The 144,179-nt window shown below is 41.5% G+C and overlaps 2 protein-coding genes across 2 annotated transcripts; both read right to left on the bottom strand.

Annotated features, from left to right (window-relative positions):
* Positions 1 to 23,439: 23,439 nt before the first annotated feature.
* Positions 23,440 to 116,336, bottom strand: POC1B (POC1 centriolar protein B). The gene is made up of 12 exons (XM_044915362.1): positions 116,267 to 116,336; positions 115,517 to 115,601; positions 92,619 to 92,790; positions 88,240 to 88,419; positions 73,278 to 73,385; positions 72,823 to 72,938; positions 71,557 to 71,690; positions 69,435 to 69,503; positions 68,571 to 68,723; positions 60,263 to 60,347; positions 28,863 to 29,077; positions 23,440 to 24,802 (listed from the first exon to the last, which is right to left on the bottom strand). Exons 1-12 carry the CDS (start codon positions 116,279 to 116,281, stop codon positions 24,698 to 24,700), a joined length of 1,437 nt encoding a protein of 478 aa, XP_044771297.1. The 5' UTR covers positions 116,282 to 116,336; the 3' UTR covers positions 23,440 to 24,697.
* LOC110577876 (polypeptide N-acetylgalactosaminyltransferase 4) lies at positions 113,239 to 115,023 on the bottom strand. The gene has a single exon (XM_021687320.1). It carries the CDS (start codon positions 114,986 to 114,988, stop codon positions 113,240 to 113,242), a length of 1,749 nt encoding a protein of 582 aa, XP_021542995.1. The 5' UTR covers positions 114,989 to 115,023; the 3' UTR covers position 113,239.
* Positions 116,337 to 144,179: the final 27,843 nt, after the last annotated feature.

The following is a 144,179-nucleotide window of genomic DNA, read 5'->3' as shown; positions in this document are numbered from 1 at the left end:
TAAATGGAACCCTCTGGAGTCATATGACGCACAATCGTTGACTACACAGCTATGGTTTATGACAGTTGCCTAAATACCCACTAGGAAATAATAGCTTGTGTCCATATTTGGCTAATTCATGCATCCTAATCCATGCATCCTAATTCAAACTATTAGGCTCTTTCAGTTTTTAGCAAGCTAGATTCTCAAATTCTGAAATTTTTCTCTAGCAAGACTTCAATTTTCATTCTCTTGGATCCCTGTAATTATTAGGGATGAAGGAAGTGTGTGTGTGTGTTATAGTGACAAGCGATTAAGGTGACAGGGGAATCCGGGAAGCCACTGAAAGTCATCAACTAAGAAAGATTTCAAGATCAGGGTCAAACTTATTATATTGGTTGGATTATATATACAACAAATCTGATAAGATCAAGTTTTGGAGGAGAAGATGTCAAAAGGGACCCTCATAAATTCCCATTTCTTAAAGGCTATATGGGGCTATGTGTTTAAAATCTAAATTATATGCATACAAATAATTTTAAAGCAGGTTTTAAAACTATGTCTACAGTGACCCCACCAAAAATACATATGACTACAGGAAAAAGAATGGTGAGTTTATATGCATTTAAATGATGGTTCTCTGGATAGTGTGGTTATGGGTGATTTTTCCCTCCCCAGCTTTATTGAGATATACTTGATCTAAAGCATTGTATAAATTTAAGGTGTACAACGTGTTGATTTGCAAAATTATATACATCAAAGTGATTACCAGTAGAACTTGAACTAACACCATCATGTTACATAATTACCATTTCTTTTGGGGAGTGAGAACATTCAAGATCTATTCTCTTCGCAACTTTCAAGTATATACCACAGTATTATTAGCTATAATCACCATGCTGCACCTCAAATCCCCAGAACTTACAACTGGAAGCTTGTGCCCTTTGACCAACATCTCCCCATTCCCCCCACCCACTAGCCCCTGGTAACTACCCTCTAGTCCCTCTTCTATCAACATTTTTATTTTTAAATTATTATTATTTTTAAAGATGTTATGTATTTGAGAAAGAGAGAGAGCATGAGCAGAGGGAGGGGGCAGAGGCAGAGGGAGAAGCAGGCTCCCTGCTGAGCAGGGAGCCCAACACGGGGCTTGATCCCAGGACCCTGAAATCATGACCTGAGCAGAAGGCAGCCACTTAATCGACTGAGCCATCCAGGAGCCCCTCTATCAGCATTTTTAGATTCCACTTATAAGTGATCTCATACAGTATCTTTCTCTGTCTGACTTATCTCACTTAGCATAATGCCCTCAAGATCTATCCCTGCTGTAAAAAATGGGACTGATTATATGAGATTTCAAAGGTCTTTTCAAGAAGTTTGCTCTACTCTGAGATGGAAAGCCATTGTCTGATTTTGAGCAGAAGGCTTCTAGAACCTGGCCCATTCTTCAGTGGTATCACTCTGGTGGTGCAGAGGATCACGGGCACAAAGAAGAAGACCAGCTGTGAGGCTATTTCAATAATTCAGGCTGGGGGCTCAGAGCAGAGAGATGGTGACCGTGGTGCGGGACTAGAATTATTCTGACAGTGTGCCTGACGGAACTTGCTGCAGGTTTGGATGGGTACTCTGAGAGATAAAGAGAGATGAAGGAAGGCTCCGAGGTTTCTGGCCTAGTTGGAGTTGCCACTGACTGAGATAGGCGGAGCAGATCAGGAGGAAGACTGGGGGTTCAGTTTTGGACATGTTGTATTTGTAATGTCAAGGGGCAGTGGGATTTGGAGTTCAGGGGTCAGACAGGAGAAGGAGCCCGGGACTGGAGTTACATTTGTCTGTGAGTTAGCAGTGGTGAAACAGGACCCATTGACCTTGCATGGGTGACGCGCTCATGGGCTCAGCAGTCCACACCCACTCAGATCTGGGGTCTCTTAGCCCTGGGTCCCTCCACTCCACGGACAACCCTTCCTGCCTGGTCTCACTCAAATGTTACCTATACACTCCTCCTGTGAGTATGTCAGGAAGAGGACCCCAGGTAAGATGCTTTTCTGGTAGGATGCTGGTTGACCCGGAGAGCCACAGCTAGGGAGCAGTCCAAAGCCATGAGTGCTCCTGCCTGCCTGCTAGCTAGCTAAAATATGTGCATCTGTTGGCTTTGGCTTTGTGCTTTAAGTAAACTCTATGCCCAACATGGGGCTTAAACTCACAACCCTGAGATCAAGAGTCGCCTGCTCTACTGACTAAGCCCGCCAGGTGCCCCTGTGTGCATATGTTTGACCTATTTGTTCTGAGACTTGCTCGGATCATGACCCACCAACTGGTTGGGCTCAAATAATGCTGACTGGCCAGTTCGAAGAAACTGCACTACCAGGAAGAACCTCATAATCTCTGTTGATCAGGTTGATTTGGGCCATTTGCTACAAATAAAAATCATCATCTTATTTGATATATATAATAGATATTTTCTCAGTAGTATATAAGGTGGATATAAAAGCATAGAGAACTTTACTACTTTTTGGACCTATTGTACATATTTTACGTTTTAAAAGTGAGCTGCCTATGACCTAGGTTTAAGACAACCCACAGCCACCCGTTTTAACCAGATTGCTGCCCAGGACCCCTGTTCTGCGGGGACTCTGGCACTGCCCCCCGCCCCCACGGGGCTTCTGAGTACTCTTCAGAAGGCCATCTGCCTTGTTTCCACAATGCGCCACTTATCTTTGAAACAGCTGTTCCAGAATTCAGATTTCCAGCCCCAAGTTGGCATTTCTCTGATCCATTTGTAACCTATGCACTATTCATGTTTGGATTATATTGGATAAGTTTGGAGGTTAAAATTGATTCATGCAAATGGATGACTGAGTCAGCAATAAAAACATGACCTAGAATAATCTCATGGTTTGATATGGCAAAAACATGTCTTATAATCTGTTTAACAGCAAATTTGATACTTCCTGAATGTGTCAGGCAGAACACACCTTTTTTTTTTTTTAAGATTTTATTTATTTGAGAGAGAATGAGAGACAGAGAGCACGAGAGGGAAGAGGGTCAGAGGGAGAAGCAGAACCCCCGCTGAGCGGGGCCTGATGTGGGACTCGATCCCGGGACTCCAGGATCATGATCTGAGCTGAAGGCAGTCGCTCAACCAACTGAGCCACCCAGGCGCTCCCAGAACACACCCTTTTTTGTTATCAGGGAGAAAAAGGAAAACCGTATTTTTCTTCTCGTTCACAATCAAGGAAATTACTAAATGAGAAAATCTGGTTGTCCTCAGTAGCACACTTTCTTAGGCTTTTCTTTTCAGCCTGGATTCTTTTTTCATCTTCTCACGCAGGGGTTGGAGCAAAGGCACCTCTCATGCCTGCAATGGTTGCAATAACCTCGTTTCTTATTATAAGTATACCTGCCTGATTCTGACCAGGGATCAAAATGAGCATTGTCAAAAACGGGACAGGTTGACGTTATGTGCCCTTCGGTATGACATGCACAGAGGAAGAGCACCACTTCCGTGATATTCCTGGCAAAATGCATATACTATCATAAAGAAACCCATCATTCTAACCCAAACTGAGGGAGATTCTACAAAAAAAAAAAAAAAAAGGTGTGAATTCTTCAAGAACATTGAAGTCATGAAAGATAAAGAATGGTTGAAGAATACTACAGAGACATCAAAAGTAAATGTGACACATGATCCTGGATTGGATCCAGAAACAGAAGGGAAAAGAAATTTTTTTTTCCGTACGTACCAGAACAATAGGTGAAATTTGAATGGGGCAGGTGGACTCCGTGGTGGTACCATATGTCAGCTTCCTTCATCTGAGGGCTGACCTGTAGTTATGTAGGTAATGTCCTTGTCTTCTAGTAAATACACACTGGCATTTCTAGTGGGACTGAGGCATCATGTCTGCAACTTTTAATTGTTTCGGGAAAATAGATAGATGTGGGTGTTACTGAACCTGGACTGGATCGCCCCAAGGAAGAACCAAGCGGCACCCTGAGATCTTGGAGGATCGGAGGCTTATTTAACGCCGGTGGGCTCAGAGGAGAATGGTCTCCAAAGGTCTGAGCCCCGAGCACAAACAAAGGGGGCAATGTATACACTTCTATTTCTGCATACTTGGCACTTTTGGCGCGTGTGCGAAGCACGGCAGGGAGAAGAACCCAGAAGAGCCCCGGGACAGGGGCTGGGACTCTCTTGCTGGCTCGGTCGACCATCTTAGGACACAGATTTTGCTTATCTTCCCCCACTTTGATGCCCCTTTAAACACCTAGATTAGAGGGCATCATTTTCATCTTCTACGGGACGATAGTAAGGAGTAACCGGAGTCTGATTTTAGCAGTTTGAGTAGTGATAAACCCAGTAAGGGCTGGAGTGATTCCCACCGGCAATGTACTCATTCCTGTAATTGGGTCAGAGTTTCTTGGACCACCTCCGACTCATTAGCAAGGAAAAAACATTCCTGCTGTAGGAAGAGGCAGAGCCCCCCTTGCGCGGCCGTGAGCAAGTTGAGCCCGCACCTGTTTTGGAGGACCACTGAAGCCAGTGAATCGAGTTGGTGCTGCAGGGCCAGGGCCAACTGAGTGAGGGCAGAAAAATCCTCTGTGAGTTGTTGAGTTAGCCCCTGGTACTGAACCTGAGACATCCGGACGCCAGTGGCGCCGAGGACAACACCTGATGCAGCCGGCAGGCTCACGATAAGAGGGATGGCCGCAGAGGGGCGTCGAGGGCGGCTAGGAAGTCTCCGTATGAGTGGGGCATCGCTCCTGGGGAGGATTGAAAGATCGGGTAAGAGACTGACAAGCATGCATGATTGATTGCGCAGGGTGATGCAGATGTATACATCTTGATCACAAGCCAGAAAAGTGTTGATAGGCGCACAGACCCGACTGTGACCCATGACAGGAGAGGAAGAGTTTCCATACAGCAGTACCAGAGCCAGAAAGGGATAATTTGAGGTCCCCGGTGCCGAGGTGGGAGGTGACATGGTAGATTGGTTGAGGATGACACCTAGGTACTGGATGGGACTGGGCTTTATACAGATCCAGCAGTCAGACGCTAGGGGTGGATTTGAGTGGTTAAGCGCTTGGTGGGAGGCATTAATCACACCTAACAGTTGCGCTATAGATGTTTGCTGCATGTGGGTGGGCGACCCGGGGATGCGCCAGGGCGAGTTATTTTCTGTCTGACTCTGGGGGTTGACTGTAAGGCTTGGAGTGAACATGGACTTAATCATAAATTTGGCCATGGGGTTGGTTCCCATAGGGTGATATTGGCCCAACAGGAGAACGATTCCTGTAGCCCATGAGGTGGCATTGGGTTCTAAGACTGACATACACGTGATTGTTAGAGCAAGAGGATGGGGTGGCGTTACGTGGCATTGCGTGACAAGGAAATCTGGATGTCACTGTGCTGTTTGAGGTGCCACCACCTGGTGGACCATCATTCCATTCCCGGCCAAGTTGCCACCCATGACTCGCATCCCCCGGCTTGTGAGCAGAACTGAGGGCAGGTGTTTGGCTGTTGAGGCGTAGGGCCCCCACAAATGGAGATATCTACCAGCTGGTAACCTGAGTGAGCACCGTCTGTGAGGTTCCCAGGGGGTATCAAGAAGCTGGCATCCATCAAAATGGAGGTTAACCTTTGGTGTGTGCCCATCCCAAGTGGAAGAAGTCAGTGGGGGCTCTGGTGCGGGACTGAGGGGGATAAGCTGGAAAGTCCATTTGCCAGTAGCGGTGATATGAGAGTTTGCCCCCCTTGCCTGGCCGGGCAGCTAGAGGCAGTGCGGAGGAACAGCACACCAGGCAGCAGAAGACCGGGACTGACTGGGGCCAGGAAAACCATGGTGAAATACACCCAGGAGTAGACAGCAGAGGACCAATATAAGTGGGATCTATGACCTTAGGTAGAGGGAGCCATCGTGGCTAACCCGTCAGCAGATGAAACCCGTGGACAAGTAAGTGCAGTAATACACCCTAGGGTCACCCAATAAGCAATGACAATAGTGAGTCTCTGGGGGAAAGTCCAGTCAGGAGGGGCAACAGTGTAGAGTCCGAGTCACAAGATGAGGGAAATCATGCCAATGAGAGCCAGGGACCACAGTGAGCAGGTGTCCATCAGTCATTGGGGTCTCGTCGAAGGTGAAGCCGGAGCGGGTTCGTGAAGTCTGGCTGGACTCTCCACTGGCGTGGCTCCTCGTCCGAATGATGAGCTTTCTTCACTCTGGAGTGGTGGACCCATGGGGTGACACCTGAGACCTTGAGGGCAGTAGGGGTGGTTAGAACAACAGTGTGGGGCCCTGTCCACTGCGGTTTGAGGGGGTCTTTCTTCCAATCTTTGACCCAAATTGAGTCCCCTGTCTGGAAGGAATGTACCTGAGACCCTAAGGAGATTGGGGCCCTCTCAATGGTGTACTTTTGTAATTTATTTAGGGTGGCCCCCAGGGCCTGAAGCTGCTCCTTTATCCCTTTATCTCCAACCTGATGCAAGTTTCCTGGAAGGCTTCCCAAGCATGGGGGAGGCCGTCCATATATTAATTCGAATGGGGAGAAACCTGATGTCCCGGGCATGCATTGAGCATGCAGGAGAGGTAGGGGTAGCAGATCCGGCCATGGGAGGTTAGTTTCCTGACAAAACTTTGCTAAGGTTCCCTTGAGGTTGCCATTCATCTGCTCTACTTTCCCTGAGCTTTGGGGCCAGTAAGCTGTGTGGAGTCTCCAGGTGATGTTGAGAGATTTGGTCAAGACCTGTACAATGTCTGCTACAGATGTGGGTCCATTGTCACTATGGATTGTTAATGGCAGGCCGAACTGGGGCACGATCTCCCGCAAGAGGACTTTAGCTACTTCCTGGCTTTGCTCCGTCCTGGTGGGAAAGGCTTCGACCCACCCAGCGTATGTGCATACTATTACTAGGAGATATCTGAATGCCCTGCTCGGCTGCACATCTGTGAAGTCTACCTCTAGATCTTCGAAGGGGGTTGCTCCCATCCTCTGGACACCTGGCGGGGGCCGCGGTGCAGACCGAGCATTGTTTTTAGCGCATGTTGTGCATTGTTCACTCGTTGCTCGGCATAGTGCTGGCAGCTGATGGATGTAGTAGTGCTTCTTGAGAAGGGCCTCTAATGCAGTTTTTCCCAGATGAGTGAGTTGGTGGTGTTCCTTGACTAGATGCCCTCCAGTTGCTGTTGGAACAAAGATGCACCCATCTAGCATCATCCACCGTCCCTTTTCAGTCAGGGTGGCTCCCTCAGCCATGGCCCATTCCTTTTCCTTTTCAGTGTAACTGGGCAGAGGGACTTCTTCCGGGGGTGTCAGGGCCATGGTGAGGGAAGGGGCTCTGTCCATGTCCTCCCTGGCTGCGGTCTTGGCTGCCTCATCTGCCAGACGATTTCCCCATGCTATGGGGTTGTCTCCTTTCTGGTGTCCCTTACAGTGCAGGATCACTACTTCCTTTGGAAGCCAGATGGCTTAGAGGAGTCTCAGGATCTCCTCCTTGTTCTTGATAGCTTTTCCTGCTGCGGTTAGGAGGCCCCTTTCCTTGTAGATGGCTCCGTGTATACGTACAGTAGCAAAGGCGTGCCGGGAGTCGGTGTAGCTGTTGACTCACTTGCCCTCAATGAGGGTGAGGGCTCGGACTAAGGCATATAGTTCAGCCCGTTGTGCTGACCAGCCAGCTGGTAATGCCTTAGCTTCTAGGACTTCAGTGGTTGTGGTTACCGCATAACCCACTTTCCAGGCACCCTCTTGTAGGTAACTGCTGCCATCGCTAACAGCATGAGCTCTGGATTCTTTATGGCTTGATCCCGCAGATCTGGACGGCTCGCGTAGACATCGTCAGTCACCTCAGAGCAGTCATGGTCTGGTTCCCCCTCTTCCATGGGGAGAAGGGTTGCTGGATTTAATGTCCTTACTGTTTCGAGGGTGACCCACGGGTTTTCGCAGAGGAGACCTTGGTATTGTGCCAGCCAAGAGATGGAAAGGAAGCGGTGTCCCTGTGCATTCATGAGGGACACAACTGCATGAGGGACCTTGACGTTAAGTTCTTGCCCCAGGGTAAGTTTGTCCGCCTCCTTGATGAGTAGGCCTGTGGCTGCCAGCGCCCTGAGGCACGGTGGCCATCCGGCTGCCACAGGGTCCAGCTTCTTTGACAGGTAAGCAACTGGCCATTGCCAGGGTCCAACAGTCTGGGTGAGTACCCTGAGCGTTTTTTCCTTTTCATGCACGAAGAGGTTGAAGGGTTTCACTACATCTGGTAGGCCCAAGGCTGGAGACTGCCCAGGGCAGTCTTTATCTCTGTGAAGGCAGCTTCTGCTTCCTCAGTCCAGGCAGGGGATTCTCGATCTGGTCCTACTAAGAGATCATAAAGACGTCTTGCTATTGCCGAGAACCCAGGGATCCAGATACAGCAGAATCCTGCAGCCCCCAGGAATTCTCATAGGCCCTTTTTTGTCTGGGGCTGTGGCAGGGAGATAATGACCCTTTTCCTCTCCAGCCTTAGTTCTCTTTTCCCTTGGGTGAGGAGGAAACCAGGGTATCAGACCTGTTGTTGGCAGATTTGTGCCTTCTTCCATGAGGCTCGTTATCCTGAGTCTGACAGGAGCTGTAGGAGGGCCTTTGTGCCTTTTGTGCAGTCTTGTGTGTCACTGGCAAGGAGGAGGTCATCCACATACTGGAGGAGGGTGCACTGTGTGGCCTCTCTTGGGAAGCTGGCGAGGTCCGCAGCCAGCACTCCCCAAAGAGGGTTGGTGAGTGTTTAAACCCCTGCAGGAGGCACATCCAAGTCAGTTGCATATGGTGCCGTGTATCAGGTTAGACCATTCAAAGGCAAAAGTGGCTGGCTCTGGGGAGTTAAGCGGAGGCAGAAGAAGACATCCTTCAAATCTAGACAAGTGAACCATCTGGCCGAACTGGGGATTTGGCCAAGGAGGATGTATGGATTCAGGACCACTGGGTGCAGAGAGATAGTCACCTTATTGATGGCCTGCAGGTCTTGAACTGGTCGGTATCCCCCTCCTGGCTTCTTGACTGCCAGGAGTGGGGTATTCCAGGCCGACTGGCACTCGACTAGAATACCTGCTTCTTTTAGTTTGGTCAGATGTTCTTGGATGCCAATCTTAGCTTCTTGTGGAAGCGGGTATTGCCTTTGCCTCTGAGGTTGGACTCCTGGGATCAGTTCAACAATGATAGGGGCCCAATTCCGGGCTTGTCCAGGTGGGTTGTTTTCAGCCCATACTGAAGGGAAGGCGAGTCTGAACTCCGGCGGGCTGCTTGGTTGGGCCTGGGCACAGAATAGCCTCCATTCTTCTTCCCTTGGCATGGTAATTGCTAGTATTAGAGACCCCATCTCCTCTTGCCTTGGGTTCAATCGGAGGCTAGTGTGTCCAGTGGGCTCAAAGGTTATCTGAGCCCTAAGCTTGGAGAGTATGTCTCAGCCCAGGAGAGGGATGGGGCAATCGGACAGATAAAGGAACTCATGTGGGACCTTGTGGCCCCTGAGTTTGCACTGGCAAGCCTGGCAAAAGGGCTTTTGTACTGCCCGTGTCCCAGTGGCCCTGAGGATGGTCGCAGTCCTTTTGCTGAAAGGTGCCACTGGGGAGGTGACAACAGAGTGCTTGGCCCCAATATCAACCATAAAAGTCACTGGTTGGCCCCCCACATTCATTTTGACCATGGGCTCATGGGGGCCAAGGAGGAAAGAGCCCGGTCCCCCTCAGTCTGAGTCCATTCTCACAGGGCCTATGAGGTCCTCCTCTCGGGGTTCTTCCTTGTAGCAGCTGGGCTTTTGAGCCTTTCCCCGGGGGGGACATTCATTTTTCCAATGCCCTTTCTCTTTATAGTAGGCACATTGATCCCTTGCCAAGGGGGTTCTGGGTTTCCCCCCTTTTGCTGGTTGGGGCCTCCCCATCTTTGTGTTGTCCTTTTCTTTCAGGGTGGCAGCAAGGACGCTGACTTTCTTTTTCACCATCCCGTCTTCATCGTGTCTCTCAGGTTCCCGTGTCTCTCATCTCTCGTACCAGCATTTGGAGGGCACAGGCCGTAGCCCAGCTGCTGGTCCTGGAGAAGGTGGATCTTTTGGGTCTGGGGGTGCCAGTGGATCCTCTGGGCCTGGAGGCACTAGTGAAACCAATGGCAGCAGAGTGTCTGGAGCTGAAGGGCCAGGTGTAGGCAGTCTTGGGGGTATGTATGGTGGGAGCAGGGTCGGTTCATCCTCGGGATCTCTGGCTAGGATTTGTGGAGACAGGGGCTTTTGCTGATTTTCTTTAGGTCGCTTGGATGAGATGATTAAGACTCTGGCCTGTCCCTGTCTATTGCAAGCGAATAGCACCCCGGGGGGAAGGATCTGGGCAATTCCTAGCCAGGAGTCAATGTATGGAAACTGGTCAGGGTGTCCTGGTTCTCCTGTTACGACTCACCATACCTGACGAATCGTTGGGACATCCAATGTCCCTTCTAAAGGCCACCCGACATCAAAGGTGGGCCATTCCAATTCACATAGGGTTCTCAACTTGCCGGGGTTCATCCTGACTCCATAGTCTCCCAAAAACCCCTTCTTGAAATTTCTGATCATGGTCTCTAGAACCGTAGGTTTACTCTGCCCTGACCCCATGGTGATGTCCCCATGTGTGGTGGTGCAGAGACAGACAAAGGGGGGGTGTCTCCTGAGATGATGAGACCAATCAGATGCCCATCTGGCCGTGTCCTGAAGGAGCTTAGGTGATGCTTAGCCGTAGTGGTCTCAGCATTGTGACTTAATGATCAGAATCTATTCCGATGCCGCTCTAGACTGTATGCCGTTCACCACGGAATCGCAGACGGGCCCACTCAACTCCGTAGGCTTCTGGGGACCTTAAGGGTGCCCGCCTGTGGAGTCACAGAATCAGTCTGCTTAAGCAAGCCAGGTCGGACTGCACATTCATTCGCACATTCATTCCAGAAGTTATTACATTCCCTCCCTGGGAATCCCTACCTGTGAGACCTCTGAGAGGTCCCTGGGGGGTGATCAGGCTCCCCTTCCACCTCAGTAGGGGTGGGCCTGTCTGGGTCCTGGGGCTTCAGGCCTTACCAGAATCTGATGTCAGGACCAGGTCCTCACCTGCCAAGTCTCCTCGAGTCCGGTGGGAACAGCAGAGTGGGGCAGGCCCGAGGCGACCGGGGCGGGAGACTGCTGAAAATTAGGCAGGGCACACCTTCTCCATTACAATCCCTCGTTCCATCACCGCCCCGCTGTTGCCCCCAAACTGGTGGCAACAATGGCCCAGCGCAATTGGGTTTCCCTGTCAGGTAACCAAATGTTACAGAACCTGGACTGGATCGCCCGATGGAAGAACCAAGCAGCACCCGGAGATCTTGGAGGATGGGAGGTTTATTTAACGGCGGCAGGCTCAGAGGAGAGTGGTCTCCAAAGGACTGAGCCCTGAGCACAAACAAAGGGGGCAATTTATACACTTTAACTTCCGCATATTTGGCAATTTTGGCGCGTGCACAAAGCGGGGCAGGGAGAAGGACCCGGATTGGTGCACGCGGGAAGCAGAGCAGGGAAAAGAACCCGGAAGAGCCCCAGGGCAAGGACTGGGACTCTCGCTGGCTCAGTTTGCTATCTTAGGACACAGATTTTCCTTATCATGGCGGGGGGTAGAAAGATGATAGATGATAGATAGAAGATGGGTGAATAGATAGATGATAGATGGTAGATATAGAAAGAATGATAGATACATAGATGATAATAAAGCAAAGGTGGCAAAATGTTAGCACTTTGGAATCCTGGATAAAAGGTATATGGCTTTGGGGTGCCTGGCTGGCTCAGTCAGTGGAGCACGTGACTCTTGATCTTAGGGTTGTAAGTTCGAGCCCCACATTGGGAGTAGAGGTTACTCAAAAATAAAATCTTAAAAAAAGTATATGGCTTCATATTATTCTTTCAACTTTTGAAATTATTTCAAAATAAAAAGCAAAAAAAAGAGAAATATTAGAGTATTGTAAAGCAAGAGTCATTAGGTTACTTACTATTACTCTTAAAGTGAGAATGTTCACGATCACCATAACACAAATGGCAAATATCTGTATCTATGTTATTCTATATAAGATATAGACAGCATCTATCTATCTCTTTCTATCTATCTTATATATGTAGATGTGTGTGATTTGCCTGGGATCCAGCAGACCTGCTGAATCAGAACACGGGGCTGTTTCTAGCAGCTCCAGGGGGGATGACGGCTCACAGCCAGCATGGTGCATCCCCTTTTAAGCAAGTCTTGCCAGTTCTGGGAGGTCTTGCGTAGGTCTGGGAAGGAAGAAATTCGGCTTCCTGTCTTCTCTCGCATGCTGTTTCACTCACTAAGGTGTAAAACCCGAAAATGAATGACTCAGCAGAGCTTCCTAAACTATGTTCCTCAAAAGACTCACATGTTCTATGAAAACAAAAACAAAACCCCATCTGGTCCTTGGATTGAAGAAGTCTATATCATGCTTCCTACCCTAGCTCCTTCCTGGACAGTTACTTATTTATTTTAAGTAGGTTTTGTTTTGTTTTGTTTTTTTGTTTTAAGTATAGTTGACAAACTTCCAGGACATTTACAATATGCATTATAAATGTTTTATAAATGACTGCATTTTGTGTAACTTGATATTTTGCAGACATTTTTAGCCATGGAAGGCTTTCCCTCCCATTTAACACCGATCCCATGACATCCGGTGACACTTGTGTTTCTCCTGGTTGACTTCTTCCCCAAGGCTGTGTGAGCCATTCGGGAGGCTGAAGGGAACCACCATAGGTAGTTGGGCTTCAGGACATTTGTTGTTCTCACAGCTCTGCCTTTTAGCCTGTGTCCATTTTATCCACAGGGTGACTTACCTCATGCAACTTGTGCGATTTCAAGATCCCGTGAGTGGCAACTGGTCTCACGCTCCTCCCTTCACAGCCAGGCAAAGAACAGATTGTAGTCGCCTGGCTCAGATGACCCCAGATCCATCACCAGATCTTGGGAAATCAGCCAGGGCTCACCCCTGTGGCTGGGAGGGTCCAACTCCTACCTGGGGGCCACATGAAGGAGAGGCGGACAGGATGGATGTTTGGTGGGGGGTATCAGAAGGTTCTCCACAAAGTGGAATTTCAACATCAGAGAGTTGAGGGCGTTGTGCCCCACTCAGGTAAAGCTCTCCTTACCCCGAGCATCCCAGATGACCAGCAGCTTCTCAGGCAGCTCTATACCTTAGGTTAGGCTGTCCCGGGGGTGGGGAAGAAGGGGCACCCGTGTGTAGTCCCCTCCTCCGCAGGCTGCAGGGTGGAGGCCAGGGGCAGAGATAGGCCCACCCAGGTGCTGCTCCCTGAGCGAAGGATAAGCGTACCAGTGTACGGAGGTGCCTTGTGCATTTTTGTTGCCTTTATTTATTCCCATGCTTTCCCACAATTGAATTTTTCTCTTTCTTTGGCGCCACCCAGATTTCCACAAGCCCTGGCCCCTAGGAGCACAACTTTTCAGGACACTCCTGAAAAGACTACTGAATGCAGATTGCTCTCCAGTTCCCCTCTGCATGTTGAATTCCAAAGGTTATTTCCTTTAAGCCTTAATCTCAACCTTTTGCCTCATAATTTTGAAGCAAAATCCTTCTCGAGACAGGTTCTCACCAAGTGCTAAGAACTGAACAATGTGTCATTATTACACTGGCTGGCAGTAATTTCCAGAGAGCATGGGTGAATTCAAGTATCTGTGAGTAACTTAGCGTGGGTCAGCCAGGCCGCCGCTAAGAACGCTCCGACGTGAGGCTACCGCTGGAGCTTTAGTTGAGCAAGGGCACACAAGGAACAGAAATCAACACAGGTCAAGCTTTCCTTCTTTCCCTGTGACACAGTTAATGTCACAAGTACGGTGCTTTCACAGACCTCTAGCTGGCTTTGAACGTGCGCCATCCCTCATTCATCACCCAAAGATGAGAGACAGGAAAGTGCCCAGTGCCTGACCCACAACAGATGTTCAGTTAGGTGTTCTTTCTCCCCTTGCTGCTCCTGTCTCTTCCTTCCCCCAGAACACTGTCCCAGAAGAAGAGATCCAAGAACTCACTGAAAATTAATAAATTAATGTAACAAGTTACTCCTACAGGTCGCTCTCCTTTTGCCCTTCTGGAAATCATCAGCCCCTTATAATTACGTCACTGCCTAATTCATTTGATAAATGACTATGTGGTAAGGTATGTCCCACACACACATACACACACACATTTTTAATGTGAGATCCTCGACACCTCAAAGCAAAATAGTGGTAAGAGCTGAGAATCCCAGACTTTCTCCTCACCACCAAGTGCTTGCTCCTCTCTTAAATCATCCCTAGAGGTGAATTGCTTCTGAGAGTTTTTAGGGTCATTTTATACAAGTGACCCTGCACAGCCTACAGTTTGTCAAATATCTGCCTCAGAGAAGACTCGGAGCCCTACAATTCTGAGAGTCTCTTGAGGCTCAGAATTCTGCAAGGCCGCCTCCGATGTGTGAGACTCCTCTGGTCCCAGAATTCCTTCTGCATTTACCAGTTCGGCAGAGGTAAACCACAGGATCAGAGTCTCAGGGTCAGATCCTCAATGTGCTGTTCTCTGTTCTAAGCTACAAATTCCCTGCCAAGTGGTAATCTAGCTTTCTCTGAAACACCTCCAGGAAGGAACTACTCTCTATTTCTCAAGGAAGTCCATTTTGCTTTCAGAGAGTACTAATGGTTTGAAAGTATTCCTTAGATCTGGTTAAAGCCTACCTTTCTGTCGTTTCCACCTCCTTCTACCTTCGGAAAGAATTTTTTTAATGCCCAGGGTTTCTCTGTAGCAGCTTATACCCAGAGCCTGCCATTTCGTATAAAGGAATCTTATGCTCGAGCAGGCGGGCCTGCCCTCTCCACCATGCCCAGCCGAGGGAAGTAACATACTTCCCGGTACCTAAATGGCCATGTTCTGTGTGGCGCCGCCATTCTGGTCTACCTATGGGCTGATTCTTGGCCTATGGGAAGCGCCTCACAAGTGTTTGTCTTGCTAGGGATGATGATGATTTAATTCATCAATGAAATTGTTTCTCTCAAGCATTTGGACTAGAAAAATGGGGAGAGGTCAGTCAGAAGGTAACATCGGCAAAGCAGAGACAAAACAAAAATCGCCAATTCCTGCTAGTGATGAAGCACCAGAATCAGAGTTCTGCTGTTGGGGGTATGGTACGATGGGGTTACCTGTAATTGTGATGGACTCTAACAATACAGTTCATATCTTGCACTAGATCTTAAGTACTAGGCTCAGGTAGGCCCGGCTAGACCGTAATTCCTCTCTTTCCCAACAAACTTGACTATGATTCTTCCTGGGTTGCCATATTGCCCGGCACTGTAACTGAGATTCTTGCCTTCTGTATTTTCACATAGAGTCTTCTAAAAATTTCTGCATCACCTAAAATAAACCAAATGAATCTCTAAGCCTTGAACGCACAGAATTTAACTAAGAGTTCTCACATCTTCCAAGTCTTCTCTCCTCCAAGATAAAGATCTCTGAACATTTAAGCCATCATTATGGAATGGCTTCCAGTCTCTTCCGCCTCTCAGCTTCTCTCTGCCCCATCTCCCCTCTCTGAATTTCTCAGTCCCTCCTCCTTACCTCCAACAGCCAGCATCACAAATGAAGCAGATCAAATGGCAGCCCATCCTAAGTGTGTCCTGTGTGTCTCCAGCATAAGCAGAATACTTGTATGAAATCAAATGTCCATCTTCTTTCCATTTTTGGAATGATCAGTGGAAAGATTTCCCTACTTTATCAGCCCCATGAAGCCCAAGCATTGTTAGAACCAAACCTGTGAACTGAATTAAAATGGATGATTATCTGCATGCTCTTAAAGGGAAGATGGTGTGGAGCCTTCTATTCATCTCCTGACTACCCCTTTTCGCTGGATGAGATTATCGAAAGTACTGGCTCTCATTTCAATTTACTTAGGTAGTATTGGGAAAAGAAGTTAAAAAAAAAAAATCTGAACTCCAGATAATGTGTTTAAATTGATTATCTGAAAAAAATGTAAGTGTTCTTACATGTATCCACTTTTTTTGGCTGCAAGTAATAGAAAACCTAATGATTACATAAACTATAGGACATTCTTTACTGGGGTATCTAAAACTGGGTTCGGGGTCTGTCCCCCCCACCTTGTTCCCTGCCCAGTACTCAAGATTAAATCTGTATTTCTTCCTCCAGAATTTTGCTTGACATTTTCACATAACTATGTTTAAGACTGCAAGTCCTGAAAATCTTGAGCCACCAGAAGATGTGTCCTTCCATCTCATTAGTCAGGAAAGAGACACTTGGGCCAGTCTGAGCTCTAAGGGAAGCAAGGAAGTGAGTTTCTGGCCAAGGGAAGAGGGATTGTCATGACTAGGCAAGGCATCTGCTTCAACGCACTTAGAATGCTTAAAATGAGAGTTTTATTTTATTACGGAAATTAATACGTCATTATTAAAGGAAGTCTGGAAAACAGAAGAAAAAACATTTCCTAAGGCCCCCACCCAAAGTCTTCTCCCAATGCACGATGTACTAATCGTATGGTACATAGAGAATGATTTGCCTTTCTTTGTTTTTTTTCTCATTTAACATACGATTATTTTAAAGCTTGATGGTTTTTGAAATACATTTACTGTCTTGAACGAAAATACCAAGTAGGCAGCAGAGAACAGTGGAGGGGGCGGGGGCGGGGGGTTGGGGGTAGGGGAGGGCCTGGCTCAGGAGCCAAGAGGGCTGGCCACGGCCTGGGTCCTGGCGCACATTCATCCTGCATTTCCGTTTCCTCAAGAGAAAGAGCTGTTTCCTCAGTTCTACCATTTCCAAGTCCACGGGTTCATGAGAGCTGTGCCCTGAGACACACAAGCCACACTGTTCAGACACCGATTCAACGGAGCAGCGACCGGTCACAGAGACAAGCAGACAGGGGGGACTGGAAGGTGCTGCCCTGGGCACGGGACGTGCCATACGTAATAACAGAACATAGAATACATGATAAATGACCATCACGGAGTACCAGATCTTCCCGTTTTTGAACAGAACCCAGAAGCCTGGATTTTCATGTGAACTTGTTTCATTTTTTTTTTTTTTTTTTTTTTTTTGAGAGAGAGAGAGAGCACAAGAGGGGGGAGCAGGAGAGGGAGAAGCAGACTCCCTGCTGAGCAGGGAGCCCGATGCGGGACTCGATCCCAGGACTCCAGGATCATGACCTGAGCTGAAGGCAGTCGCTTAACCAACTGAGCCACCCAGGCGCCCCTTGTTTCATTTTTAAATGTCGGTACTTAATTCGAAATACTGCAGAGGAGCAAAACAGGTCTGCCTGGAGCCGACTGGCAACTCCAGCAACACCAGCAGCCAACCTGACCAACGCCAGATTCAAGGACATAGACAGGGGCGTTCTGGGGAGCTGCTTCTAAGACATTTTGGCCATACAGCGACTAGGTTATTGCCATAAGTCTAAGACATCAAATGCTTATTTTAATGGTGAATAAATATTAGGATTTTATCGCCTCTGGTTTCTTCCATTGGCAGGATAAGGACTTCCCATTGCTTCTTCCCAAATCCCCTGAGCTTACAGGTGCTCTCTTGAATATGTGCTGTATTGGAAACAATGAGTCAGGACCCTCCTTGGCCACAACTCCTTTCATATTTATATCTTTCAGGATCCTACCTGGTCCAAAATCCCCATCCTGCGTCTTTTTGCCTGACTCACGCGGTTTATGGAGAAACCGGAAAGGAAAATGATGAAAGTCTTAAACAGGTGTTCCCTGGGGTAAAAACTGCCACCTTAAGCAGTTTGTTCTCTTCAATGCCGCTAATGTTGGGTCTTTAATCTCTCCTTTTCAGAGAAAGAATGATCAACATCAGGGTGACAGGGAGCCCCTGTGCTTAGCAGTTCTGACTCTCACTGGCTGAAAGCAGGGCAGAAAGAGGATTTAACGACTTTGAACTTTTTACGTGATTTTTGCCTTCGGCACAGTTGTTGTTAAATGAGTTCTAAAAAGGCAACAGTCCCCTACAAGAACATCAGGTTTCTAAATGATTCATCTTCTCACAGACCTTGATATTCAATCCAGGTGTAGGACTAAACGGTATAGCCCTCGGGGTCTATCCTTGGGGCTTGGAAAGGCTTCAGTGAAATTCTATCGCAAAGGGCCCAGGCGCTTCCCCTGACTTTCTCTTTGTTCTACTAACTTTTTATCTCTGAAAAGCAAAGGGATTTCCTTTGGGGATTAAGCAGAGGAAACAACCTAAGGTGGTGATAGTGTTTCATTAGAATTATGAGATGCAAAGGTATCCTGGAGTTAACTGAGCAAGAAGCCCTTTACCCCAGTCTTGGACCTCCTCCCTCTTACCCAGCTGAGAGCTCCACAGCCCCTGCCCATCTGAAACTGATCTTTCTCCAGTCCACAGGAAGATCCTGGGCAAACACAGAGGTGTCTCATCCCAAAGTAATGACATGCTGCCTTTTTTTTCCCTTTGTATCTTTCAAAAGGTTTTACAGGTATCCTTTTGTTAACACAAAATCATTTTGTAATAGATATTTAAAAATCAGTAAGTGCCATTCTCATCCTGCCAGGTCATGTTTTTGAGTCACTGAAAGGAACAGAGGTTAGAACAAGGCAGATGATTAATTTTCTTAATGATACATTTGTACCAAGAATGTGACAAAAGAGAAATACTCTTAAAAAATACCCTTCCTGGGCGCCTGGGTGGCTCAGTTGGTTAAGCGACTGCCTTCGGCTCGGGTCATGATCCTGGAGTCCCGGGATCGAGTCCCGCATCGGGCTCCCTGCTCGGCAGGGAGTCTGCTTCTCCCTCTCCCACTCCCCGTTTGTGTTCCCTCTCTCGCTGTGTCTTTCTCTGTCAAATAAATAAATAAAATCTTTAAAAAAAAAAAAAAAAAAAATACCCTTCCTGCTCACAGAAGGCCAATGTGCTGCTGTCCTAGCCACACTTTTTATGCCAAACCAGGAGTCTGCAGAAGGATTGGAGTATGTCAAGAAAAGGATTTGTGTCAAAGCCTGACATACCCATCTCCTGTCAACACAAGGCTAGATAAAAAGTATACACATACACTGCTACTCAAGAGCCACGAAAAAAATCTTGAAATAAGCAATTACATAAATCACATTCCTATTACATTTGTTTCTCCGATTTTTCCACTCCACTTAGTGGCGGACGTTTACTTTAAAACAGTGAATGGTAACCCGAAGGACCAAATTCTAAGTCAGCCACATTTTTATTAATTACTTTTGAACTAAAACAAGTTTTCTTCTCCTTTTGGCTAATGATTAACTTTAAAATTTTCAAAGAGCAAACTATTTTCCATATTTTTTTATGTGAACTTTGTTATATTTTCCTTTCACTTTATTACAGTCGCTTCTTACAATTTTAGGAAGATCCTTGGCTCGTGCTTTCATTGTTTCAGTGGTATTCCATCTAATTTGACAGGTTGCATTTCTATTTGCACTACATTTTGGGGTTTCTTTACTGGCCCAAATATTATTGAGGAGTTTAAGTTTTCTTTTTTGTGTGTTCTGTGTGATTAAGCATTTTATTTGGTTATTTCTAATTTTATGATTTGCTCTCTGGATATATGGAATACAGTGTTGTAACTTCCTTTATATCATGTAGTCCAGAACATGGTCAAATTTTGTTTAAAAATACACTTGGACAAAAAAGAAAATTTGCTTATATTTCCATGTAGTTCTTTGTACACATGTTAGGTCTGCCTTACTAGTTTGTGCATTAGTAAAATTCTATTTCTGAGCTGTTGATATTCCCAATTATTTATGTTTGCATTTCTGCCAATTTTTTCCTCTCATACACTTTTTCCTTTAAAAATTTAGAAATTTTAGATGAGTGAGCTATTTCTCCTACTGCTTTTGTTGTGAAATCTCCTTTATTAGGAGAAGAATCTCAAAGCAGAGGCTTTATTGTTTATTAGGAACATGTTTGATATTTGGCCCCAGAAAAAAGGCAACTTTTGTACTTTGCAAAGAAAAAAAGTAGTTGTGTACACCCTCTCTACCCCCACTAACCTCTGCCTCTTGGCAAGCCACTGACCTATTTTTCCAGGGAACCCAAGCTGCCATTGTGTTATCTGACCGAGAGTCACAGCTGGGGCTTATGGAGGACAACCTGGCAATTACGCTGTGTTTCTAGATTCAACGTACATTCATAAATCCTCTGGGGCATGAAGTCTAAAACCTCGTGACTTGCTAAGGCAAAAACATTGTACGAGCCATAGTGGAATATGAAGCATACAGTGTATTGAAGATACAATTCCACTTAAATACCTATTATAGACCCATCCTTACTTATTACTGAATTTACTCATGAGTTGAACATGATTATTTGTCAGTAACCTCCAAGTATTTAAATCATGACTTTCTCTCAGCAGCCAAATATTTCTACCCGGGGCTAGAGGGCTTATCTTTCAATCCTCTTAGATGCGCAGAACTGATCTTGGGAACAACAGACCAAGTTTGCTCCTCATGTGAATGAAATGTTCAGTGAGGCTCTGGACTGCTTTGTCTTTAAAGAAAAGGTAGAAAGCAAATACTGCTTGTTCTCCAAATGTCAAAGGGCACGAAGAGTATGAACTCCCGGGAAGTCTTTGCCTGACTGGCACTTCCTTGGTTCGCATTCCAGGCCCTTCTCCCACTTCTCATTTCTGCTCTGCCTCTACTTAGGGTAATTATGGCATTTGTATGCTCAGGCTGAATTCCTCTGAAGTTGTTCAGAGGCTAGCTTTTGGCCTGAACCTTGAGGTTTTATGTGTATGGAAGGCTAATTTCTTTTACATATTTATTCTTTTAGTTGTACTTTCAATAATAAAAACATTAATTTTGGATGAAATATCATGCTTTCATTCATTAGCACTTAATACCTGTATCTTTCCCACAGTTACAGTTGAAATCATATTATTTGGAAATGCAGTCCAGGGAAACAAAATGAGTAATAAATAGCAATAATATCTACCATTTATTGAGCACTTAATTCTGTGACAGCAATTGTGCTAATCATTTCACAAACATAATTCAATTGTTATTTTTTTACCTTTTATAGGTAAGGAAAACTAAACTTTGTGAGTACCTTTCCTAAAGGTCACACTGCTAGAGAAAAGCAAAGCCAGAACGTACACCTGGGTCTTTCTGGCTTCAAAGACTGTGCATGTGGGGTGCCTGGGTGGCTCAGCCGGTTAAGCTTCTGCCTTTGGCTCAGGTCATGATTTTAGGGTCCTGGGATGGAGCCCTGCGTCAAGCTCCCTACTCAGCAGGCAGTCTGCTTCTCCCTCTCCTCTGACACCCTGCCTCTCTACCCCTGCTCATGTTCTCTAATACACAAAATCTTTTTTTTTAAAAGGCATATCTTAAAAAAAAAAAAAAAAGGCTGTGCATGTAACTATTGAGCTATACAACAAATAGCAAGTCAGAGCAATGCCCACTCAGCCCCAAATATCAAGCATCTAAATTTTTACGTATGCTATGTCTTCCAGTCCACTCAGCCTAGTTTTAACTGCTTTTAGCTGGAAGTGGATTGAAAAACAAGTTTTTAAAACACTCGAATAAATGAAAATTCTCATTTACTCAGCAAGTATCTGCTGAGTTCCTATGAATGAGGCAATGTGCCTGGTGGGGAAATCTAAAGATACCAGCATTTGCTTTTTGAGAAGGAGAGCCGCAGCGGCAAGGGCAGAATTGCAATTGTATTGCCGGCTGTGTTGGACCAGAGACTTGCAGGGAACGAATGGAAGTGAATGATTTCATCCCGGGTGGTCAGGGAGGGCACCTTTGAAAAGGCAACCTGTAGGGCGCCTGGCTGGCTCAGTCTGTGGAGCGTGTGACTCTTGATCGTGGGGTCATGGGGTCGAGCCCCATGTTGGGTGTGGAGATTGCTTAGGAATACATTTTTTTTTAAAGATTTTATTATTTCTTTGAAAGAGAGAGCGAGCGAGCACACAACCGGGGGGAAGCGGCAGAGGGAGAGGGAGAAGCAGGCTCCCCACTGAGCAGGGAGCCAGACGTGGGATCCCAGGACCCTGGGATCATGACCTGAGCCGAAGGCAGATATTTAACCAACTGAGCCACCCAGACACCCCAAGAGTAGACTCTTTTAAAAAAAAAGATGTCTTTGAAAAGGCAACCTGGGCACAGGACTGGAATGTTAGGAGGGCTGGGGACAGAGAGTTCCAGGCGGAGGGAATGGCAAGTACAAAAGCCCTCAGGCGGGAGCTATTTTGCTTCTTCAAAGGAAGGCAAAGAGGCTACTAAGGCCTACGGCCAAAGGGCAATGAGTGAGGGCGACCCAAGGTAGGGGGGAGAGGTCCACCAGGAGGGGGTAGGGGTCCCATTACTACTGTCAAGGTTTGAGCTTTTAGGCTGATGAGTGCGATGGGAGGCCCTGGAAGGTTTGGAGAAGAGCCACCCGTGTAAACTCGCTTTTCAGTGAGCACTCTGGCCTACTATGCCAGGCCAGCAGGCGGGCCAGCAGGGAGGCACATGTGGTCAGGAAGGGACGATGGCAGCTCGGGCCCGGGCAGGTGACCAAGGTAGTGGAAGTGATCCCGTGTTTCATCCGCTCTGACAAAATCTGCCCGGGATGTGAGGAATGGAATGTGAGGTATGAGAGAAAGGAGGCGAGCCTAACTCTGAGGTCATCAGCCTGAGCACCTGCCCGGAGACGCAGGAGGGGAGCTGGCGGGTGGCACCGGAGGGGGGAGCTCGGTTTCGGACATATTCAGAGAGGCCTACTAGCCTTCCAGAGTGGAGATGTAGATGAGGCAGTTGAATATGCAGGTTAGGACAGATGAGAGGCTGGAAAGCAGAGGAAGACCAAAGAGAATCCGCGAAAGCTTAAAAAAGAGGGGGGAGGGGTTATAAAATGACCCTCTTGAAAAAGTTTCAAGGCATTTTAATTTCTATCACCACTGTTTTTAGATCCCTTATAAAGGTTTGTGATGCCTATAAAAACGTGGCAACACCATGTTGTAAGAAGTGGCTATAGCTCCGTCATGGGTTTCTAGAGTGTGGGCCGTAGGCCGGCAAGCATCTACAGCACCTGCGAGCTTCTTAAGAGATGCAGATGATGGGCCCCGCCCGACCCGGTGATCCTACAAACCGGGTAAGGCCCAGGAAACTTGGACAAATGCCCCAGGAGATTGTTATGCACAATGAAAGGTGACTGAGCTGCATAGGAAGTTTAGTATTTCAAGGTTTCAACCACTTAAAAAGAAAGGAACAACTTTTTTAAAGGTAAAATGTTTTTATTGTTTGAAGCTTAAGAGATGGTAAACAAAAATCAGTATGACATTTCATATCTTAGTCTTTTGAATGAGGTTATAAAAATACAATGCCACTTAGTCTTTACAAAACTTTTGAAAATGTCTACAAGTTCACACTTAGTATAATATAAAAAGGCACTTAAAACACACAATGAGGTGATTTTTTAAAAAAACCACCTTATAGATATGATTGAAATTGCTTGGGAAAAATTTATAAACACAGACTCCTACATAAATAGGACTTGACTTTTTCTTCTTTTTCAAAACATAGATAGCATTTTCCCCATGTTACCGACAGACAGCATAAATACAGACTGCCCTCACCCACCTCTTGATTTAGGTTAACAGAAAAGCAAGCAAAAATTAATTTGTTTTTCTTCAATTTAATCTCATTTTTTTTTAGATAAAACAAAATTCTAATTTGTAACCAAATCACCCTGAGCATTTTTTGGAATGCCAGGCTCATTTTTATTTTGTTTTAAATCACATTCGTTAAAAAAAAAAATAGGAAGACAATGATGTGAATATTATACATACTTATTACTCAGCCACCCAAATCACCCTAAGCAACAACTTTTCTGAAGCATGTGGACATACATGTGTGTGTGTATTTGTAAATGTCATTCAAGCATCAGAGCATACTGAAACCCCACTAGCGCCATCTTTGTACCCTGGGGTCATAGGTCTGGACACAACCCAAATCCTTCTGTGCGCCCATCAACGAGAGCAAAGACGTGCGCTTCATGCGTTTCTAGTTCTTCATTTTCTTTCAGGCTGGGCAAAGGATAAGCCATGTTCACCATAAATGAAGTAAAAACCCACTGCCCTGTGTCATGTATATAAGCGTATTCTTGCTGTGGAAATTCTGTGCTTTGGGAATTTTATAAGATCATCATTTCAGGACATTGTTAAGAAAGAATAAAAAAAAAATTTTTTTTTTTTGAGCTGACAGAAACATGAATCAGACAACTAATTCATTCTCCTCATACAGGATGCAGTTTTAGAGGTAACTGCATTACTTCACCCCAAGGGTGTTGTTCACGAAGGAAACACATCCATTGCTTTAAGGAATCACCTGAGTGTGATCAGTTGAAATGATTTAACAATGAAATTTGATTTGGTTACTTTCCTGGCAGGATTTGGACTATAAACGAAAACCGGCATTTACAATAATATGGGGGAAAATACAGAGCCACTTGAATACTTACCACTTTATTACTGCAATCATAAATGGTAATGATTTGAATTAGTCCTTGACATTGATTTGTGTGTTTAAATTAGTCATTATGCCTTTTCTGCCTTTTGTTCTGTTGTTCACCCTTTTAAGAAATGCCATGATAGTGAGTACATGGGTGTGTTGTGTGAAGCATCTTGTACTACCCTCCTGAGCACATGTACATGTGGCCATTTATCAAGCCTCTGCTCATATTTTTCTATTTAACTTTTCTGTTGGATAACATTGAAAAGCCTTTGCTGATTTTCAAGGCAGTCTTTCAGCTTATCCTCTGTCAAGGTCAGTCGCTGCTCCAAGATTGAAACAGTCTGCAAAAGGAGGACAAAATAATCAATACCTAGTGACCTGGCGGTGAGGACAATGACGGTCATTTCTGCATTGGAGATCCTTTCAGGAACTGGAATGTCCACCCCTTTGCTGGGAAGGGGCTCCTAAATCAGCCCCAGAACGTGTTCTGCTTCTGGGCCCTTCCACTGGCAAAAAGCATTATGAAGCAATTTGAGGAAAAGATAAAAACCGATGCCTTTGGTGAGAAAAGAGTAAAAGATGAGGCCTCTGTAGACCATTCTTGTCTGGTCTCCTGAAGCACCAAAGCCAGGGAGGAGGCCACAGGTGGCCTGTGTGCAGTCCCGCAGGCTACATGGCGGTGTGGGGGGGAAAGGACGGGGGGGCGGGGCACCACAAGCCCAGCCCAGGGCCTACTTATACGTCACCACTTGTCACTCTGTCACGACCAATCCATGATGGATCCTAACTATACCAGCTGGATCCTTCGTTTACTTTAAATTGTTAGAATAACCAGCATCAGTTCTCACACCTTGAAAATGACCGTGTCTCCCAGGGTTGTTAGGAAGACTGAATGAAGTAAGGCACATAAAATGCTTACACGGGTGCCTGGTACATAGGACTTGATGAATCTTAGCTCTTTTAACTCCTGTGGCTAATAAATGAGCAAATGACCCCCCCACACACACACACACAAATGGCTACTTCTACATTTGGCAAATCTAATTTGATATTGACTACTTCATCTTCAATCTTTTAGATTTCTTTTAAACTTTTTATTATAAAATAAAATGGATTCAGGAAGCTACACAAAAAAACGTGTCCCTGAATGAATCCTCATGAGAAAAACACCCTGATAACGAGCACCCAGGTCCAGAACTATTACTTTGCCAGCCACCCCAGCGTTCTTTCCATAGGCCTCTCAGAATCCCCACTCCTGCCCTCCCCCCGACAACAGCCACTCTCCTGACCATTATAGTCATTGCTTTCTTACGTTCTTTATGGTTTTATCGTTCAGGTGTACATTCCTAGACACTGTAATTTTGTCTTACCCATTTTCAAAGTTTGAGATGCCATTTAAAGTTCCTTTTAATCTACAGCTTCTCATCCTCACCCCCCACTTTTTTTTTTTTTTTTAAACAATTTGTCTGTTGACAGACTCAGGCCATTTAGAATAGAGTTTATCTGCAGAGCTTCCACCATTCTGAATTTTAAGGATAGTGTGCTAAGGGTGCAGGTCAGTCTGTTCTGTTCTCTATATTTTCTATAAATTGGCAGCTGGATTCAAAGGCTGGATTAGACTCAGATTAGATCTGCAAGACTATGGATCTAATAAGACCTATAGTTAAGACTATAGGTAGTGGTCTATTTCATTAGAAGGCATGTTAATAAGGTTTGATCATTTCTTTTCTCATAATGTTGGACCTGCTGAATGCCTAGAGCTATTCATTCTTGAGCATTGTAAATGATATTCTAATTCCATCATTTAAAAAAACTATTAGCTGGGATAATTTATAAATAACAGACACTTTCCTCATCTACTACTTGGTTATCCAGTGGTAGAGTTCATATAGGAAAGGCAGGATAAATGTTTGATTATTTTAGTCAACAAGTTTTAAGATAATGAACTGATTCCCTATCATCCTCCGAAAGTAAACATTTTAAAAATATCATTATTTAATAGCTTTTGCTTTCATATTCCATACTATAGATTATGGCTAATTAAAAGTGATGCTGATAGGGGCGACTGGGTGGCTCAGTCATTAAGCGTCTGCCTTCAGCTTGGGTCGTGATCCCAGGGCTCCCTGCTCAGCGGGAAGCCTGCTTCTCCCTCTCCCACTCCCCCTGCTTGTGTTCCCTCTCTCGCTGTGTCTCGCTCTGTCAAATGAATAAATAAAATCTTTAAAAAAAATGATGCTGATAAAATTTTCTACCATTTCTTGAGTACCTATATGGGCCAAGCATTTTGCTATATACTTTACATACATTATCACAATTCCACATGCTAAAGCTGTTGATATGTATATTAGCAACACCTTTAACACTGGTTAATTCCATTTATCAGTGCAGATGAGATATAAACACTGTGAGTGAGTTAGGAGATGCTCAGTCATCTGTAATTAAAGTGAATCAGAACATGTTTATTTTACTTGCTACTTGCCCACAGATTCACTGTTTCTATTTTGCAAGTGTGTTGTGCTTGCTTTAACCTCCTTAATTATAAAAGAAAGCCAGCCTTTCAAAATTAAAAATCATAGAGACATTCAGTAAATCTTAAATGATTCATTTAACCTTGAATCAGGTAAGAAGGAAAGATGGGTCATGAGGCTGAAGGAATAGAGAATGGAAAGATTCACTTGGGAGAGGCTCTAAGAGGGACCTGACATTGAATATGACAGTGTAGGTGAAGAAGTTGTGGCAATATGGGAAATAAGCCAACCAAAACTAAATCTGGCATGAGGCCGAAAGGGAAGCTGCCTTTAAAGGGAAGAAGTGTATGATAAATACAGAGAAGGTCACCTCCAGTACAATACTGCAAAGTGAAAGTTAGTGATTTTAATAGGATTTTCATTGAACAAATCTTGTGATGACTCCAAGTACTCACATGGCTCTTTCCCACAATCTGTCAGGACTCCAAATCCACATATATGGCTCTTGCTTCGAAAGGCCCTGAGATGTGATCTACAGGTTTTTAGTATTCATTTAATTAGTGGCTCTACACCCTGGCTGTGAAACAGAATCGTATGGGGTACTTAAAAAGACAGATGTCAGGGCCTTACCCCAGCCCAGTCGCAATGGATTGTCTGGAGATGAGAACTGGCCGTCTGCATATGTATGCTTTATAACTGCCCAGGTGACTACAATGTACAGCCAGTGTTGAGAACAGAATGAGATGATTTCTATGCAAGAGCTATTTCAACTTGAAATATGTATTCTGGAAAAGTAATTGCCATCCCTCTAGCTCACATGATAGCCTCTCTTTCTGTATAACTTGTAGCAAGGTCTGCTCTGACAAATATTGGCAACCTCATTCTACAGATCAGAGCAACAATAAGACTTCTTCAGAGGAAACACTGAATCAGCAGGGCTGGAGGAGAAACCTTTGATGTATCCATTTCAACACACCACCTCCTTTTTTTTTTTTTTTTAAAGATTTTATTTATTTATTTGACAGAGAGAGAGAGACAGCTAGTAGGGAACACAAGCAGGGGGAGTGGGAGAGAGAGAAGCAGACTCCTGGCTGAGCAGGGAGCCTGATGCGGGGCTCGATCCCAGGACCCTGGGATCATGACCTGAGCTGAAGGCAGACGCTTAACGACTGAGCCACCCAGGCGCCCCAACACACCACCTCCTTTAAATGACACCTATGTCTTCTGACCAAGAGTTGGAAGACCTTTGGTATATAAAGATCCACAGTATACCTTCTTTGCAAAGGTAAAAAGGCATCAAAGGACGAGGTAATATTCTAAAACAGGTATGCAAAACCCATCCCCTCCAGGAGCACACAGCATCAACGTAATTAGCTTTGGAATGAGGAAAGTTATATCTTGGACAATGAGAAGTTCTTCACAGTGAAGAACTATAAACATTGTCAAAATTTCATTCTAACCAGAAATTGTTAATCATTTTTCTCATGGCCCCAAATATTTCTTTGATAATGTCCTAATCTGAACACAATACATCAAAAATCTTCAGGTAAAACCTTACTGAGCAGAATCATATACATTTATAGCATGGGGCACCACGCTATTCTTCCCAGTCTCCACTGTTCCTTCTGGCCTCCAGATGGCAGACAGAGCACAAGGGCAGCTGTGCGTGTGTGTGCGTGCGTGCGTGTGTGTGTAAATGCACACATGCATGTGTACACGTGGGCTCTGATCTTACCTCTAAAAGATCTTACTATAGCAGCTCAGCAGAGCATGCCTTGCTATATTGCTTGCCACCTTGAGCTAGCCTTTCTTTTCTTTTTTTTTTGTTTTGAGCTAGCCTTTCTAAGAAATTTCCCCACGGCTTTGCTAGGTCTGCAACCTGCTGTAACCAGCATTGTTTTGTATAACCTAAGTACAAAGCATGCTAGCCCACCTGGGTCAGAACACTGAGTTGTTCCATAATATGCTCTAAAGCGTCAGTCACGGCGAGTGGTATGCTTCTTTGGCTCTCAGAAGGGAGGTCACTCATGTCTTCTGTCCTCGTTTTCAAGGATGTTGGTGAACATTCCGATGGCAATAAAGAAGGGTTCAAGAAATATCCGCTGATCTCTTCGCTCTTGTCTGCTAAGGTTCTAACAGTGGTGGTATCTTTTGTCTTTGACATCACAGAAAAGAGGAAGAGTTACCTTTTCCAAACCTCAACATGATATACATGTAAGTTTTTAATATTCTTCCTCTAAATACCCAGCTTACGTTTAATTGTTTATCCTCAACTACAATTTATAAAAATTACAATTGCAGGGAGAAAATAAAGCTAACAACGAATAGACCAAATTCACAATTTTCCTGGATTTTTTACATGAAATACACTTTGTATGTATCTGTCTGCTAGATGAGGTGTTCTACCACTAAAAGGACTTTTAGATGCAGTCTAATTCTTAAGCAAAAACAAACACCACATCAAGATGACTATTATTTTTTTAAAAAATGGAAAACAGCAAGTGTGGGTGAGGACGTGGAGGAACTGGAGCCCTGATGCGTTGCTGGGGGGCTATCAAAGGTGCAGCTGCTATAGGAAACTCCACAAAAAGTTAAACCCAGAATAAACCATATGACATAGCAATTCCACTCCTAGGTAGATGTCCAAACGAATTTAGAGCAGAGACTTGAACAGATACTTGTACACCGTTGTTCACAGCAGCTTTACTCACAGTAGTCAAAAGGTGGAAACACAAATATCTACCAACAGATAACCGTGGAAACAAAATGTGGTACGTAAATACAGTAGAGGACTTAGCAGGAACTTGAATACTTTTGAATACGTTAACCACCTGTATACAGATTTTATTACTGTTCTCACAGATAGAAACCAAACGCTCCAGATAACCAAGACAGTCTTTTCCACACGGGTCACGACATACCTCCGTATGTACATGCAAATATCACTAGTGATGCTGTAGAATGGTTCCGGCCATCCATGGGAAAAGGCCTCAAGCTAATTAAACAACCATCTTTGAACTCCAGGGCTTTGCAGTCAGGGTAGTTAGTGAAGAAAGGGTAACAGGAAATGGACAAAGGAAAGATTTAAGACCCTTAGTCTAAGCCATAAAAGATCTCAATACAGCCTTAATAATGGTCTTCTTGTTTGGGACCAGCAACAAATAAATGACTATCATATGACATGTGGAGGTGAATGAAAAACAGCCCAGGGTATGGGCAGAGAGAGGGGAAAAGTACGAGGTCTCCATCCCACATCCCACAACATTAGCCAACTGACGTTGGCTCTTTCTGTTTCTCAGAAGTATTGGAATCTAGAAATTAGCAGATTCTTTCCCACCAACCAACTCTGACTTTGCATCCTGTTTGTATAGGAAAAGGGAGAGCTGCATGGCTTGGGGAAGCTTCAACGCACTCATTTATGAAATTCAAAAAGAAGTTGAGAAGGGAAAAAATACGTTTAAGATTCTGGGCTATCGGAAGTCCAGCAAGTGAGGCTGCCACCCACACCGCTCCCAGTGCACCCGGGCCCTCTCCTACCTCCAAGCTGCTACTACTCTCCCTGGTAAATGCCTACCAAGCACCAACAACACACCAAGCATCTACCGATGTTAAATATGAGTATGGGGCAAGGCCTGCTCTCGAAGATTCTGCAGTGGCCAGAGAATTAAGACAGAGCAAGGCCTAGAACCGCCGCGGTGCTCGGCTCATCATTGGCAGTGCAGAACGCAAAAGAACCAGGAGCACACCCATGACTGTAAGACTGCAAAACAGCGATGGTTTGGTGCTCCATAAAAGGAAGCAATCACACCACGTTCCCTTAGCTCCTACTTTACTTGCCGACACTTGAAGTACAGTGAGGTAAGAATCATTCATTCATTCACTGATTTAGCAAACGAAGGCCTCCTATGCTGGGCATGAAAGCTACAGCAAAGAGCAAGAGGGATGTGGTAACTTCCTTTGTGGAGCTTATAGTTCTCTGAGAAACCACTTCATCCAGAAGGATGGTAGGGCAATCGCCACCCCTAAGTTTTCCTTGGCTAGGCCCCTGGTTGGCCATCTCAAAGATGGGAAATGCAGCCTCACCAAGGGCATGAATAAATCTGAGTGGCTGAGACACCCTATGTCTACAGCTACAGGTTAAAAGGCTTGACTCTCCCTTTGAACATACAAAATAAAATAAGAGATAAAGAGTTGACTGATGCCAACAACTTTGATAGTCCTGAGAGCTAGATACAAAACCTCTGACATTCTGGGGACAACGGACTCTTTTTTTTTTTTTTTTAAGATTTTTTTTTTTTAATTTTTTTGACAGAGAGAGAGACAGAGAGAGCACAAGCAGGGGGAGAGGCAGAGGGAGAAGCAGGCTTCCCACTGAGCAGGGAGCCTGATGTGGGACTCATTCCCAGGATCGTGGGATCATGACCTGAGCTGAAGGCAGACGCTTAACCGACTGAGCCACCCAGGCGCACCAGGACAACTGACTCTTAACAGATTGTTGAGATGCCATGGAAAAATTAATGCGTAATTTTTCATTTGTCACTTACATTAGAGAATGAATTTCTTTGATTTTTTAAAAGATTTTACCTATTCATTTGACAGAGAGAGAGAGAGCGAGCATGCATGAGCAGGGGCAGAGGGAGAGGGAGAAGCAGACTCCCTGCTGAGGAGGGAGCCTGACACGGGGCTCAATCCCAGGACCCCGAGATCACAACCTGAGCAAAGGCAGACGCCCAACTGACTGAGCCACCCAGGTGCCCTGAGAATGAATTTTTTAAATACATTAATAGAAAGTGAAAATCGTGGCATTTGCAAGCAAATTTTTATCAGGAAATGAACCATTCAACAATGCAATCAAGGTCCACACATTTAAACTATTACTATTTATATAATTAACAAGGGAACATTCAAGATACTGTGCTGCTCTATTACCCATATAAGTTCATGCATTATCTTTATTCCCTTCCTTCCTCTCCCCTTCTTTCCTGCTCCTCCTTCCCTCCCACCCACTCCCTGTCTGGGCCAGCAAGCCAGAACTAATCACCGGTGCCCCTCTGTGCTCGTAAGCCATCATGCTTGCCAACAGTAGAGCACTGTCATTTCCTGTTATATTTGTGTTTACATGTCTATATTCCCAACTACTTTGTGAGAGAGTCTCTTGAGAGCAGGAGCCATCACTTTACCATCTTTTTTCCTCAGGCGTCCAGCACAGTGCATGAGACACTGATAGGGCTCACCAGTTATTGAGCTGAGTTCACGGATTCTAATTCACTGAATTCACTGTCCTGTATCAGTTGAGCCATCAACAAAATGGAAATATTAATAATTTGACAGTATTTGGAGACAAGTTAAAGCCCAAAGTTAAGCCAATACCATTCTCTACTAAAAATTACTGTCTGAAGTCCCTCCTATGAGAGAGCAATGGAAGCATTTACCACATAACTGCAAATCTGCAGATCACTTCTTGATTTTTATTCACCATTCCCCCTCCAGCATATTTGATGGTTTCTGATGGCCGAGCATAAAGACTTTCTGCAAAAGTAGGCATTTCACATGTAAAGATAATCAAAGACTTGGACTTCAGATATATCTTTAATAAATGGGTTAAAATAAGTCAGCTTTGGCTTATAACTAATGTTTTTAGTCTTGGTTTAATTCTGTAAGTAGAGAACAAAACAGGCAAAAGTCAGAAAAATCTATCCAAAAGTGGTTTTGACCCCTCCAGCTAAAGTGAGTTTCCCATCACTGAAAATTCTAAAATAGACATGGGATGGTCACTTGTTGGGGATATTATGAAAAATATACAAACATCAGGTCAGGAAATTCAACTGAATGCCCTTCAAAGTCCTTTCCATTCCGGATATTCTGAGATTTTCAAATCACTACACACACACACACACACACACACACACACACTTATGAAATGCCTCCTTGAAATAGACTAGGATAACAAAGAATGTCTTTTGCCTGGATAAAAATAAAGGTAAATATTATTTTTCAAATAAAGAATGGATTATTTATTTTCAATAACATTTAGAATATGAATTTGAAACTTCAATAATCTCTATATGGAATCTAAAATAATGAAGACATAACACTCATTCAAACGACTTCTTTTAGTTTAGCACCTACATGTCAGAAAAATTCCAAACAGCAGAGATACAGAACTGTATTCGTTTCCTACTGCTGCCATAACAAATTACAAGTTTAGTTGCTTAAAACAACACACATTTATGAACTTAAAGCTCGGGAGGTCAGAAGTCCAAGACAGGTTTTACAGAGCTAAAACCACAGCCAGCAGAGCTGTGTTCCTCCGGGACACTCTCAGGGAGAGTCTGTTCCTTACCTTTTCCAGCTTCTAGAAGCCCCCACCTTCCTTGGCTCATGACCCCATCACTTTAATCTCTGCTTCCACTGTCATACGCCTTCTCTAATTCCCGGGGCCTCCCTCCTTCCCTTACAGGGACCCTAGTGATTCTACTGCATCCACCCCGATAATCCAGGATAATCTCCCCAACACAAGATCCTTAACTTTATCACATTTGCAAAGTCCCTTTTGCCATGCAAGAAAACACGTTCACACATTCTGGGAATGGGGACATGGACATCTTTAAAGGACCATGAGGCTGCCTACTATAAGGAATGAATAAACAAGAGAGATCCTGTGGACACGGCGTTATACTCAAGTGGGTGAAACAGGAAAATAAATATACAGATATGTGATGTAATGTCAGGTAATGACAAGAGTTATGAAGAAAAATAAAGCTGGGTAACATGTTATATTATGATATAGCTTCATTGATGATGTATTTTTTTTTAAATGGGGAAGGTAGAAAATAAATTTTAAGCACGTTAAGTTTGAGATACCCATTAGACTTCCAAAGGGAAATGTCATGAATGCCATTGGAAGTATATGACTCTAGATTTCTGTAGAGAAGTTGTGGAGAGTTATCTGAATATATATATATATATTCACCAGTTTTTATAAAGGATACAAATGAACAGCCAGATGAAGAGATACATAGAACAAAGTCTGGAAAAGTCCCAAATACAGGAACTTCTGTTGCCTTGCAGTTGGGGAGCTTGGCATGTAAATATTACAGCCATGGGCCTATGATCACTTGGGGGGAGTCAAACAAGAAAAGAGTTGCAAAGACTTCAAAATGCAGGGCACAGCTGTAATAATGGACCACAGAATCTAAGGTAGAAGAGAGGGACACAGACACAGGAGGTGGGCAGTGAAAAGGCAGGAGGCTCAATGGATTGGTGACCCTTCTGGGGTTGATGAATTATCAAAATTGGAGGACTGGAGGAAGTGGTGGCCAAAGGGCAGGAGGCTTTACACTGAGTTTACCATCAGCACAAAGGATTCAGTCACTGAGTTCATCTGAGAATCCTGCTACAGAGACTATGGCTGTCTTTCAGAAGTGACTCAGTGTTGCTCTATCTTTAGCTCTCTCCTTGAGGCCAAAATCCTGTGTTAACCAAGGAGTGGATGAACCAATCAGGAAAACAGAGAAAGGAGCTATAGACTCACCCATGTGGGACTGTCAGAGGACCACATCACAAGATTCATTCCCAATTTCTATAATCTTTAGGAAGAAAATCCTGAAGAAGAAAACCACAAGTCTTCTATTTCATCTATCTGCATAGTGTACTGTGTATCCTTGTAAAAACATACCCACCTGCTCAAGTCTTATTGATTTAAAAGGATCTCTGGGATAAAATCAGAGAATGTCATGTGAAATTTGTGTCTCTCACACTACATTGGCTGAGTTGAAAAAGACTTCTGTTTGTCCCTTGGGAGAAATCATACATCTTTTTCTCAAAGAAAGAGCCTTCAGGCTTTAGGGATAAGGTTTTACAGAGGGCTTTGATTTTTCTTCTTCAAACCAAATTGGAAATTTCATTTTTGTCAGAAGACTTGAAAAACACACCCCTATGTAGCTATCAACTATAACATCTGAATGCTTAATCCAGTCCCCTTGGACAAGGCAGATGCCGCAACAAATCAACTGTCTTTGTCTTTAATCTTTATTCTCATCTCTAGAGAAGCTTATTAATTTTGAAGCCATGAACAGGTAGGATATAAGTAGGACAAATAAAATCTGTACAAAAATTTCCTTCTGTGTTTCACTTCTTACACGATTAGGCAAAAACAAACTATGACGCTTCACTCTTTGTTCAAAAAAGGTGCACGCGTGTATGTATCTAAATTTTGAGGCCTATATTACACAATGATGTATTTCTGAAAGATATTTTATATTCAAATAAGTATTACATCTTGGAAAAAATGGAAGTTTGACGTGGAAAGCCATATTTGGTTTAGTTTCACCCACATGTCTCAAAAGAGCCATCTGTTCACCTTTCAGAAAGCTGCCCCCTTCTGTGGGCACAACAGCATCAAGGGAAATTAATACATGAGTGAATAAGAAATGCAACCTCACTGCAATACTAACGTTTTTGAATGAATCAGGAATCCCTCTCTTTTTATCTAGTAACTTTTTTAAATAAGTTCCAACTATGCTTTAAAACTTTCAATTAAAAGGTATAAGGAATAATAATGCAGCCCTCTCCGCTACCTTAAGAAATAAAGTGTATCCTTTTTTTTTTTTTTTAAAGATTTTTTGTTTATTTATTTGGCAGAGAAAGATACACAGCGAGAGAGAGAACACAAGCAGGGGGAGTGGGAGAGGGAGAAGCAGGCTTCCCGCAGAGCAGGGAACCCCGATGCGGGGCTCGATCCCAGGACTCTGGGATCATGACCTGAGCCAAAGGCAGACGCTTAACGACTGAGCCACCCAGGCGCCACCAAGTGTATCCTTTTCTGATCTATCTTCTTTCCTTTCCCTCTTAAAGAATACCATCATCTTGAATGTGGTATCTATCATCCCAATTCACATCCCTTTGCTTTTATCACATCTGTAGATATCCCTAAACAACAGAATTGTTTTTGTGTGTATTAGAACTGCATATAAAATCGTCTTGTAGTATACCCTTGTAGAACTTTTTGTTAATCATCATTTTTAGATTTGTCTATGAGAATGCAGCTAAGTCTAGTTCACTTATTTTCACAGCCAAATAGTACTCCATTGATTGACTATTCTACAATTTATATATTCTCTCTACTGTTAACTTGCATTAAATGCTACAATGAGCAGTCTTATAAATGTCCCCTGCATAGAAGTGTGAGAGTTTCTCTAGAATGGAAAAGTTAAGTCAAAGTTTTACCAAATATTGTCCAAAATATTGTCCAGACGTTGTCCGAACTTACTCTTATATGAGCAGAAGGCAAGTTCCCCTTTTTCTACAAAATCAGTAATATTTCATTGTGCATTTCAATGATTACTGCTAACTTGGGCATATTTTATGTGTATATTATCATTCTGTAGATTGCCTGTTCAAATCCTTTGTCCACTTTTTAATTGGTCTACCTCTTTTTTCTAATTTATATTTAAGAGTTCTTTATATATTCTAGATACCAGTACTTTGTTGTTTGTCTTCATTTCTATTTTATGGGATTTTCTTTATTCATACAAGTTTTTGTCATAAATGTAGTCAAATTGATCAAACCTTCTTTTGTAATTTATGCATTTCGCATTTTGTTTAAGCAATTCTTGCCTACCAGGAGTGTATAAATATATTCTTCTGTTTTCTTTTAGAGGTTCTGAAGTATTTTCACATTTAAGCCTTTAACTCCCCTGGTATTGATTTTGTTTGTAGCTAAAAGTAAGAAAATAATTATATATTTTTTCCAATTAGCCGGTTGCCCCAGCAACATTTATTGCAGTCTATTCAGTGACTAATCCATCTTCGTGGGACTGCAAAGCCAGGACTTTCATATACCAGTCATCTATATCTGTGTGGGTCTATGTGCTCCCCACTGTGGACTCTGTCTCTCCCTGTAACAGCACCACATTTAGAGTTTAATGAAACTCCAACCTTCATATTTCTTTAAAAGTGTCCTGTTCAGGGGCGCCTGGGTGGCTCAGTCGTTAAGCGTCTGCCTTAGGCTCAGGTCATGGTCTCAGGGTCCTGGGATCGAGCCCCACATCGGGCTCCTTGCTCCGCGGGAAGCGTGCTTCTCCCTCTCCCACTCCCCCTGCTTGTGTTCCTGCTCTCGCTCTCTGTCAAATAAATAAATAAAAATCTATAAAAAAAAATAATAATAAATAAATAAAATTGCCCTGTTCCTAAAACTGTCTATTTTTGGCCCTTTGCTTTTCCACATGAGCTTTAAAATCAACTTTTTAGGTTTCACTAAAAATCGTCCTGGGATGTTTATTGGAATTGCCTTGAATTTATAGATTTATTCAGGAGAACTAACATCTTTATGACATTGAACCACCCTATCTACAAACATGGCATTCTAAAAAACATGGAATATTGTCTAAATTTCATGTTATCCTTACATGAAGGCCTTACACTCTGTACTTTCTGTATCATTTCAATTTTAGTCAATTGCTTCAAAAGCAAACACATCGCCACCATGTTAGCATTATAATAGTTATGCAGAGCCCAACTTACCCTGATGTTTCAAATTACAATTTTTTCAACTTTATCATGGTGCAAAAGCAATACACATTCAGTAGAAATCATACTTCAAATTTTAAATTCTGATCTTTTCCTGAGCTAGCAATATGCATGGGGTAGGATACTGTCTGGTGACACTGGGCAGCTCCCAGTCGGCCACACGACCTCAAGGGGAAATCCAATCAATATACTTTCAACCATGCTGCTTCTCACTTTCAGTATTCAGTAACTCACATGAGATATTCAACAGTTTATTACAAAATAGGCTTTGTGTGAGATGATTTTGCCTGACTGTAGGCTAATGTGCCCTTATCACACTTAAGGTAGACAGGCTAAGCTATGATGTTTGGTAGGTTAGGTGTATTAAATGCAGTATATTGGGATGTAACCTCATTGTAAGTTGTACACAGATAGCCAACCAAATCAACAAGTCAAAGTATATCCTCAAATAACTATCTTCAGTATTTTTGTGAAACACAAAGTTATCACAGAATCAGGGACATTATTTAGAATATATTTTTGGAAAAATTATTTCCTGAGCTTGCTTATTCTCTCAGATAAATAATGCCATTTCTTGGCCTTTCCTACAGGCCCTATTTTCTGTTCCTTGAAACTCTTCAAGTGCCAGATTCAAAAGAAGTGAACTGTGTGTTAAAAATCATGAGATAATTCTTTTAAATTGTACACACAAAGTACATCATGCTTTACTCAACTGAATAAGACTTTAGCTCCCTTGCTGTATTTGTTTTAGTGCTATGAAGAGGCAATTTTAAGACAAGAATTTATCCAATCATTTAACAAAAGCTACATTCAGAAAACTGGCAAGCTTTACAGAACATCTTTCGGAGAGCAAATATTGTATTTATTTATTGTTCTATTCATCATGTAGCATAATGTGAATATTATAGTACAATTAATAATAACTGTGATTGTAACAGTAATATATGTATATATTCACAGCTGGGTTTGAGAACCACCCTTCTGTCTATTTATTATTCATTAAATCATTCAAAAAACAGAGAATGAAAGCTTTCTATGAGAATTCAATATACACAGTGTACATTGTATTAGTTGACTTGAATTTGCATTTGCTAAATAATGAAGTCTTTCCTTATCTTCCCCAAACAGATGAAATTTGCCCCTCATCTAAATCTCTACAAAAATTCAATTTTGCTTAAGGCAATTATCAATTTTTCCTTGCATTTCTGCTATTTGTGACACCATATAATTTTTCTATCCTCTCATATAATATGGTGGCTATATGAATGGGACATCAAGTCACACAGACCTTTAACCCTATATCTTTTATGCATTAACTATGTGTCCATGGACAAATTACTTGACCTGTCTAGGCCTTAGAGACGATGGACTCTGAAAAACAAACTGAGGATTCTAGAGGGGAGGGGGGTGGGAGGATGGGTTAGCCTGGTGATGGGTATTAAAGAGGGCACGTTATGCAGGGAGCACTGGGTGTTATGCACAAACAATGAATCATGGAACACTACATCAAAAACTAATGATGTAATGTATGGTGATTAACAATAAAAATTAAAAAGAAAAGAACATCGAGCTACATTATAAGGTTGTTGTGAGAATGTACGTAAAGAGTTTAATGTATAGTTTGTATTTACTCACCTATCATCATCAGTATCATCATATTATATCCTCCCCCCAATTCCTCTAAAATCTAATTTGCAAGTTTCTAGAAGGGCAGAAGCCACAGCTTACCTTCCTTCACACAGTTGACAACTTGATGAGTAACTCCTATGCATAAGGCACACAAAGTAATTAATAAAATTTGTTGAATTAAAGATATTTCTCTATGCAGTATACTCCAAGTTTTGGTGTTGTTTTTTTTTTTAAATTCTCCTCTTTATATGTCTGGTTTCTCAAATTAGATAATAAACCATATAAGGGCAGGTGGCAGTTCAGCAAATAAATGAATGAACCTTAATAAATAAATGCTAATAGTAAATGAGTAAGTAAATACTGAATATACGTTTAAAATAAAAATCACTGACAAATCCAAAATAAAATATTAAGACATTTTCAGATGTAATTAAAAAAAACACACAAAAAACAAGGTTTCCATTTTCAGGCAGCTGCCTGAAAAATATATATACTTTTAAAAGACATTTAGTAGGGCGCCTGGGTGGCTCAGTTGGTTAAGCGACTGCCTTCGGCTCAGGTCATGATCCTGGAGTCCCTGGATCGAGTCCCGTATCGGGCTCCCTGCTCAGCAGGGAGTCTGCTTCTCCCTCTGACCCTCCCCTGTCTCATGCTCTCTCTCTCTATCTCATTCTCTCTCTCAAATAAATAAATAAAATCTTTAAAAAAAAAAAAGACATTTAGTAGACAAAGATCCAACATCTATTAAAAAATTTTGGTCTTGTCATTTTCATAGATAAAAAATGGTTTCCTAATAATAATACAGGAAGCCAATCTAACATCAAGCATTTAAATCTATGAATCCTATGTAAAATATTTAACCCCTTGATGAAGATTATATATCTAGACATAGTTGAAAATTATGGCATAAAGCCTCCAGGAAGAATAGCTTATGAGTAGAATTTCAGTAACAGATATTTCATTATAAATAACTGAAAATATGATGCTATGATAACAGTATACTGTTTGATAGAGATACTATATTTTCCTTTCCAACATTTTTGTGTGTAGAAAGGTGTGTTTCTCCTTTCTTATTCTGCTGGTGGAAGAAACCCAGATATCAAAGACAATAAAAATAATGACTGCATTTATAAAGAAAGATTTTTTCTTTTTAACCAATTACCATGGGGAAAAATGGTCCAGGAGAAATAACTTACAAGTACTGCCACAAAACTCACTTTCTACCCATTGATGTCACTGAGTAAGCATTGTTAAGGTCTCCCCTCCTGCCACCATCATGTCTAAGTCAGTCTCCAGAGCCCCAACAGCTGTGGAAGCTCTTCATTGGAGGTTTGAGCTTTGAAACAAAAGATGAGAGTCTGAGGAGCCATTTTGAGCAATGGGGAACACTTATGGACTGTGTGGTCATGATAAATCCAAACACAAGCACTCCAGAGGCTTTGGGTTTGTCACATATGTCACTGTGGAGGAAGTGGATGCAGCCATGAATGCAAGGCCATACAAGGTGGATGGAAGAGTTGTGGAACCAAAGACGGCTGTCTCAAGAGAAGATTCTCAAAAACATGGTGCCCACTTAACTGTGAAAAAGATTTTTGTCGGTGGCATGAAAGAAGACACTGAAGAACATCATCTAAGAGATTAATTTTTAACAGTATGGGAAAATTGAAGCGACTGACTGCGGCAGTGGCAAGAAGAGAGGCTTTGCTTTTGTAACCTTTGATGACCATGACTCTGTAGACAACACTGTCATTCAGAAAGTCCTACTGTGAATGAATGGTCAAAACTGTGAAGTAAGAAAAGCCCTATCTAAGGGAGAGATGGCTAGTGTTTCACCCAGCCAAAGAGGTCGAAGTGGTTTTAGAAACATTGGTGGTGGGGCACCTGGGTGGCTCAGTCGTTAAGCGTCTGCCTTCGGCTCGGGTCATGATCCCAGGGTCCTGGGATCGAGCCCCGCATCGGGCTCCCTGCTCAGCAGGAAGCCCGCTTCTCCCTCTCCCACTCCCCCTGCTTGTGTTCCCTCTCTCGCTGTTTCTCTCTCTCTCTGTCAAATAAATAAATAAAATCTTTAAAAAAAAAAAAAGAAACATTGGTGGTGATCACGGAGGTGGTTTTGGTGGGAATGACAACTTTGGTCATGGAGGAAACTTCAGTAGGTGAGGGGGCTTTGGGGGCAGTCAAGGTGATGGTGGTGGTTATGGTGGCAGGGGGGATGGCTTTAATGCATTTGATAATGATGGAAGCAGTTTTGGAGGTGGCAGGAGCTACAGTGATTTGGGCATCTACAACAATCAATCTTCAAAATCTGGACCCATGAAAGGAGGATATTTTGGAGGCTGAAGCTCTGGCCCCTATGGTGGTGGAGGCCAATACTTTGCCAAACCATGAAATCAAGGTGGCTACAGTGGTTCCAGCAGCAACAGTAGCTACGGCAGTGGCAGAAAGTTTTAATTACTTCCAGGAAACAAGGCTTAGCAGGAGAGGAGAGCCAGAGAAGTGGGAAGCTACAGGTTACAGCAGATTTGTGACCTCAGCCAAGCACAGTGGTGGCAGGGCCTAGCTACTACAAAGAAATGTTTTAGACAATACTCATGTGTATGGGCAAAACACTCATGATTTAATTGTATAACAGGTTATTTTAGTTTCTGTTCTGTGGAAGATGTAAAGCATTCCAAGAAAGGGTTTTAATGTAGATTTTCTTTTCTTTTTCTTTTTTTTTTTGGCACCCATGCTGCCAATTGCTAAATGTAATAGTCTGATCATGGCACTGAATAAATGCGTCTTTTTTAAAATGTGCTGTGTAAAGTTAGTCTACTCTGAAGCTATCTTGGTAAACTACCTTAACAGTGTGAAGTTAGAAATCCTTCAAGGTGATACCAGGTTCCATGTGAAATGTATTTGCAACTTGCTTGGGCACTGAAGCCACAGTCTCCAGAAACCTTGGTGTAGTTGAACTGACAGTTAATGTGTTGTGACCTGGAGTTCATGGTTAAAAGAACTTTATTTGGTATTTGGTTATTAATATGATTGCTGGCACATCCTATGCAATATATCTAAACTGAATTACAGTATCAGATAAAATTATAGATGGCACTGAAGCTTGTGCATCATCCATTATCATGTGTAATTAATAAACGATTTAATATCCTCTTGAAAAAAAACAAATACTACATAAAATTCAAACATACTTTTCACAGATGCCATGAGTCAAAGAGAATATGAACTAGATTCTCTAATTCTGTAAAAGAGTGGTTAGCAATCATGATAACTTGCGTGCACACACGCGTGAACACACACACGTGCACACACAAAGGAAGAGGCAGGCAGTTCTTAAAGAGGAAGCCGTGCCACCACTAAAACATGTCTGATATTTCCTGCCATCACACATAACCAATTTTATCTGCTTCATATTTCAGTCATAGTATTTACCAGATAACCAGCATTTCTCAAATAAACAGCCTTCTAATGATCCCTCCTGATGAATGGGATGAGATTAATGCTGATCATTGGTTTACCATAATCGCTACAGTATTTACTACGGAGCACAGTTTGGGATCATCCTGTGCAACCTTATGGCTTGGTCAATCAATTAAAGATTCTCAAGGCTCTATGTGGACTGGATGCTCTATCCCAGACTCTATGTCCTATCTTGGGAAACTCTTTACTCAGTAGTTCCAAATTCAAAATCAGTCACCTCCTCTCCATACCCTATGCTACTGCTCTCCATCAAGCACTCCCAGCTTTGTATCTGGATTACTACTGCAAGTGCCCCCTACTTTTCTATGCCTCCAGTCTCACCTCCCTCACCCGTCCTTTATCATATTTTCAGAGTACCTATCTGAAATTCAAATTTGCTTGTCACTCTCCTGCTTAAAATCCTTCACTGGTCCTCCTGAAATTCTCACGGTGAATTCAAACACCTTCAAATGGCATTCAAGGTCATGCATGATCCAGTTTCATCTCTTCTCTCCTGACTCATCTCTTGCTATCCCTCAACCCTCCCCCCCCCGCAAATGCTGCAGCCAATCAAGAATGCCCACAGTATTCTGAATTCACCATGCCCTCTTAAGCCTTCTTGACTATGCAGAAACTGAACTCTGTCCTTGCTTCCCATATAATCAGGCAAATTCTTGAAGAATCTGCTCAGGTATCAACCCGTCTGGGAGGTTATTTCTGATTAACTTTCTGTTCCCCACCGTATTTTTCTAGTCTGCACACGCGTATGTGTACACACCCATGCACATTCCTTATTTAGCCACTCTGCTCCTGTCCTCCCATAGCAACTTAGGCATATATCCCTATTTCTGGACTTAGTCCCTCATCTGTACATTCTCACCGCTTGCTATATAACAACATTCAGCAAATGTATTGAATAAAAGAAAGAATGATCTATTCTAGCTGTATCTTTTGCTCACCCTTTCCCCCTATACTCACTGTTCAACTCATTTCAAACTGGCTTGCACCTGTATTACTCCATCAAAAAAAGCCCTCAAAATGGTAACCAAAAATCTCTGCCAAATTCATCAAACATTTTTCAGTCCTTCTCTAGGCTTTCAGCTATGTTGCTATACACATGCCCTTGAAACACTCCTCTCTTGGCTGCCAGGACGCTACGTGCTCCTATCCGTCCCTGGCCTCCAGCCCTCTTTTTCAGTGCCTAGGGCACCCCAACTCCCCTGCAAGATGGTCTTTGCATACAATGTTCTTTCTGTCTAGCACACTCCAGTACTCCTAACTCTCTCATCTTAACTACTGCTGAAGCTTAGGTCGCATTTCTCAAACTTCAATGTACATGTAAACCACTGTGGATCTTATTAAAATGCAGAGTCTAATTCAGTAGGTCTAGGATGGGACTGGAGAATCCGCATTTCTAATAAGGTCCCAGATGATGCTCAAGCAAACTATTCATGGACCACATTTTGAAAAGTAAGGTTTTATTTTTTTATTTTGTGAAGAATTTATTTATTTGAGAGAGAGAGAGAGTCTGAGAGACCACAAGCAGGGGGAGTGGCAGAGGGAGAGGGAGAAGCAGGCTCCCTGCTGAGCAGGGGGCCCACTGCGGGTCTCAATCCCAGGGCCTCGGGCTCACGACCTGAGCTGAAGGCAGATGCTTAACCCACTGAGCCACCCAGGTGACCCTGAATAGCAAGGGGTTTTTATGTTTTTTGCTTTTTTTATTATGTTATGTTAATCACCATACATTACATCATTAGTTTTCAATGTAGTGTTCCATGATTCATTGTTTGCATATAACACCCAGTGCTCCATTCAGTATGTGCCCTCTTTAATACCCATCACCAGGCTAATCCATCCCCCCACCCCCTCCCCTCTGCTGAGCGAAATAAGTCAATCAGAGAAAAACATGTATCATATGATCTCACTGATATGACAAATTCTTAATCTCAGGAAACAAACTGAGGGTTGCTGAATAGCAAGGTTTTATGTGCCAGTTCAAATGTCTTTCCAGGAGAACTTTCTCTGATTCTACCTTACCCACACACCTAATGAAGTCAAATGTCCCCAATTCTTACTCTCACTGTACCACGTAACTCTCCATGATAGCTTTTGCTTAGATTTACAATCTTAGTTCATCCTTCTCCCCAGCCCCCAGTTCCCACCTAAGACCTGGCACATTCCTTTCTGAGAAATGAATGAACAGTGTCCATTGAGCCTTCTCCTAACAGGCCAAATTACACTAACACAACAAGGTTCACCGCCCCGAGCTCAGCTCCTACAAAAATCCAGCTGTCTGTGGTTAGTTCTCAGAGGGATGTTCTACTCCTTCCCAAGATTTGCTCATCTGGGGTCTGCTGAGCTATGGCCAGAGAGTAAATGATTCCACATGCACTGGCCTTTTTGTTCATTATAACAAGCGTGGTTGGACATAGTCTCCATGTACCATCTACTAGGTACTCCAGATTCTCTTGGGCCGGGTATATAAGAAACAGGGTTTAGGGCGCCTGGGTGGCTCAGTTGGTTGAGTGACTGCCTTCGGCTCAGGTCATGATCCTGGAGTCCCGGGATCGAGTCCCACATCAGGCTCTCTGCTCAGCAGGGAGTCTGCTTCTCCCTCTGACCCTCCCCCCTCTCATGTGCTCTCTCTCTCTCTCTCTCATTCTCTCTCTCAAATAAATAAATAAAATCTTTAAAAAAAAAAAAAAGAAACAGAGTTTAACAAGTAAATTCTACTTATTGTGGCCAGATCCAAATCTTCTACCCCGGTATGAGAAATATTTTGGCACCAGGAGGGAATGAGGCAGGAGGAAAAGACAAAAACTTTTAGTACGCTCTGATTTTTTTCCATTTAAAATTCATTGCCTAGATTCTCATAAAATCTATTCTTTCTTGTGTTTAGGGAAAAAATTGACTAAAAATACTATAGGAAAAATTATATAAGTTAATGGCTGGATACAACAGCTAAACATTTACATGATAGGGAATATAATGGAAGAGCTTAATTGTGTAAGACCCATGACAGGCAGAAGCAACGCCTCTGTTGCCAAGAGAGCTGCCTGGAAGGAGGGCCGAAGTGAACACTAAAAATAAACAAAACATAGTTTGAGATATGAACTCCATGAATGTCATTTCCCTTGACTGATAAATACATAAAAAATAGTCATAAGCACATAGCACAAATAAAAAGATATTAACACTTGATTAAAATACTAACATATCTTTGAGAAAATTGTTGCTCTCTGAATACAAGTTTTAAGTGTGCTTAAGGGAAGAGATCATTTATTTCGAAATTAAAACAATTTTTTCCCCTCAATTCTGTGTGGTAAACATCACAGTATACTCAACTTGAAAAATGGTGATGTATTTTTTTTAATAATAATCTTATTTGTGTGCAATTGTTGATGTCATTTAGTTGTATACCAGAAAGTAACTGTTTTTCCCAGAGGTGAGAGAAAAGGATGTGACCCTCTGATACATTAGTGCTCAAAATGTAAACAGCCATAGTTTTATGCATTCATAATTCACAGAACACTTATGTATATAAATGATTTCTTGAAAAAGAAAGAGCTTTTAAAATAGCACTAACATATTGAATTTTTTTCAGAAGTTTTACTGTGTACAGAATTATACAGAAAGTACACAGAATTTTCTAAAAGTACAAATCTGGGAGAGTACAGTGCTTAGTCAAATTTTTCAAATTTTCAACTGATTTTCCAAAGCATACAATTGTCTTCACTTTATCTTAATAATGATTTTCCAGTTTTGTTTAAGATAAGAAATTATTTTAGTTATTTATCATCCCCAAATTTCATTGTTATTCTTGTCCTCAAAATGCATATTTCAGAATTTGGAATAACATTCCTCAGCATGGTAATTTGCCTGATGCTAGATGTCATTTAGAATTAATTCATTTGGGGCGCCTGGGTGGCTCAGTTGGTTAAGCGACTGCCTTCGGCTCAGGTCATGATCCTGGAGTCCCAGCATCGAGTCCCGCATCGGGCTCCCTGCTCAGCGGGGAGTCTGCTTCTCCCTCTGACCCTCCTCCCTCTCATGCTCTCTGTCTCTCATTCTCTCTCAAATAAATAAATAAAATCTTTAAAAAAAAAAAAAGAATTAATTCATTTTACATAATATTAATTTTGTAGAGAATGGACAAAGTAGGGCACAGATCCATTTTACTGAACCTGCAGTTTCAAACAGAAGTTGTCCAAGTGAACTAGGAAATGTCTTTGAAAGCTCCCACCTATGGGGACAAGGTATAACGTGGAAACACAGCTGTTACATACTGGCTCCCAAAGAGGCGATACCAGCAGAGCCTGAGGAGCAATGAACATGGAAGGACCGGGTCCCTGGGAACTGTAAGTACTCAGAATCTGAGGAATAATAACAGCAATAGAAAAGAAAGGTTGGAGGAGACCACCTGGATTCTGCAAATGGGTATATAGCCTCAAATCAAGAGAAACAAACAAAATATGAGTTTGGGTACGCGTTCCAGCCTTGCCCACAAGATTTCTAGCCCAGCAAACTGAGGATATTTACGAAGAAAACATATTTCTGTTTAAAAATAAAAGTCAGTGGATAATAGGATTCACTTTATAAAAATCGCACATAACCAAATCTGATGGAAACTGGTTATCACCTATTCTACAAAGGAAATAAAATCTGCACACACCAGAACTGATAGCAATAACAGCACCAAAGAAACCTTACGCACTCACAATTCTTGCCACAAAGAACATCCTTTCTTCAAAAGCAATGAACAAACAAAAAATGAAAATCCGTAGTAGGATGAGGTTGGGGACCTTGGGGGAGCAGTAAAAGAAAAGTAACTAAAAAGCCCTATCAAGGGGGTAGAGCCATTCTATTATTGTGAAAGAGATTTAAAGATATAATAGCTCAATAACTAGTCTTACCAGGAAGCTATACCCACACAATTAGGCTTGAACAACCTATGATGAGCACACTGTATGGCATGCCTCCTGAATAATCAATAAGAGACAGTGTGTCTTAAACACAATTCTTTTTGGTGAGGATTCTAATACTAAGTTAAGGATTTGTGCTTGTTAAAGTCTGGTATATGCCGAGGATTTAAGTACTTGGCAAGTAGGAATGGGTAATGTATAAAATCCCAAAGGAGGCTCCACAACCAATTACTTATAAGCACTGACATTAGGGCCCTATTTCTCCATATGCTCCCAACCAAGTATTGAGGTCCTCAAAACTTGTCCCCCATTTCTCCCCAAACGAATATTCATCAGGCTTTTTTGGCTACTATGTTATACTACAGTGAAGAAATATTTACTTAGGATAAGCCCTATTGATAATAAGGAAGCTAAAATTAGGATTCAGAATGACAAGTCATGTGGTGTGGGTAGCTTAACTATTTCGGGAGTGATAGAGTGCCGGGGGGTCAGAGTTTGGGCTCTGAACTTAGTCCCATCTGGGCCCTAGCTCGCCTCGATCACTTCACAGTTGGTGTGACTTTGGGCAAGTTACCTTAACCTCTTTTTTTTAAAGAATTATTTATTTGAGGGGTGCCCGGGTGGCTCAGTCGTTAAGCGTCTGCCTTCAGCTCAGGTCATGATCCCAGGGTCCTGGGATCGAGCCCTGCATCGGGCTGCCCCCTCAGCAGGAGCCTACTTCTCCCTCTCCCACTCCCCCTGCTTGTGTTCCCTCTCTCGCTGTGTCTCTCTCTGTCAAATAAATAAATAAAATCTTTAAAAAAAAAAAAAAGAATTATTTATTTGAAAGAGTGAGAGAGCACGCATGCACGCAGGGGCTTGTGAGCAGGGGGGAGGGCAGAGGGAGAGGGAGAGAGAGAAAATCTCAAGTAGACTCCCTGCTGAGCACAGAACCTGACTTAGGGCTTGATCTGAAGACCCTAAATTCATGAACTGAACCAAAATCAAGAGTCAGATGCTTAACTGACTGAGCCACCCAGGCACCCCTGGGCAAGCTACCTTAACCTCTTTAGAGCTAAATTTGTGGAGAGAGTCTATGTGCATCCTTAGTAAGGAGACAAAATGCTTAGTTGTACATAAAAAATGGTGACTATTTTTGTGGAAACCACAGACACGTAAGGAGAATGCTCCTAAACGTGATTCAGTGAAACTTTAAAATACATGTCTATAATACTATATTCCCAGATGAGCAAATACAAGATGGTAAAGTTGGCAATCCTCCTCAAATTATTTTATAAATAAAATGCAACTCCCATCAACATTCCAAAGGAAAGATTTTGGAGAACTAACAAAATAATTCTGAAGTTCATATGGATATCCAAGAAACATTTGAAGGGAAAACTTGTGCACTACATTTTAATGAAATATTCTGAAGTTACAGTAATTAAAAAGGTATGAAAACAGATCAAGAACAAACAGATCAATAAGACAGAAGATCAAGTGCCCAAACAGATAAAATACATAAGGATTTAGTTTTAAGAAGGTTCAAATCAGTGAGGAAAGAAACAATACAAATGGAGGATAACTTTGTTAACTATAAATATGTAACTTATAACCAAAATTAATTCAGCTAGAATTTCAGATTTAATTGTCAAAAATAAAATTTAAGGGGTGCCTGGGTGGCTCAATCAGTTCAGCATCTGACTCTTGGTTTCAGCTCAGGTCATGATCTCAGGGTCCTGGGATAGAGCCCAGTGCATCAGGCTCCATGCTCAGTGGGGAGTCTGCTTACCTCCCTCCCTCTGCCCTTCCCCCTCCCCCCCAGCTCCTGCATACACTTTCTCTTTCTCCCTCTGCTTCTCCCCACTTCTCTCTCACATAAATAAATTAAAAAAAAAAAAAAAAAACCTTAAGAAGAGTAGCTAGAGATATATTTGGGGAGTAGGGAAGGACTTTCTTTGCATAAACTCCAAAGAAATCATAAAATTAAAATAATGATACTTTTCAAGAAGTTAATGCAACTAAACCTATCAAAAATCAGAAAGAGAATTCAAGGGGAAATAGCAAAGAAAACTTTGTAGCACATGGCAAAGACCGTCAACCTTATTAATTAAAATGACTTAAGGATCAATTTTAAAAGGAACAAAATAGAAAAAAATGGGCAAAACACACAAATAGGCAATTTTGAGAAATACAAATGAGCAGAAATTATGAAAACAGTTCAAAGCGCACAACCACACACACACACACACACCACACACACACACAAGGTAACTATGGGCGATAATAGATATGTTAATTATTTCAACTGTGGTACTCATTTCACAATGTATTCATATATCAAAACATCACACTGTACACCTTATATACAATGTATCCAATTTTCATTTGTCAAAAATAAACATTTTTAAAGAGCTCACAAGTCACTAAAAAATAAAAACACCTCTTGCTTATTACATTTTGAAAGGCTTTCTAAATTAAACATAATAATTAAATAAGTGTAACACCTGACATATGTTTTAAAATGTAGGAAATGGGCACTCTAATTTAGTACTAGTGGGAATCCAAATTCACACGTTATAGACTGAATTTGCCTTATAGTTTTTGGGTTTGTTTTTTTTTTAAAGTTCCTATCCTTTAATTCGGTGATTCCTCTTATAGAATGTTTCTTGGTTCCAAATCCACCCTTCAAAACTCTGTTCTGTGATGCTGAGATCGGGCCTCTGCAAACTATAGCTTTCTCTTGCCAGTGGGTTCCCTTATAGGTTCTGCCAAAAGGAGCCACGATGGGGAGGCCAGAGGTCAGAAGCAACAGAAGAGACTCCTCTCCCTGTTTGATGGCTGCTCTGGTCAGCCTCTTCCCAGCAACAGCCTTGACCCTACAGACACACTAGCACCAGGTGACCAGTGCCCCTTCTCCAAGCCTCTAGCGTCTAACAGCAGCAACCTCTTCCTGGAAGACTATATTTTAAATGTTAACAACAGTTGCCTCCTGGTAATTTTTTTGTGTGTGTTTTCTCTCCTTATTTTTCTTTCTTCATATAATTAGGAAAGTTGCTGCTTTAAAAACATACACACATTCACACTATACAGTGGTTAAAAGCACACTCTCTAAAGCTAGATGGAGTTCAAAATCCAGCTTTGTTACTTACTGGCTGGATGACCTTGGGTAAATTTCAAGTGCCCAGGTTAGTATCCAATACATACAAGATGCTCAGAAAGAATTCCACTGAATGGATACACATATTTGTTTCCCTTGATAAAATTAGAAACGTATTGCTTACGATATCCTTTTTTTTTCACTTAATAAAAAGATAAACAAAAACTGTATTTAAAAAATAAAAATCATACTTCCCTATGAAGATCTATAAGTGATTTTTAACTTTCACTTTAAAATAATTTCAAGCTTATAGAAAAGTTGCAAGAATAATGAAAAGGACTCTCATATACCCTTCATGCAGATCCATGTATTGACATTTTGCCACAACTTCTCTATCATTATCTATATATCTAATTTTTTTCTGAATCTTTTGAGCGAAGCTATAGACATTATGCCCCTTTACCTCAATTACTATTGTGGGTATTTACTAAGGACAAGACCATTCTCCCATATAACCACAGTATCATTATCAAAATAAGGAAATTCAGCATTGATACTATCATCTAATATTCAGCCCATACTACATTTTTGCCAATTGTCTTAATCGTGTCCTGTATAGCAATTTTCCCACTGACCCAGGATCAAATCTGGAATCACACACACTGTACTTAGTTGTTGTTAAATATGGCATGGCTATATAATATTCCATCCATGGATATACTATACTTCTATTTAACCAATACTCTCGTATAGGACATTTGATTTGTGTCCACCTTTTATTTTAAGTCATGCTGGAATAAACATACTTGAATAGAAGTCTTTGTCAGTACATCTTATTATTTTTTTAAGATGACTTAGACTCTTTAGAATGATGATTCAGGATCCAACAGGAAAACAGAAACCACAATAGTTATTTTAACAGAGAGAATTTAATATAGGGAGCTGGTGAAACAGATTTGGAAGTCTGTAAAGGCTGAAAGGGAGCACGGAGGTAAGAAGAAATAGTAAATGCATGAAACAACTACCTCAGTAGCACTGGAGGACCATAGGAAATATGTTGGATTACTGGACACCAGGCACTTAGAGGCCCCTAGCTGACTTGAGATGGTTTGTTCAGAGGAGAGAAGAGGAATGTTCATTAAAAAGACATTCTGAAAAGGAAGAGGAAATGCCTGGCATTCCTTCTCCATCCCCCCTTCAACTTAGAACAAACAAGTTAACTTGTATGTGCTTTAGTAAAATAATCCAAACAAACAGGCGAAAAGTAAAAGAATTTTGCCACCATAAGCACTGAAACCCAGCAAAATTCTGTAATGATTTGGAAAGCAATTTGAAATGTATTTGTAATATAAAAACCGGGCTTTGTAGTGGCCATAATTATCTCATGCAAAGAGAAAACGCTATAGGAATTAGTTTTTTAAAAAGTCAAGTTATACCAAAACATTCTTCAACTGTAAAAATCCATTTGAAATGTAAATGATAGGAGTTGGTTGGTTGGTTCAAAGCAACAGAGTTTTATCTACGTTTGAGAATGTATGATTGTGCACACAATATGGTACCTTCTACTGATGCCTACTTCAGAAAGTAAAAGAAAGGAAACGGAAAGACACAGTAGGAACTAGACAAGGACCAGCACTGGCCTTAATAGCCAGGTCACTGATTATAGGGGTTTTAATCTCTCTGAAGCCCTAACATATTTTACAAATCCTGATTTCATAAAGTACAAAGAAATGACTGAAAATTCCTATTAGCAGGTTGTTGACTACTTCCACCAAATAATTAACTGTCACGTGGCTAAAGAGATGAGCAAAGCCAACTAGCTTTACCGTGTATGCAGCACCAAATAACTCAAAACCAGACAGGTAGAGACAGACAGAACAGCTGAAAGCTGAGTTCCCGGTTTTCCACGAAACTCTGACAGACCCACATGTGGTGTTTAGCTCCACAGTGAACCACTCTCTGGGTCAGCAGCAGGAAGTTCATTCCCGACTGACAGTCCAAGAGATAGGCACTTTTCAGAGTGCTACTGGAGTAATTTCCTGTGTGAAAAGCTCACTGCTGTTCTTGCATTCCTCAGGGTGCATTTCTTCTCATCTCAGAGGATGTTGCTCTTCCACAGGAAGAGGAAGGAACCAGTTGTTACTGGATGTGTGGGCGGAGAGAGTGGTGGGGCATTTTCAGCATGCCTCAAGCTCAGCTGTGGGAACCCGGGGTGCAGCTGAGATTCCCAGGCCTGGGACCCTGGGTAGTACTGCAGCAGTTAGGGGTCACGGCTTATAAAGACAGTATCTCAGGAAGCTGGAAGGCAGAAATAATACCTGGAACTCCAACACCTCCAGTTCCCAGAAATGTGCTAATTTTCTAAAGGAAATTCTAAAAAAGTACTCTGTTGGGCTCCCAAATAGCGTATTTTATAAAATCTTTTTGTAAAGAGTCTCCTTTTTTTTTTTCTTTTGTACATTTCATAAAGAAGAGTTTAAGTCCTAAATCATTTTTGTTGAAATGTCATTTGTATAACATTTTTTGGTAAAAGGAAACACTCATTTACGTAAGCTTTCTTTCTCTGTGACCTTGAAACTGAGAATGAAACTCAAATTAGTACATTTTTCAGTATAGCTAAGTCAAATACTTGGAACCTATGATCATTATGATTTTTATTAAAAAGTACATTTTATTTGAAGGAAAAAAAGAAAGCCTCTGACCCACACTATTAATCTTTTTCTAGTTGTACTATCTTAGTAAATTTTACAGATTACCAGAACTGTGTCTTCTAAAAAAAAAAAAAAGGAAGACAGATAGAAAGAAAGAGAGAAAGAAAGAAAGACAGGAAAAGAAAGAAAGAAAGAAAGAAAGTCATGTTCCTTTAACAGACTAAAAAGTTTTAGTTGGATTTTTTTTTCTTTTTACAATCCAAAAACACATTTTTTAAAAGGTGAGCTCCACATTCACAACTGTTGGTAGTTTTTATAACATATGGGTCACGATATACTTCAAAAGCAAAGATACAACTAATTTGGAAATAGTCTCTTTCCATCTCTAATATTTTCTCTCCAATCTCTAAAATAACTTGTATCTGAAAAAAATGTGTTTTCTTCTAAATGGTAAAAGATCTGTGAAAACATTTTTCTTCATTAGTTCTGTTGATTATCATGTATATCTTCTTTTTAAAATGTCTCTGACAATTTAATTACTTCATTTCTTACAATTTCAAAGGACAGTGTTTTAAAATTATTTCTCAACCCAAATGAGAATTCCTCTTTTATTCCTACTAAGCATCTCAGAGTTACATTTAACTTTTTGAGTTCTGGATAAAAAAAATTACTGTATCCTACTTGACATGATCATTATTGTTTGAAATGAAGACTAAAAGTCTTTTAATAAAAGGTGGACAAATTGTGGACGGTACCAGCCAGTGAGTCTGGATACAGATTCTACAAATATCTATGTTCATTTCCTTTCAAACACTTAGAGCAAGGGTCAGGAGAAAGATACTGCAGGGCCATTGAACCAATGTCTAAAGATACCGTTAAATTGTCTGTTTCCTAAAGCTTAGTAAGCAGCAACAAAGTTACAAACATACCTAGTTTCAGAAATCATACGGACTAAACTTACAAACTAAATGCCACCTTATAAAATACTGCAAAGTTTAAAAACTTAAAAAAGAATCTCCCCTACCTCCAAATTTGGAAGTGGTTTATATATGTAAATCCAGCAATGTTAGCTTACAGGGAAATAGTGAAAGCAGGAGGATTGTGCAACCTGATTTATGCTTATTTTCCTGGAAAAGTAAATGGGGAACCTGAGGACAATAAATTGCGTATTACCATTTTACACTTTTAAAGTTATAAATTTTAGTTTTGAGACATTTAGGTTTGCATACACCATGTTCTTTTGAGTAAGTCTTTCCAAATCTTTGCTTACATAAGCAGTTAGGAACTGGAATAACTCTGAACTAGTTATGCAATGTTGTTTAGTAACCAGGACAAACTGTTGCCACAACATCCATGGAAATAGTTTCTCTGTATCTGCAAGTTTCCTCTTTGTAGGTCCGTATATTTTATCAATGCATTAATATTTTTCAGACAGCATATACCATATGACCATCTCCATGAAAGCATGTAACACTTTTCTTCCTAAAAATACGCTGAGACAAAAGAGTGCGCTTTGCTGAAAACACCAATCTCCATGACATCTAGGAGGGAGGAGTGTGTTTTACCACTGTGCTTCCCTAAGTCACAGCAACAGCAGAGTATCTCCTGCACTAATTCAACTGATCTGATCGCTTTCCTGAGCCTAAAAAGGACGTGGTAAAACCACAGCTCTTTTTCTCTCAGCAATCCCTCTGGCCAAGTGATGCAGAACCAGGAGATAATCTCAGCTATCCTGAGGTTCCTCAAGGCTACACCTTACTGTCCCTGGGGAAAGGAGAGAGGGAATCCCACAGCTGACGTCCGACCTGTCAGGAAATCCTCTTGGCTCTGCCTTCAAAACACATCCAGAATCGGATCACTTACCCACCTCCTCTGCTACCACTGTGGGCCAAGGCACTCTTGACTATTCATTAGCTTCCTAATTAGCCAGTCGGCTTGCTTCTCTCCACCACCACCCCGGGGCCGATTCTCAACACAGGCATAGCCACAGTGAACCTATTAAAACCTAAGTCAAACAAGCTCCAGCTCTGAAGGAAACCCTCTGGTGGCCGCTATCTCACTCTCAATCTGCCCTTCTGGCACTGCTCCCACTTGCCTGGAGCGCCTGTCCAGATATCCTCACGGCTTGTTCACTTCATTCCTCACATGCCCCCTCCCGCATGACTTGTCCTGGCCATACTACCTAACGCACACCCTTGCTCCCGCCTGCCTTCAGTGCTTTCTACGCCTTTGCGTTTTGGCGGGGGTCTATATACGCTATGCTCTACCATACTACACAGTCTACCCTTTTAATCTGTGAATTGCCTGTCTTCCCCACTAGAAAGTAGAAAGCAGGCTTCTCCGGGACAGGTATTTTTGTTTTGTTCGCTTTTTCTAAAGTCAAGAACAGTGAAGGACACAGAATAGTTACCTAAAATACAAGTATGGATTAAGAGACATATATGTTGTGAGTAGGCATGTTGCTGGCATTCTACCACATCTGGTACCCACTGAGTCAAGCAACTTAAAGATACCAAACTAGACCGATGAACTTTTATTACTGGGGTATATATTTTCAATTATTTCTGAGACATCTACTTATACCTTGCTTTCCTCAACTGTAATGTCCCACTCAAAATCCTACCCAACTCTGGTCAGGTCAGGAACCGCTCAAAAGTTTCCTTCTAGAGAAATTCTCTAGTTTTCTCTACCCCATTAATGATCTTTTCTGAGTACTTCCATCAATAAGCTTTCATGACAGTCACATACACTTGGCATCTAGTATGCTGAAATTGCCACTTATTTCTTAAACTCTTATTTCTATTGGGCTAGGTTGTAAGTTTCTTGAAGTCAGCTCACTGAGCATCTCATGTAATGTCTTCGTGTACTATAATTTTAAATATTTTGACTGATGGAGCAACAAAAGACTGTAAACCCTTGATTTTTTTCTATAATATAATTGCAAATTCTCATTTATCGTAAAGAATTAATTTGACCTGAAATACTGTCCCCAATTCTAAATAAAGGTACCCACATTAAGTTCGTATTCTACACAGTTGCCAGAATGAAGATGAGAACACTGTTTTGGTTCTCAGTGAAGAGTCCAGTGTTTTGATAATCAGTCAGAGGAACACTAGCAAGATTATCAATTTCATTTTGTTCATTTGTAGGACAAATAACAGTAAAATTAGGACATTAAAACTTAGGAATATAGTTGACCTAGAATAAAATATTTTAATAATCCTAGAATATTTTAAATAAATTTTGTTTACAGTCAATATTGCTTTTAAGAAAGACTTTATGTTAGGATACAGAAGAGAAATTCCTATCTTGCCACCTTTTACAGGAGAGAGGTGAGACTAGGGGAGGGTCTGGAACATCCCATATAGCCACACCCCATGTCAGGGCTAATGCTAAATGATGCTGTACAACGGTGATGACAGAATCTTGGTCTAGTTCTAACTGAATAAATGAAAATATTAAAAAGACTCAATGGAATCTTGGAAAACCCTCAGAAAATCAGTACATAATAAGTAACAATGTAATCAGAATAAAGATTTAGGAATTTGAGATCAACATTTTAAAATTGTATCTATTTGACAGCCAGTATATCCCTTTACAAACTGCCCCCCCATTCTGTTTTTATTTGTTTGTTTGTTTGTTTTTAACAGCAATGGTTTAAAAATGCAGATTGGTGGGATGCCTGGGTGGCTCAGTCGGTTCAGGGTCTGCCTTCGGCTCAGGTCATGATCCCAGGGTCCTGGGATTGAGCCCCGCATCGGGCTCCTTGCTCAGTGGGGAGCCTGCTTCTCCCTCTGCCTCTGCTCCGCCCCCTGTGCTCCTGCTCTTCTACTTTCTCTCTCTCAAATAAATCTTTAAAAAAACTACATTTTGGTAACAGCTTATCTTGATCCCGAAATACTGTATCAGCTGTCCTGCCTGCCATCGAGGCACAAGCACAAGCCACAGAGATAGCAGCCGTTACACTGTATGCATGACTTGTGCTAAGAAAGCATCAGAGCCCAGGTATCAGCACTCACAGATCTCCAGGTCAGTCCGAATGTAATACTAAATCAAGTCAAAGCAGAGCTAGAAGCCAACTGTTTCTTATATCATAACAAACCTGGCTTTTATCCTACTAGGAAATTCGACAAATTCAGGCTTAAAGAGTAATCTTTTTTATGTCCCATTCTTTTTTTTTTTTTTTTAAGATTTTATTTATTTATTTGACAGTGAGACAGAGCAAGAGAGGGAACACAAGCAGGGGGAGTGGGAGAGGGAGAAACAGGCTTCCCGCCGAGCAGGGAGCCTGATGCGGGGCTTGATCCCAGGACCCTGGGACCATGACCTGAGCGGAAGGCAGATGCTTAACGACTGAGCCACCCAGGCGCCCCTATGTCCCATTCTTGATAGAATGAATTCTAAGGAAAATTTCTTCCAGTCTTCTATGAAAACCAGATAAATCCCCCAGATAAGGAGTAACCACCACAACAAAAACCAAATCCACCTTTAAATACTGTTTTTTGGCTTCTAGTATTTCTCTGGATTTTAGAATTATAATCACATGCAAAGTTCACATCACAAATACTTAATGCAGTTGTGCTTCATGCCAGAGCAGAAATGAATCTCCTTTACAATTATGCCTGATCTGATGTGCAGAAGCAAGAGAAAAGCAGCCAGTGTGCAGGGACTACAGATTAAGAATTACTTACCAGTAGATTAATGAGAAGATGGACATTTAAAGTGATTTCACTTTAGTTTTCTACCCAATTATCTATCAGTGAGCTAAAAGGAAGATATAGATATAGATATAGATATAGATATTGAAAATTTAAAGGGAAAAGTTTTAGAGATATTATTTATAAAAAAGATGCCTTATGAGCATATATTTATGTCTTCAGAGAATGTCCTAGTAAAATAAATAAAATCAGGAGTCTTTATACCTTGCCTGGAGGCAACCAGCTATCTTCCAGATTATAAAAAAAATGTACCTGGGGCGTCTGGGTGCCTCAGTTGGTTAAACTACTGCCTTTGGCTCAGGTCATGATCCTGGAGTCCTGGGATCGAGTCCCGCATCGGGCTCCCTGCTCAGCAGGGAGTCTGCTTCTCCCTCTGCCCCTCCCCCCCTTGTGCTCTCTCTCTTTCTCTCTCTCTCTCTCTCTCATTCTCTCTCTCAAATAAATAAATAAAATCTTAAAAAAAAAAAAAATCTACCTGGACAGGACTTCATTAGCCTAATCCTAAACTGATTTATAGCAAGTAGGTTTTTGTTTTCCTGTGTTTTCTTCTCTGTTTTATTTTTATGAAGCATCAAGCACACAACTCTAATTAACAGTAGACAGTCTTCTTTGTAATACTTCTATACTGGGTTGAACCATGGGAAATCACTGACATTAGACCATTTTTGCCTATAAAATAGCAATTTCATATAATCCAACCCAGTATTATCCTTATGTGGACAATATCTGTACTCTTCAGTCTTATTAAAGGTTTTATGGGCATAGCTGCAAACTTGTCATGTGTTTATCATACAGAATTGTCCTCTTAAAGTCCCACATACATTGTAGTCCCTGAGTCAGGGTCCTATAACATGGACTAGCTGACTTGGGCACCTTTGGATCACCATCCAGGGATAGATACCCTGCTAGCACTTGCTAGGTAGTAATTATGCCACTTGCATAGCATACTGTAAAAAAAACATCTGGGTTCTTCAGGTCATGAGGCTTTGCAAAACTGCAAAGTTACCAGCAGGGAGAGTGAGTCTCAAAATGTAGACCAAAGACTTTTGATGATCTGTGATAACTTCTAAGCCAGGAATACCCAAATTCCGTAGACTAACAGCCTCATAAGAAGGCATCACATCTCAAAAACCACCTCTCTTTTGCTCCTCTTACTACAGGGGCAATAACCCATCTTATTGGAATTTATGCTTGTTGAGTAAGTCATTGAACATAAATGTATTAAGTACCTATTATAAGCCACCAATCAATGTGGCAAGAATTAGATGTCCAGTTAATTTTTAATGTCGTAAGTAAGCTATTAATGCAGAAGTGCTAAGAGGGGTATTTTATAAACATGAATACTATAAGAGACAGGACCACAGACCTGCTTGAGGTTCTGTGACAATTCTGCATGACAATCAGCCTGTTGGTTACCGCCCCTCCCCCCCAACCCAGGGTGATTTCTTGTCGCTGGAACTTCTCATGAGTGATCTATGAGTCTTCTCTGCCTGGGATTAGCAGTGAAAGAACCCTTAATAAGTACAGTTCTTTCTAGTACAGGATAGATTCAACATGGAGTAGTCCATCTACAGAATTCCTCTACCAAAAATACCATTCTTGAGATCTGCTGGAAAGGGTGTAATGTCATAATGTCAAGTGTTTTTATTTGTTTTCTTTCTTGGCCACACATTAATAATTTCTCCAAAATATTTAACTACACTGACACCATCACAGTAGTGTGACCAAAGACCATGCATGCCGTTCTTCCTACTCATTCATATGACTAGTTTTGCCCTGACTAGCAGGAATTGATGACAGCGATGAGCTGCCTTGCAAAGGCTAACAGACTCAGATTGAAAGGCTGAAACTCTCAATCTCTGACTTTACACTGAGTAAATAAATTATAGGTATATAGTTTTTATAAACAAAATTGCAAATACTAGAAATATTTAATCTCTGGATAATCCATCAAGAGGGATGAACGAAGAGAAATGACTGCTTTTTTTTACAGCTTCTCAGGAGAAAACTAGAAGTGAGTTTAGCATCTCTGAAAGGTAATTAACAGAGAAGAAAATCTGTTCTGTGACAACAAAGTGAAATGTCACTTGGATGGCACCTTAATAGGGAATGAGACAGTGAGGACAGGTTAGACTGAGTTTAAGGTCATCAAAGTAAAAGCTTTTCTGAAACTTGGTGCTGCTCCCCCTTGTGGCTATTTAGACACATTGTAAATATGACTTTTTATACAAGTTTTCTTAATGCTAAAATGTTAGGCTATTTAGCCCACTTTTTATCTCCTCTCTCACACACTTTTTAAGGAAAATGGATTTTGCCAAATAATTAAATGCCACTTAAATGTCAAAGAAAACTTACTGTGGTAGAATCAAAAGAAAGGACGTCCACAACAGGGGGAGAAGAAGTCTGCAAATCAATTACCTCAAGCTTTGGATTAATCTGTGTGTATACATAAGAAAAGTGAACATTAGTTTTTTTCTACCATAAGAAACTGGATGCTATTTGTAACAACCTAGAGGGTATTTCCTAATACATTCTAAAATTAAAATATATTGCTATATTTATAAACATGGATGCAAAAATTTTAAACATAATATTAGCCTATCAAATCTATCAATGTATAAGAAAAGATCATTATGACCAAGCTGAATTTATCCCAGGAATAAAAAGTTGATTTTACATTAGAAAATCAATATAATTCACCTTTATAAAGGGATTTTTAAAATAAAATAAAATAAAATAATAAAATAAAATGACCCACCTCAAAAGATGCAGAAAAAAATCCTAGCCAGTTCATTAAAACAAGAAAAGGAAATAAAAGGTGTAAGATGTAAGAATTGGAACAGAAGAAATAAAACTGTCATTCATATGTAATTATCTATGGAGAAATTCCAAGAGAATCTATTGCTAAGTCATTAGAACTAATAAGAGGATTCATGAGATCCAAAATCCATACACGAAATCAAATGCATGTCTGTACTTCAACACACAGAAAATGTAAATTTTAAAAAGACATCATTTATAGGGCGCCTTGCTGGCTCAGTCAGTAGAGTATGCGACTCTTGATCTCGGGGTGGTGAGTTCAAGCCCCATGTTGGGCGTAGAGCTTACATTGAAAACAATAATAAAAAATTTTTTTAAAAGAATAAAAAAACATCATTTACAATACCATAAAAAATTTAAATACATCACAATAAAAATACAAAGATGTATAAGATCTCATGGGAAAAATAATAAAACTAATGTAAAAGATATTTAAAAAGACTTAACTAAATAGAAAGCTATACCATAAAGAGCTCAGAAACAGCGCCCTACATACATGGAAAATAAATACAAAAGAAAAATAGCACCACAAATCAATAGAGGAAGGATGATTATAGTTGAGAAAATTGGCTCACTATATGACATACAAAAGTGGACAGTAGATAGGCTATAAAACCTAAATGTTACGTTAAAACTAGGAAGTTACAGGGGCGCCTGGGTGGCTCAGTCAGTTAAGCATCTGCCTTCACTGGAGGTCATGATCCCAGGATCCTGGGATCGATGCCCACATTGGGCTCCTTGCTCTGTGGGGAGCCCGCTTCTCCCTCTCCTCCCTGCTTGTACTCTCTCACTGTCTCTCCTTCTCTCTCTCTCAAATAAAAAAATAAAATCTTAAAAAAAAAAAACTAGGAAGTTATAAGCTATAAGGTAAATGTAAAGAATATCTTTGTCACATGGGGTCAAAAAGGACATCTTAACAAGAGCCACAAAAGCAAACTCTAAGGCAAAAAATAACACCACCACCGAATTTTTAAAAACCTGATGCGTCTGATGACATCAAAATTAAGAATCTCTGTTTAACAATGAACACCACAAAGTTAACAATCAGATCATGGAAAAGGAGATAGATTATGTCTAAAACTGGAAAAGTAGGTTTTTCTTACACATCTACAAATCAATGTGAAAGACAGTGATCCCAAGAAAAAAAAATTATGGAAGAGAAAACCTAACAGTTGATCAGCATGTGGAGAGATTTACAGAAACATTAGTAATTAGAGCAGATTAAAGCAAAATGTCACTTGACACCTATTAGATTCTGAAAATGAAAAAACTCAGTGATGCCAGCCTTGTTTATAGCGGTACTGTTTATAATGGTGGGGGAAAAAAGCCACAACCCCAAATCCCCTAATGTATATCAACAGTAAAAAAGACACATAAGACACATAAGTCGTGGTAATTACTACTGTGGTACATTCACTGAATCCTATACAGCAGTGAAAATATATGAAATACAACTATGTACAAGATATGATTGTACAAATTTAGAATCTAAATGTATGACTCTCAGGATTTTAAATTTTTTTTAAGGATTTTATTTATTTGAGAGAGAGAGAAAGCACACATGAGCAGGGGGAGGGGCAGAGGGAGAGAGAAAATCTCAAGTGGACTCCCTGCTTAGTGCAGAGCCTGATGTGGGGCTCACTCCCAGGACCCTGAGATCACGACCTGAGCAAAAGGCAGACGCTTAACCGACTAAGCCACCCAGGCGCCCCACAGGATTTTAATTTTAAGTGAAAAAGCAGTTTATAAAGAAATAGACACAGTATGATTTCATTTGTATAAAGCTTAAAACCACCTAAAACTAAATAACATCTAATTATAGATTAAAATATATTACAGTAAATGAAAAAAGGAAAGCAAGGGAATAATTAACTAGATTGGTGATTACTTCTGAAGGAGGTTACTTCAGAATTCAAGGAGACCAAAGAAAAAAAATTTTTAAAAAATCCACATCATCATCAAATACTTAATGAAGACTGTGAATATAAATTAGTTAACAAAGGGCAACAAAGATAGGAGAACTTTGTATCAAATGAATGGTACCAGCAAAGAGTATACAAGAATCTCAAAAAAGAAACTGCTGACTGGGCACTTAGAGAGAAAAACTTTTCCACGGAGGAAACACAGGAAGGGCTTAAGATGGATCCTTGAAAAAAAGGTTTAGAAAACAAAACCAGACAGAGATGAAGTAAAGAGCATTCCTGAGCACAGAGGCAGAATGCTGACATGATACTTTTGTACAGGGTAGTAATAAGACAGGTTGGCAAGGGGCAAACTGGGAAGGGTAAAGGAATTTGGGAAGGCACAGAAAAGTTGGAGCCTGCAATGTGCTTTAGCAAGGTGAATCTGACAGAGGCCTGCGGAGTACCCAGAAAAACGGCGGGTAACAGTGAGAACACTGCAACAGTCCAGGACTGTGCTGATAAGGGCTGAGCCCGTGGGAAGAGGAGCAGAATGATTTTAAAAACACTTATCATGTTTGATAGGCATAGCTAGAGTTCTGGAAACGTTAAGAGGCTTTTATAATTACCCAGCCACTTGTGTTAGAGGTGTGTGCCCCGGAATGCCCATGCCCCAGAAAAGGGGTTAGCGCGGTACAGGATGAGGATGAGGGCCTATCCGCACAGCCTGTCAGCACCTCTGTTTCTTTCTGGCTCCAGACAGCAGAAAACACAGCCTCCTCCTATCAGCTCTGAGTCCGCATGGGAGGCCAAGATAAGAAACCTGAGCATGAATCACTTTCCTTCCATCTTGGCCTAGCCAGCCAAAGAGATTGCTTGCAGACATTTTATTCTCTTTTATCTACTGCCACCTAGTGTAGATATGAAATCATTTACCTATGAAAAATAGAATCTGGTTTTACATCTGAAATTTGAACTGCTCAAAAATCTAAATCCCATGGAAACAGCATCTCTCACAGAGAAATCCGTAAACTTCTCAAAGTTGGAAAACTCCTGATGTAACTAACAAGTTGCTGCCACATACATTAAATGGAGCAGGGCATTCTTACTAAGGAAAACCTTACAGTCTTCTCCAAAAGAAAATATGTGGAGGGGGTGATGCTTCCAGTGAGACTCTTTGCTAGCTAACCTCCAGGAATATTAACAGTCCCTCCTAGCTCTCTGTCCTTATTAAAGGGAAGAACCATGTCATAACTACACTCACCTGGAAATGGAGTGGGCTGTCTTTTGAGGGGCTGAGTTCTCTCTATCACTGAACCAGGGCATATCATTGAGGGGTTTGTGCAGGAGAGAAACCTCATGTGCACCACCCCATTCTGAGGCCCTGTGTACCCACCACACTGAGGAGTCCATGAGCACAAGGACTGCTACTAACAAATTCGGAAGGGCAAGGAATCTGCCTATCTTGCTCTTTGTTACATACTCTAAAGCTAGTACAATGCCCAACACGTAGAGACTTACTATCTGTTATCAGAGTACCATTTAATTTTGATTATTTTGAAGCATTACATCAAAATGGTTAAAAGCACAAAATGGAACCAGAGAACCTGGGTTGAAATTCTAGCACTGCCACTTACTAACTTTAAGTTTTAACTTACATGTGCCTCAATTTCTCAAGGAATAAAAACAGTACTCCACAGAGCTTTAAAGGAAGATTTAATGACAAATTATGTAAGCCAATTAGAATAACTTTTTAATACTGTTATTATTACTAATATTATTATTATGTAATCTCTGGAGAACATTTATTGAGGCCCAAATAATATAAACATATGCCATGGCTAGAAATAAAATACAAGATTTGTAGAGAAGCGGTCATTTTTTAACCAAAATTATGTTTCCGACCTTAAGAAAAGATTGAGATAAAAACCCAATCTCACTGGGGCGCCTGGGTGGCTCAGTTGGTTAAGCGACTGCCTTCGGCTCAGGTCATGATCCTGGAGTCCCGGGATCGAGTCCCGCATCGGGCTCCCTGCTCGGCAGGGAGTCTGCTTCTCCCTCTGACCCTCCTCCCTCTCATGCTCTCTCTCTCTCATTCTCTCTCTCTCAAATAAATAAAATCTTTAAAAAAAAAAAAAAAACAATCTCAGACCTGAAGACTTAAATTGATCATTTTTCAACAATGAATCATGGCCAGACTGTCACAAATTATTATTATATAGATATCTGGTTAAGTTAAAGGGATTTTTCCTTCCTGTTAAGTATCACACAGAATTTCCTGTGCAATATTAAGAACTTATAGATTAAGTTCATCTCAAATGGCTATTATAAGATTAAAAGCCACCAGAACAATTATTTAATAAATTCTTTTTAACTAACCATAATCCCTTCCTACAATATTCTGCAATTCTCCTAGAATAACTGTTTTGGTGCTTGTCACCCTTAGGATGGCTTTATTGTCTTCCCATTAAAATATGCAAAAGAGGAAGGTACTGCACACACATTAAGTTCCCCTTCAAGAACTGGAGGCAGAACTGTGCAGTTCAGCTCATGTCAGTCTGAAGAAGATAAAGACAGCATGAATTAATGATGTCCCATAGCAAAATGTGGTCTGAGTTAAGATACCTTGTTTTAGGGGTGCATGAGTGGCTCAGATGGTTAAGTGTCTGCCTTCAGCTCAGGTCCTGATCCCAGGATCCTAGAATTGAGCCCCGTGTCAAGCTTCCAGCTCAGTGGGGAGTCGGCTTCTCCCTCTGCCACTCCCCCTACTTGTGCTCTCTCTCTCTCTTTCAAATAAATAAATAAAATCTTAAAAAAAAAAAGATACCTTGTTTTAAAATTGGGCTTCTTTCCCACTAAAAAAAGAAAGAAGCTGTTCTCTGTTTTTAATCAAGATGGAGTGCCTCGGGGGCACCTGGCTGGCTTAGTCAGTAGAGCGTGCAACTCCTGATCTCGGGGTTGTAGGTTCGAGCCCCACGTTGGATGTAGAGATTACTTAAAATTTAAAAATACATATTTAAAAAAAAAAAAAGATGGCATGCGCAGACCAGAAGTGCTACAACAAAGGATCCTGCAGTTTGATCAGTGGAAAGGACACAGCTCACACCGCTGGTGCTGGGACTGTATGTTGCGTGCCTTCTTTCATGTGGCCTTCTTTCATTTATTCTAAAAGCAAGCTGCTATCGCCCTCTCTATCCATGTAAGAATTAGTAATTTACTTATTTCCTCAGTTGGAACCCAAGGTCTAACAAGCAAAGCACCTACGCTGGCAAATAGGTGGCTTTCACAAAAGGCCATACGATTTCACCCAGAAGACTGAGATTATGCCACTCAAATGAGCCTCACAGAAAATACACAAAAATGTAAACCAAAGGAATACTAGGTTGCTTCAAACTCAGAAATGGAATACTCATGGTTACTACAAAAAGAGCAACTTAGGGAAATTAACTAGATCATTTGGGAGCCATTTTTTTCTACATCTTTTAATAATATTTTTTATACTGTTAATCATGAATTCTGATCTCAAAAAAAAACCTTTTTTTCTAATTTTCAAATATTTCCCAAGTATGTATAAACTGACCTTGCCTAAACCTTTGGAAAAAAAAAAAATGAACCCACCAAATTTAGTAGTTCAAAGTAAAATGTACTGATCATAAACAGACATAGTAGTGATTCATCCTCTTCCATTCTAGTTGATATTTTCAAACTAATACTCTTTTGGTTCTACGAGGGGTCCTTGGACATTAACTTGAAGCCTTTAAAAAAATTTGATACTTAACATTTATTTGTAATATTAAAGCTGTCCTCTGTCCAGAAAACTTAACACCCTTGTTTTAGTATAAGAGTTTTCTAGAAAAAAAAAAAAAAAAAGCAAACAGTTGATTGTTCATATGCAGCATCCTGTCACTTCTCTGGCATTTTATATCACATGATCTGAAGATGTTTTACAAATATACGTTATACTGCGTACTTAATTGAAGCAACCGTGAGTGCTTTACAGATAATTTAAACTGGGTACACAGAGGCTGCCATTCTTAAGGCCACAAACATAATTCAGTCACAATGCTCAACATTCTGTATAGGATAACAGAACTCTAATTCCAGGATGAAAGGTTGGTTTTTAATAGATTTTTCAAGTGTACATGTGAAAATTATGGTTGAGAGTGACTTTGGATGGCCTGGGTCATCTCGACCCAGCCAAGCAAAGCAACCCAGCTGCTTTTATTGCTTTCTGGCTGTTCTGTCAGAGCCAAGCTTCTCAGACAACTTGTTGACATTTTCAAGAAAGTCCAGCACTCTTAAGTGGGCTGGGGCTGACAGCAAATCACAGAGAAAATGGATTGGGAGTCTAATGCGGGGGTAGTGTGGTATCATGGAAATATCACTGAATTAGGAGCCAGGAGACCTGGGCTCAGCCTGCAGCTCTACCCCCCACCACTCTGGAAAGGTGACTGAGTGGGTGACAGGGGCAGCAGCAACACTGAGGGTCAAGCCCACCCAAGCCCCAGAAATGCTAGAATAAAAACCACCACGAGTCAATAAAACCAGCTGGGGTAAAACAAGAAAACAGAACTTAAATTAAAATATATTTCACATATACATTATGTGAACACATGTGATCACAGGGAATCCACAAATGCATCTATCATTGTAGGAACTGAAACAAAAATGTGATGAACCACAAATTACGTTACATTATTTCTTTCAAAGAAATAAAAAAAAGATACAATAATCATGATGATACAATAACAGCACAAAGAAGTAGTAAAGCACATGGTAAATACTTTGTTCAGAAGAACTAGAAAGATGGTCAGAAGATGGGCAGGATAAAAATTATAACAAAGAACTGAAAATAAACACCACCAAGAAAAAACTAGGACAGAAATCCCCAAACGAGGCTAAACAAAACTTAGAAAATAATCCAAAAAACTTTAAAAAGTTTTAAAACCTTAAATGTGTACACACACACACACACACACACACACACACACGCACACACACACACTGTGACTAACAGAAACCAAAATCAAAGAACAGATTGCGGTGGAGACACAGGGACCGTGGAAGGGAATGTGGATCCACCACATAAACAGTGCGTGGGGTGACTGAGCTGCCACTCAGGAGTGTTAAGGACTCAAAATAGCTACTCTAAAGGCAAAGCAAGGCTCTGTTGATGACGAAAAAACAATTCAGACAAATAGGTAATAGTGATTTCCGATATCAGCTCTTGGAAGAGAAAGGGGCTTAAGAAGAATCACGCAAAATGGAAAGAAACAGACAAACACCAGCCAAGTATCCAGCAAAGATGAATTTTGCCTTTGCAAAGAGTAGAACATTTAAATCTATAGGACCTAGGGGAACCTGTTGACAAAAACCTACAGCTAAACAGATAATTATATATTTGAAAATATATGTAGGCAAAGTAGGCAAATAGTAAAATGGTCTCAATGATTAGGTTTAATGCCTAAATCTCTTCTTTGTACTGTCCACAGATATATACATATTTTTTTTTTGGTCATAAAAAGGCTTTAAGATACCTATTCCAGGAACTGTTATAAAAACTCTTGCCTTTCAGCCCTGTTCTCATGATAGCCATCACAGATGCTCCCCAAACACATCAAGAATATGAAGTAATTCAGGCTTCACGGTCACCCAGAGGTCTTAGGTTTGATTTCTCATTTCCTATTATCATTGACACAATTTTTAAGCTTTATTTCCAGGCCTTCAAGCAGCAAATCTGAGAAGCTTCAACAGAATTATACATTATCATTATTTATAGTGTTATTATATTAGTGAAAATAATTGTTTCTCAAAGTACTGCGGTTTTAAGACATAACTAGGTTTTATATAATAAAGTATGATTTCAAGCATCTAGTTGACCAATCGCCCCAAAACATACACTTGCAAACAGGAGGATGACTAGACGCAAAGTACTCACTTCAACAGTCTCAATTTTCCCTTCATGGGGATGTGGTGTCCTCGGGTATATATCGACAAGATGTGGTGATGCATCAAAATGTAACCTTTTGAGATTTCTTTTAATCATGTCTTTACAATTCAAGTCATCAAAATTAGTCCTCCATAATAAGACCTATAAAAAATTAATATGTTGGCACTTAAAACTGGCTTGCACGAAAAAGCAACAGAACTGATTTAAAAAAAAAAAAAACAGTTTACATAATTGTGCCTCAAAATAGTCAGGAAGGCTAGATGTATACTTCAACAGTGCTACTACTTCCCAATACTACTTTTTTAAGGGTGGGAGGGAGAGATTTAGCACTTTGAATGGTCTTCATGTCCAATTTAAAATTCATACTAAGAAAATAACTTATTACTTTAAAATCCTCTCTGATGTTTTCAAAGTTCAAAGCATGTTCTTGGCTTGATGGTCCACCTCATTCAATACATTTGCCTATGAATGACTTTTGGTCATTTCCCCAAAAATGCAGATTTGCTAAATGAACAATTTATATTTACCATCCTCAAGGAGCTTAACATTTGAAAAACATGACCTAGAGATAAAAGGTGAGGCAAGAGTTCAGGTGGAAGCGCCACACCAGCACTAGGAAGTCAGTAAATTCCAAGTATAATTAAGTGTCGAGATGAGCACAAGAAATAAGTGGAGTTTGAGTTCCAGAAAGTGTCAGAACTGGCACTATTTCAGCTATGAGACAGCAGACTTCCTGGCATGAAAGTAAAATATAAACTCACTGATAATCATCTTAACAACTACAAACGAGCTGGTTGTAAGAATCTTAGCCTTTACCCTCACCAAATCAAAGGAGCTGAAAGATTTACAAACCTGCGCATCTGCACCTCCTGAGCTAAACAGCTCTCCACCTTTTGAAAATGAAACGGTAAAGACAGGTCCCTAAGAAATAAACAGAGATTAAAAAAAAAAAAAAAAGCACTTCGTATTGTTTTCTCATGGCCAGAAAGACTGTATGAATTTTTCATCCTAATCTACATAGACAATTTATGCAATAAGTCTGATGGAACGTACCCAGTCGCTGCCAACTAATGTAAGCAGAGTAAAGATAATTAAGGAACCAACCCATGATATTAAAACACATATAAATGATACTAGATAAAAAAAAGCAATACTAATAAAAATATGAAAATAACACTTTCTTCCCATTTAAAGAAAAGCTTGTACATGTGTAAGTGAATAAGAATGTCTATTAAGATTTTCTGGTTTTGGACTCTTTATTCAACAAATCACTAGCAGAAACTGAATGACAAGTCTGTAAGGTGATATGAACAAAGGCCATTTCCTGACCACAACGGGCTTTACCGAACTCTCCCTTCATGTGGGCAATAGTGAGTCACTGAGAGTTTTGCCAGCAGGACACAGCAGGTGGAGAGTTGGAATTGTGGAACACTGGGATCACGACTGTAAGAATGATGAATGGGAGCAAGAATTAATGGTTGGAGCCAGTTAAGAAATTACTGCAATTATCGAGGTGAGAGGTAGTGAGAACCTGAAATTAAGCAATGACTGTGGAGTTGGGACAAATCACAGATGCATAGCCTCTAGGTCAATTTTTCAGTCAAGATAAGAATAATTCTTTCTCATCTCAAAAATATTAGTATATTGTTTGTTCTTAATGTCCTTGATCAGTATAAGAAAACTTTGGGGGGAAACCATTTTGTATTTTTCAAGTAGATCATCACACAGACTTAGGTTATTATAGCCCCTTAAACATCTTTACTCTAGACCATGAAAAATTCCATCTTTGTGTACACTGTTTTTCTCCTAAAATATTATATTTTTTCTATTATTCTGTATTATTATTATTATTATTATTCTATATTATTCCATGGATTTTTTAATCCTTGACCACTTTTATTGGTTGTTTATTCAGCCTAAATCCATGGATACACCTATATCTGAGCTGGTTAGTGTCTATTTCTGCTTTGCTCTAACACAGCTGCAGAACAAATGATAAAGCAAAGCAGGAAGCCAGGCAGGATATATGAAGGCAGACAGAACCCCTTCTCAAAGCCTATTCTATTTCTGGAGATAAACAGCTCACACTTGGTTAAAAGGAAGTACCTAGTACATCTTTAAAAAAAAAAAAAAAGAGGATGCAGAATGCATTCTAAAAAATTTAGAGAAGTTTGAATATTTACCCAGAAAGGAGGAATAGTTTATACACTTAAAAACAGTTTTTATTTAGTGCATTATATGCTGGTGTGTGTGTGTGTGTCTGTGTGTGTGATTGAACAGGCTCAATAAAGAGCAAGCCTCTTCCTCATTGGGTTCTAAATCAAAAATTAATGCATAGGAATGTCATCTTTCTTACTGATAAAGGCTTGTAAAGAGAAAATGTGGCTTTATCTGTGCGCAAATGGGCTGAAGAACTGAATCCCAGAATGAGTCACATTTGAGTACCCTGTCACAGGCAAGACCGGACAAGGGCAGGCATGTCCACAAGAAATATCAGAGAAAAACACTGAGGACAGGCTCCTAACAGAAGGCACTGGGCTCTCCTTGTTGACTTTCTCCTTCTAAACTCACCAATCAGATTAATGAAAAGCAATGCATGAGAGGGTGAGAGGCGCAGTGTCAGAGCTATGGGACACAGCCTCCACAGGAGGGGAAAGACCAGAAGTAAGGAAAACGCTTACCTGTCGGCATCTGACCAGTCAAACCTACACTACATACTGAGGAAGACAGCAGTGGAGGATTAATTTAATGGCCATTGAAAGATGCACAGTGATTTTGATAAGAATTGCAATAAGTAATATTTCTAAGAGTTGCTTCCAGAGGATAAAAACAAAGCCCTGAAAGCAAACATATTTTGTGTGTGCGATAGCGCTAATGTGTGTTACACCTGGAAAGATAATAAAGATATATAATAAAATGGATCAACACTTTAAAATATATATTATTTAAAAAGCACAAATCTTAGTGTTAATACCGTATGTCCTTGAAGTGTATATATGAGCCTTCCTTCTAAGAGATCCAGAATCTTAAGTGTGCCATCTGAAGAAGCAGTGATGAGGTAGTTGCCCGAAGGATGGAAGGATACACAATTAACTCCACCACTGTGAACTGATTCATAGAAAATAAAAGCAAAAAGTTCAGAGAACAAATTTTAATTCTAAAGATGTCTCTTTGCCCCTATTAGCAATATTAGGTTGGAAACAACAATCAGTTAAAGACAATGTCTCCACAACACCAAAATTCCATATAGCTCACTAAAACAAGTAAGCAGCTTGCCATCATTCAGCTTCAACTTCCAGCTAATGAGACAGCATAGCTTTAAAAGTGGAAGCGTGTCATGGAAAGATGAGCTCGCTAACCACATAACTGTGAACTCTTCAGGTACCTTATCAATATAATACAACCAGTAGTGGATTGCCACCGGCTCACATACAACCTAGCCTTAAACGAAATTTCATAACCCATTAGTGGTTTGAGGCTCGGGGGTGAAGAGTGTGGAGGTGTATCTGCAGAAGTGCATAGTCTTGCTAGCTTGTCTAAGAATGTATTCCTGGACACCATCTTTCCAACAGGAGGCAGCACGACACAGCCATCAGACGGCTGTTCTTCCACGTACTTTGTAAACAGAAAACCCTAAGCTAGTTCTATCAATTATTTTAGCAAGTTACTTACTCTCCTTAAGCCTCAATTTCCTTATCTTTAAAATGAGAGCAATAATAATAATAATACTTCCCAGGGTTGTTGTAAGGATTTAGCACAGTGTCTGCTCCATGGTAAGTTTTATACTTAGTTTAAAAGGGAAATGTGAATTTAATATAAATCCAGTACAAACCAAGAAATCAATTCATTTCTAGTTTCAATACACAGGCCCAGTCGGATGTTGTTTTCCACCAGTTGTAACACCTACTTGTGCTCACAGAACTCCTTTTGATTTCAAATTCAGGGTCCATTTCTATCCCAGACCTCTCACAATATGCAGAGAGCCAACCTGTGAACAGCTCACAGCAACTTATTTTTTCACAGCCCTGCATCATTTTTAAGGTCCCCCCACCTCCCTCTGCACGCTGACACTTCTCAGACCATGCTGTTGATGGAACTAACTGTTCTCCAGTCAGTTCAAAGGCAGCCCCCTGACTCTTTAAGAGGGCCAAACCACACTGAGAAGCATGGGCTGCCAGCTTAAGAGTTTCCTGGAAGAGGCCTAGCATCAGCTGGATTTTGTTGTCATGGAAATTGTTACCTTGATAATGCTGAAGCAACTTGTTTACTCTTACATCCCAGATTTTCACGGTGTGATCAGAACCTGCCGATGCTATGCATGTACCATTAGGGTTAAAATCCACAAAATTTGCAAACCTAGGAGGAAAGAATAAGATAGCCTAATATTCTGGTTTCTTTCCCTTCATTTATTTATTTGAATTTTTTTTTTAAGATTTTTTTTTTTTTATTTGACAGAGAGAGACACAGCGAGAGAGGGAACACAAGCAGGGGGAGTGGGAGAGGGAGAAGCAGGCCTCCCGCCGAGCAGGGAGCCCGATGCGGGGCTCGATCCCAGGACCCTGGGATCATGACCTTAGCCCAAGGCAGACGCTTAACGACTGAGCAACCCAGGTGCCCCTCTTTATTTGAATTTTAATAACGAAATGTCTCCTTAGCGAACTAACCCATATAAATGCACGAAGAGAATGGACTTACCCTACAGAATCTGAGAAGTTATTAACACACTGCTTATTGGTGGTATCCCAAATTTTAATAGTTTTATCTTCACTACATGACACTATTAGCCTTCCATCAGGTGAAAATCTAGAAAGCACAAGAAAGAAAACTGTCTCTGTGAAAGCCTCCTGACAATCACCCACACCCCCTACACACACACACACACACACTCACAGCGCACGCGTCAAGCTGTACATATTAAATACCAGAGACCATAGTTACCACACCATGCAGCAAAGTCATATTCTACAACCATCTTTCTAACTAAAAATAAGCATGACAAATGACAATGACAGACCATATCAAAATATACTATATAGACCAACCAATTTTCTTTTTTCCTTTTATTACTTGATTTAAATGATTTAATTTTATGGCACTTGTTCTACGTCTTCGATTCAACTCTGCACTCCCCCAAGCCAAGGACCTTGTTTTTTTTTTTTTTTTTTTTAAGTATTCTTTATCTCTTTCTTCTATTTTTGTCATTTTCTGGTATTATCCCTATGACCTATGAGAGCCTTTACTATTCATCCCACTAACCCTGTACTGAAGCTTTCTGGAAGAAATGGATTGGCATGAGAATTTAAAGGTTTTTTTTTTTTTTTTTTTTTTTATTTGAGCAAGCGAGAGAGAGAGAGAGCACAGAGGGAGAGTGAGAGGGAGAAGCAGATTCCCCGCTGATCAGGGAGCCCAATGCGGGCTCGATCCCAGGACCCTGGGATCATGACCTGAGCCGAAGGCAGACACTTAACGACTGAGCCACCCAGGTGCCCCTGGCATGAGAATTTAAATTAAATGATACCACCAACAAAAGAATCAACTCCCTAAGACTGTAACTTCCTGGACTTCCGGAGGCTGGAAATCTCCAGTGGATAGCTCATTTATACAGAACTGAAGGTCCTGATTCATGGACACACCTATCATCCACATGACCCATTTAAAAAACAAATGAGACAATTCTCAGACATCTCATCTACTGCTTTTTTTTTTTTAAAGATTTTATTTATTTATTTGAGAGAGAGAATGAGATAGAGAGAGAGCATGAGAGGGGGAAGGTCAGAGAGAGAAGCAGACTCCCCGCCGAGCAGGGAGCCCGATGCGGGATTCAATCCCGGGACTCCAGGATCATGACCTGAGCCGAAGGCAGTCGCTTAACCAACTGAGCCACCCAGGCGCCCCTCATCTACTGCTTTTATACACTCTCTTCCTTTAAGAACCTTTCTGAGGTTCATTCTTTTTCCCCTAAGTGGTAAGGGAAAAACAGATAGAAGAACAGAAGACCAAGAAAAAAAAACAAAAAATTTTAGATTATTAGGAAACTATGAATAGTATTTTTATTATTACTACTTTAGCAATAAAAAAACCAAAAAGACAGACTTAGGTCATAGTCTGATTATGTTTCAATTTTCTTTGTACTTTCCCTCTATGCCCAGATGACTATAAAGGTCATCAATTAAGGGTGTGGATTATAATTGAAGGGTTTTTTTGTTGTTGTTGTTCTCTCTCACTCACTCTTCTTCTCCCTCTCTGTTCTTAAGGCTGACCTAAAAATAATTCTTCCTGACAGAAACTTTGAATCTGTCATTTGTGGACTTACCATATAAACAAAAGGGACGTAGAAGGGTAAATCAGTTCTACGTGAAATAATCTTTTAAATTCTGGAAAGTGGGACACCTGGGCGGCTCAGTCGGTTAAGCATCTGCCTTTGGCTCGGGTCATGACCCCAGGGTCCTGGGATCGAGCCCCGCATCAAGCTCCTTGCTCAGTGCAGAGCCTGCTTCTCCCTCTGCTCATGCTCTCTCTCTCTGACAAATAAATAAATAAAATCTTAAAAAAATAAAACCAAAACAAAATAAAATAAAATAAAAGCTGAACTACCCAGCATGGAAGGCATTTCCTTGCAAGGTTATTTTCCAGAATTTTATTTAATTTTATTTTTTAAAGATTTTATTATTTACTTGAGAGAGAGAGAGAGTGAGAGCACAGAGGGAGAAGGAGAAGCACACTCCCCACTGAGCAGGGAGCCTGATGTGAGGCTCAATCCCAGGACCCTGAGCCAAAGGCAGATGCTTAACCAACTGAGCCACCCAGGCACCACTTGATTTTATCATAACATAATATTTTTAAATCTTTTCCTCCAGAAAATACGTGAGGAAGATTCACATATGAAGGGCAGTATTATAGAAATGCTTCAAATAGATGATATGTATTTTACACAGATCCTGGGGAAGGAACACCTACTCAGTATCCTCATGGAAATAAACTTTGCATAATAATGCAACTAATATAAGGAATCAAATTATGTTTCTTAATAAGTTATCTTTTAAAAATCACTTACTGTGAATATTTTAAAAAGTATTTCTAGGGGCGCCTGGGTGGCTCAGTTGGTTAAGCGACTGCCTTCAGCTCAGGTCATGATCCTGGAGTCCCGGGATCGAGTCCCGCATCGGGCTCCCTGCTCGGCAGGGAGTCTGCTTCTCCCTCTGACCCTCCTCCCTCTCATGCTCTCTGTCTCTCATTCTCTCTCTCTCTCAAATAAATAAATAAATAAAATCTTTAAAAAAAAAAAGTATTTCTAAGAGATTACTTGGTTCTTACATTTTCAGAAAGCAATGATGTAAGAATGGTTAATAAAATGGAATGACCAGATTAAAAACAAAGCCTAAAAATACTCACCCTTTGACATTACTGGCCAAACACCACCACCTCCATTATCGTCGTTATCCTGCCTACATTTATTGAGCAAATATGTCTTAGAATGGTTCCTAACCCATTACCTATAGCAACTCATTTAATCCTCAAAATAACCCTACAAAACAGGTGTTACTGGTAGCCTCAATTTACAGGTGAATATTCCCAGCCCCATACAGGATCAGGAAACTGCCAGAGTCACACAGCCAGGAAGATCTGACCAGGCAGTCTGGCTCCACAGCCAAACCTCTCAGCCACTCTGCTTAAGTCTCTGACAGAGAGGAAACTTTCTTCAGCTGGTGAAATGATTTAGAGCTCAGTTCAGTGTGGCTTCTGGGTAACCACACGAAGTTCTAGAGTGAAGGGAAACCATGAGGCAGTGCTCTGAGGAGGCTATGTGACTGAGTTCTGAGTGGCAGGCTAGCAGCCAGACTACCCTTTAATAAAAACCGGTCTCTGCTGCCATACACTGTCAGTGTCCTTGGGGACTTTATGGGGAAGATATTCATTCCTTCATTCAAATATTTACTGTGCACCTGCCAAAACCAGGCCCCGGGCATTGTCCTGGGTAATGGGGATAAAGTGGTGAATGTGACTGGTAAGATCCCAGCCCTCATGAGGTTTTCATTCTAGGAAGGGCACACAAGTAATATCATTTTAAATAGTGCTAAGAAAAGAGTTTGTAACAAAAAGGTGCCAATTTGTCAGGAGAAGTTCCATTGGAGCAACAAGATTTTAAAGAAACTTGTGAATAAGGAAAAGGAGGGATCTTGGCTGGCTAGAAATTCATCCTGAGCAGGAAGAGCTAGAGCCTGGGAGAATTTCCAGGTGCTAAAGAAATGAAGGGGACGAGAATGTCAGATAAGCAGAGAGTGAAAGAGGTGGCTGGGAAGAGGAGATGCCTAGTAGGCAGTTGTATTTATGGGTGTGGGGCGGTTGGGGGGGGGGTTCTACCCCCAGCTCCACACGACCAAAGGGGGACTCAGGGTTAAGGCTGTCCCCCTCCTCTGGACACCACATTATAATCCCTGCATATGTTCTCTCTGTATGTTGTTGTTGTTGTTGTTTGCCTTGGCAGGGGTTAAAAGTGAGGATGGTGGTTTGTATCTTCTCTTCTCCCCTTTCATTTTAAATTAGATACGTCAAAAATAGGTTAGCACCAATAAAACAGGCTTCTCTTTGCCCTGACTTTGGGGCAAAGGATAGTCCTTTCCTTTGTCCCCCTGCTCTCTCTCTCAAATAAATGAAATCTTTAAATAAAAAATTAAAAATTAAAAAAAAACCTCTAGAGAGTGTGTCACTGACATGGACGTTATTATATTAGTCAATAGTGACTAATGGATTAGCACACATGAACCGTCTGTAAGGTATCTGGGAAATTAATTGAACTACTATTCAATCTCTTAAACACAGTGATACTCATTTGGGAGAATCAGGAAATTACTGAACTTCTTTCTAGAAAAACTGGTTCACAGGTCCTTGAAAATAGCCCAAATACATGACAGGAGTTCTTTAACTTGGAATCTATGGAGTTCCTGAAACTGTATGTAAAATTGTGTTATTATATACACAGCCATAGGGTTATCCACTCATTAGAGAGCCAAAGGGGTTCATGAACCATGAGAAGTTTCAAAGTGTTCATAAGAAATCAAAATTTTCCCTTGGAATTTCTTATCATTGGAATAAATACTCTATAAAAAGACAATTCCAGCCCTCAGGCTCTGACACCAAACAGAGTAGGCACTGTTCTACGTCCTTAAGAAACAAATAATTAGTATTTGGTACTCTGAAGACAGCAGCTATTCAATAAGAGAGGGAAGCAGTAAAAAGTAGTGGAAATAAGACTGCCCAGTCAGTACATGGTCCTGAATTCTAGGGCCAATTCTGCAACTGCCCAGCTATGTAACCTTGTGAAATTCAAAACCACACTGGCCACAGTTTTCTATTTGTATAATGAGGGAGTTTGGATTGCATTCAGACCTAAACTTTCATAGACTCATTGAAAAAATATATTGGCAGTCTCAGAGTTTGCTTTGGTGAGATTCTGTGTTTGCATATTAAAGGTGAAGTTCAAGGCAATAAGCAAAACATTTTTTTTTTTTCCTAAGTGTTGGTCAGCATCAGAAGAGAACCCATCTGTTAATGACAGGAACAGGATTCAGCTACTGAGAGACAAAAAGCAGATGAAAGAGATATAAAAAGATTTAACTATGCCATAAAACATGCTAATTATTTGTTGGGTCATTTACTGTTTATACGCCCAGACTTCTCTCCTGGGATCTCCACCCATAAATACAACTGCCTACTAGGCGTCTCCTCTTGGATATCCTGCAGGCACTTCCAACTCTGAACTGAACTCAGTTCCAAATCTGAACTCATCATCCACCTCCCCAAACTGCTCCTTCTCCAGTGTTCCTTTTTTCAGTAAATACTTTCTCAGGCCAGAAACCTGGGAGTCATGTTTTGAGCCTCTTTCTCCTCCATACCGCCACACTCCAATCCATTATCAGGCCCTGTCTCTTCAAACCATAAAGGGAACTAATGTCTTCCATTCTCCACAGGCAATAAAAGTGATCTTTAAACATTAAATCAAATTTCTCTGATTAAAATGCTTTGATGATTTTGCATTTCCCTTGGGAAAAAGCCTGGCATCCTTCCTACTGCTTACCAGGTCCTCCAGAGTCAGCCCTCCTGTCTCTTCATCATCCTACTTACTACTTACTCTTCCTGACACACATGCCTCTTCCCTCAGGTCCCTGCTCCTGTCTCAGGAAGTTTCCTCATGGGCTATTGCCTGTGCCTCAAATGCTGTCCCCTACTTTTATGTAGTTTCAAATACCTAAGAGGATTTTACTCCTCCGGCAAGCCTCCGCTCAGAGTCACTTCCTCAGGAAGTCTTCCAGACACCCCCCCCCCACCAGGTTAGTTCCTCACTATGTGTTCTTAGAGTAGCTCATAGTCACACTTAGGTCACATTTGTAACCAAGCATTCTGTCGCCTTCCCCAACAAATGTAAGCTCCAAGAAGACAGAAACCACATCTGTCTCATTCATTGTTGCACTTCCAGACACAGTATATGGCACTGAGTAGGTCTTTAGTAAATATTAAGGCACTTAAAAGAGAATTGTTTAAGAGAATTGGGTCCAACTTAATATTATAGCCAATGAAAGCTGATGTTTAAAATCTTTGCAATTTGTTGCACAGCATGAATACACCTAATGACGCTGAACTGCATACTTTAAAATGGTTAAAATGGTAAGCTCTATAATATATATATCTTAGCACTATAAAGAAAAATCTCTTCAATTAGTGGTCAAAGATCACCTGTAACACTACCAACAACTGAAAATTAAAGCTAAAGTTTTCCCCCTAAAAATTAATGCTGGAAAAGCAATAATGTTGGAAAAGTTGTCTCAAAAGGCTGTACTTATTTTTGATGGAGGATACCATAAAAAAAGCATACATTATCCTAGAGTAAACATTTTTTTTAAAGATTTTATTTATTTACTTGACAGACAGAGACCCAGTGAGAGAGGGAACACAAGCAGGGGGAGTGGGAGAGGGAGAAGCAGGCTTCCCGCCGAGCAGGGAGTCCGATGTGGGACTCGATCCCAGGACCCCGGGATCATGACCTGAGCCAAAGGCAGAGGCTTAATGACTGAGCCACCCAGGCACCCCGAGTACACATTATTTTTAAGAATACTGGGCTACAATAATTTTACCTACAAGAAAAATTCTTTGCCACTGGAAAGAGAAAATATTTCTCAACTATATATATTTCTGTTTTCTTCATTACTCATTAAAGAAAAATTGAATGTTAAAAAAATGGGAAATACAGTAAGTAAAAAAAGTCCATAGTCCCATCTCTCAAAATCACACTTAACATTGTGTGTATGATAGCTACTTTATCTTTTGTACTATAATGAGTTCTGAATTTTGCTCTCCCTCCCTCACATAAACATTTTCATGTCATTACTTGTATATAGTCCCCTTTTAATGGCTACACAATAGTCTAAATTTATTTAACTAGCTTTCTTTATTTGGAAAAATTGGTTCTTTCCAATTTCTCGCCATTATAAATTATACTGAAAGCAGTACCTTTGAATACAAAGCTTTTTCTTTTGCATACAAAAGAGTATTTACTTAGAATATATTTCCAATTGCAAAGTCACTGCAACAAACACACCTGATATATTTTGCAAATTGATTTCTCAAAAGACTATACTAATTTATATTTTAGAAGCATGAATATATTTCCCAATATAGAGCATATCTTAAAAATATTTCTGTGAATTAAAATGTATGATCATAAGTAACAGTTACTCCAAAGAACATAACTAGCTATTCTTCACTGCTTACATGAATAGGCACCATCTCTATGCCACACAGAGTAAGTCTAGGCTCCAAGAACAAATGTATGGTAAGTACCCAGCACAGACAGACACAGAATTTTAATTCCTTAAGTCTATGCCATACATTTAAAATTCAAATACTACAGGGAAAAACAATTGCTCTGCTGACCCTCTATATTCATTTAAATATACTGTCTATATATTAGGAGGAAGAGCAGTATCATTTGGACAATTTTTAATGTTTAGTTGTTTAATTCATCTACCAATTTGTAAATGTATGGTATCCAATAAAGATCCCACTTTACATTCTCCCACACAGAAATCCAATTATATTAACTATATATTAAACAGTCCATCCACTTCCCCACTGACTGGAAACACCATCTATCATAAAACATACATGCATCTACTTCTAGACTTTCTATAACTTATTTTCCTAATAGTAACCATTATCACCATATATATAAAATGACACAAATGAATTCAAAAGTAGACAGTGATTATATTAAGGATATAGACTGTAATCTCTAGAGGTTGCTTCTAAACAAAATCCAAGACAAAGAGCAAAGCTAAAAAGCCCAAACAGGAGATAAAATGGGATACTAAGAAATAATCAACCTGAAAGGAGGAAAAAGAAATAAACAGGGGCGCCTGGGTGGCTCAGTAGGTTAAATGTCTGCCTTCGATCAGGTCGTGATCCTGGGGTCCTGGGATCGAGTCCCCCATTGGGCTCCCTGCTTGGTGGGGAGTCTGCTTCTCCCTCTCCCCTCCACCCCCGCTCGTGCTCTATCTCTCTCTGTCTCAAATAAATAAAAATCTAAAAAAAAAGGGAAAAAAAAGAAATAAACAAATGGGACAAATAGAAAACACAGAGTAAGATGGGACACTTAAACCTAATCATAGGAAGAGTTACATAAATATAAATGGATTACGCTCTCCAATTAAAAGGCAGAGATTTTCAGACCCAAGTACTTGGAAATAAAGTTACCCTCTAATAGTTAAATACGTAAAGTACATTCAATGGATGATAGCAGTTACCTGTAGTAGCAACCCCAAACACTGTGTGCAAATGCATGAAATGACTGTGAACACAACCTAATGGAGACTCCAGGATAATCCACAGGGGAAAAAACTGGAACATGAGGGCAGTTGATAGCTGACATTTGATATTTTATGTTCATTCACTTGTTTAATTTTCACGAAGACTCTATGAGGAAGGTACCCCTTGGTACCCATTTTATAGGGGAACAGACCAAGGCCCAGAGAGATCGAACCATGTTCACAGGATCACACGCCAGTGAGTCCATGCTCTTAACCACCCTGCACGGGCTCTCTGCAGAATCTATCTAATTAATCTGTGCAATTGTACCCCTGCACCTGAAAGGCACCATGTCACCAGAGAGGAGGTGCTGAGCAACAGCAGGAGGCAAGAGTAGTCAGTATGTCTCCTGCCTGGCCCGGGTGAGGGAGGACCTGACCACTGATCATGCAGTTTCCTGGGCAGGTGTGTGCCTGTGGCAGAGATGGCCCCATCACACGATACGAACCTGAGAAAACTATTCATCAAGATACTTTTTTCAACAAACGTTCTTGCTTTAGTTCCAGGACCCATCAAGCCCTTATTCTGACTTTGTCAGCAAAGGAGGAAGGCCCTGACCAAAGCAGGCAAATATTCTAGTCCCTTTGAAAGTTAGCATTGTCATTGTAAATAAGTAAATTGGCATCTGCCTTGTGTTTCAGATTCTCCTAAGTTTATTAAAGCATGACTCAGTGCCTCAGAGTGTTCTCACCTCTGAGTAAAAAGTGAAAATAGGACTTCTGATCCTTCAGACCTTTGGAAGAAAGTTCTGGACTGGGCTGACCCTGGCAAGGCTAAGTTCTCACAGGAAGCCGCACAAACACTGGACAGGCTGGGCTCGAGGGGTCAATTGGGCCCTCTCAGTGCTCCTGTTGTCTAACTACAAGAGCACGAGCCAAGAAAAAAGATGATAATAAATGCATAAGAAAGAATCTCTAAGCATGCCATAGAGCATATACATGGAAAGTTGCCTAAAAGATGAGATCCTTATTCATTAGATTTAACCAAATTATTTATCAAAGAACATTCCTCTGGAGAGTCCTCTGCAGAGTTTCACATGAATCACTCATGCCAAACAGTTAGAAAACTGATTAAAAAAAAAAAGAAAGAAATCTACCTCAGAACCACAAGGTACCAGCAAGATAAAGGCATTCCATTAAGACTAGGTAAGCTCAGTACAAAATTATCTACCTGAACAGGGATTGGCCAAATGGAAAAAAAAATAGTGAAGGCCCATAAACATTCTCCATCACAACCTGCATGTACAGTCCTTTTATATTTGATATTAAAAATCCACAGAAATGACTCTTCCTTGAAGAAGCCCATCAAAACTCCCACCTAAGCTACCTGCCCACCCCTCACTGATTCATTCAACCCACATTTTTGCACAACTCCTCTGAGCCTTCCCCACCCCATACTAACACTGCAGTGCTTCTCACACTGTATATGACTCCATCTCCAACACTCGCCCCTGGTACCTGACTCACTGGCTCCCTCCCTTCAGTCAAAGTCACCTGAGCAGAAATGCCCTTCCTGAGCCATATGTAAAAGAGCACCTTCCAACCCCAGCACTCTCTATCTTGTTACCCTACAGTATTTTTCTGCAGAGCACATATCACTAACATATTTTTTTTATTGTCTACTTCCCTTGGTAGCAGGAACTCTACAAGACTGGGAATTTTGTTTTGCTTTCTATGGTATCTACAGAATTTAGAATAGTGCCTGTCAAGAGAATACAATATAAATAAAATACTTGTGAGCGCCTGGGTGGCTCAGTTGGTTAAGCGACTGCCTTCGGCTCAGGTCATGATCCTGGAGTCCCTGGATCAAGTCCCGCATCGGGCTCCCTGCTCGGCAGGGAGTCTGCTTCTCCCTCTGACCCTCCCCCCTCTCATGTGCTCGCTCTCTCTCATTCTCTCTCTCTCAAATAAATAAATAAATAAAATCTTCAAAAAAATAAAAAATAAATAAAATAAAATACTTGTAATTCAAAGTCTGACAGGGAAGAGGGCCGAAGCAGACAGATCTCGTAAACAGGACAATGCAGTGGCATAGAGGACTTATGATAAGCTGGACCTGGGAGAGTCAGAAACATTTCCTGGAGGGAGAGATGTAGAGCAGGACTGTGAGGGAGGGTGGATTCACGGGGCTTTCCAGGCAGGGCCGGCAGCATGTGGAAAAGGCACAGGACATAACAGAACATCACACACAGGACTGTATAGCTGCAAGAAGGGGATGGTGACAGGGACAAAAGACAAGGCTGTAATAGGAAGGCAGAGCAGACATGCCAAGTAGTTTTTAACCTGAGGAGCAGTAGGACCAGATCTGCATTTCACAAGGTCTCCGTGGAGGCAGGAGAGCAGTGGTGGGTGGGGGGAGGGGTGGGGAATGAAGGCAAGTCTGTAGAGAGGAACACTTAGGTGTCTTGAGTGCATATCACTGGATTCAGCAATATCTCCCACTTTTCCAAAACACTGTTCCACAATCACATCTTATAGAAAGTGCCTTTAAAAAAAAAAGTGAGAATTTTTAAGGCCCATTTCTTAAACACACATACATGCACACACACAAACACATGTTAATAAAACCAGGTATGACTGTATCCAGAAACCACACCATGTAATTAGATAGCAATTCTTTCTTTCTCCGGCTCACAGCTCTGCTGCCCCCTGAGTCAGCATCACTGTCAGGTGAGCTCTTTGCCCATGGTGTCCCTCAGCAGCCACAGGTTTAGATAAGCCTAAGGGGCTCTTGGCTGGCTCCGTCAGAACAGTATGTGACTCTTGATCTCAGGGTCATGAGGTCAAGCCCCACGTGGGGTGTAGAGATTACTAAAATAAGTAAATAAACTTGAAAGAAAGGAAGAAGGAAGGAAGGAAGGAAGGATGGAAGAAAAAGGAAATAAGCCTAACACAGAAATCCCAAGGGAAAGGCCTGCCATTCTAACAAGACTCACTAACTCCTGTAGGCAGGAGGTGCCCTGTTCCAGATGGCAAGCCTGAGCTCAATGCCCTCTGCTGGGACTGGAGATCAGGCCACGCCAGCATACACATAACGTAAAGAGGGACTGTGGGGGAGCGCTGGTTCCTCAGGGAAAACTTGGGCACTGTCACCAGAAAACAGAACAGATGCGAGGCAGACAGAAAAGCAGGGTTCCACCATCGACTCCTCCTCTCTAGCTGGTGGGGGAGAACATTTTTAGGGGCTCGTCCCCAATTCCTAAGTTTCTCCCTAACTGATGCTGCCCAGACGGAGGAATGGCAGGCTTCTGGCATCACTCAGTTCTGAACAGTCTTTCTCATCCTCACCACAGTCCATTTGAAAAGCCTCATTACCCTCACCTCCCACTGAGGCTGAGAGCCGTAGACTAACTTGCCCAAGGGTAATGATGTGGCACAGTGAGGCATAGGAGTCTTAGCCTAGCTCACGCCAACCCTCTAAAGCAGTCATGCTGTGGGATGTAAGACCAATTAGTAGAGAGCTCGGGAATGATCATGCTTCTTCCCCATTCCAAGCCCTACGGTGTCTCCGTGTCACCTGGAGGATGAAATCCTAAGTCTTTTCATGACATCCATGACACTGAGCCTTCCCCCCTCCCTCCCCACTCCACCTCACATCCCACTTTACTTCCTGTGCCTGGCAACAGCTGAATAATTCATGTTCCCAGAGCACCAAACAGTTTCCCAGGCCATAGTGCCTACTCCCGCTGATTCCCACTGTGAACGGCTTGCCACCCCTCCCCATCTGACAAGACGCACGCTGCCTGTTCTCCTGCCTGTCCCTGGGTGCTGGGCCCAATATGCCTGCCTTGGCTTTTCCTCACGCAGGTCTAGTTCAGTGCCCCACTGCACACTCCCTTATCGCCTTGTGCATCATCTTCCCATAGGACACATTAGTTTACAATTATTTTGTATCCATTTTTTTCCATTGAACTATAAAATATAAAAGCTCCTTGAGGCTCAGACTGTGGTTTTCATCTCTACCCTCCTAACACGCAGCACAGGTATGTGGTACATAGCAGGGCTATGCTCATTAAAGGAATATTCTGAAGACCAAAACTTCACATTACTGATGACCTTTTCAACATTCCATAAGTTCTTCTGTCTTACACTAGCAATACCTTTTCTTTTGCATGTATATTATACATAGATGATTCAGTACAAGGGCAGGAAATAAAATACCTCCTAGAATTTACTACAGGAAAAATTTTGTCTTATGTGAACAACTTGATAGGATTCCTTTTTGTTGTTAGAACATGAAAATACGTCAGCCACCGTCATCCCATTAATACCTTGGCTGCAGGAAACTCAGGTTAAACCTGCCAGATTTATACTAACCGAGGTTACATGGTTCTAGATAGAATTGTCTCTTCATTCCCTCCAATTGTGTTACAGTTATTATAAACCACCTTAAATGATTTTAGGAAGGAAACAGAGACACGTAGGACACACTAGATAAATAACGGCTATCATTCAATGTTTTTGCTTCTGATGAGCTCCCTGATGAAGGTAACAGAAACCAGTGTCTTTGCCAAACTTATCCAGAGTCAGTCCTAGTGGGAGCTGAATAATGACTCCCAGTACCCAGCCTAATCTCCTGTGCTTCTGTCTGTTCTCCGGGTCTGATCTGCTGGACGATAGATCTCTGTTCACAACATCATTTAATAAATAAATACAAATGATTTGACCAGCCTCTTGGGACCACCACACATGTCACCTCCTTAGGTGGGAAAAAACTATCAACTCAAGCTCCACAATATCTTTAAAAATGAAACAAGATGGTGATGTCCAATGATGATGAGAAGAAGGATGGCTAAGATTTATCTAGTGATTACTCTGTGGGAGGCATGATTCTAAATGTTCCATGTATATTTATTCCTTTAAATACCATGACAATCTGTGCAGCAGGTTATTATTATCCTAATTTTACAGGTAAGAAAATGAAGGCACTGAGAAGTTAGATAACTTTCCAAAAGGTCACACAGCCAGTAAGTGGTGGGGCTGGAATTTTAGCCTATATATTTAGGTCCCAGGCCCATGTTCTTGACCACACAGCTCTGTGGCATATTAAATAAGACTGAGATGGCCAAAGCCAAAAGTAGCTGAGAACTTTAGAAGAAAAAAAAAAAAATTAACTAAAAGTATGACCTGCTGTCTATCTTTTTTATTTTCCTTAGACTCATTACCCTAGATTATAATCAACACCTGACCAATAATGTCCCACTGAGAGCATGATAACAGGCGCGTGGGCTGTAAGGCGAGACAGACAGAGGTGGGCTCCCCCTCCCCCTCCCCCTCCACCACATCCTGGCTGGGGTTGCCCAGCATGTTGCTTCATCCAGCATGCACAAAGTCGGCTGGCTGCAGGCTTCACAGATCTTCCCCTAGTGCCCATGACGATGCTAGTTCTCTTCTTCTGAAAGGGAACTAACATCCCCCTGTCCACCACCAGAACGCATGGTTGGTATGTACTCTCACCCCCCAGCTGGCCCGAGTAACTGGTCTCAGTCAGGGGCCTGGCTGGCCTGACACAACCACAGGGTCTCGCTGCCCGGAGAAGGGATGGGCACAGGAGCCAGGCTGAGAGCTGCCCCCGGCATTTTTCTAACTGGCGGTAGGACACGCTTTTCCTGTCCAGTCAGAGCTCTGAGGGCTTCTGCCCACAGCTGGCAGTGACCTCAGCAGCAGGGTGTTTGAGAGAATAGAGGCGGTGTGGAGGGAGGCCCAGAGAGACACTGCGGGCACTGGAGGCCCTGGTCCTAGTGTCCCCCTTCTTCACTCCAAGGTCACCAAACATCAGCCAATTAACCACCTCGAGAGGAGAAAAAGAATTTCTTTGGGTTTCTATCACTTTCAACTAGACGAGTTCTAACTTTAACTCTGAAACTCAGTTCCCTTATCTGCAAAACTGGGAAAATAAAACAAGAACCCTATCCTCCCAGGGCAGTTGGGGAAATATTTTAAGTACTTCAGCGGTGTGTCTTAAGAACAGAAAGGGACGCCTACAGTAGCACTCGTCCCAGAAGACCGTGGGGTCTTTCTCAGTTCCTCTCTCTGTCACAGCCCACGTGACAGCAAGAGGTGTTGGGCGCACCTCCAAGCTACGTCTAGAACCCAGCCACTCCTCGAAATCTCCACTGCCACCACCCCGGGTCCAAGCCGGGATGTGAACTACTACACACAACCTCCTAACGCCCCCTGCCTCTGCTCTGAGCTTGACAGTCCATTCTCCACACGGCAGTCCGAGCAATCCCACTAAAACGGTGGTCAGAGAGAGGAACACACTCCAGAGGCACCTCACCCCACTCAGCGTGCACGTCAGCTGTCCCCGACCTGGCTGCAACCTCCCTCGGCGCCTCTCCTGTTCCTTCCCCACACTCTGCTCCACACCAGCCTTCTCGCTGGTCCTCGACAGCCTCCAGGCTCACAACCCAGCGCTTCTGTACTGGTTTCCACTATCCAGGACATTCCTTTCCCAAATATATTCAAGCCTTGCCCCTCCCCCTCTGTTAGGTCTCAGCTCAAAGGCCACCCTCTCTGTGAGGCAGTCTCTGTTTAACACTGCAGCCCCCACCCCTTCCAATCCATTTTCCTGTTTATTGTCTCTCTCCCCTTTCTAGAATGTAAGCTTCCTGACAGCGAGAGGTTCTGACGGTTTTGTTTCCTATTCTTCCCAGCACACAGCAGGTACACAATATTTGCTGAATGAACGAATGAATGAGTTTGTCCTCATCCCCTTTTCTGGGGGTAGGGCGGGGGCGGTAAACATGGACTACAGCAGGAAAAAATGTGGAACTCTTACAACAAAACTTCACACTTACTTGGCACAGCGTACCCAGTGTGTATGTCGGTACAAGGAGTATAAGAAACGCTGGCGATACATGTTCCATACTTTGATGGATTTGTCTTCAGAGGCTGTAGCTAGAAACTGGCCATCAGCTGAAAAGTCTACACTTCGAACTGGAGCTGTATGAGCTTTAAATTCAGAGGATTTCCCTCTCCTGGAAATAAACAGTTTAATATTTATAACACTGGATTTCACTATAATCAATATGTAATCAGCATACAGACTTTGAAACATATAAAACAGTTTAACACCTATAAAAAATTAACAAAAGTATGAAAAGTTTCTTCATCAACACTCTTTAAAGCTGGTTTTATTAATTAAAGTCATAACCGATACTTAACAGGAAAGATCCTGGTGGTCCCACCCAGAAATGCACTTGCTGTTTTTGTTTTAATTGGAAGCTAGAGAATATTTTGAACAAATCTTGACCATGAATTTTGAGTTCCTGTTGTTCCTCTAGAAAGAGCAATAAATAGTTTAAAGAACCTGAAACCTAGAAAAGCTAAGACAGATGAAATGAAGAGCTCCAAGGAAGTATTTTCACACTAGGGCCATGTGGAACTTGTGTGGACCAGCAGTCTAGGTTGGGAGGGAAGAGATGCCCTTATTCCATTTTCCCCTCTACAGAACATAGCTCTAGGTGAGCTGACTTTCCTGTTTCCACTTGTGTTTTCACCCACCAGCAATGAGAACTGAGACCCTCGGGGTATATCTAAGTAAGGCCTTGCTTAGGCCAGGCCCAATCTTATACTCCTAAGCAAAACAAAGGACACATGGTAATAACATACGCCAGTTCTCAACACTTTGAAATTTCAGATGCTGCTTCTTTTTCTTGACTAGGGTGAGAAAAATAGAACAGGAAAAGAAAAGATGGAGAAAATAATGTGTGGCATTTAAGGAGAAGCACCAAAAAAAAAAAAAAAAAAAAAGTTAAAATAGTTACGGGCAGGCTAGCAGAGAGCACTGGAGTTCAAAGGTAGCATTTGGAAAGTACTACTTTGTGTCAGCATTCCAAAGTTCCCAAGACACTTCAGAAAGTGTCTTTCCATTCAGAAAGTCGTATTTATATATAACTGTTTGAAAAACATCGGGCAACAGAATGTGCAGAGTGAGAAGTGATACTCAACTGTTCCCCTTCTCTTCCCACATTCAGTAGGTCAAAAAACAGATTCAGTGATAGTGATATTGCTATCACTTCCCAAATATTCTTTCAACACCTCTTCTTTCTATCCCAGCTATGCTCACATTAAGGTAGATACACCCTCCATATCCTTCACCGAGATTATCGCAAAAGCGTCTTAACTGGTTTCCCTGCTCTAATCTTTTATCCCCCTCCAGTCACCTACATACCGTGCTTGCTACCTCCCTAAAAGTGTCATTCTAAGCATGTATATCTCAGCATAAATTTGTCACTGGCTGCCCTCCAAGAAAAGGTACAATGCCCAAGCTCTTCAGCAAGGCATCCTGCCGTTACACTGAACTTTGGACTCAGAACAGTCCCCGAACTTCAAACACACCTCTGTCTTTGCTAGATTAGCCTAGATTACTTCCTCCACCCCAACCCCCCTTGACCGACCCAAACAGGCTTAATTGCTCCCTATCTGCTACACCCATTTTGCTTATTACATTATACAGTACTTAAAAAAAAAATAGACCTGTTTCTCTTCTATTAAGCCGTGAGTTTTTTGTGTTTTTTTTGTTTTTTAGGACAGGAATGATGATTTGTTCATCCCTATAAGACCAGCATCTAGCACAATATCAGGCATATAAAAATAGCTCAATACATTTTGTTGAATTCCACTGGGAAGAGTCACTACTTAAGGTTCTTAGATCCATCCCGGCTTATCCCTCCAGTGGTCTGTAGAAGGTAAAAGTGACTTTGTCAAAAATTTCCATCACCTGATACATATTATACCATGCAAAACCTAAAATTGATATTTTTTTTAAAAAATAGGAAGGAGCATTCAGGGTCTGGTCCAGTGAAGTTTCAAGGGAAAGTTCCCATGAGTGGCAGTTAGGAGTATAGCCTAGAGAAAACAAAGACAAGACTGGCATCTGCTATGAGCAGGAAGCCAGGAGATGGTCCGAATCATCGGAATCTGCCCTGCTCTTTAGGTCTACACTCCACACTCCAGCAGGCTATCCGGCTGGACTTCTTTCTAAAGGGCCCGCCTCTTGGCTATACTCTGGTGTCACCCCTGGACCCGGGCTCAACAGGAAGACGCAGGAAACCACAATAGCAGTGCCTTGGGCTTGCTGTGCTGTGGCTTAACTGCTTTGTAGCTCCTCACCTCGCCTTGACATTGGCTCTCTGCCCACACATATTTACGTCCCCTTTGTGCCCACATTCTCTTGACTGCCCACTGTGATGAACTCCGGGCCGGAACTGCTTCCATGCTTGTTCCTACTATTCTCCCCTAGCCTGCCAGTCACCAGGTGTGGTGTTGGCGAGTACGGCCGCCTACTCCCTCTCATCCCTATATGCACATGCCGCTCCTCCCCACACGAGGGGGAATCTACCGATTTCTCCTCCCTCTGAATCTGGGCTGGTTGTGACTTACTTTGACCCACAGAATGAGGCAGAAATGACACTAGAAGTGTCAGACCTAGCCCTTCAAAGGACCAGCAGCTTTCATTTTTACTGTCCTAGAACCCAGCTGCCAGGACAAGGAAGTCCTTATCCAAGTGCAGAGAGGGCAAACGGAGGACCAGGTGCCCCAGCCAACAGCCAGCACCAGGCCGCAGGCGTGAGTGAGGTGCTGGGCCTGCCAGCTTAGTGAAGCTGAGTAACAGCCAACATCAAATGGGGCAGAAGAACCATCCAGATAACCCACAGAATTATGGGGAATGACAGTTACTGTATTAAGTTAAATTTTGAGGATGGTTACGCAGCAATAACTGATGTATCAGTCTCTATCCCACTGCTATGACCCACGATTGCCCTGGCCCCACGATGCTACGATTTAGGAAGAGGAACCAGAGACATCTACTCAAGCCCAACTGTGGCACTTAGATTAGCCCATACAAATTAATGATTGTATGCTTTTAGCGTTTCTACCCTTGTATATAGTTTAGTCCCTTAGAGTTCCTTGAATTAGTAAGGGCAGACGGAAGCTTGTTGTGCTGAAGACAGTAGAACCACTAGCCCTAAATCCTCAAAGTTAAGGATTTTAGAAAACACTTTCCCTTTTGGACCCCAAACCAGTCTCCCTCCCTCGCAGCTCCCCTGTACGTTGCCACCCGGAGTGTCATGAGAACATGTCGCTTCTCTTCAGTAGTTCTCACTACCGTCAGGGTGATGTTCAGATTTCTCAGCCTGGAGTTTCCCTTGGGTGGTGGCAGAAAACAGAAGTGCCTCCTGGCAGGAAAATGCCCTGTGAACGTCCACAGGTGCCACAGGTGGGGGTGCCTGAGACTGTTCAGTCACGTACCACGAATCAAGTCCTGCCACAGTAGAGCCAAGGCAAATGCTCAAATTCCTATTCTCTGAGGTATTTGTGGGGGGAAATGATATGATGTGTGGGAGTTGTTCTAAAAATACTCTAGCTTAAAAAAAAAAAGAGGAAGGGCATGGATGGAGCCACTGATAACTGTTATAAAGATAGCTGCTGGAGGTGGCTGGAGAGTATGGGGGAGAAGTCGTTGTGCTATTCATTCTGTTTTCATGTGTGTTTGAAAACACATAATTACGAGTTCAAAAAAAAAGAGCTCAAGAGCTTTTTAAAAAATCATGGCTCAATAATTGCTTAAAATACATAAGCTATCAGCTAGGATTTAAAAAGCCTCTTAAAGAGAGATTTGTTACAACAGGATAGGAATGCAATGATTTGTCAGAAAACTTTCTTTAGCCAGAAAATTCCGGAGCCCAATAATGAATGATATGCACCAAAGAATAGTTCTGGCTCAGGGATTAATAGATATCCAAAGGCCCCCAAAAGATCCACAGATGGGCGATAGTAGGTTAATAAATTATAAAATTTCAGTTATACATGTCGATCTGTATCTCTCTGGGGAGACAATCTGAAGTTTACAATAGATTTATAAAGGGATTGATAACCATCCCGCTGCCAAAAAAAAAAAAAAAAAAAAAAAACCCTTAAGCATATTTCCATGGCTAGAAATAGGTTTCAAATAGAAGAGATAATTATGAGTTAAAGATGAGGAAAAAAGGGTGTGAAATAGTTTGCTAACTTCATGACAAGGGCAACACGTCTTGCATGTGGCTCGGACTAAGGGCAGTGCAGGTAACCAGGAGTTCAGGCATTCCCAAGAAGTACAGAAGGAACAGCCAGGCTCATTTTCTTTCACATTCCTATATCCAGAGCATATCAGGTATTTCTTTGTTTCTCTTACTTATCAGGAATCCAGAGTCTAACAGTTCTGTCCCGTGAAGCAGATGCCAACAAGTTTCCAAGTGGGGAAAACTGCACGCTGGTTACAACATCCTTGTGACCCACATATCTGAAAGCCCTGGCTTGTGGCTTGCAATTCCACAGCATGAGAAACGTGTCCCAAGAAGCAGTAGCTATCAGGAAAGAGAAAAACAAACCACTGAGTGTTAAAATGCAAATATAGGCATGTCTAATTACAATGGGCAGCCTATCTAGTAACAAGAGGTCCAGGTAACAGAGGGGCTGGATGTTGTAAGGCTGACCAGGTAATGGAAAAAAATATTTTAAAAAGCAACCCAAAGCTCCATCATTAATGTGCAAGCTTGGCTGCGTCCTATGCAACCACAAGTCAGGATTACTGGCTCCTGCATCTGGCTGGAGCTCGATGACAGTTTACTAGAAGGTGGCAGCACAGCATAACACAGTCCACAGGACTAGAAGAAGTTTTGTCTCTAACTCTCAGGGTGACTGGGAAAGTTACTTAACCTCTGGGTCACAAAGACCGAACGCTTTTCCTGAGAGGGCTGTATGAGATGATTTTTTAAAACTGTTTAAGTGGAGAGAATTTCACACTTAAGAGGAAACATAAGAATAGTATAAAGAAGATTAATATACCCTTTGCCAGATCTACCTGATGTTAATGTTGTGCCCCATTTGGTTTGTAATTGACTCTTATGCTCACTTGTGCTCACTCTTTCTCTCCATATGCAAGCGAGCTCGCTCTCTTTCCCTCTCTCTCTCTCTCTCTCACACACACATTTTTCTTTCCCCGAACCATTTGGAAGTAAATACACCATCATAGCATCTTTATTCCTAAATACTTCATTGTGGTTTTTTTTTTAAAGATTTTATTTATTTATTTGAGAGAGAGAGTGAGAGAGAGCATGAGAGGGTAGAGGGTCAGAGGGAGAAGCAGACTCCCTGCCGAGCTGGAAGCCTGATGTGGGACTCAATCCTGGGACTCCAGGATCATGACCTGAGCCGAAGGCAGTCGCTTAACCAACTGAGCCACCCAGGCGCCCTTCATTGTGTTTTTCTAAGAATAAGGATACTCTCCTATGTGCCCATAGTACCATCAACTTCAGGAAGTTGATTATTGACAATACTTTAATCTACCAACAGTTTTCCAGTTCTGTTAACTGACCCAGTGATGTCTTTTATAGCTGGATAAGGTGATCTTGAAAGTCTCTTTCTGCTCTGGCATTCTACAATTAATAAAAGAATTGTGTATGTCAAACAATAGCTTAAGGCTTTAAGGCAATAAAAACAAATGCAACCAATGGTGGACATAAATGCTTCCGACAAAGAATGAACAAATAAACAAATGAAAGATCAATCTAACTCTTGCCCCCAAATCAAATTTTATATATGCATGCAGCCCCCAAGTTACCCCAATAATAGGAACCAGGTCAATAAGAATCACCGTCTAGATTGCAGAATTCTTAGAAAAAAATGCAACTTTATAAACTTGAAATACAATTAGTATTACTGTTAGAAGAGAATATAAAGTTACTGAAAACCTTCTAATTTCTTTAGCCATAGATAAAATTCACGTGGACTTAGGCATGCATTGTTTCCATGTAAAATAGCTAAAGTGAATTTTAAAGTTTCAGGCTATAATGCTGTATACTACCCCCTTTTTAAAAAATACAAAAAGTTGATGTTCCACCACAATGCATAAGATTATTAAATATTTATATTAGAGTCTGAATGATCTGGAGCTAATGTAGACAAAATAGGGAAAACAATGAATTATTACATGCGTTATACTTAGGACCCTATTCGAGATCTAAAGTATTATGCTGCAAATAAGATCTACAAAAAGAAGACACAATCCCTTGCCTCAAGGAATCACAACATCATAGAGGAGACAGTTCATTAATATCATACACATTCAGAGGACTTATACAAATTATTCATTCTATTTTCTGTACCTCCCACTCCTCTTTATCTACTGTGTCCACTCCCCCCCTGTTAAGCACACTATGTTCTTTGTATTTATCAGTCTGTTTCTTTTTTTGTTTGTTCATTCGTTTTGTTTTTAGATTCCATATATAAGTGAAATCATATGGTATTTGTCTTTACCTGACTTATTTCACTTAGCATAATACCTTTGAGGTCCATCCATGTTGTCACAAATGGCAAGATTTCATTCTTTTTATATGGCTTAGTAATATTCCAGTGTGTGTGTGTGTGTGTGTGTGTGTGTACATACCACATCTTTATCTGCTCATTCATCAATGGACACTTGGGTTGTTTCCGTATCTTGGCAATTGTAAATAATGCTACAGTACACATAGGGGTGTATATATCATCTTAAATTAGTATTTTTATTTTCTTTGGGTAAATACCTAGTAATGGAATTACTGGATCATATATTTCTAATTTTTTGAAGAATCTCCATACTGTTTTTCATAATAGCTGCAAAATTTATGATCCCATCAAGAGTGCATGAGGTTCTTCTTTACATCCTCGCCAACACTTATTTCTTGTCTTCTCGATTCTAGCCATTCTGAGAGGTTTAAGGGGATATCTTGCTGTGGTTTTTATTTGTATTTCCCTCGTAATTAGTGATATTGAGCATCTTTCCATATGTCTGTTGGCCATCTGTATGTTTTCTTTGGAAAAAATGTCTATTCAGCTCCTCCTCCCATCTTTTAATCAGATTATTTGTTTTTGGGGTGTTGAATTGCCTAAGTTTTTTTCTATATTTTGGATATTAATCCCTTATCAGATATATCATTTGCAAATATTTTCTTCCATTCACTAGGTTGCCTTTTTGTTTTGTTAGTGGTTTCCTTCACCATGCAAGAGCTTTTTATTTTGGTGTAGTCCCAATAGTTTATTTTTGCCTTTGTTTTCCTTGCCCGAGGAGACAGCTTCTAGAAAAATGTTGCTAAAGTTGATGTCAAAGAGATTACTGCCGATGTTTTCTTTTAAGAGTTTTATGATTTTAGGTCTCACATTTAGGTCTTTAGCCCATTTTTTTCACTGAAATTGAATTTTTATTCCAAATGACTGTAATGGCTAGAAAGACAACAGAAAAAACTGAAAATGATTTGTTTAACTGGAAATTAGAAGTAGTTGATTTCAGGAGAGCAAGCAATGACAGCCTGGCACTCTGATAACAGTCATAACTAAGAAAGCATAAAAATAATCCATGTCCCTCTGACACACAATCTGGATGTGCAGCACGTACAACAAATAACATCAAAAGAAAGAAAGGAGGAAAGAAAAGAAAAATAGGGGACAAATCCACAAAATTCCAAACCTCAGAAATTAACATTCATTTAAGCACACAGTAGTGAAGGTTTTTGGTAGCAAAACTTTTTCATAGTTCTTAAAAGGGAAGTCTTCAAAAGTACTTCTTCAAATTCAAAAGCTAAAAACAATGAAGAGAGAACAGTTACACTGGCTTAAAAGAGCTGCTGCCTGTCACAAAGATGACGATCAGTCCTACTTCCAAGCATAGTGAGATCTGATGAACCCGACAACAGAACGGAGAGGCCGCCTGGTAGGCAATGACATCACTGTGAAACAGTTCATTAATAAATATCATACGTGTTCAGAGGATTTTTCATATATTCTTCATTCTTAGTGTTATGTGGGGTGGCTAGTGATCCTTCCTGAGGAAAGGGCTTTTTTTTAAAAAAAATATTTTATTTATTTATATGGGAGAGAGAGTACGCATGAGTGGGGAAGGGCAGAGGGAAAGGGAGAAAAAATCCAAAGCAGACTCTGCACTGAGATCACAACACGAGCTGAAACGAAGAGTCCGACGCTTAACCGACTGAGCCACCCAGGTGCCCCTGGAAAGGGCATTTGCACATAGACTTGGTGCAGTGAGGATTGATTCAGGCTGACTTGTGGAGGAAGAACGCTCTCTGGGCAGAACAAACACCACGCATGACTGCCCAAGTCAATGTATTTGAAAGACTGAGGAACAGCAAGGAGACCAGCATGTCCACAGTGGAGAGCAGAAAATGAGAACAGTGGGGTGAAAGCTAAGAAGAAAGCAGATTCCAGGCAAAGAGCCATGGTAAGACATGTCTATTTCATGCTAAGTGCAGTGGGAAATCTTTGAAGGATTTTGAGCAAGGGGGATCTCATGATCTGAGTTAAGAAAATTACCACTCTTACAGTAAGAAAGGACGGTCTTTACAAAAAATGATGCTGGGTCACCTGGATATTCCTAAGGGGGAAGAATGTATCTTGACTTTTACATTTTATACTAAACAGAAAAATAATTCCATATAGAGTATAGATCTAAAAATGTGATAGGTAAAACAACACATTACGACTAGAATGTAGGAGAATACCTTCATGACCAATGGGTAGGCAATAAACAGGACATGAAAATGATTAAATTACTAAAATTACTAAAGGAAAAGCAATAATTTGTACTACACCAAAATTAAGAAACTGTGTTCATTGAAAGATACTACCAAGTGAGTAAAAAGGCAAGCCAGAGTAGAAGAAGATATTTACAGTACATCTATCCCACATTGAACCCAGAATCTGTAAAGAACCCTACAAATCAATAAGAAAGGGCAAGAAAATAGGCAAAAGGCCTAAATAGGTACTTCATAAAGGAAGATATACAAATGGTCAACAAACGTATGAAATGGTCAATTCAATGAGTCTCTCAGCAAATGCAAATGCAATGGATGAGACAGCACTACACACTCGTCAGAATGTCTACAATGAAAAAGATATATAATACCAAACCTGGATGAGGATGTGGAACGCCTGGACCTCTCATATAATGCTGAGGGTCATAACCATTTTGGAAAACTGTTTTGACATATCTGCTGATGCCGAATATACACTTACCGTCTGACTCAGCAGTTGCACTCCTAGGTATATCCCTGACAGAAACTCTTATGTATGTTTAGCAAAAGGCAGATAATAATAATGTCTGTGGCAATATGATCCCAAATGGACCAAAACTAGAAACCCAACTATCCATCAAAGATGGATACATAAACTGTTGTGTCTTCATACTGTGTACCTCCTGGGTAATGAAGTTTCATTTATATGAAGTTCAAGGAGTAGTAAAACTCATCAACGGAGTTAGAAGTCAGTATACAGATTATTGGGGGGGCAAGAAGGGAGGACAGTGGCTGCAAGGGAGCACAAGGGGGACTGCTGGGGGTACTGGTTCTGGGTGTTGGTTAAATGGGCATGTCACATTATGAAAATTTATCAAGTTGTCCAATTTGGTTACATATCTTATATTTCAATAAAACCTAGAAAAAAATTTAAAATATCACTCTGCTCTGTGCAGAATATACAGGGGGCACGGAGACAGAATTGAGGAAAGTGGTGGTTTAGACTAAACTGGAGGCCATGGAAATGGGAGGAGTCAAAATTAAGATATATTTAAAGGTAGGGGCACCGGTGCCTCAGTCGGTTAAGGGTTCAACTTGTGATTTCGGCTCAGGTCATAACTTTAGGGTTGTGAGACTGATCCCTTTATTGGGCTCTGCTCTGGGTGTGGAGCCTGCTTCAGATTCTCTCTCTCCTCTCCCTCAGCCCTCCCCCACCCCAAAAGATACATTTAAAGATAGAGCCTGTGCAGTCTGCAACTGGATTCAATGTAAGGAAGAGAAAAAGCAGCAGCAAAGGTGCCAGGCTTTTGGACTGGACACCCAGATGAATCTTAGAGCCATCTAATAAAATCAGAAAAACCAGAAGAAAAGGAGGTTGGTGGTGTGGGAACCGAGACTTCTTTTTTAGGACACAGTAAGTTGGAGATGCCCATTAGACATCCAAGTGGAAATGTCAAGTAGTGGGAGGGGTATACTCACCTAGAGCTCAGGGAGAGATTTTAGCTGTACATTGTGATGGTTAAAAGAGCAAACTATAGAATTAGACTCCCTGAGTCTATCACTTACCAGCTATGTGTCCTTGGGCAAGTTACTCAGCCAGGACACTCCATCTGCAAATGAGGTGTTTAAAATAATAAGAGAAATGATACTTGTAATTCATGGCTGGCACACAGAAAACACTCAAAGGTACCTCTTATTACTACTGTTTTTGGTACTGTTGGCCACAGGAGCAGTCTAGTGCAAGGACTAGACACTGGATAGGATCACCCGGGAAGTGAGACTAGATGAAGAACAGCGTGAAGGCACCTAACCTTGAAAAGGAAGAGCAAAGGAAGGAGCCATAAATAAAATAGGAGGGGACAAGCAGATTTTGCTGTCCAGGAACTCAACAAGTATTCCAAGAGGGTGACGAGCTGTATCCAATGCTTTAAAGAGATTTAGTAATATTAGGCCTGAAAAGGACCAGCTACATAATTTGTGGGGCCCAATGTAAAATGTAAATGTGGAGGCCCTTGTAGAAAAACTGTTAAGAATTTTAAGACAGCGAGGGGCGCCTGGGTGGCTCAGTCGTTAAGCGTCTGCCTTCGGCTCGGGTCATGATCCCAGGGTCCTGGGATCGAGCCCCGCATCGGGCTCCCTGCTCGGCGGGAAGCCTGCTTCTCCCTCTCCCACTCCCCCCTGCTTGTGTTCCCTCTCTCGCTGTGTCTCTGTCAAATAAATAAAATCTTAAAAAAAAAAAAGAATTTTAAGACAGCGATAGCAGGACATTAAACCAGGTATGAGACCTAAATGACTATATAGGTCATATGCCTTCAAAACTGGTCCTGGGCCCGAGGACCAACTATTGGTTTGGCAATAAGAACTGTGTCAGTAGGGCGCCTGGGTGGCTCAGTCGTTAAGCGTCTGCCTTCGGCTCAGGTCATGATCCCAGGGTCCTGGGATCCAGCCCCGCATCGGGCTCCCTGCTCTGCAGAAAGCCTGCTTCTCCCTCTTCTACTCCCCCTGCTTGTGTTCCCTCTCTCGCTGTGCCTCTCTCTGTCAAATAAATAAATAAAATCTTAAAAAAAAAAAAAAGAACTGTGTCAGTAAAGTGGTGGGATCAGAGCTGGAGTGGTGTGGGTTGACGAGAAAATGTGAGGGAGGCGGCACAAAGAGTTAATATATACAATTGATTCTTTTTTTTTTTTTTAAAGATTTTATTTATTTGTATGACAGAAAGAGAGAGAGAGCACAAGCAGGGGACGCGACAGGCAGAGGGAGAGGGAGAAGCAGGCTCCCCGCTGAGCAGGGAGCCCAACACAGGGCTCGATCCCAGTACCCTGGGATCATGACCTGAGCCAAAGGCAGATGCTTAACCGACTGAGCCACCCAGGTGCCCCTGCAATTGATTCCTTAATTCACTGAAGGTTTACAGGGTCCCTAACACTCAATATGTATGCTAAGGGGACCAGGAAAAGATGGTATTACAGGATGATCATGGTGATACAACAATTAATGGGGTGAGGGGAGGTCAGAGGGATAAGAATAAGAAGCTTAACTGAGAAGGAGACACAGGGCGGGGCTTGAGCCTTCACATATTTTGTCAGAAAAGGAAAAGAACATCTTAACCAGAGTGGATGCTCAAAAATTATAAAATTAGAGTCGATGGCTACATGCCCACATTAAAGCAATGCTTGCTGTTCTCATGTGAGGCCCAGTGAAGAGAAGTGAGAGAGCAGAATGAACAAGTGGTTCATAGGACAAGGACAACCCAACCTCTGGGCAAGATGGCATTTCAGAGACCTATTAATTATGAAATACCAGAAGCAGAGATGTCCCAGGTAACATTGTGTGGCTCAGGGTACACTCTATTTCTCCCAAATTCTTCGTCCCTACTTCCTTAACCTGATCCTACCAAACTCTCAAACCATGATAATAAAAGGTATTTGACTATCAATATCAACGTTGTATAGTGTCAACGTGGGATTTGCTTTCATACATTTCTACGGAGCCACACCTTATATAAACATTACCACATAAAAGCTTGTGGCATTCATCATCTGAATGGTCTATTTTGAGATAAAATGTCAAAGGCAGGAAGTTTAGAGAAAAGGTTAACTAGTAAATCGACTCATTTAAAAAACTATTTATATTCTATAACAATAATTCACCGTTTCAAGAAATCCTCATTAGGACAAAAGAAAAAACAAAGTCAGTGCTCACCTAAGCCAGTGCTGAGTCTCTGCAGGTAACAAGGAACATACTAATGGAGAACATGTTTGCTTTCCATAATGCCCAAAAGTTACTGTGTCACCCGAAGTAGCAATAACTGTAGTCAACCCAAGATCTCTCACTCCTTGATTTACCCCAAACTGAAGTTATTTAGAGGTTTGTTCTGTCAAGAATACTATATCCTAGAAAGAAATGGTATTGCCTCCAATTTTCAAGTTTGTTGTTGAATTATCTTATCTTTTCTATTGGTAATATATGTACATGATATTGGTATTTACCAAAATCTCCTTCCAGACCTTGGCCACCCAGTTCCCCTTCCTAGAGGCAACCAATGTCAGCCACTGCCTGAATACCCTCCTATACGCTTAAACAAATACATGTCTATTCACAGGTCTTTTTTATACAAATGGTAAAATGTTATTCCTGCCATTCTGCATTTTGCTCCTGCATCTTCTTCTCCACTAGCCCACTTAGGATAATATATTGGAGGTCATGTTTTTTTCAGCACATAGAACTGTCTTATTCTTTTCCTCCCTAGTTTTGATAAAACTTTATTTTGATAATTTCAAGCTTACAGAACAGTTACAAAGGTAGTACAAGAAACTCCCTTATATCTTCTACCTTAGATTTTTGTCTTTGTTGACATTCTATTTGCTTTATATTCTCTCTCCAAACACTCTTACATATGCATATTTTGTCTTAACTACTTGAAAGAAAGTTAGAAATATAATGTCTCTTTACTATCAAATACTTCAGTACACATTTCCTAAGAACAAGGATATTCCATTGACATAAATCATAGTATAGTTAACAAAGTCAGGAAATTAAATGCTATTTAATATATTCTTAATACTTATCCACAATCTATATATATAGGCCTTGTCAATTATAGCTATTTTCCCCAGTCCATGGTATAATCCAAGGATATGTACTGCATTAAGTGCCAAATGTCTTTGGTTTCCTATAAACTGGGAAGATTTCCTAAGTCACTTTTTCTCTTTATTGACCGTGATATTCTTAAAGACTACAGATCTGTTATTTTTGTGGGATGTTCATCAATTTTTTTCCTGATGCTCCTCAGGATTAGATTCAGGATATCTATTTTTGATAGGAGATCCACAAGTTTTTTTATACCATTTTCATATTAGGGTGTATGTGATGTCTGTCTGTCCCAGACACTTCGTTTAGGTGGTTTTTGCCTGGTAAATTTAGTATTGTTCCCTTCTGTAATCAGTAAGTTGTTTGTGGGGAGATACTTTAGGACTATATAAATACCCTATTCCTCAATAAACTATCACAACTAATTTTAGCATCCTTAATGCTTTTCTAACCCATCATTCTTTCCATAATTTACTAATTAATTATAAATTATATTAATTAATAATTTAACTAATGAACTAATATATAATTTGTTAATTTATTATTGCAAGGAAGAACTTCCCCTTTTCCTCTATTTCTCTATTTATTCATTAGCTTATTTTATCAATATGGACTCAGATTATAATCGATAGCTATCATTATTTATTTTGACTCTCATGCTATTCCAAATCTGGCTAGGGAGAGACCCTTAAACTGGCCTCTGTGAACTTCTCTAATATGTGTCCATCATTCTTGGAGTACTCCCTTCCAGAATCACTTCTAGAACTCTGATCTCCGCCGCCTCCCCTCAGCTAGGATGTCACTGCTTTGGCTCTACCTGACCGTGGGCTCACCTTGTGTGTTTCCCTCCTTGCAGGGGTCATCACAGCTTTGCACTCCCTGTTGTTTAATGCCTGAATACAGTTGCCTCATATATTTTGTCTCATTTTACAGTTGTTTTCAGGCAGGTGGGCAATTTTGGTTACCAATTACCCTGTCCTGACTGGAGATGGAAGGATGCCTTCTTCTTTCTAAAAGCCACATAGTATTCTATTGTGTAGCTACACCTTAATTTATTTAACCAGCCTACCCTGTTTAGGTTGTGTACAGTCTTGCCCTTTCACAAATGATGCCATACTGTACATGTGTCATTTATGATGTGTGCAAGTACATCACTGGGATCAATTCCTTAAAGAATTATGAATGGGTCAAAGAGTACATGTTTTTAAACTTACAAAAAGGTCTGTGATCACAATATAGTATCTTTCACAACTTTATACATTTGGATTATATCCCTCTTGGGCTTTTCCATCCCATATTCAAGAGAGTCCCAATAATTCAGGTCACCTTCATATAGAAATTCTTGAATCTTTCAACTATTTCAGAGGTCCTTCTAGATATTTTGGACGCTGATTATGTCCCACTTGTACTTTACTACCAGAAGTAAACTCAGATTTCTAGTTTGAGGGCACCATGATTTTGTACTTCCTGTTGCATTTCCAGGTTCATGCTTGTCTTTGGATCACAAAAGAAACTCCAGGCTGCCTTCTTCAAGGAAAAATAAACAAGGACATCTTCTAAGGAAATCTATAAGAAGGAGTTTTCTATAACTATTTTTAAGAAAAGAAAAAAAAAAAAAAAATTCCCAAGCATACACATCTATAAACTTAGATAAAAGAGAGAAGGCTGCCCAATAAAAAGATAATATTCTAATCTTCACTAGATAAACTTTAATACCTATCTAATACTTTCAGAATTAGTTTGTGATCTCCAAGCACTGTGTAATAATATAAATAAATGATGGCACTAACTGAACATTCCTCTGCCCTGAATGAGGGACTATTTAATCATGTCTTCCTTCTTGCTGACACTAAGTAATTATCTTACTAGTGTAAACATAGTCTAAAAGGAGCTGTGGATGCTTTAAAAATAATCTTTAGTAATGACAATCTGGGGAAACTTAATTTAACTTATTCAAATTCCATATCTCTATGAGGATGGACAATTATAACAACATGCACAGTTACTGAGTTGTTACTATGGGCCAAGCACTTTTAAAGACTTCATAAGCATTATTTTATTTAATCCTCACAACGAGGCAGGTAAATATAATTAACCTTCTTGTACAGATGAGGAAAGAAATAAAGCTTAGCAAGGTTAGGTAATTTGCCCAAGGTCACAGAGGCAGAAAGTAATGGAGTCCATTTTTAACCCAATTCTATCAGACTCCAAAGCCTGAGCATTTAACCAATAACCCAGTGCTTTGAGAAGCACCGGGAATTTATGGACTATCTCCATTAGAATTACTGGGAACCTTGTTTAAAATGTGTAATTCCAGGAGCACCTGGGTGACTCAGTCAGTAAGCGTCCAACTCTTGGTTTTGGCTCAGGTCATGATCTCAGGGTTGTGAGATGGAGCCCAAAGTGGGCTCTGTGCTCAGTGCAGTCTACTTGAGGTTCCCTCTATCTCTCGTGTGCGCTCTCCCTCTCTTTAAAATAAATAAATAAATATTTTTTTAAATGTGTATTTCCAGCAAATTAAGCATTCTTTGGGGTGAGACCAAGGAAGTCTGATGTACATCAAACCTAGAGAAATATGGCACTCTGCTACTGTCTCTCAGTGCATATACTAGATCACTTTAGCACTAAGGAGTAATTTTTTGAACTAGAACAGTAGGAGAAACTTTAACAAAGCTACTACACAGGTTGCCATCAAGAACCATAATAGAAAAAGAATTTCTGGCAAACTTTTACTATGGTTTCACCATGAGGAAAACAACTTAAAAATTCCAAATTTCATTCTGCTCCTACTAGAAAGAAAGAAAGAAAGAAAGAAAGAAAGAAAGAAAGAAAGAAAGAAAGAAAGAAAGAAACTTGTTCTTTATCATCATTTATTCTACAAACAGCCCAAAGGCTAAATAGGGATTGAGTCAATGACAGGATAACCTTGAAGGAAAAAAAGGGGGGGAAGTGACAACTTCAATGTTAAAATTATATAAATTTAAATCAAAACCTCTAAAATGCAGCTCAGATTCTACAAACCACATGACAGTACTTTTAAACTCTCCTGATGTTTAAATAAACTTGAGTGCTGCCCTCTGAGAAGGTAGCCTAATGGAAAAAATGTGGCTCCAGAATCAGACGGCAAACCAGGCCCAGCCAGGCTATAGAGCTTCAGCAAAGTCACCGAACCATCAAAAGGGATGGAAACACTTCACCGGTTACTGTTTCTTCCCATTCCCCTGTCCTCTGATCCTTCACAACCCACCCTGTGAAACCCAAGAGCCCACCACCTTCTAAAAGGTTATCAAGTATAAATCTGCCACACTTTATGCTCTATTTCCTCCAGTCATGACCAGACCAGAAGTTGAAGCCTTGAGCCCCTCTGGTCATCAATCACATGTACTCACTCCCATAATGCTCTAAATGTCCCCTTAGCTGACCCTAACACCTGTGCCTTCTCTCCTTTCCAAAAGTTACCACTCAGCCAGAGGAACACCCACTAGATGATCTCCCTTATACCTACCTCCTCCTCCCTGAAAGTCCCTTCTTCTCAACCACTTATGTTTGATTTTGCTTGGGAACCCCAAGTTTCCTGAAACCCTTTCAAGTGACAATCATTTTCTCTTTCCCATTTCACCTACCCCAGGTCACAGTTTTCCTCTCCAACTCCTGATATTATTAGTTCATTCAAAAGATATCTCACCCCTACAACACGTAAGGCATTGTGGCAAGGGCAGGGAAAGTCCTAAGTAACAAAATAGGCAAAATCTCTAAATGGGGAGCTTACTTACATTCAGATGAAGAGGAGGAAAACAAGTCAACAACAGGCAAACATATCATTTTCAATTGTGCTAACAGACATGAAAGATAAGTCAGGGAGTCATAATAAGAATTCTGTGTGAGGGTAGAATACTTAATTCAGATGGAGTTATCAGTAGCATTTTAAGTAGAGGCATCAAGGACAAGAAGGAGCCAGCCAAGCAGAGTGAAAACTGAAGAGCCTTTCAGACCAAGGGAATAACCAAGACTCTCCAAAGCCCTCTAGTTCCACGCTTCCTCAGCGACTCATTCAGAGGCCACATCCTGCATCTTGTCATCAGCAGAACCTGAACACTTCCCAGATCATGAATCAAAAGCCATCATCCTCTGACAACCTGCAGAGGCTCTCTTCATTTCTCCCTCCAAATTCTAATCTTCATTTCTCTCCTTATCCAATTGATAATCCCTCTCTTCCACATATATTCAACCCCTTAACCCTCCCTCCTTCCTTTAAATTTCCTCAGCCAAGTCCCAATCACTCTGCCTTTTCTGGGACTATATCTGTACCAGTGAAAAGGGCTAGACACACCCCCAAACAGATTGGAAACACTGTAAATTCAGAACCACTAATTTCACAAGGATCTTCCATACTGTCCAGCAGTGCTTAATTCTGCAATAGTCCCCTCCCCACTCTCCTAATGACGCGGAGCCTGATGTGCGGCTCGATCTCATGACCCTGAGAGCATGACCTGAGCCAAAATCAAGAGTCAGACACTTGATCGACTGAGCTACCCAGCTGCCTCTGCTAATGACTGTAATATCTTCTCCTCTCAGTTCAACATTTCTACCCCACCCTGGACCTTGGCTTTCATGATACCCTACTTTCATGGTTTTTCTCCTATCTTTCTGATTATCCCTTCTTAGATTCTTTTGCCATTTCTTCTTCTGGTCTAGAGGTTGGAGATCTTTAGGACTCAGTCTTGGGCCATTTGCCCTCATTGTTCTATATTCTTCCCAGGTGACCTCAAATATTCCCATGACTTCGCTAAAATCAAAAACAAATGGAGACCAGCCTTGAAAATTCCCTGAGCACACAAAACCTATTTAGTCATACAAAGATTAATTTAGTTTATTTTGTAAAACTAACTTGACCTGGGTCATTTCTTGCTTATGTCCCTGGAAATCATAAGAAAACTTGAATTGTTTCCCAAGGTAACTGCTGACCAACACCCTATCATTTAAGACAATTCTAATATTACAAGCAATCAGTGTGAAGAATAAAGTCATTGCTTTCTTACAGTAAAAGCTGCTTTATAACATATCTCTGAGCCTCATTCCATGTTTTGAGTTACTCCCAGTTTGCAAACTGTCTTTATGGCATGCACACAATAAACTTTTACTATTTCAGGGACTGCTTGGTGTTACTTCTGTTATTTCTGAATTTTTGACAACTTTAAATACCATCTTTATGCTAAGAACCACATTTCTCTCTTTCCCAGATCACCATGTTAGTTTGAAGACCACCATCATCTCCTGCTGTTATTACTAATATAGCTTCTAATTGATTTCTCTACTAATAGTTCAGTCTCCACATAGTAGCCACAATGATCTTTTTGAGGTATAAATCATATCATGCCATTCCCTTACTTAAAACCCCTCAACAACTTTTCATTCACAACTCTCAGAACAAAATCCTAAAACATGGCCTCTGTCTTAGTTTTCTGTGGCTGCCATAACAAATTGCCACAAACGTAGAGGCTTAAAACAAAGGAAATTTTCTTGTATAGTTCTGAAGGCCAGAAGTACAAAATCAAGGTGTTGGCAGGAATCTCTCTGAAGTTCTAAAGTGGATTCCATTCCTTGCCTCTTCCAATGTCTGAGGCCCCCAGAAGCTCTTTGGTTCATGGCTGCATGACTCCAATCCCTGCCTCTGGCTTCACATGGCCTTCTCCTCTTATTTCTTCTGTGTCTCTCATAAGAACACTTGTCATAGGATTCAAGGCTCACCAAGATAATCCAGGATGATCTCTTTTAGAGATCCTTAACTTAATTACATCTGGAAAGAACTTTTTTTTTTTCCAAATAAGGTTACATTTACAGGTTTCAGGGACATGTTTGAAGTGCCACCATTTGACCCACTCTAGCCTCCAAGACCTTACCTAAACTGCCTCTGCCTTCCCCTGCAAACTCATTTCCCAAAGCTCTCTCTCTTCATTTACAGGCTCTAGCCCTTCTGGTCTTCTTTTTTTTTAAGTAAATTTTTTTTAAGTTTCTCTGTATATGTATGTATGTATGTATGTACGTATGTAAGTATGTATGTAATCTCTACACCCAATGCCAGACTTGAACTCACAACCCTGAGATCAAGAGTCATATGCTCTTCCAAATGAGCCAGCCAGGCACCTCTGGCCTTCTTCTATTTCCTTGATCAAGGACAAGTTCTTTCCCACCCTTGGTTTTTGCATACGCTATTCTCTCTCCAGTCTTTGCCTAGCTAACTCCTCCTTCAGGTCTTGAGTTAAATCTAACTTCTACAGAGGAGTGTCTCTTAACCCCATAAACTTACGTTGCCACTGTTCTTCCTCAAAGCACTCTTCCTTTTCTTCATACCATGCACTTCTTTTCCTGTTTCAGGTTGTACTTGCACATGATTTATGTATTTCCTAGTTAAAATCTGTCTCTATCATTGGACTGTGAATTCTTCATACCCCCTGAAAAAGCATACACACGTGTTTTGTTCACCTCTGTATGTATACCCAGAGCATAAGCCAGCATCTGGCACACAGTAGCATTAACTAAATAAAGGAGCACTAAATAGAGTACCTCCCATTTCCCTCTTTGAACAAGATTAGATACATGCAAATAAGAGGGTTAGAATAGTGACCAGACAGCCAAGGACACCCCTGGCCTGCAGTAGACAACTCTCCCAGGCCAGCCTGAGAAAATGATTGAGCTTGGCACAAAGGAAAAGTAGTGTCTGATTAACAGCAAGTTGTAAGGACCTGTCTACTCTTCAGTTCTGCCATGGACAACTATTCAATTCAGGAACTCATTTCACCTTTTATAATAATCCCTACTTCCTGTTCAAAAAAATTGATTGAGGTTTCTCTGAAATCTTAGGAAAAAATTCCAATACAAACTGATTTCTACTCACAGCCTAATTCACATATATATCTAGCTTTCTTAATTCTGCTGAATTACAAAATGACTCAAGTATTAATAAATCCTGCTGGCCTGTTTTAAAGTCTAATAGGCACAGAGGGACATAAAAATCTTTTCTGGGATACATGAAATTCTCCAGCCTCTTCTTTTCCCCTAAAGTTTTCTTTATTTAAAAAATAATTGAGATGTAATTCAAATACCATAAATTCACCCTTTTATAGTGTATAATTCAGTGTTTTACCCAAAGTTGTACAACCATTGTCACTATGTAATTCCAGAACATTCTCATCACACCCCTGCCCGCAAAAAAAAAAAAAAAAACCACCATCCCCATTAGCAATCATTCTGTACTCCTCCCCCCCCACCAACCCCTGGCAAACCCTATGTACTGTCTCTATGATTTTCCCAGTCTTTTTTCACTTTCATGAAATTGAAACAGAGATAAAATGATTTGCACAGGGTTGCCATCACTTAGTAAGACAGCAAGATTATAACATACATATTTATAGTAACACTTTAAACTCTATGTAAAAAAAAAAAACCAAAAGGTCAGTAAAAATATGTTTATCTCAACTATACATATCCTAAATGTGGCTATAAGACATCTGATGTCTTAGAATAGTGAATCCCCACTATTCACTTAGAATAGTGATTCCCAGGCAGTGTCTCAGGCTGGGGAGAGGCAGGGGTGTAGGGCATTAGGCAGAATCACTAAGGAGGAAGAGAGATATGATTGGTGGACAGGAAATGTACTTAGGATGGGGTGATGCAGAGAGAAGGTTAAGGGAAATGTGAGGCTATGTGGTTTACAGAATAGACATATTTCTTTTTAGCCTAGCGTTTTGAAATTGGTGTTAAGGTGCCCAGACGCTCACCTGCTTCCTTTTATAGTGCCCCCAATGGGTCCCAGAACTCCAGGATCATTTCCTGTTTGTTTACAAGTAGTTAACGCATGTATTAATAGTGCTAACACCGCTTCAGAATGCTTGTTGGTTAATGACACCTTGCAAAATAATGCAGGAACTTTGACTTTTTAATATTCTGTCTGTATTTCAAACAAGCAAAATAATTACAAGCTTAACTCACCTCTGTTACCATCAACAAATGTGTACACAGAAACAATGATCCTATAGACTAAAATTATTAGAATCCATTTGCAAAAATAATTAGCCACACATTTTATTTTATATCTTAATCAATATTGCAAAAACCATTAACAAAAGGAAAAACAGGATGGAAACTGCTCATCACAAAGGAAAAAAATTCATTGTTCAAAAGATTAATCTGAACCTCAACATTCTTTGTGCTCATTTAAAAATATTATTAAAACAGCAATTTAAAGGGACAAACAAGTCAAAACTAAATATTTTATTAATTAAAATTGAGATCCTAAAACCACTAAGACTCTACAACTTAAAAATAACCTCTTGTATTCAACCTAGAAAAGTTTTATTTGCCAACATACAATGAATATGCAGGAGCCTACCCCTGGGGGAGTAAACAGATTTTCTTATACAAACAAGTTATTCTGAGTTACAGAGATCCTGCAGATGACTAGGTTATCAATTTTTTAAAAGACGACTGCTAGAAATGCCTATTTAGACAATCTACTCAAAGAACTGGACACTAAATGACAGTGACCATTTAAAATGGAAACCTCTTGTCTACCAAATATTTTACTGAAACTGTTACTAGTATGTAAAGTAACTTAAAAGGTCAACTCTTCATGGTCTACAGCAGAAGAGAGCTTTGGTACCAATAAATTGGAATTAGGGAATCAAAATAAATTTTGTTTGTAATTTTACAGTATGTTTTTGAAATTAAATTGGAAATGCCTAAAGATGAAAATATGAAAGTCTCATTCTTCTGTTACATACACTGTCAGGAGGAATGAACAACTGGACACTTTCAAGTTATTGGTATAAATAAAGCACTATCCCAAAATTCCTTCCAAAAAGATTAATGGGTCACAGCCTGAAGTTTAGGCAATAGGTAAACAATTAAGTACTCTGCTTTTCAGTACCCCCCCCCTTCACCTTTTGACAAGAGCAGCAAGATACTGGAATAAAAGTAATTCCAATAAGTACTTCCAGAATACATCAATTTTAGTTTTTCCATTTGATAGGGAGGTAACAAGAACAAAAAAAAAAAAAGAGAGAGAGAAAGGATAATTTAAATTAAAAAGTAGACGGGGCAAGAGGAGAGGGTGGGTTTAGAACAACTGCTATCAAACAACCATTTTTGCAAAATTCAGAGTATTCTTATAAATCCTTCTTAAATTACACCCATGGCCATGTACATTGCACATGAAATTTGGACAATTCTTTGATAAACTTTAAGGTTGGTAATTAATGAAAGTTATTAACACATTTTCATTTTAAGAAGCAAAAGAGAAATAAAATATTCAAGATACATAGCACTTTTACTTTTTAAAATGGTTATCCTAAAAGCTTTCCTTAAATTCACATTCTGCAAAGTTCCTTCTGTCCCATCATCATGTACGCACTGAAAACAACTTTACTTATGAGTACTGTCATCTAATTCTCTATGGAGTACGCATTTTTCATAAATCTAGACCAAAGTGAGATTTAATTCTAAATTCAGCCTATGATTTCTGGATATAGCATTGAAATAAAACTAGTAAACATACTTTTTTCTTAAAAAAAAAAGTATGCTTTTACTCAGATAATTAGTTTTGGTAAATATTTATATTCTTAGCCCAAAAGATTACTTTTAGAGTTTGAAGAGTAAAGCTAAAAACAAAAATTGGTTCAATAATTGTCAAAATAAAATGAATACAAACATTGACCACAACAATTTTCCACTCAATCCAAACTAAACCACTTCAGTTGGGCTCAGCTCACTTAATTATTTTTTAGGGATTTATTTATTTATTTATTTATTTGAGAAAGAGAGAGAAAGAGTGGAGGGAGGGGCAGAGGGAGAATCTCAAGCAGACTCCCCACTTAGTGCAGAGGCCAATGTGGGGCTCGATCCCATGACCCCCGAGATCATGACCTGAGCTGAAACCAAGAGTCGGACACTTAACCGACTGAGCCCCCCAGGTGACCCTCACTTAATTTATTTATTTTTTATTTTTTTTATTTTTTTTTTTAATTTTTTTTTTAAAGATTTTATTTATTTATTTGAGAGAGAGAATGAGAGACAGAGAGCACGAGAGGGAGGAGGGTCAGAGGGAGGAGCAGACTCCCCGCCGAGCAGGGAGCCCGATGCGGGACTCGATCCTGGGACTCCAGGACCATGACCTGAGCCAAAGGCAGTCGCTTAACCAACTGAGCCACCCAGGTGCCCCGACCCTCACTTAATTTAAAACTGTCCCTCTTTTCCAGCTTCATAACTGAACTGAATGTTGTTCAACCACATTATCTGTGTTAAAAGTGAAGACATAAAAAGTATTATAAAGACTGCAAGAGTGATTGTAATGTGTGATCAAAACATTTCAGAGCTGGAAGGAATCTTTGAGATCTAATCCAGCACCCATATTTACAGATGAGAAAACTGAGGCCCAAACAGTCTGTTGGTCAAAGGACAGGACCAAAATCACATTCCATGGCTGAGCCTTTCATTCATTCATCATCCATCCATCCATCCATCCATCCATCCATTCACCCACTTAATGAAAGCTGCCTAAGTACCAGGCTGATGCTAGGTGCTGAAAACAGGCTGCAAGGTGGCATTCACCAGTGCCCAGACAGTCTTTTTCCTTGTTTTAAGATAAATCCTTAAACGTCCTAATCAGGAAGACTCCTACAAGAATCCCACAGCCTTTGTAGCATGCTGCCCACCTTCAGTTTCACACATTTCAGTAAACGCAGTTGGGTTTAACTTCAGAGAGCCAACAACTATGTTTACTTTAAACGATTAAGCATTAACAAAGGGAAGCACAGTATTGTGAATGAGTCCCTCTCCAGTACATTCATAACTTAAGGAAGTGCAATCAGAAAATGCCCCCCACACACAAAAAAAGAGTTCACAGAGAGGACAGCTTACAAAATCAGAGCAATATGAGGTATCAATACAAATCAGTGAAGTCTAATAGCTCAAGTTCACCAAGTATGGAATGTAAATATCTCCCCATTTCATCAGACGTGGGTATGCTTTTCTGAGATGTCTCCATGTTAAAAAGACCTCCAAATTCATATTCAAACTAATGACCTCTTCCAATGAAACATACATCTAAACCAGGCCTTTTCCCTTCAAATCAACTTTCTTTGATTTCTAGCTGATTAAAGGAAAATCAAAATTAAAAAAAAAAAACACCTAAAATTTAATGTGCTGGCTAAAAGAAATTCAAATCCTATATACAATCAAAACAGCAATAGCTCCAACCGCACATTTATGAGTTCTGTTTTTAAAGGGATGGGTAGTGAACTTACCCATCAACATAACTCATCCCTCATTCTGCTTGGACTTTTACATTCTGTAATACTAAGTCTGGCACTTAAACATTTTGTGTATCTCAATTCACAGTCAACTTCTTTAAGGAGAAGAAACCATATTGACAAAGCTCTTAAATAAGACAACCCATCAGTAAGGCACTTTGAGAGATTAAACAGCAGCTCCCTATGCACCCACTTTCAGTGTTCTACACCAAAATGGAACACAGCTTTCACAGAGCTCTCGCAGACGACCAGTGGGTGATTTCTGATAAAATAAAATCTTCACTGACGTTCTTTACCGGCTCTTTGACTTTCTTGGAACTCTTGTCAGCTCAGGAAGAAAGTGCCGTTGTGCTCTTCTATTTCTCAAACTTCCAGATTTGATTTTTATCTAGAGCATCACAAGTTCTCATTTGAACATCAGGTCGACCCTCAGGTGTCCGGAAAGCACTAAGACACAGCCCCGAGTGTGGATGAAAAATGGTTCCATCTTCCTTAAAATGCCAAATAATGTTTGCTGGAATAGGGAACCCATCTTTTGGACAATTTTGCATTCCTACATAATTTTTTTGCTCAGGAACCTCTGCACATAATTCTGTCACAGAGTTAAACCTTATTTCTTTGCTTGAGGTATATTCAAAGAATTGATTGCCTCCTTGACCATGGCATCCAAACAAGGAAAGGTTAGCACCTGTGGGGTTGTTGTCAGGAGAATTATAATCTAAACATTCAGAAGAGATTCCCATACTGCGAACAGCTCCATGCCAACCTGGCCTATCCTCTGGAACGTGTAAATTAGAAAACACATTTTTCAAATACCAGTCAAAACTCTGGCACTTCAGCCGTTCTCGTAGTAATTTTCTTTCAGAAATATCACCATAAGCTTCTTTCCTTGCTGGAGGGTTTCGATTGTAGAAATGCTCTTTGTACTCGTCCATCCACACTTCCGCTGCCCGAGCAGTATTCTGTAGGAAATTGGGTCTAGCATATGGCGCCCGCTTGGGGAATACATGGCCCACATGGGAACACGGGTGGATCTCCAATTTACCACCACACTGCCACACCCTAAAAGACAGCTCAAGGTTTTCACCTCCCCACACTTCCATTCCAGTGTCATATGTTCCAAGGTACTGAAAATATTTCTTGCTGACAGCAAACAGTCCTCCAGCCATGGTGGGTGATCTGATTGGGTCAATTCTCGATTTCCGTCTGTCCCTTTCATGTTTGGGGACAGAATGCCACTGGAAGGTTAAGCGCCAGTCAAATCCACCAATCATGGGCTCCCCGGTCTGCATATAGAATTCAAAAGTATTCCAATCAATGGTGTCTATAACAGGACAAACAATTGCCGTCTCATCGTTACCAATTCTTTCCAAAAGTGGTTCTAACCAACCAGAATTACACTCACAGTGACAATCCAGGAAAGTGAGGACATCCCCAGTGGCAAAAGTGGCCCCAATCAGGCGGGCTCTAACCAGCCCTTCCCGCTTATTTGTTCTAATCAAGCGCACTCTATTAAGAGTGCTGATGTAAGTTTCAAGCTGTGTCTTCAAATAAACTCTGTCACTCAAGTCATCCACTAAGATGATTTCCTTCAAAAGGACCGCAGGAGAAGTTTCTAAAACACTGTGGATGGTGCGGAGCAAAGTCGACCAGGCTTCATTATAGAAAGCAATGATAACAGAGGTGGTGGGAAGTCTCCTATAATTAAACTTCTTGGATTTACATTCATACATTCTCTTATCTTCTATGTGGCGATGCAGGGAAATCCTGTCACTGAGATAAATATTAATGGCATATCTCTCAATAAGTTCCTCTTGCTGCTTCAATTCACCCTCGCTGAGCTGGAGTTTGCTGGCTTTTCCCCACTCCCCAAGTGCATGGGAGTCGGCTGGGGGCTTCTTGTAGAGCGGACGAGACAAATCCTCTGCCTTTTCCCAGGGGTCTGAAAGCTGTTTTGGCCCCCGCTCCCTGGCAAGGTCGGCTGCTGGAGAGGCATGCAAAGTGGAGACCGAGAGTTCCACTAAGATATAGGCCACTGTTAAAAGCGCCAGCAACAGGCAGCTTTTGCCTGCCCAGGTCCACCTCACGGCCATCCGGATCCTCATGGCCAGGGCGCAAACGCGGCCACCAGAGTCACCACGCAGGAGAAGGGCTGCGGACCCGCAGATTTGAGTTCCCGGCTCAGGTAGGAGCGAACTTCCGAGCGGGTCCCTTCTTTGACGCAGACGCTCGGCTCCTTTCCAGCCACGGGGGCTTCCAGGGGTGACCTGAGACCCCTCAGTCCTTGGCCTCCGGCACAGCCCCAACTCCTCTCTCCCCGCTTCCTCCTGCTCTTCTCACAACTTTTCACAAACTCTCTCGCCAGCACCCCACCCTCCCTGGGCCGAGGACAAACCCCTCCCCTTCCCACTCACTCCTCCTGGTGGTTAGTTAGCGAAAGTCGTCGGCCAGGCCCAGGCCTGTAGGCGACTCTGCGGGGCTGGGATGGGGGCGCCGGGACCGACACGACCAAGGTGCCCGAGTCTCCCGCCGCTCTCAACCTCCACCCAGGTCCTCAGTGGTTCTCCCGCGGCCCCGTGTGGAGAGGAGGCAAGGTTTCCGACCTCATCACAAAAAGAGAGAATAACACTTACCAAGTTGTTTGCCGTTGGGACTAAAGTCCACGGAGGTGATCGCAGCTTTGTGGCCCTTAAAATACCGCTCCAGAGCGGGGTCCTCCTGGGAAGGAAAGTTGTCAAGTGTCGCAAGCAGGTGCAGACCTTGGACGCGGGAGTTCCGGGATCAGCACGGTCTCCTCCCCCGGAGCCGGGCCTGGGAACCGCCACACTGGCGGCGAGCCTGCGGGGCAGGGGCGCCCTGCGCGAGCACACGCTCGGACCCCTGCCGGGGGATGCCACGCGCCGGCTTCCCGCGCAGAACCCGCAAAACCCGCCATGGGCGCTTCCCAGAATCAGGCGCGCCCGCGGGGCCCCCTGGGCAACTTATTTGAATGCACGTTCCCAGGCCCCGGCCGCTGGCTCGGAGTCACAGGTGCGAGGCGGGGCCCCGGCTTCGGTACTTTTTAAAAAACCTGCCAGGTGATTCTGACGAAGGCGCTCCACGCAAACCCTCAGAGAATTCTGGGGGCCATAGGGCTGCCCCGGCTCGGTCCGGGGCTCCGGGACGCGGGGAGAAGCGCCCGGGATCTGGCCAGAAGTCGGCCCCAGTAGCAGAGAGTGAGACGTGGACGCCCCGGGGCGAGGGGCGAGGGGCTAGGGGCTAGCGGCTCAGGACCCGGCTGCGGACACCGGCCTCCATCTCCCGCCAGGTGCGAGCGCGGCCCCGACCTGGCTCCGCAGCCCTTGGCACCAGCTCCGGGGAGGCGCCCCCCAGCCCCTCCTTACCAGGGCGGAGGCCATGGGAGGCGCGGTTGGCGCCGGGCTCCAGCCGGCGGGGGGAACCGGGGGAAGGGAGGGGACGGGGTAGGGGGGGGGACCGTGCGACGCCCGGAACCGTCTGCCCAGAGCGGCGGCGCCTCCCGGTCACTACAACAACGGCGGCCCAGTCAAACCCCGCGCTCCAGGCGTGGCCAGTCGAGCCCCGAGGCGTCGCCGGCGCCGGAGGGATCCGGGCCGCAGCCGGCAGGCAGGCGGGACGCCTGACCTGCCGGGTCAGGTGTGACCCGAAAGCCAACGTTTAGCTCTCCCCGCGGCTTGAAACTGTGAAGTAGGGCAGTCACCGGGATGGAAATGAGACCGATGGGAGGAAGGGTAAAGAGTCTATGATCGATGCAATCGAAGTTCTATTACACGTTAAAGAGACAGCGCCCACAAATTTGAAGAGGGTCCCCAACCGTTTAATGACGGGGGAAGGGAGTTTTGATCTGAAGTTGGGCAGCTTGATAGTTATTAATATACGCACAGGAACTAAACCTCTGGAGGACACAATTTATTTAATCACTGATTTTCACACAATACGCTTCGTGATGTAAATACAGATGCTGGATAAACCGAACGAACGAATGAATGTTGTGCATCCGCTTAATGTTTTTCTGTTATGTGTTTCTATTCTCTGCTCATTAGCGTTTGCTTTAGAGCAGCAGACTTACGCGGCAGCATATTTAAAGTCTGTAGGAAGCCTTGGAAAGAAACTTTTTTTGTTTAAATTATTAGGCCACATAGTAACTATAGCCCCTTGTACAGCAGGCTTTGTTACACATAATATCATCTGCGCTTCGGCAACACTATGAAGTTGATAGAGTGACAAACTGTTACCAACGTTTACAAATTATAAACTTGATTCCTAGATATTTTACATATAATTGTCAAAAAGATCCCAGAGTCACATCTTCCAATTCTAAGTCCGTATCCTTTTTTACCCTACCTCAAAGCATGAAAGACTCAGCTGAAAATTACATATAAGATAAACGTTATTGGCAGCAAAAAATGACACTAATGGACCACACCTGGTAAGATACATGTTCGATGTAGATGAAAGGTATACTGCACACCTTAATTACAGGTGTTCTAGTTGTCTAGTGATAGAATTTAGTTTCAGTAAATACTGTACATAGCAATTAAGCAGATAGGAAATACCTTTAGATTTCAGTATTAGTTCAATCCAAGTATAAGTTTGTTGACTGTCTCCTGTTTGGCTCTGTGGGGTACAAAGGTGGCAGATATTCTCACTGCCCTCAAGAACTCAACAGCCTACGTTTCTGAGTTTCATATTTTAGCATGCATAATGATAATTTAGGGGACCCCATTCCCAGAGATGCTGATTCAACATGTATAGGATGGGATCAGGGCCCTACAGATGTAATATGGGAGTCTTAAGCTGTGTACATTGTGAAACATTGCTCTAGTCTAGGAGGTCATGTGTCAAGAGTGTTAATACCAGCAATTTATCAACAAACTGTGGCAAACATCTAAGCTTTGCTACTTATTCCCAGTCTAGGTTTGACTTCAAAAAAAGAGAGAGAGAGATCCTTAAAAATAGTGCTGGATGCTGGTTTGAATGTAAAATGTTGTAGCTCTGTGGAAAACAAGTTCCACAATGGGCAGTTCCTCAATAAGTTAACTCCTAGGTTTATACAGAAAAGTATTGAAAGCAGGGACTAGAACAGATAATTGTGCACCAGGGTTCATAGCAGTATTATTCACAACAGTCAAAAAGTGGAAACAACTCACATGTTTAACAGATGAATCTACAAATGAAATGTGATAGGTACATACAATGACTGTTATGTGGTCATAAAAAGGAATGAAATTCTGATACATACTACGATACGAGTGAAACTTGAAAGCAATATGCTAAGTGAATAAGCCGGACACAAAGGTGCATATATTGCATGATCCCGTGTATATGAGGTACCTCAAATAGTTGGATTCATAGAGACAGAACGTAGAATGGAGGTTACCAGAGGTGGTAGAGGACAATGGAGAACGGAGAATTATTGTTTAATGAGTGCAGAGTTTCTGTTTGAGATGATGACATTCTGGAAATAGGTACTAGTGATGGTTGAAAACATTGTGAACATAGTTCATGCCAGTAACTTGTACACTTAGGAATAGTTAAAGTGGTAAATTTGATGTCATGTATATTTGAGTACAATCAAAAATAATAATTCTGGAAACTCTGAGGAATGACCGAGACCTCAGGATTTCTCACAGCCAGGATATGTCTGATCTTGGGTATAGCAGATTAAGAGAAAAAGAAAAAGGTAGGGATGTAGAAACTAGTTCAAAAGAAAAGAGAAGGTTTTAAGTACAGATTTTTCTCTAAGTCCTTTAGTAAAAAATTTTAAACTTTTTTTTCTAGTTATCAAAAAATACATGGTGTGCTCACTACATGCTAAGTACTCCTCTAAGTAACTTACAAAATTTGACATTTAATCCTCACAAGAATGCTATTATTACCATGTACATTTCTAAATGAGGAAATTGATATGCAGAGACATGAAGTTACTTGCCCCAAGTACACAGGAAGTGGCAGAGCTTTAGATTTTAGTGGGTACCTCCAGATTCCACTCTTAATCACTAAATCATGATGCCTTTTGCATGATTGCAAGCACATTGTAAGCATGTAAAATTCTGTATCCTAGCCTAACAGTAACGTTTACAAAAAGAAAAAGAAAAAGGAACATCTTTGTTTCCATTTCACTGTTCTCTTAGTAGTCCAAACTGCTCCTCCCATGGTTCTTTTCCATGTTTGATTTGACTTTGTTTTGTTTGTTATTCCTCAACTTTGCAAACGGCAAAAGCTCAGAGAGATTTGGAAACATGGCCAAAGTTGGGGATATTTTTTTTCTAACCTCAAGCCTGCTTGAATTCATGCAATTCCACTTGCTACAGTAACATTTGCAGTAACCAAACTGCAAATGTATTAATCTGGAAGAAAGCCGCAAGTATTTCACATTATGGAAACCTCCAAGATATCATTGGAGGCCAGGTACTACCTAAGACAAACTGATCCTTTAATTAGCTCCCCTTTTACAGATTCCCCTCAAATCAGAAATCGAATTTATCCATTTGAGCACCATAAAATTTGTTTTTATGTTAACAGGAGTCATTCTTAGGTTAGTTCCCTTCGAAGGTTGAAAATTTAGGGATAGCACAAAAGTGCCATCTACTGTTCACATTCTTGTGTGGCACTAGAGAGTGAAACTACTTTGTAGCCTGTTTCCAGACAATGTTAAGTCCTCTGGATCCAGTTGCTCCAGAGTATAGGAGAGTCCACAGAAAGGAAGTACCAGATCTGTTTGACTCATCAAAGCATCAGTTTTTATTTTGTTTTGTAGACCATCAATGATTTCTTTCAATGGACATTCAGATTCCTATCAACAATCCTATCAACTATATCCTCACAATAAGATTCATCTTCCCATCTTTTTGTCCTTGGGGTTCCTGCCCCTTTACAGGCCCTCTTCCTCCTCTGCCTCCTAAAAACTCTCCTAACAAAAGCAAAAATTCATAAGTGAGACTACGTCAAACTAAAAAGCTTCTGCACAGCAAAAGAAACAAAATGAAAAGGCAACCTATGGAATGGGAGAAAATATTTGCAAACCATATATTTGATAAGGGGTCAATATTCAAAATATATAAAAACTCATGCATCTCAGTAGCAAAAACATAAATCTGATTTTTAAAAAAATGAGCAGAGGAACTGCATAGACACTTTTTCCCAAAGAAGACAGGGCAACCGTTACAGAAAAAAGTGCTCAACATCACTAAGCATCGAAGAAACGCAAATCAGAACCACCGTGAACTATCACCTCATACCTGTTAGAATGGCTCCAAGCAAGAAGACAAGAGATAACGTGTGTTGGTGAGGGTGTGAAGGAAATGTGTGCTGTTGGTGACACCACAACTGGTGCAGCCACTCTGGGAAACAGTACCAAGCTTCCTCAAAACATTAAAAATAGAAACACCATATGATCCAGCAATCCTACTTCTGGGTATATACTCAAAGGAAATGAAAACAGGATACCGATAACGTATCTGCACTCTCGTGTTCGTTACAGCATTATTTACAATAGCCAAGACATGGAAACTTAAATGTCCATCAAAAGATGAATGGATGAAGATGGGGTATATGTAATTACACATATATAATGGAATAGTATTCAGCCATGAAAACAAGACGGAAATCTTGCCATGTGCAACAACACGAATGGACTTTGAGGGCTTTACGCTAAGTGAAAAAGGTCAAAGAAAGACAAATACTACGTGATCTCTCATGTATAGAATTTAAAAACATCAAACTCATAGAAACAGAGTAGAATGGGCGGGGAAAATGAGGAGATGTTGGTCAAAGGGTACAAACTTTCAGTTATAAGATGAATAAGATCCAGGGATCTAATGCACAGCATGGTGACTATAGTTAACAATACTGTATTGGATCCTTCAAAGTTGCTATGAGAGTAGAGATTTAACATTCTTACCAGAACAATAACAACAACAAAATGGTAACGATGTGTTGTAAAGGATGTGTTCACTAACCTTATTGTGGTAAACATTTTGCAATATACCTGAATAGAAATCATCACATTGTACACTGACCAGTGGGCTAGACCTGGGCACTTGGAGGCTTCTCCCTCCCTCCCCTGTCCTTGGAATGTAGGTTCTGCTTTCCCACTTTCCCGCTCCCAGAGGCTGCTCCAAGGACAGAGCCTTGAGATGGTGATGTGATGTTGAAAACACCTGCACGGTATAGGTAACCAAACCCAGTCCTAACTGGGTAAGCTTTTAAGATTTGGAGGATGTATACAGGGATCCATTTACCTTACTGCCACCCAAGACAAGCCTCTTATGTAAGTTCCTTTTGCTGTTATTAAAATTGCCACCTACCACCTACCTGCTTCTTTCTTCATTCTCTCCCTGCCCTCTGCATATGGGAGCCAGTTTCAGTGTTCACCAGGATAGCTCCCAAGAGGGTTTTAAACCTACATATGCCATACAAGATCTCAGACAGTAGCCTGAAATTTTTCATTCATTTCATTTAAATAAATGAGAGTCATCCATTTTAGAATTTAGCAACACAGAGGTAATATAAGGTGTTACCATCTGCTGCCTGGCAGATAGTAAGGGCTTGATAGGAGTTAGATTCTTAGCCCTCTGTCTCCTGACCCTTTCAAAGTTTGAGTACATACCTGTCATCAGAGAAGGGAGGCAGAACAGACAACAGCACTGTGATATCTCAGCTTCCCCAGCCCCACAGACTCAGTCTGAGTCCCTTGGCAGGGGGGCGGGTTACAGGAAGAAGTAGAAGAAACTGTTATGGTGGAGTCGCCTGAGACACTTGACACAGGCTGCACTCCTTGGTAGCCAGGAGGCTAAGTGGAAACCAGAGTGACAAAGGAGGAGGCTCCCACCCAGGTCTGCATAGACCACAGGGTGACCTTGGCACAGTGAAGACTGCAGAGACCTTACTTTGCTGGGTTATTGTAAACTATTTAACTCAATTGGATAATTTAAATCAGTAGTTCTTAACTATGACAGCACCCCCCCCCCCATCCCACAATGTTTGGCAATGTCTAGAGACACAGTTATCACAACAGGGGGTACAGTGCTCCTGGCATCTGGTAGGTAGAGATCAGGGATGCTGCTAAACATCCTACCAGGTACAGGACAGCCTCCACAATGATCCAGCCCCAAATGTCAATCGTGCTTAGGTTGAGAAACTTAGCACATACATGCTCAATAAATGTTGATCGACCCTTCCGGCCTTATCTCCTGCTGTTCATAAGGTTTCAGGTAATTAGCGATCTCCTAAACTTACCACCAAATATACCAAAGTTTCTTCATTATAAGACATACCTTTTTCAAAAAACAAAACAAAACAAAACAAAACACTGGTTTAGCATAGTAGCTACTGTTGTGGTGAGCAGAGCATAATGTATAGAGAGGTTGAATCGCTGTGTTGTACACTTGAGGATAATGTAACATTGTGTGTCAACTATACTCAAACTAAAAAAAATTAATCACTGTTTTAGTTTTTTGAATTGGCATCAGATGTGATAATTTATATATTTTTCCCTCTAAGTAGCTGTTATCAAATCATGGTGGGTGTTAATTTATGACATCTTAAACTCTAAAATAAGTAGTATACTGTATACATGTCTAAGGTTCTAGGCTTCTATTTCCTGTGTGAGATCAGAAGTTCTTGAAATAGTGCCTAAGGACACAAAAAAGTAGCCCATTCATATGTCTGCTGATTTATTATCACCAATTACATAGTCATTAATTGACTTTTCTCCTTGTGCTGCTGACAAACACTGATGTCAAATTTCGCCCATGCTGATCTTTTTTTCTATGATGAATATGCAAAATAAGGGAGAAATCAGAAACATTCCCTTTGGTAGATGTCCTGGGGAGCAAGTTGATCAATTCCTTCCATGAAGAGATCGGAAACCAGGACTCCAGGAAGGCTCATTGACATGACCAACTCCGTTCAGCTAGCCAGTGACCCAGTCAAGCCTACAAGTCGATGGTCCAGAATTCTGGTTCAGCGCTGCCCCTAGAATCACCGGAAATGTGGAATCTTTATCCAAGATGAGTTCATCTTGGAACTTGCTTTTTATTCCTCTTCTGAGACTTAGTGACATTCTCTGTGGGACAGAATTTTGGTCCCCAGACTATATTCCGCAAACTTGGTGAGCACACGACCAGGAGCCAGGCAGTATATTAAGTATTAAACATATAAAGATAAGCAAAAATGGGTATAAGAGTAGGAAACACTTACCTTCTAAACCCAAGCAGATAACAAGAAGGAGGGAAGGAGGTTAGATTGTAGGGTTGCTAGACACAGAATGAGGTACCTACCCTAAACGAATTGCATGAATTACATGGGACATACTTACCCTAATAACAATACAATAAAATCAATGTTTATCTCAACTTCAACTTTAAACTAGACATCTTGTATTTGTATTTGCTAAATCTAGCAACTCTAGCTAGCTGGGAATTGGGGAGAATGGGAAAGTTCAGGCTTCAGCTAAATAGTATCTCAGGAATTGTTTCCATGAGGAATGCCACCCCTACCAAATCATTGAAATTATGATAAGCTGGAAATCTAGAATTTTAGTTCAAATCTACCTGATTTTAAAAGTTGTATGCTGATTTGGAAATTTTTAAAGACTGATGTGGGCCAAAAAAAAAAAAAAATCATTGCTACAGCTTGTGATGGTGTTTAAGTGAGCCCCGAATAAGACCTCTCTTTCCCACCAAAATGGAGAAGCCACTGAGTCCTATAGGTGTCAGACAGATGGAAGTCAAAATGTCAGCTGTAATACTGATGATATAACAATGAAGGATTTGGCTGAAATATACAACCAAACAGTCCTGCTAGCAGGATCCTGAATCGATCTAACCCTCCTCTTCCCCAGCTCAGCTTTCTACCCCAACAAAGCAGAGTTTACCCTACCGCCAAGAGAGCAAACCAGGATATTCCCGCTTTGCAGACAGAAGGATGTGAAGAGAGGGGAGGGTGGCAGAGGCTGAGTTGTGTGGGCCCCCCTTTCTTCTCAATTCTCCAGGAAACTCCACCCCCACCCTTCTCAGCCCCCCTCAAACCCACCCCCATCCCAGGATAGGGAAAGCAAAAGGGGAGAGGCCAGAAGTGTTCCTCCAGGGAGGTCCCTCCTTGTATGGAAACATGAGCTGGAGAGGAAGGTCCCCAGGCCCCTCAGCCAGCTGGATTTAGTCCACGAATCTCCAGTTCTGTTCACCTGACTCGATCACTGACTTTCAAAGTTTATAGCTCAGTAGAAGAATTGATGTAATCAAGTACATTGGTGGACTACCAGCACCTTAGCGAACATCTGTACAGCATCTGTCTCTACAGCAGCGAATTCTAGAATTCTACCTGGGGTAAGGTGCGTATAAAGGTTAGGATGTTACAGAGGGATACTTCCCACCCTTTTTGTCTCCATTTCTGCTGAGGCCTGAAGACAATAGATGGTAAGCACCCCACATTCTAATGGGATGGGCTGGACTTGCAAAGAGGATGCAGTTAACCAGTTGTGTGACTTTCAACAAACATCCGTCTCCAGGTTGAGTTCGGAAATAAAAGGATTCTTGTGGAGAGAATATCAGTGTGTTTGTTCCCCAGCTCCCCTTCCCATACCTGTGGGGGAAGGATAGGGGATATCTCTCCCTACCCTCAAATCTGCCGAGAGGAGATTAGGCCGTCTTCCAGATTTGTAACTCTTGGGGACTGCTGAGCACAGTGATGCGATGTGACACATGCCTGTAAAATCAAAAAGCAAGAGGCTGTGGTTGGCTAGCTGCTCTGAGGGCAGAGACCAGGCTGCCCTGAGCAGACTCGTCCCCCTGGGAGCAAGGATACAAGAGTATCTTTCCAGGACCAGATGTGACCCGTGTGGGGGAGGGGGGTAGGGGGTGGGGTGGGCAGTACTACAGCCCAAGAAAGCCCAGGAGTCCCAGGAGCTGGGGAGGACCCGAAAGTGACATACAGAGAAAATGCATTGCTCACATCCACATCACAGGGAGCCCAGCCCAATGTGCCAGTGAGGTCGTCAGAGAACCCGCAGAAGTGCCCATGAGGATAGTTCTGCCTGGGCTCAAACCCAGGGAAAATTAGTTTTAAACATCTGAAGAGCAGGAACCATCACCATACTACTTTGGAGTGTCCATACAGATGAGATCTTCCTCGTTGCACCCCTCGCCTCTCTCCCATGCTACAACCCAGGAGCCAGAAACCTCTTAGCAAATGAGAAGGAAGGGGAAATAGAGAATAAGATCCACCATTCCTGTTGGATGGGGGAAATAGAAACATTCCCTTTCTTCATCTGGCACCCACTGCAGCTTCTAGGGGTTGGAGTTTGGGGAGCAGAGAAGCTTTATATTGAATGAATCACAGAGGTTTAACTATCACATAGAAATGGGTATTTTAATTACTGAAATAAAACTATTTTGTAATTAGAAGTGGCTAGAAGATATTTTATTATCAGTAAAAGAACAGATAAGTCATAGAGCCTCCCCCACCTTGCGCCCCACCAATATATCATCCAGGGACAGGTAAAGAAGTAGCCCTTAGGGTGGGTTTGAATGAGCAGAAGAAGAAACGAATTAAGTTGCTTTCTAATTGCACCCTGTGAATTTTGCTTTTTTGTTAACACAAATGCTACAGATATTTTTAGTTTGTATGACTGAAACCCCCTTTCAAACTGGCATAACAGATTGGGTACAGTTTGATCTGTTTCTCAGTGGTTCTCTTGACCCTGCCCTCCCTCCAGGCCAGCTTCTTGCTCGGAATAGCATTCTTCTTGGTTACGAGATGGCTGCCAGTAGCAGATGTAACTACAGGCTCCCTATTCACTCTAATGGGGAAAGCATCACTTCCTGAAACCAACAAACAAAAACTCCTCAGTTTCCTGCTGAGTAGAACACCTGTGAAGAAATCCCCATGGCCCGGGAAGGGTCATGTACTGGTTGGATTAAGCCTATGTGAATTAATCCAGTCAATGCCATGTAATTACCCAGGATCCTCTGCAGACACTAGAGAAAAGGTAAATCCAACCAAAATGCAATGCTGCTCCCCAGTAGGACAGAAATGGCAGGATGCCAGTCAGATGAGGAAAAAAACGTGCCACCACAGGAGGTAAGGAAGGACTGGATAGAAGACAAGGCCATTGAACCATGGCCTTTAGAGAAGAAGAGGGAGGGCCTGGGATCACATAGGGGGCAGGGTGGGGAGTGAAATGTAAGGGGAGTGGACACATAGTATGTCGGGGCACTGCAGATGGATGAATTAATGTGAGAATCCTGCAGCACTAAGCGACGTGATTATATCACCAAGACCATAAGTAGTTGGTTTGTCAGAGTGCAGGGTCCAGGGGAAGTGAGGCAGAGATGAGACTGCCAAGCCAAGGAATTTGGACACAGTATGAGTAGAATGTGGCAGGAAATAGATGGCACACTCAACGGAGGAGACCTTAATAAGGGGACTATTTACAAAGGAGTGGGCAGGATTAAGGGAACTGGTGAGATGGTGCTGTGTCCTGGGGCTCACAACAGCAGAGGGCCATTTCCATCCTTGGTCTAAAGAGGTAAAGGGGCCAACACCAAGACCCAGAGATCTTAGAGTCCGCTTGACAGGAGCTGTAGTCTTTGGTAGAAAGGAACTGTCAAGTCTAAGCAAACTCAGCAAGGAGGGATCTGAGGAAATAATAATACCCCAGTCTCTCTCTCTCTCTCTCTTCTTCCTCAGTGCTGGTGATTTCCACTGGTTAAAATAACCTGGAAGTCAGTGGGCAAGGGAGCGCCTGGATGCAGTCCATTGAGGTCAGCATCTTGGGACCCAGAGCAGAGTGGAAAGGGGGGAAGAGTAGATCCAGAGGGACAAACAAAACACCCAGCACATTAGGAGGGACTTGCTAAAAACAGAAAATACCAGAAAACATCCTCTGGGTCCTGGGATGTGATTCAAATTTCAAAGTTGGAGCGCCCCCACTGGCCTCTAGAGGGAGCCCAAGGATTTCTTTTCTTCCACCCCCTCTGCTGAGAAGGAATAGGCACAGAGGCTGAGGGCTAAACAGACCCCAAGACAAGAGCCCTCCGCTAGGAATGGAATTAGCAGGTGTCACGAGATTGCTCCTGGTAGGAGGAATTTCCCCTTTGCACTTAGATTTGCTACATTTGGATTAATTTTTTTTTTTTTAAGTAAGCTCCACGCCCCATGTGGAGCCCAACTTGGGGTTTGAACTGACGACCCTGAGATCAAGACCCGAGCTGAGATCAAGTCTGCCGAGTTAACCGATTGAGCCACCCAGGAACCCCTGGATTGATTTCTAATAATAACAATCAAAACAACCAAAGCTAACACTAAATATTCACTGTGTGCCGTGTTCTTGGCTCTCATTTAGTATACAAACTCGTTGGGGTAAATTCCATTCTCACTGCCATTTTATAGATCAGGAGACTAAGAGTCTGGATTTGAACCCACATGACATGGATGGGTCTCTGCTCTTCTGTCCTCTGTTCTGCTGCTTTAGTCAGCTGGATCAAAGGTTGCCCTTACTTAGAAGACCCAGGGCAGGGTCCACGGGCAAGGAGACCTGAAAAGAGAGGAAACTTACTGTGTTAGGATTTGTCTGTATTTAACAACTTTAAGCACATATTTAATGACAAGCCCTGGCTACCTGCCAAGCTCTAAGCCAGGTGCCAGGGATCCCCAGTGGCCAAGACGAGAGACACTACAATGCAGTGCCTAAGAAATTTCCGAGCCAGACTGAGCAGACTTGAGTCTCGTGCCTACTCTACACCACATGTAGCACCCAGGGCAAGTTGCTTAAGTCACTTCACTTTGTTTCCTCCTCCCTAATATATAAGCAATAAACACAAAGCACTTAGAGCAAATCCAGGCATATTGTTAATGTTACAAAGGTATGATCTGCTATTCTCACAGCCCACACTGTCAGCCTTCGAAGGTTTTACATTAGATGGAGAGACACCGAGAGACACAAGGTCAGGTTCTTGGTGAAGTACAAAGGAGCCAAAAAGGCCACACTCCCTGCTAGTTCGGCAAGATCCAAGGTTATAAGGGCAAAAGGAGTTCTGGAGGCTCTACTTGGTCCAGCTCAGCTGTTAGGTTCAGAGTCAAAGCTCTAAATTAGAGGTGACGGGTTCTTTGGCTTTCCGACTCACATCCATTGATACCGGCTGCCTGAAGCACTGTGTTAAGAGGGATTCTCAGACTGCCTGTTCCATTAATGAGAAAGAATGCCATGAGATATAAATGTATCTGCCACTGATAGAAGATTGAAAGGAATCAGCACATGGTTTTGGAGCAGTGTTCTTTTGCCTGGCATGTCTCTTCAGCAGGAGCATCTGAGCAGGACTCAGAGGTCCTGATAATAATCACAGACTAAGGTAACCAGCTGTCCCAGTTTGTTCAGGATGGTCCCGATTGTAGCATTGAGGTCCCACATCCCAGGAAACCCCTCAATCTTGGGGACCCCCTAATTTGCTTTACAAGTTTTTCTCCCTTGCAACACCTCCTTAAAAATAAACAAATAAATAAATAAACTATGAACTCTAACCAGTAGAGATTATTGTTTGTTTTTTAATCTCAGCCAATTTCAGCCTTTGAAAATGCATTGTCTTCCATCCCATTGCAGTATGCCAGCCTGATGCCCTCCAGTTTCCCTCCCACCTCACAACAGCGGACAGCATAGCCCTCTCCTTTCTCAGCACTGTTCCCTGCTATATCCATCGAAGTCTCCGCAGGGAACAGATGGCACCCCCAAAAGGCTTTAACGGAAAAGCATTTCATGCAGGGATTATTTACAGAGGCATGATCCAGGTTAATGGATGCAACACGATCTAGGGAGACACCTGGGGATTAGCCCTCAGCCCTGGAGACCTGCAAGCACAGGTGAGGAAATGCTGTTCCCAGCCTGCTTAGAGGCAGAGCTGAGCCAGACAGGCCTGCAGCTGGGGATTTGGCTGGGATTCGGGGCCTGTGCTGAACTGTGGGGAGGCCAGGAGGAGGAGGAAGGAGGAGGAAAAACCCTGACCTTGCTCTCCATCTGCATGCTGGCCTCTTGCCAGTGCCTCCTTGCCAGAGGACAAGTAAAAGCAAGTGAAATGGCAAGTTTAGTAGCAGTCAGCCTCCCAGGCCACAGCAGTCAGCCTCCCAGGCAAGGAAAGGCAGAGAAGAGAGCTGAGAACAACCAGCCCAGGCCACCCTTTTGTCACCCAGCTTCCATTCTGGTCTTTTACTTAGCTGCAGAAACTCCGCTCCCCAACACAGGAGAAACACAACATCTCATCCACCACTGTGTCACGGAGGGGCATCAGAGTTCAGTCATTCTCCTTCCTGGAACCTAAACTGTCCACACCCCCCAGGATGTAAAGCAGCAAGGAAAGGAAGATGAACACTTGCAGTAAAATAGGTCTAAACTGCCCATCCTGATGTCCTTCTCCCACCACGCATCCCGTGAGTCCCTCACGTTCAGCTAGCACCCCAGCAGTGAAGGTGTTCTTACCTGAGGGGGTGAGCCCAACTTCACTCCCACGGGACGCAGGTGCTTCGTAGCTCTACCTTTATCAAGTTGCTGCAATTTTCCATTGCCCGTTGCTATTGGACATGAGAGTGCAGTCAATCCCATGGCCTGTAGACAATGTTGTCCCCATTCTGCAGCAACAATCCAATTTCTCCTCGATAAGCAGAATCAATCATGCTGCCCCATATGCCCATCCAATGCACTGTCCTTCATGAACAGCCTGAAATGTCCAGGGGGCATTCTTGGTGTCATCTGGTGGAAATAATCCTCTCTGTTTGGCAGGAGAACATCAAACTCACTAGATACAATGTTTCGGGGACAGGAAGAAAATATTCTTGAAGCCGGTTATTACGTATAACTGAGAGAAGGCACTTCCACCTTCACTCCTGGGTTTCCAGAACAATGTATTCAACACCTGATATTAACCACTGACCTGATCACTTAAAGAATGATATCCCAACCTCATAAGATGATGTCTCCCAGCTAGCACCACAACTGAGACCTCAGTACATCATTCCATTATTCCCTCAAGCCAGCTGCTTCCCAGTGATGGAAGAACAACGAATTCCATCCCTTGAGCCCAAAGCCATAGTTGTTTCACTGCAAAGGAGTTCCTCAGTCAGAGGCAACAATGTGTGTGATACTGTTAGAAAGCAAGAACGTCCTGTCCCCTTTAAGGTCCTTCTAGCTGGGCTGAGAATCAAATTGGCATGAGACAGATTAACAGGAGAAAATTAAGTTCAATTTCATAGGTACAGGGAATCCACATAGACATGAAAATTCCAAAGACAGTCAGGCAAAATGAGATATATATGTCATTCTGCACTAAGGAGAAGGGGGCAGGGATCTGGGACTTCGAAGAGAAGAAATGCAATTCACAGGAAAATGAAAAAAAGTAAATATTTAGCAAACAAATGTTTGTTGGGTCACTCTTGCTAGGTTCCTCCCTTTTCACCGTAACTAGCTCATAGTATAATGTAGTTATTCATGGTGATCGCTCTCTCCCTGGAGCAGGTCCTCTATCTAAATTCTTTTTAGGCAGTTGTGGGGTAACATAAAGAGCTTTTCCTGAATCTGCTGGGTTTTAATGGCTTTTTAACTCAAAATAGTCTTCATGTCAAAATGGTCCATCTTGGGGCAGCCTGCCCTTGGTCGCTACAATACAATGGATGTGATAAGACAATTTATCAACCATATCTGGTGGTGTTGGCAGAAGCATCATGGGCAGTAAAGGGAAATCACTCTCCAGAATATGCAGCTATTCCCATGAAGACAAAGTGTTGCTGCTTCTATAATGGAGCTGTCCAAAACAATCAACCTGGAGTCCCTGGGAAATAGTACCAAATAAGGGCTCAGTGTTGGCTGCTCCCTTAGAAAGTTGGGCACTCAGCACCAGTAGAAGTCAGAATAACTGTGGTAAGAGGAAGTCTGTGTTTTTGTTCATATTTATTGCCTCTATCTCTGTTTCCATGGCCACTTCGTACATGGGCCATTTGTACAAGCGTAGAGATGGCCAGAAAAGAGACTCACTGATAACCAGTATAAGTCATGTTGACCACCTCCTTATTTTATCCTTCTACACAGTGGATGTCCTCTGGGGGAACATTTATATGGGGCTCAAATAGCTTCAAAGACTGTTGGCCTTCTCGGAAATCCATGATATAATTTCTCTTTAGGTGATCTTGGCAACAATCTTCCAATCATGTTTAAAAACTACCAAGTCCCTACTAAGTTGACCAACACATTTGCTTATGGCGCATGAATCTGTATATGTCAGGAAAACTCAGTTATCTCTTCTTTCATGTCAGGTGGCCAACCAGATGTAGCACCTGAAGTTCTATCCACTGGGAGATTTCCCTCTAACTTGCAGAGCCCACTGAATACAGATACATCCTTAAACCAGACAATGTACCTGGTCTTCTCATTAATTGGTCATGGGAATTCCCCATGAGGCCAGAGGGCTGGTTTGAGGGAAAGGTGGGAAGCAGTAGGAAGTCTGAGTCATCCGCTTCTGCAGGGAAGAGAAGTGCTGAGAATAGAGCTGGGCTGTGAGGGAGAAAGAATAACAGCTCACCCATGCATGTGCAAGTTCTTCACCCTGAAGTTTAAATGGAGTGATTCTTCAGCAAGCTCCTTACTCCCTGTGAGAAAATCCTTACCGTTATAACAGCATCAGTATCACAAGCCAGTAAGGTAAAAAAGCAATTTCTTAGTGCTCGACACATATTTCTGGCAAATATCATATTTCACAGTCCTTCCTAAATGCATATGAGGTAAAGGAAGATGCATCTAACATCTATGTTTAATTGATTTTTCCCAGAAAGTCTATTTTGAAATGTGAGCCTCTGATAAATTCCTTATGGGTGTGCTTTTTCTTTTTTTTAAGATTTATTTATTTATTTGAGAGAGGGACAGAGAGAGTGCGGGAAGAAGCAGAGGGAGAGGGAGAGACAGTCTCAAGCAGACTACACTGAGTGTCGAGCCCAAAGTGGGGCTCCATCCCAGGACCCTGAGATTATGACCTGAGCTGAAACCAAGAGTCGGCTGCTGAACCGACTGTGTCACCAGGCTTTGTTACCCCATGAGTGTGCTTTTTACAAGTTCCAGGGGTGCCTGGGTGGCTCAGTTGGTTAAGCCTCTGCCTTTGGCTCAGGTCATGATCCTAGCGTCCTGGGATCGAGCCCCACATCGGGCTCCCTGCTCAGCGGGAAGCCTGCTTCTCTCTCTCCCTCTGCCTGCCACTCTGCCTACTTGTGCTCTCTCTCTCTCTGTCAAATAAATAAGTAAAATATTTTTTTAAATGATATAAAACAAGTTCTATTTTTGTATTTTCTTTATCAGTGAGGAGAAAAATCAGATTAATTCTAGTTTTAGCCTTGGGGCACCTGGGTGTCTCCGTTGGTTAAGCATTTGACTCTTGATTTCAGCTCAGTTCATGTTCTTAGGGTCCTGATATTGGGCTCTGCACTGGGCATGGAGCCTGCTTAAGATTCTCTCTCTCCCCCTCTTTACCCTCCCTACCCCCCCAACCCTCCCACCCTTGCTCATGTGCATATGCTCTCTCTCTCTCTCTCAAAAAAAGAAAAACTAGATTAGTTTTTTCCAAGCATTATTGAAACTGTTGAAATCCCAATATGGAGTCTTTAAAATAAAATGTGCTCAAACTAACCTATGATGTTAGAATTCAGGAAGGGAAGGAAGGGAGCAAGGAAGGAAGCATGAGGTTGCATCTAACGGCTGCTATTGTTGTATCCTCCTCTGGGTATTGATCCCTTGGGAGACTTCATTTTGTGAAATTACAACAAGCTGTGCCCTTAAGATAGATGTACTTTTCTATCTGTACATTATATTTCAGTAAGAAGAAAAAAGTGAAATGTGTTTTATATAATGATGACCTTCTTGCAAGTTTCCATGAACTAGAAACTATTAGAAAAGTTCATGAACTGCTGCACAATTCAGGCTAAACAGTCAGCCCTTCAAAATCAGTTATTAAAGGCCTGCAATGAAAAGAATTGCATTAAATATAGATTGTAGTCTTGTAGTCACAAAGCCAAGATTTATTGAGCACCTATGACATACCAGTCACTAGCCTAGATGCCTGAGATGATACAAGTCACCAAAACTGGCTGAAGTCCTCTCCTTGTGGAACTGAGGACTGAGAGGAGACTGCCAGCAATAAATAAATTGCAGAAGCCCTGAAAACTGAGTAGAAGTCATCCTTTTGTAAGACATTTCCCAGTATAAAGGAAATCCCTATTTGTAAGGGTGGGTGTCTCCTTCTCTATACCTGGAAAAGGAGCATGACCAAATCTCTAGAAACTCTTATCAGTGGAGAAGGTGTGTACTTAACTCTGCATAACAACCATATGCTTGTTTACTGGGCTTTGCCTGAAAACCTACTTCATCTGCCCAACATCTACTTTCATCTTTAGTTAGAGATCATGTTTAAGGTGGTAGCTTGGGCCATTCTAAGGAGTTACTTAATTTTCCTGGATATCTCTCAATTGCACAGGAAGTATACGTGTTATTAAACTTCTGTTTGTTTTTCTCCTATTAATCTGTCTCTTATTACAGGGAGTCTCAGACAAGAACCTATAAGAGTAGAAGGAAAATTATTTTTCCTCCTCTATGAAAGCAAGGAAGCCAGTGTGATTAGAAGAGCAAAGGGGGAAGGGGAAAGGAGGTCAGGGAATTAATTAAGGGAAAGATAATTGGATAATTGTAAGATTTTGATTTTTACTTTCAGTGAAATGTGGCACCATTGCAGGAATTTGAGCAGGGAGTGAGATAAGCTAACTTACATTTTCATAGAATCCGGCTACCATTTTGAGAATAGACTGCTGAGGATGAAGGGTAGTAGTAGGGAGATCAGTCAGGAGGCTATAACAATGATCCAAGTGAAAAATAACCATGGGTTGGACCAGGCTGGTGGCAGTGGATGTGTAAATAATTATCAGAATATGGGTATATTTTGAAGATTGAGCCAACAGGATTTGTTGGAAGGATTGGATATGAAAGTCAAGAAAAGACAGGAGTCAAGCACAATTTTGAAGCTTGGGGCCCCAACAAGGGTGAAGCTGTCATCAGCTCAGATAAGGAAGACTGTGGGTAGCTCAGGACTGGGGAGAAAGATTAGCAGTTCAGGGTCGGGCACATTAGATTTGAGGTGTCTATTAAACATCCTAATGAAGAGGTCAAACAGGCAGTCAAGTATATATGAATTTAGAGTCCAGGATAAATGTGAAGATGCAAATACAAATTTCAGATTAATAGGCATAGAGATTGTATTTATAAGGCTGGATGAAGTAACCAGAAAGAAAGCATAAAATAAAGAAGAGAACCAATGATTAAAGCCCGGAGCCCTCTAAAAGAAAGACCCAGCAATAGAGAAAAAAGGAACAGCCCATTCTGTCCTAGGATATTCTAAGCCTGGAATAGGACTAGTTGACTTAACACCACTTCACCACTGTAGTAATTACCTCCCAGGAAAATAAGTCCAAAGACATTTTTCCAGTTTCTACGCCAAGACAGGATCATGAGTAATTGCACAGTGCCTGGCACATAGTAAGGGCTTCCTAATTATTGCAAATTGTTGAATGAATTATTTCAGGGCTCCGGAGATTGGCCAAACCCCTTGAGACTTGACCCCTTATTAGAAAAACCTGGTATTATAAATACACTTAGACTTCCTCCTCTTATATACCCTCTAGGTACACTGGGGACTGGATGGGTAAAGGTGGTTCCTACTGAGGACTTAGCTAGAAACCTATAGGCTAGTCCACACAAAGTGTCTGTTGTTCATCTCTGATCAACTCTACCTGGATCCACTTTTTTTTTTTTTTTTTTGGTCCTTAAATATCTATCCTGATGTAACCAAACATCCTTCTGCCCCAGAGCCTCTGTCTCACTGGGTCTCTCAGTCTGGACCATCACTACATTGAACAGCATACTTCACTGAAGCCTCTGCTTGAAGTCACCTCTTCAGAGAAACCTGCTATCACCTTTCCACCTCAAACCCTCTAGTCTCTTCCACTTTTCACTCTCTTTATACCACTCACTACTAACAGCCATTATATAATATAATGATTTTGATTTGTTTGGTTGGTGCTATGGATTGAATTGCATCCCCCCCCCCCCCGCTAAAATTTGTATGTTGAAGCCCTAATCCCCAGTGAACTATATTTAAAGTAAGAAAAGTTAAACAAGGTCATGGGGTGAAGCCCTGATCCAATAAGATTAGTGTCCTTCTAAGAAGAGACACCAGAAAATCAGCTCATTCTCTGCCATATAAGGACACAGTGAGTAAGTGGCCATGTGCCAGCCAGAAGAAGAGCCCTTGTTAGAAGCTGAGTCAGCTGGCACCTTCATCTTGGACTTCCCAGCCCCCAAAACAGTGAGAAATAAATGTCTATTGTTTCAGCCACCTCGTCTATGGTATTTTGTTATGGCAACCCACGCTGACTAAGACAGTTCTTACCTTCCACCTCTCCCACTAAAACAGTCTCTTTAAAGCAGGTAAAGTCCTTTGTACTTTCTTTTTCCCCAGTGGATAGATCTAGAACAAAGTCACGCCCATAGCAGGCAACTCACTAAATCTTGATGAATGAATTCACTCTCTCAGATCTGGTCAAGATACCACTTAATTAAATAATTACATGGATTACACACCATGTGGAAAGATCTATGCTCAGCATTAGTAAAAGTGAAGAACACGTGATCCCAGCCCTAGAAAAGTCTGAAGTCCGGTTGCTCTGGGTTAGGTTGTTCTCTTAGGCTGATAGCTACTCCCTTCCACAAACTCCAAATTTCGTTTCCTGCCGGGCTCCTGAGAAGAGGGGCAGTGCTTTGGGGAATAACAACACTCATGTTAGCAGAGATTCCAGGGTGTTTTCCATGAGAGTCATCTCCAGACAAACAGAGCAGGTTTTCAAAGTAAATTTAGCTTCTCATTTGAGATGAATCGTCTGTATTTTGTCTTAAACAAATCGTGCCCAGCAATCCTTTTCTCAACCTCAATCCTTGAAGAGTGGAAGAAATGGTGTTTCTGACCAAACGAGTTACAGGACCAGAGTCTATTATAAAGCCACTTGCAGGAAAGGGTTCAGAGGAAAACCTATGATTCCCTTGTCAGAAGACTCTCAGGATCTCATATCCTTGGTTAAACTCTGTGTTTGAAAAGTTCCCAAATAACACACACACACACACACGAATTACTGTGTTCAGACTGAAACCAGCTAACACAGTGGTACATTGTGTAGAGGTTGATCTTTATTGTGACCTAACTCCATGGACATGGGTATGAGAGCCAAAACTAGTTATTTGTGTGGGAAAGGGTAATGATATTATGGATCCATGAGCACATAAAAGAACAAAACAAAACAAAAAAAGAAGAAGAAGATAAGCAGTAAGAAAAGCTTTCAGAGTCTCACAGCTTAGTCCCCTTAGGAGGTAGTTTTATTTCTGTCTCAAGCGTAGGCTTAGGCAAACCCAACTCTTGCTCTTTGTGGTGGGCTTCTGAGCAGGGTAAATGGAAAAAAGGAAATTCCTGGCAAACCCTTGCTTGGAGATGGTACAAAAAAACCTCAGTAAGTATAGTGTATTTCCTTCTTTCCTGAATCCATACTAACTTGCCCAGTAAAACTTTCTTTAGTCCTTCACTGATTCCAAAACTTATTTTAATTCTTGCCTTTCACTTCTTATTTCCTTCCCCACAGATGGTACTGGGTAAAATCTATGCCTGTAAAAAAGTAAAGCTTAAAAGACTTTCTTTTCTTTTTTTGGCTTTGAAATGTTTCCCATGACTACATGATAGTCCCACCTCATCCACCCACACTTCCATTTTTCCTCTTCCTAGCATTAATAGGTCTAAATATTCAGTAAAGCAGGAAATTCAGAATAAGGAGCTTCGTCTTATTCTCTTGCCTCTTGAAGGAATCAATTCTAGGTACAATGGAGTAAACACATTCATTCTGCCCTGTCCTTCCTACTAACTGCAGTTATAAAGTCTGGACAGATTACATGGGTCAGCTGAGGACTCTGAAAGTAAATAGTAGCAGGCAGATTGGAAAAGACAAACAAAATGGTGAGTTTATCACTTTTACCCCTCTGATAGCCCTTGAAATGAACTCAGTCCAGTTGCTCTGAAAATCCGGAGTGGGCACCAAAGCACAATCAGAGAGAGCTCCAGGAGAGGTCCTCTAATTCTGGCTCAAAGAGTCAGAAAGGGAATTCCTAGTACTCAGATACTGGAGGAAACCGTTATTATATATATTTTTTTCTTTTCTCCATTTTTTCTCATTCACTTGTGCCTCCAAGAAATCCTGCAGTAGTGGCAGTAACAGGAGCACGCGGGAACCAAAACTCTGAGAAAGGAGCACATTCTTCTCCAGTTGGAGGAGCTGTGATCCCAAGGGGATAAGGCAAGCTACTGTGGCTTTGTCTGTCTCCATGTTCTCTCATCAGTTGGCCGTAGGTGTGGGTCAGTTGCAGGAAGTGAACAACAGAGTAGAGTTACCAAAATCCCAGCTTTCTGGCCAAAAGACCAAAGAGGAGAGCCCCAGGAATCTGGAAGGTACCAAGGAGATCACAAGGAGGAAAGAGTTCAGGATTGCAACTCCTTAAAGTTGTTTACAAACTTCTGAGCTTACTCCTGATTTGCACATATGTGGATCTGACTCTAAACTACAGGAATATTGAGAACCAAGCAACAGGATTGACTACTGCCCAGATCCTGGACTGGAAACTGGGTGGCACATACAGGGGACAGATCTGAATAGTACTGCAAAGGTTTTATAAACTGGACTGACATTGGAATCATGAAACACAGATGGCTGGCTGGAATTTGCCACTTAAACCCAACTGTGTCAGTTGCCTGCTAAAACAAAAATATCAATATTCTTTGTAAGATTTATCCAGAATCTCATAATGTAGTAATCAAAATATCTAGAATACAATCTAAAAGTATGCAGCATATAAAGAACCAAGAAGATCATGACTCATTCAGGAAGAGACAGTTAAGAGATGCCAACTCCAAGATGACATAGATGTTGGAATTATCAAAGACTCACTAGTGGAGCTCCTGTAAAAATGCTCTACCAAGTAAGGAAGTAAACTCTTATATAAATGGAATGATAGAATGTCTCAGCCAAGAAATAGAATATATAAAGAAGAACCATTTGAAAATGTCAGCACTGAAAAATATAACAACTTAAAAATAAAAACGTACTGGATAGGCCCAATGGCAAAAGAAATTAACAAAGAAAAAAGTGAACTTGAAGATAGATCAATAGAAAGTATCCAGTTTGAACAATAACAAAAGATTGAAAAAAAAAAATGAAGACTTTTTTTGATTAAAAAAAATGAAGAAGGGCCTGTAGAACAAAACCCAAAAGCCTCACATTTGTATCGTCAGAGTCTCAGAAGGAAAGAGTGCTGTGCAGAAAAATATTAGAAGAAATAATAGCTGAAAACTTCCCAAATTTAGCAAGAGATGTAAGCTTACAGATTCAAGAGCCTCAGCATACCCAGAAAGAGATAACCCCCTAAAAATCCACTCCCAGTCACAGTAGAATCAAAAAGCTAAAGCTTTTTAAAAATCATAAAAGCTAATGGCAAAGAAAAAATATTGAAGGAGATCGTCGAAAAATAATATACATTACTTGTAGGTAAATCATGATTTGAATGACTATAGATTTCTCACCAGAAATCATGGGGAAAAAAAATGAAACTTTTTTAAAGTGCTGAAGGAAAGGAACTGTCACCCCAGAATTCCATAACGGGTGAAAATATTCTTCAGTAATTAAGGGGGAAAAAAGACATTTTCAGATGAAGAAAAAATAAGAGAATTCCCTGAGGGCAGGCTTGTCCTAAAATAACTGCTATAGGAAGTTCTTCAGACAGAGTGGAATGATACTTGAAGGAAACTTACAGCATCAATCATGAAAGAAGAGCAATGCAGATGGTAAGTATTTTGGAAAATATATACTATTCTTTTACTGAATATTCAAAAGATGATTGATGGTTGAAAGCAAAAATTGTAACACTGTCTGATGGAGTTTTAATGTATATAAATGTAATATATAAGACAGCTACAACATAAAGCAGGAAAGAAAAAGAGATCTATATGGTGGAAAATGTTTTATATTCCACATCAAGCAGTAAAATATCAATTCTAAGTACATTTTGAAAAGTTAAGTATGTGAAATTTATGAGATTCAGCAAAAGCAGTGCTTACAGGGAAATTTATAGTAGTAAATATTTATATTAGAAAAACAGAAAGGTTTCAAATCAATCATCTAAATGCCTAATTCATGAAACTAGAGAAAAGAAAAGCAAAATCAACCCAAAACAATCAGAAGGATGAACATAAAGACAAGAGCACATATCAGTGAAATTGAAAACAGAGAAACAACAGAAAAGCCAATGAAAACAAAACTTTTTCTTTACAAAGACTATATACATATATATGTATATATATATTTAGATTTATATATATTAAGATTTTTATATATTTTATACACACACAGACACCTCTAGCAAGACTGAAAAATGACATGTTACCATTATAAGTATGAAAAGGTGTAACACCAGACTCAGCAGACATTAAAAGGATAATAAGGGAATAATATGAGCAACTCTACAAATATAAGTTCAGTAACTTATAAAAATGGACTAATTCATAGAACAACAACAACAAAAAAAAAACTAATACTCAGCCAAGAAGAACTAGGTAACTGGAATAGTCCTATAACTATTTAAGAACTTAATTCCTAGCTAAAAACCATCCAAAAAGGAAATTTCCAGGTGCAGATAGTTTCACTGGTGAATTCTACTAAACATTTAAAGAAGAACTAGCACTAATCATACAAAATCTCTTCCAGAAAACAGAAGAAGAAATAATACTGCCTAATGGATTTTATGAGGTCAGCATTACTCTGATTAAAAAAGAAAGACAGTTCAAGAAAAGAATACCAGAGACCAATATTCCTCATGAAAATAGATACAAAAATCCTCAACAAAATCAAATTCAACAATAAGTAAAAACAATAATATACCATGCCAAGTGGAATTTATCCTGCGACTGCAAACCTGGTTCAAGGTTGAGTATCAGTCAATACGATCCACCAATCCACAATATTAACAGTCTAAAGAGTAAAACACACACACAGACACACACACACACACGACACCAGAACTATGATCTATAGAGAAAGAAATCGATAAATTGGACTTTATCAAAATTAAAAGCTTTTGCTCTGCAAAGGACATTAAGAGCATGAAAAAACAAGCTACAAATTTGGAGAAAATATTTGCAAATCATGTTCCAACAAAAAAACTTTTTTTTTTTTAAAGATTTTATTTATTTATTTGACAGAGAGAGACACAGCGAGAGAGGGAACACAAGCAGGGGAAGTGGCAGAGGGAGAAGCAGGCTTCCCGCGGAGCAGGGAGCAGGGAGCCCGATGCGGGGCTCGATCCCAGGACCCTGGGACCATGACCTGAGCCGAAGGCAGACGCTTAACGACTGAGCCACCCAGGTGCCCCCAACAAAAAAACTTTTATCCAAAATATATAAAGAACCCTCAAATATCAACAATAAGAAAACAATCCAATTTTAAAATGGACAAAAGACTTGAATACTTTACCAAAGAGGATATATGCATGGCAAATAAGCCCATGAAAAGATGTTTAACATAATTAGCCATTTAAGAAATGCAAACTAAAACCACAATTACACATCTATTAGAGTGGCTAAAATAAAAATAAAATACCAAGTGGTGGCAAGCAACTTAAACTCTCCTCCTTTGCTGGTGGGAATGCAAAATGATACAAGCAGCCTGGAAAAGAGTTTGGAAGTGTCTAATAAAAGTAAACATATTCACACCCCCTATATCCAACAATCCCACTCCTAGGTATTTATCACAGAGAAATAAATACATTTCCAAACAAGAACAAACCCCTTTGTCCATAATTGTATAGTGGCTCTAGTCATAATCACCCCAAATGGGAAACAACCTAAATGTCTTTCAACTGATAACCAGACAAACTGTAGTACATCTAAATAATGTAAGACTACTCAACAATATAATGCAACCTCCTATTGAATCATGCAAGAACTTGGATGAGTCTCAAAGGCATTAAGCTGAGTGAAAGGAGCCAGTCTCAAAAGGTTACCTACTAAACAGTTCCATTTATGTGAAATTCTCTAAAGGACAAAATCCTCCATGGTGGACAACAGATAAATGATTAGTGATATTTTAGGGACTACGGGTTGGGGGAGACGGTGATGGCAAAGGGACAACATGAGGGAGTTTTTTTGGGGTGATGGAACTGTTCCGTATCTTGATCCTGGTGGTGGTTGCATGAATTTATACACGTGTTAAAATTTATGGAGTTACACATACAGAAAACGTAAATTTTATTGTGTGTTAATTTAAAAAAATCTAGAAAAACACAGAAGATTACACAGCTATAAAAAACAGGCAGAAAATCATCATTTTACTCAATTTTCCTTTTCCATTTCTCTTGGATAGAAAACGGTGTAGGCAATATACTTTCAGATTTAATACTCTACATGTTTGTTCATTCCCAACTTCCATCAGGGTATCCATGCAACTTGAGTCACCAAGTACAGATCTGGAGCAGATAGCTGGGGGAAAGGACAGGCTATCAGAAAGTTAATGACTTGGCCTAATGCCATCTTTTAAAGGAACAAGGAGGATATTCAAACTTAATGGAAGTATTCAGTCTATGAGACAATGAGACATGCTTTAGCTTTAATCAGCCTTTCCTGCAATACGTTCCAAGAGATTGCTAGGTCTGCAAATGACCAACTTCAAGTTCTTAAGCTCACAAGGAAGAAACCATTACCTTTCTATGTTTCTCAGAGCAAAACTCTATATGCAACCGAACTGTGCCACTGGACTCAAAATAAGACTACAAGTTTGGTGATTTTTTTTTTTTTTTTGATAGACGAATGCTCCCTGAGATCTTATCTGCCTTATGTATAGTTGGTCTCAATATCCAGCATATGATAGATGTTCACTTAGTGTTTATTGGATTCAATTGAATATTGGATGATGGTTTTAACTTGCTAAGATTATTTTAGGATCCTTAGTTGCAGACTAGGTTAGTGGTCATAGTAAAAACAAGAGGAAGATACCTGGTAGAAAAAAGAGGGTTTTGGTGAAATGCTTTTCATGGTGAGAACATCACCTTCCAAGTAAGGAAAGGGAGGCATCATCTAGAATCCCACCGATGTAAGTCAGGGCAACTGGCCTTGACTCCAGCCTGGGGTCTGGCTCTCCAGCACCCACAGAGCAGACAGCCCCAGGGCTGGCCAGGCAGGTGGAGACGGAGACTCAGCTGTGCCCTGAGCAGCGGAAGGCAGTATCCTTCGAACACATCAAGAGTGACCTTCGAACTTGCTTTATCTTGGCTTGATTGGTTTTTTTAGTTACTTCAGGAAAGGCGGGGACACTTGTGTATGAGTGCATCCATTACCTCCGAGAGCAGTCAGCTCAGGAAAGGAGGCAACACCAGCCTGGACCAGCACTGCCTCGGCATATCTGCTGTACTCAGCTCTTTGCTCCCTCTCTCTACCCAACAGCGTCCTCTGCTTATGCATTTGCTCCTGTTCACATTACTATCAAACCATCTCTTAGAATTTTCCAGTTCCCATGGGTTACAGAATGTTATGGGGCTACAGTAGTTTATCATAGCCTAGCCAATGGGTGGGCTACCCTAGGGTCATGAATGCGTGTACCTGGGATCACAAGGTGCAAATGTGGCACAAAAAATCAGGGGCGGGGAGTGAAGCCGTTTCCTTCACCAAGTGCGTGTGAGTGGCAGGAGTTGTCATTTCAAGGACAGAGTTTCCTTGAGTTTGGGGCTGGGGCTGACAGTGCCTTGGTGCCATTCTTCTTATTCCTTTATATTACACAGCAGGGAGAGGGGTGGGCAACGGAAGTGGCTCTCTTTAGGCTGGAAGGACACACTCACAAAGAAAGACTGTAGCACATAGTTCTTGTTGACCCTCAGGTCCCACAGAGAGTTAGACTGTTGCTCTCCTGGTGGTTGAGACACCAATGCTCTATGCATCCTGTGGGGGAGACAGCGCATGTGTTACCCAAGAACACGATTGTAGGCGGTCTTGGGTTCCAATCCCAGGATGGCCACTTGCTCTGTGATTTTGAGTAAATAACCTTGCCCTCTGAACTTCAGTTTTCTTAGTTATAAAACGAAGATAATTATCTCTCACCTTGTTTAAAACAAAATCCTGACCATCTTATTCTACTACCTAAAATTCTGCCTGGTTTTCCATTGCTCAGAATCACATCCCAAGTCCTTACAAGCTGCCAGAGCCCTGAACAGTGTCTGTACGCTCCTCATTTCCAGGCCATCTCTCTGTCTTGCTTCCTGGCTATTCTTCATACACTACGGGTGTGCTTCTGCCTCTGGTCCCTTGCAATAGCTGGACCTTCTGTTTAAAAAAACTCCACGCATGTAGCTTCACGATGCACTCTACGATCAACTTCCAGTCTGTGCCGAAACGGGACTGTCTCAGTCAAGTCTCCCCTGATGACTCAGTTTAAAATTGTAACCTCTCACTCTTTCCCCTACGTTCTAGATTCCACTTGCCCTGCTCTACTTTTCCTTTCTAACACAGTGAATAATTAATTATTGATCTTGCTTGTTTTCTCTCTCCCTCAGTAGAATAGAAACTCTGGAGAATGCAACTTTTTTCTGTTTTCTTCATTGATCTGTCTCCGGCACCTAGAACAGAGTAGGCCCGGTGTAGGTGCTCAAACAATAATTTTGAATGAACGAGTGTGTGTATGTCAACGGCCTTCTGGCTTCATTTTCTTCCACTGAAAACTCAACTTCTGTTAATTACTGCAGTCATCCCTTTCATTCATTCATGTATTCATTTGTTTGTTCAACAATTATCTATGTGTCCATTCTGTACCAGACACTGGAGATAGAACAAGGAGCACAACTAAGTAACTGCCTCCTTACTTGCCAGGAAGGCAGGCAATAAATACATAAACAAGTAAAAATGTACTATAATGTTAGGTGCTATAGGATACCAGAATATGCCACCCCAAAATATGACTTTAGGTGACCAGAATATGCCCCAAAATATGCCTCTTTGGCATAAGGACTATTTTGAGCTGATCATTTTGAAAAACAGCGATACAGAAGAAACTGAAAACAGAATAGAAGCTATCTTCTTATAAGGAAAATTTGCATTTATAAAATACATCGCCATTTGTAAGGCTGTCTCCTTC

Source organism: Neomonachus schauinslandi, chromosome 5, assembly GCF_002201575.2.
Source record: "Neomonachus schauinslandi chromosome 5, ASM220157v2, whole genome shotgun sequence".
Lineage (NCBI taxonomy): Eukaryota > Metazoa > Chordata > Mammalia > Carnivora > Phocidae > Neomonachus > Neomonachus schauinslandi.
The sequence above is the reverse complement of the archived record's forward strand: the minus strand, read 5'-3'. Positions and strand labels throughout refer to the sequence as shown.

Coding starts and splice junctions, on each gene's coding strand:
- POC1B (XM_044915362.1), bottom strand. Junction 73,386..88,239: donor CACTGGGTACGCTGTGCCAA/GTAAGTGTGAAG, acceptor TGTGCTTTCTAG/ATTTTCACCTGATGGAAGGC. Junction 29,078..60,262: donor TTTTGATTCTACCACAGTAA/GTTTTCTTTGAC, acceptor CAAAGACAAAAG/ATACCACCACTGTTAGAACC.
- LOC110577876 (XM_021687320.1), bottom strand. CDS start 114,988: ATGAGGATCCGGATGGCCGTGAGGTGGACCTGGGCAGGCAAAAGCTGC.